General features: G+C 38.9%; 3 protein-coding genes and 1 long non-coding RNA gene across 14 annotated transcripts; 2 read left to right on the forward strand and 2 right to left on the reverse strand.

The window, feature by feature from the left end:
- Positions 1-286: 286 nt before the first annotated feature.
- On the forward strand, positions 287-42,175 carry tead1b (TEA domain family member 1b). 8 transcript variants are annotated; one of them, XM_079666117.1, is made up of 15 exons: positions 288-548; positions 1,006-1,127; positions 11,818-12,070; positions 28,484-28,548; positions 30,230-30,292; positions 30,383-30,445; positions 32,553-32,564; positions 33,462-33,593; positions 33,858-33,904; positions 34,016-34,074; positions 34,686-34,810; positions 35,973-36,146; positions 37,820-37,960; positions 38,067-38,219; positions 39,137-42,175. In XM_079666117.1, the coding sequence occupies exons 3-15, from the start codon at positions 11,914-11,916 to the stop codon at positions 39,248-39,250; spliced, it is 1,305 nt and encodes a 434-aa protein (XP_079522243.1). In that variant the 5' UTR covers positions 288-548; positions 1,006-1,127; positions 11,818-11,913; the 3' UTR covers positions 39,251-42,175. The 8 variants fall into 8 exon arrangements, with proteins under 8 accessions (XP_079522241.1, XP_079522243.1, XP_079522242.1 ...); XM_079666115.1 differs by having other exon boundaries at positions 287-548; positions 30,230-30,445; XM_079666118.1 differs by lacking the exon at positions 32,553-32,564 and having other exon boundaries at positions 289-548.
- LOC307029944 lies at positions 34,085-58,984 on the reverse strand. 2 transcript variants are annotated; one of them, XR_013805452.1, is made up of 4 exons: positions 58,704-58,984; positions 38,237-38,403; positions 34,870-34,996; positions 34,085-34,783 (listed from the first exon to the last, which is right to left on the reverse strand). It is a non-coding gene; the product is annotated as an uncharacterized lncRNA (long non-coding RNA). The 2 variants fall into 2 exon arrangements; XR_013805453.1 differs by having other exon boundaries at positions 38,228-38,403.
- Positions 45,015-51,586, forward strand: rassf10b (Ras association domain family member 10b; the record flags this gene model as incomplete). 3 transcript variants are annotated; one of them, XM_079666646.1, is made up of 4 exons in its annotated part: positions 45,015-46,068; positions 49,518-49,569; positions 50,837-50,949; positions 51,144-51,586. In XM_079666646.1, the coding sequence occupies exons 1-3, from the start codon at positions 45,112-45,114 to the stop codon at positions 50,914-50,916; spliced, it is 1,089 nt and encodes a 362-aa protein (XP_079522772.1). In that variant the 5' UTR covers positions 45,015-45,111. The 3 variants fall into 3 exon arrangements, with proteins under 3 accessions (XP_079522772.1, XP_079522771.1, XP_079522770.1); XM_079666645.1 differs by lacking the exon at positions 51,144-51,586 and having other exon boundaries at positions 49,518-50,890; XM_079666644.1 differs by lacking the exons at positions 49,518-49,569; positions 50,837-50,949; positions 51,144-51,586 and having other exon boundaries at positions 45,015-46,416.
- Positions 58,985-64,385: 5,401 nt separating the features above from the next.
- Positions 64,386-69,713, reverse strand: btbd10b (BTB (POZ) domain containing 10b; the record flags this gene model as incomplete). The annotated part of the gene is given in 10 exon segments (XM_079664632.1): positions 64,386-65,422; positions 65,627-65,737; positions 65,826-66,023; positions 66,280-66,400; positions 66,797-66,899; positions 67,021-67,333; positions 67,808-68,004; positions 69,617-69,637; positions 69,639-69,698; positions 69,700-69,713. Coding segments are annotated over 10 exon segments (1,467 nt in total). The 3' UTR covers positions 64,386-65,093.
- Positions 69,714-107,291: the final 37,578 nt, after the last annotated feature.

Raw genomic sequence — 107,291 nt, forward strand, 5'->3', positions numbered from 1 at the left:
CTTTTATCTTTGCTACTTAAGTATATTTTGATGATAATACTTTGTAACAGAATATTCCTACGCTCTGTTACTTTCACTTTTAGCTAAGTAAAACATATCCTTCTCCCACCACTGCCTGACAAGGACTTTGTTCTGTATCGATAACTTGTAGCAGGATCGATGTTGTAACAAGTGGGCTGTGAAGCTGTAAAATCTTAGCTTGGCGGTGCCCCTGAAGGCGTCATTCCCCGGGATGTTCAGTACCCTCCCTGTCCCTGTGCTGCTGCCCGCTGCCCGGGCTGCTGCTCGGCTGCTGGGCGCGGGATGACGCCACCTCTCGCTCCGCCACCTCTCGCTCCGCCCCGCCAGCGAGAACTCGCTCTTTGCGTTCATTTCATTCCTCTTCTCATTCCGAGCATTCTTCGCATCTCTGTCAGTGCGCGATTCACCTACACCTTCCTGGCTGGCCCAGAAACACTAGAATAACTTGACATAGTATTAAAAAAATACCCCGTAACATCCCATTTAATCAAAAAGAAGGGACAATTATATGAGATATCAATAACGAGGTAAGTTTCAATGGTAGTTGCAGGTATCCAAACTGGTTGTAGACTTCTGTGCGTGGGGTTTTTAGTTGACGTCTTTGTAAATATGGGACAATTTATTTAAAAATGTCGGCTTATTTAGGTGTTTACTATTTATCCCATGGCGTGGAGGCTGTCTTATTCCATCGCTGAGAAACATGGCCAATTCTGGTCGATGTTTGCAACAGGGTGCTGCTCACTTTGAACACTGTTGTAGCCCATGGCTTTGACATAGCAGCGAAAATCTTTGACATTTTTCACATTTTTGTAAAGAAGCCCGATCATACGCCCCTTCTAAAAGCCTCAGAGGCCGTTTTTCCTGTGTCAGATCCCCTGAAAGTCCCAGCGGGATTCGGGATGAACTAAAAAAACATACCGCACGAATAACGCTTTTTTTTTGACAAGATGACGGTTGAAAACGTTGCTGTTTTCCTCTCCGTAGTTACTTGGAGATTTCACCGGAGGATTTTCGGACCACCTCGAAGAGGAAAACCACGGCGGAGAGAGACTTGTTGCTTCAACACGTTTTGACGGTGGTTATTAAAACCGTCATCGAAGTTTTGTGTAAGTAACGTTGCATGTTTCAATGTTTGTTTGTTACTTCTTTTAGCAGTGTGTGTGCTCCATGTTGGAGCTGCAACCAAGTGAACCGGAGGGAAAGGGCAGCTTAAAGCCCTTTTTGTTGTTCGGTGGATTAAAGCTTCTTTCGGGTTATTCTTTGTATAATTTCTGTTCAAAAACTACCGTTTAGAAATGGTGGTTAGTTGCTTCTTTTGCGTTATTTTGGTGGTTTATATTATTTTAACTGGCCTGTTTTAAGGTATAATCTTTGGTTATAGTCCAGGAGGAACATTTGCATTCGTTTAAATTGAAGAATATATGGCCTTTCCTTCATTGTTTTCATTTTCCTTCCTCTACTTTGGGAAATGCCTGCTCAGCTAAAACCGATCTCCCCTCCAACTGTATGCCAGCTGTGTGTGTGTGTGTGTGTGTGTGTGTGTGTGTGTGTGTGTGTGTGTGTGTGTGTGTGTGTGTGTGTGTGTGTGTGTGTGTGTGTGTGTGTGTGTGTGTGTGTGTGTGTGTGAGAGAGACACACAAGTTGTACTCCTTACAATGATTTCATCCTTTTAACTTTTTTTGTGGACTGAGGAAATTACACAGGATATTATGTAAAGGAAGACATGAGAATAAGGCCTATTTGTTTCATTAGCAACAGCAAAGTTAGCTTTCAAATTGGGACTACACCCTGTTGCACTAAACACTGAAGGATCTCCTCTATGAGCCAACGGGCTAGACTCCTGACACTTTGCTTAATATTTGCTGCTGTAAATGGTCAGATTTGGTTTGCTTTAAACAAACAGCCACGTCTGGCCATCTAGCCACAGTTTCCACAGCTCAGATATGCTGCTGTGATTCAATCAGGGTGTCTTTGCACTGTATTAATTTAAATGAGAATTTTAAAATCTCCTAATTTATTCTCCTGTGAGCTCTCCAGTTGTGCTTTTTAACTATCCCAGTCAGCTATCTATTTAGTCAGACTGTGGAAGTAACTTCTTTTGTAATATCATTATTTTTGTCAGCAGAATTGACACAACTGAGTAATGGGGTTTTAAAATACCTTCACAAGCTTGAACATAAACCCCCACTACTACTACTAGTACTACTTCTACTACTACTGCTTCTACTACTACTACTACTACTTCTACTACTACTACTACTACAACAAACGTTTTTTGTCGAAGCACCTACAGCCTCCCACCCATTTTTGTTGTTGTTATGGCAAGTGTACAAGTTTCTCCCTTTAAAAAAAAGAACACATGCTTTTTACAGTAACCTACTGTTGAACATTTAAGGTAACGCATGAGACAAAAAGATATGTAGGAGACATTCTATTAAAATGTAGTTAACATGAAAGGGCCTTTGTGATTGCCAGAAAACAGCCTGAATGCAGTAAGACGTAAGCCCATACACATGTAGTACTGTAAGTGTAAATCTGCTTGCTTGAAGAAGAAAAAAAGAAGCTAGAAATAGATTCTTTGGTTTCTGCTTATGCAGTCATTGGACTTGTTGGAAGGAATCTGCAAAGCATTTACGCAAGAATAGGATATTGTCTTTGTTTCGACGGAATAAGTATTTTCCTTGAAATGAGTTTCTACAACCCCTGCTATATAGGAAACAAAGGCGATGTGTAACTTTAACACATTGCTTGTTCAGGTTTTCTGTCTTGTTTAGATCTAAGGACGGAGCTACGGAGTGTGTAGTCTATCTGTTGTGAAGTGTGCCGAATAATGTGCTTTTGTGAAACACAGAGTGGACTGAGTTTCCTCTTGGAGCAGAGTGAGACATTTCTTTTCTTCAGTTGTCCATAATGTTGAAGGTTGTCCTCTTTCAAAATAATACATTTTGCCAAACATTTGTCAAATGCCTACGCGCATATTTTAGCTTTTGATAGTCTTGTGAGCCTGGCATTAGCTGCTACATGCATTTGTCTCCTTACCAGAATTATTCAAAGCTCTTACCCTGTTTGTGCAATGATTTATCATGAAGTGCATTCTTAACATACATTATTGACAGAATATGCCAATTTCACTTTTGACAATTAGAGATATACTGAACTGACAATACAACATTGATACTCTCAGTGACGCTCAAATCACAAAATGACACCAAAGAAAGAATTCAAACTGTCTATTCAGCTCCTAAAATGATCGCCTTTATCTTACATTTTAGATTGACCACAAATTGTTCCTGACTGTTTTAATTATAGCACATTAGGAGATACAGTGTGTTTGTGTGTGAGAGAGATTTAGACCTGACTGCTGCAGAGAGGCACCTAGCCGTACTCTGTGCAACAGGTGCTTTAGAGCAGAGATGTATTAATAATCTCAGCATGGCATCTCATATAAAATGAGCATTTCAATTCAACAATTGATAGTTTAAGATGAATTATATTTGAGTCTTACCGCAGTTCTGATGCACTAAGGGTTACGGCTACATTTAAATATATATTTTATAATAAAGCCCTAAAATGTTGAGCAATTTTTTTTTAACTAGAAAGCAATTTCAACTTTCACCAGTTATTTTGGTTTGTTAGTGTTAGGATACACCTTTATTATTTTGTTGTGATTTTTGGTTTGTGAATTGAACCTGTCTGTAGTGGTTTTTAACATGATCTTTTCAAGTCTCAAATTATATTGTAAATGTCAACTGTTAGTTCTCAGGTTTCACAGTTTTTCAAAACTACTCCCTAAGTAGTGTATGAACAGGATATTGCTGTTATAAATCAAAGTTTCACCTCACAGAAAATGCAAATACACGTTACACGGCACATTTTCTATTTGGAGTGTAATTCCTCTTGGGAATGTGAACACATTATGAGTCCCACGCTTTAATTGAAATGATAATAATACACAATATATTTGATGTTATGAAAATTCTAGGCTACATAAAGGATGTGTGATCTGTAATTGAATCTGAACACAGTGTCATTTTTAATTGATTGTGCAATTAGACATGATGTGTGGCTGGAGTAGAATCAATCGCATCAAAACATCAGTGTTCTCCACGCTCAAAGCACGCTTTAAAGAAACTCTCCTGCAGGCTTCCAGACTGTGTGTGCCCTTAGGTAAACCCTGGTCTAGAAAGGGAATTTTAGAGTATGCACTGCTGCTCAGCAGTTTGAGCAGGACCCTCTGAGGCCAGCGGAGAGTGCCACCAAAAAGGAAAAGCTGGCTCAAAGCCACTGACGTCATCTAAGTAAATCTGCTCCAGTACTGTTGCCATAAAATGACTGCCAGCTACCGAATGCACTTTGGCCCTGTCAAACACCTTAGTGAGAGCAACATGGTTTTTTTTTTTCTCCTCATGCATACTTATAGAAGACTGGTTGTGTTTAAGTCTGCCTCTATTATGCTGAAGTTGTAGCAGACTTTACCTATTCATTCAAAAGGAACAACTCATGTTTCTAATTTGACATAAAGCACCAAATGATTGAACTGCCCCAACCTTTGAAGGCTTACCACTTTAATATTACAGCCTTATAATTTGTACCATATGGCAAAGCATACCGTCTCAACCACTCATAATTGATGTGTAGTTCCGTCCACTAAGAAGTTATTAAGTATCAGAGATATTTACTTTCCTACCCATTCTTATTTGGAACAAAAAGACAAATACATGAGCTGCTTCATGATCACACAAGGAGGAAAATCTATATGAACTCCATGAATCATTAGATGAGTCAGTTTCTGAAACCACTATAAACATTTTAAGTTCTTAACCACAATGAAAGCAGGAAATCTCGGCTTCAACAACTTCCTCTCCCAGTGCTTGCCATAGTAGCGGTAGTGGTGTTCAGCTCTCCGCAAGTAAAAGGAAACCCATGGAACAAAGGCACACAGTCACTTCATTTACTGAAAGTGTGTGTAATTTGTGGCTTGTATTCAAATGTGGGTTATTCAGTCTCTCTGGCACCGTATTCCCAGTCGTTGCTTGTACTAAATTTCCACAAGACATTTCATCAATGGTCGCTGTATTGTTATCATGGCTGACACAGATCAGGCAGGCTCTCTCTGCCCTGAAGGTGCCCTGGATTCAGTGGAGGCACAGATAGACTGAGGGGAAGCTCCTCATTAATATGCAGGCTGTGCCCAGTAAATTAGTTTGGAATCAGAGCCGGGACACAGCAATGGAGAGCTGTGTTGCCCAAACTTTTTTTTTCTCTGTTTCGCCTATTTAATAGAGGGTAAGGGGAATTTTTTTAACAGCTTATTTGCTCAAATGAACATCACTTTTTTTTTTTAACAAGCAAGTCGCCGATTTTCTATATCTATAAAGAGAAGTAAAAACAAAGGTGCGTCAGTCCGTCTCATAGTTCTTGTCTGTGTACATTTTTCTTACTAAAGGCTTAAAGCTTCAGCTCACAAATATACTGTAAATTGGATTTGTTCTACAGAATGTACTTTTTAAACACTGTTATTAGTATCTTCATGTTTTCTCAACTAGTCTTGGTATCTTCATATTTTTTCGACCAGTTTTGATTTTTGATAGATATTATTAAAGAAAACGTTAACCTGTTGTTCAGTATTGGCTGAACTGAAGACCACACGTAGTGTCTTAGAATAGCCCCTCACTTCATAACCACCTGCTTTGTGTATCAGCCTTGGACATTCATTTGTTTCAGTGCACGTCATGCCTTACTATGACTTATGCTTTTTTGGGATAATGTCAACAAATACCAAGTATTATAAAATGGTACATGGCTAAAAGGGTAAAAGGCAAACAGCCCATAATTACATTGAATTTTCACAACAACTTTGTGACTTTTAAGGTAAAGTATGTGTTTTGTCCAGTCCAGAACTATATTTAATTTGGTATAGCATTAATTATACCTCAAAATATTTGTGTGTGAATAAACCCTTGAACACTCACAGTCCTCCCCGAAATAGTCACATTATACATAGGCCTAATTGGTTGTTTGTAAATTGATGAATGAATGATACTGTCAATCTCAGCTGTCTGCGCAGCGCTTCTTAAGAGGCTGATGAGTCCAGAGTTGCCAATCGAAAAAACAAAGGATTGGAAAAGATTGACGCGGGAAACAGGAAAGAATGATATATATTAGAGGGTTAAATGATGGCCGGTGAAAAGTAAAGAAGAAAAGGGGAAAGAGATGAAAATCGGCATGAATTGGCAGAGCAAAAATGCAAATGGTGGCCTTCATGCTCATCACTGTGATTTGTTTTTTCATGCCCCTCCGCACGCGTCCTGAATGAGGCAGCGGCCAGCCCTCGGCCAGCTCTCGGCCTGCTCTGCTCTCATAACTGTCAGGAGATCCTTTATCTGACGGACCTTTATTTACAGCTTTAATTTCCTGAGCTTTATGTGTTCCGCTCGCACTCCACACAGCAGTGACACGGGCGTGTGCCGCCTGGAATGCACTGCACATTTTTGATTGGCAAATGTCTTCTGAGCTTTTATTACATTTCATGTTTGAATGGTGAATTGCATTTTGTTATATTTTGGTACGACTGGTAGGACAGCGTTGTATATTCAGAGGGTGTAATTGTTTGTATCTTAGATTTGTTTTCCTTGTGTTGTTCAGAGGACCTTTAGCCGACATATCTGATGGTGTCCCGGTCATGTTGTTGCTACCTGATTCTCAGTCTGAGGCAGGTAGAGAGGGCTGCTTTGACAGAACCTGTAAATCAATCCTATTCTCTGGCAAACAAAGATTGATCCCACAGTGGCCTGATGGTTGCCGGGCGGTGGGATCCGGGCCTCACATTTGAGTGGGATGATATGAGACAGATTCACGGCATCTCAGCCTGCAGGTTCAAAGAGGCATGAAATAAACACAATGCCATTGCCAATAACAGAGGCGGCATAAGTAAGCTTTCTAGCCCCTCCAGTGGACCTGCGGAAATTGATATTGAAAACCTTGTTTATTCATTCATCTGTGCTCCAAACCTGTAGATTTATTCATGAAAATAAAGAAAAATCCAATACATAATCAATAGTTTTGTCCAGACATTCATACGTAGTTTAGTGACCTTCTGTAGAATGTTACGATATGTTTTCACCAAGACTGCTGTTACTTAAAAATTGCCTGCCATTCATCCCATTTTATTTTCCTTAATTAATAAGCAGTAGGTTAAGTGTGTGCCCAAAAATTTTTTTCGGACTAATAACCAAGATTAATATTCACCTGTTTAGTTGATTTCGATTTATTTTAAGTAGAGGCTGCATGCCTGAACTTAGCCTGGTTTGGTAAGGTTTCAAAATAAATTGAATTCAAAAGGTATTTTCATTGACTTTTAAATACATTTATTTTGCCCTGTAACCGCATCTGTCAAGGTCCTCAAAGACCTGCTGTCAAAGACTTCATTCCAAAAACCGCAAGCCCTCCCCGAGGTAATTAAGTAGTTTTAATGAAGGAAACTAAATGGAATTTCAGTTATTGTAAATGTTCATAGTCGGTCACGTGTTGCTGAAAATTGAATATCTTCAACATTGTTGTTATAATTATGCAAAGGCCAGGATATGCTTAACAACAAGCTGAAAATGTTGAGTTTGGAAATCACATGGTAATTACTGTTTTACACACAGTGGGCTTAACTACTGTGGGCCATTATGGGGTGCACAAAAGTCATTCACAGAATCATTATTGCACCCTCTGAGATAACGGCACAAAAGAACTCCACATGGAAAATTACATTTGAGACCTCTCATCTGCTATTTCATTACCTTGCTCTGTCTGATGCTTGAAATGGGTTCTCTTAATTTAAGGAGCTGGATTCCAGCTTGGTGAGTGGTTTATGTAATCTCCCAGTAAGTGTAATTTCCCATAATGCCAGGTCACAGCTACTACTCTGCTTAGCTACCACATACACGTATTGCATCGCAGGCCATCTCCACCACATCTCACAAATAAGACCATTTCTATGGTGAACACCCTGCAAAGACAGAAGTATGCAATTATCTGTAAGCCACTAGTGTTTCTATGGGTGACATTCATACCTTCTTTTGATGGAAATAATTAGTCCGGGGATTTTCAGGCACTAAGAGACCGTCTTCATTGACGACACAGCCATGTTATCCACATGTTGCACTCAGCACAAGCATCCGATCCATGTCACACAGATCTATTGAGGATGGGGATAACCTTTGTCCCGTATTATTTCAGTGTAGGTATGATGAAAAGTTACTTGATTTGTAATTGGAAAATGTTATCATTGTTCATATCAATTATTTTAATTTGTACATTCTCCAAAAATCTGTTATTGCAGCTGCCATGCTAAACATGAATTCAGTTGTTTTCACAATTTTTTTTCTTTAAATACAAGCTTGCTGATGTATTTTTTCTCTATACATGTATACATTCCTTTAAATTAGTGTAGGAGGATAAGAGCATAGCCAGCCGAACAGTAGATTAAAGGCCGTGTGGGAAACACAACTGGCTGGTTTTTGGACCACATCTAATGTTTTGGAACCTCTTGTAGATAAAAATTGTGTTACCAATTTGTTTTATTGAAATTAACAATTTATTTTGAAGCTTAAATCCCCTGGGGTTTAAGGGATTGCAGTGATACCATATCAGGTGTACTTGAACAAAGGCATCCACCACACGAGAGATTAATAATATAAATTGGAAAATGACATGACAACGTTTCCTTGAATAGAGTAAATAGAGGGGAAAGTTGAATGTCAGTGTATCCAGTGTTTGTTGTCTTGTTGACTTGTTTCATTTGACCTCAATTAAAGGTGGGGTAGGTACGTTTGAGAAACCGGCTCGAGATACACTTTTTGTTATATTCCATGGAATGCTCTTAACATCCCGATAGCAATGAATATCTATTCAAAAAAATCCATTAAAAAATGTCATCTGTGGAAGCCGTGGTACTGTAAAAAGCACGACCAATCATTTTAGCCGGCCCGGCTAAAATAACTGGATGGCCTACCTGCCTGTCAGCCTTCCATCTGTGCACAAACTTATCTCGAGCCCTCATTGCACATGTGCGCGTGTGTTGGAGGAGGGGCTCTGTAAGGAAGTGGCAGATTATTATTATTATTATTGTTAATGTGTTGCAGAGTGATTTGAGACTTGCTGAGTGATACAGTGATTTAAAGATTTTGAACCTTTTCATCCCCTCTCAAGATGCTTGCTTAAACAGATTTTTTTGGTTCTGGCAAAATGATTATATTGAGGCATCGCATAGCTTTAATAGATATATTCTTTATTGACAGGAAAGTATATGGTCGATTTTAATTGTTTGTCAACATATAAAAGCAGCCTTACAACATTTGTTTGTTCTTGGGTTGTTTTGGTAATAGTGTCTGAACAAGTTTTGTGCCAAAGAATATTTAAGTAGACTAGACATTAAAAAAACTAATGGAAACATACTGGCAGAAACTCTTGGCATTTGAAAAAGTACTTTAGCTTGTACAAATACCAATGTGATTCAATGTTTGGTCTCAATGGGGAGAGACAAACAAAGAGAAACAAATATTTTTCTCAGAACCCCATCGTGCTGTGAATGTAGTCTGGAAGTGATTACGGTTACAGTTCATCATTTGATTGTGATGAGAGGAGCATATCCCAGCCTTTTAGTGGTTGAAATAGGAATTTTTTCCCCCTCCCTCATCAGTTTGTGAGTTGGTTCTGATGTGTCAGCAGTCGGCACACAAAAACAGAATTCAGTAAAAGCTCTCTCCGCTCTCTCTGAGTTTTTTTTCTTTTCCCCAACAGCTTGCTCCCATCCCCCTTACCCCCTCATGAACTGACATGCTGGAAGAAACATATGCTACTATTCCCACTTCCTGACAGCTTGTGCTGCTTGAATAGGATCTTTCTCAGGGAGGAAGCAGTTGTCTGGAAAGAGGGGAGCGATAAAGTGAAGAGAACACATCAGTGAGGTTTCAGTAAAGGAACTAAAACATAAAAGCACTTTAGGTCGTGAATTAAAGCAGTTGACACAAGATTGTAAGCACATTCTGTTTCTATGTTTGTCTTGAACTAGTTTGCAGTCGCCATGCTACTGAATATAAGACTGCCTTTTGATTAGCATGTAAGCTAAAATGAGAACGCAGCACGTCACACAGTGTCACTGGTTCTGTTCAGCCACTACTCTCATGCACTCAGAGATGTTTAAAAGTGTTCACATTCTAATATACAATCGCGTAGTCATTGTTTTTATTTGATAATTCAGGTGAAGCATGAAAAACTGCAGGACCAGTCACAGTATAGACAGCTGCATTGGACAATTACAAAAACACAGCTTGAATGAGTTTAGTATGTGCCTGTTTACTCATTGATGTCTTATCCACTTGTTGCGCCGCCTCCTACCTCTGGGATCTGGCCAGACATCTTGCCTCTTAGATGATGTGCCTTCATTGGTTTCTTTCATGTTTTTGTATTGAGTTGCTGTGTCTTGGATCAAACCTTTCAAACATGCAGTGATTGTGCATGATTTATTTACCCATATTTAAGACAATTCTCTCTTACATTCTCAGAGAAAACATTTAAAATGGTATAATTTTATAGTATGATCAAAGCACTTATTCCTTCATAACGTCACATTTATAGTTATGCATATGGCTACAAGACTATGTCATGAATATGTTGTTATTGTATAAACTCAACCTTTACACGATAAATGAGCTATGTTCTCACTCAACACGGAGCATTTGAATCCATTCTGATGTTTCTTTCTTATGTAATTGAACCGCAGCAATAAACTCAGTCCTGGGTCTGCTAAGGCCAACATGTGCAGAATGCTCTCCATTCATGAAGGCCACACAGTTGTACTGACCGCAACACTGCTGAATCTCATTTTACCACACACATGCCTCTCTAGTGCCCAGCATTCATGAATCTGTAGTGAGTAATTCCACATAAAATATGGGATAGTCTGCTGTTTTATGTTCCTGGACACTGGTTACTGTTACAGTACTGCAGATGCTGTCACTCAGGAGCATGCTGGTCTTGTCAGTAGCTGCTGGTGAGAGGAGACTCTCTCCAGCTGTCTGAGCAGCTTGGTAAGATGCACAATGGGGGGCGGGATCTTGGATTGATCCACAGTCTGAACTGCAGTTTTTTGTTTTTTTTGGGATGCCTGCAGCCCCCAGCCTTTAAAAAAAGATAAAGAATCCTATAGCCTCTGTGTGTCATGAGTCTCTGACTTCAATATGTCGTGTGGTATGACTGTAGCTGGATAGTGACGTTAGCCAAAATGCTGTTTTTCCTGGTTTTACTACTTTATTCTTGCTAAACATCATTTTCTAACAATCACAGACACAGTTGGGGGAATGTTGAACGCTGGCCTCTAATTTCCCCATCGAGATCCTATATAATTAATTAATTCTTATTTATAAGAATAGGGTAATAGTTTGGATGGGGCACTCCATTACTTTAGTGAGTTCTTCAGGCATGGGATGCACTTCTCATAGTCTGGTTTGTAAGATCTAAACAAGTTTTCAAATGTAACTATTTTACTGAGTGCTGTCATTCAAAAATAACCAAAGCCACCAGTCCATGAATGAAAAGGTTCAATGGTTCAAACCATAACATTCATTGTAAACAATGTCAACTACCTTCTTGGCAATGTTCAAGATTGTTTGGCTGCTTCTGCTCCACATTGTGCTCTCAACTAACAGTGTGTACTGCGTCACTCTTTTTCTCATTTGGAAGCAGATGTCAACTGTTGTGTTGTAGAGACTGACCACTTTGTTGTGTTTGTTTATTTCGGAATTTCAGGTCTCTCCCTAGTTTGCTCCAGGCTTTAGCTTGGAGAGCCCAACCGCCACCATTGATCCCAGCAGCTGGAGCGGCAGCGAGAGCCCTGCCGAGGACATGGAGAGGATGAGCGACTCTGCAGACAAGCCCATGGACAATGAGGCCGAGGGGGTGTGGAGCCCTGATATCGAACAGAGCTTCCATGAGGCCCTGGCTATCTATCCTCCTTGTGGACGAAGGAAGATCATCCTGTCTGATGAGGGAAAGATGTATGGTGAGTACAGAATCATTTCAGAGTGTTACTAGTATAGATGCATGTTTTTCAACTAGGTAAATACTGTTGGAGCTAATAGGAATAGTTTGACACTTTCGGGGATGAGTAAGATGAGAAGATCGATTTCACTCATGTCGTGACCAGCAGCTAATTATCTTAGCTAAGCATAAAGACTGGAAGCACGGGAAAACAACTAGAACTAGAGAATGCAATTCCTGAATAAATTGCTAATGGGAATGCTTTATGCTGAAAAGCTGACGCTGAACTGCTATGCTGAAATGTAATGTGTAAGAAGAAAGTGAAGAATTTAGATTGAAATGATACATGAACACTGGGGGCTTTAATGTCTGATAAGAGAAGAAAAGAAAGTAAAAAGGCTTGGAAAAGCAGCAGAATATTTGAACTGCAAATTTTTTAACTAACTTGATGGCGAATGATCTGTCTCCATGCCAACGGCATTTGATGACATCCCATAATACGCTTAGATGCGTTGATGGCTGCATCGTTACCAAACCTGTGAAGTTTTGGGCCGTTTGGAGCATTTTCACTGAAGTTATGAGAAAACTGTGTTTCATGGCGAGCATTGTGTTGCCATGGCAACAGCATTTGAAGAAATCTTTAAACCGTCCCGTAGATGTCTTAACGGCTGGACTGTTAGCACACATGTAAAGTTTGAGCACTTTTTGAACATTTTAATAGGAGTTATAGCGACAACCTTTTTTTATGGCGAGGGATGCCTTTCCATGGAAACGGCATATGATGAAACCCCATAATTGATGTACAGCTGTTGAGGGCTGGACCGTTAACCATTATCTGAAGTGTGGTGCTGTTTGACCCTTTTGATAGGCGTTACGACAACATCGTGTTTTATGGCGAGGGATGCGTTTCCATGGAAACGGCATATGGTGAGATGTCAGATTTGACGTAGAGCTGTTGAGGCCTGGAGAGGTGATATACAGGTGAGGATTGTGGGACGACCGGGCTGTGTCCATTGGAGCTACAGCGACATCGTGTTTTACGGCGAGGGATGCGTTTCCATGGCAATAGCCTATGGTGATATCTCAGATTTGGCGTAAAGCTGTTGAGGCATGGACCGGTGATATACAAGCGAAGTTTGGGGGACCATCCGACCGTGTCCATTGGAGTTACAGCGACATCGTGTTTTATGGCGAGGGATGCGTTTCCATGGAAACGGCATATGATGACACCCCATAATTGACGTAGAGCTGTTGATGGCAGGACCATTAACCATTATCTGAAATCTGCTGCTCTGAGCATGTCAGTTGGAGTTATGACATCATCGTGTTCCACGACACAGGTGTTTATATTTGAGCTAACGACGTGTCCAGAGATCAAAGGTTTCCATGGTGAAATGAGAGATAAACCTCTTACATGTGAACGTTTTGTTGAAGAACCGTAACAGATATCGGTGAAATTTCAAAGCGTGAAGCATGTCAAGGAACTTGAGCATCTGAAGTGTACTTTTTGTGTACTTTCGGGTTAATAATGTGGCCTTTTTGGCAGATTAACTAAAGGGGCTGCTGTGCTGGGGAAAGATGAAGCTGAATTTACAATGGGGTTTAATGGAGACATGTTAAACGTTTTTGTCACTTCATGCCCTCAAGAGGCATTTTTTAAGATTATTTTGCTTAATTCTTTTTTATTTTTCAAGCTACGAGATGTTTTTCTACGTTTTTCATGAACAATTATGTCTCAGGAATGTAGGGTTTGGGAATTATGGCAGGTTTAAAAGAAAATATGAAGGGAAAATGTAATCTGTCTTCCACTCTAGCTGTGACATCACACACTCTAAAATCTGAAGAAGGCCTCTTTACCAAGGTCTGAGCAATGTTTAATATCTCTAAAAGTAAGAATCAAATTTAAAAGTTGTGTTACAAGAATAATGTCAGAAAGATGTGTAACATTTTAAAGTTGGAATGAGGTTTCTGAGTGAAAGTATGAAGGAGCAGTTAGCAGTTGAAGAAGGAGCAGTTAGCAGTTGAAGTTGCATGAAGATTGTTGAAGTCTGAAGAGTTTCTCCATTATGTTAAAAATGTGATGAATTATGGGATGTGTATCTCTGGAATTATGAAAGTTATGAATGATAAAAATAATAGCCATCGATTCACGACCGAGCTGAACGTTTTTATGTTTGAACGGAGTTTCTGCGATGTTCAATGTGGGAGAAGAAGAGGCTCAAAATAACCCCTGCAGAATAATAAAGAATTTTGTGCGTAGCATAAATAAAAACGTGCGTAGCATAAATAAAAACGAGTTGTGGTTTTACAGGTGGTTCTGTCTGGCACCTTTTTTTGCTAGGCTTTCATGTCATACTGAATTGAACAAAAAGATACAAGTGGTATTGAATTCATCTTCTCAATGAAATTGCGCCAAAAGAAGCGAATAGACATATTTATTTATTATAGTCCTTTTAAAAGAACAATCAATATATGCCTGGGCCAAGTAATGTGATATCGTAAGACTGTCAAATGTATCTGTGATGTGCTCTGTGATGGTGACCATAGAGCCACGAGTCTGATTTAAAGGAGTGCAAGTTTATAAGTAAAGCAGCACAAACTATTAGTCAGTAGCAGATGGTACTGCGGCTGCCACCAGCTGTGCCCCCTCTCCTCCCTCCGCTTCCCCCATTCCTGGCTGGGTGATGTCATGGAAAGAGGGAATATTTTCTCTCTGCGGTGTTGGACTGTCTCACAGCCAGTCAGTCAGTGTCAAGTGAAAGAAGAAAGCCCCTCAGAGCATTTGCTTGCAGCTGTCATGTGACCCGCTCCGGCCAAACGAAATGTAAATCCTATGAGTTTCAGTGAAACCCCTCAGCTGCCACTACAAAGATGTGGGCTCAGACAACAGGACCCTCCCCACCGTCTCTTCCTCCAATTCCCTCGTCCCCACATAGCGAGCTGCCAGAGAAGCTGTCCCTCTGCTGTGGATTAAAGCATAACTGTTTTTCTTTTCAGTAGTTTTAAATGAGCAGTGCTAGATAAGGCCTAGATGCTACTCAGCCAATGTTGTCAATATAATGCATGTTACATCTCTTGGTAGACTATGACATTTAAACATAAAATTGTTTTCTAGATTTATATTATTTTTGAAAAGTTATAAAGCAAGGTGAAATAGGACTTGGCAAAAATATCAATATTATATCAATATTGTGATACAAAACTAGATATAAATATTGTCTTTTGATAGTTTTCTGTTTTTTTCCTTTACCCACTTAGTCATTATTATCTGAAATCTCCTGTTTGTAAAAGCACAAATAGTGCATACCATATCAACAATATCATACCATACAATAGGGCTGCACGATTTTGGGAAAAAATCAAATTGCGATTTTTCGGATAAATATTGCGATTCAATTTGCGATACTTGTTTTTAAGCGACCCACGGAAGTTTATTGTAAAATGCAGCCATATCTCCGGCTAGGAAGGTTGCATCAACATGCTCCCGTCTCTAGCACCCCCGCACCCCGAGCTACAGGTGAAATGACTAAACTTACATGAAACTTCCGTTGGGTTGCTTTAAAGTCAAGCTTCAGTTTAAGATTCACCCTGTAATAGATGTAAAACATGTGATGGAGCATTACTAACCTGACTCAGATGGTTTGTTTCACCAAGCAATCTAGGAAAGCTCCATTGGAAGCCATTTGGAAAAGGGCAGGCACTTTCAAAAATACTTGGCAGGTGATTGGATTCATCTGATCACCTTCTACTATGGGCCACTTCTGATGGCTGGTACATGTGGAGCACAGCATTTCTGATTGGTGTGGATGACAGACAAACAAGAAAAAAAATGTTAAAAAAAATCGCAGCTTTGCGATTTGATAATCGCAAAGCTTTTAAAATCGCGATTTCGATTTAAAATCGATTAATCGTTCAGCCCTTCCATACAATGTTGTAAGCAGTATCGAATTTGAGACATTTGGTCAAAAATGTCATGATATTTTATATTCTCTGTATAACCTAGAGTAGAAACTCAGTAAGACTCATACATGTTGATATACGTTTACTGCATCAAATACCAACAAAACCTTGAATGTTGGTTGCACAGTAAGTGCTTCTTTTTAAAATCATACAATAAAAACAGATAGATGACCAAATAAAATGTATAGTACATTTAATGGATTTAATGATGACTGAGGGAGAAGATAACCCACTGAAATATATCTCATGAAGATGGCATATAGACATTAAAGATATAGTAAAAAAACTGATCGTTCAGGTTTATTTTCCTCAGGACAAAGAGTGTTGCTTCGCTTTAAATTCAACCACCCCGTAACAAACCCAAATAATTGTCTTGTTTTTGTGTTGAATCTACCTTTAAAACCTGCAGAAGGGACGCCTGTAGTGATGGAAAGAGTTTGGTCCTTCCAGATGTTTCTCTGTATCTGGTTACATATCGTCTCAACAGTAGCAGAGTCATTGGGCTTTCTTTCCCCTGGGCGAACTCATTACTGAGTCACAACTGTTTGACACAAGACTTCCATGATTGTCTTACATCTTCAAGTGTGCAAACTGAATAAACACAGTCGGGGTTGATTACAATACTGCTGACTGCCGGGGTTCAGCTGCTGTCTGTTGTTAGACAGAAGGGAAATGTTTTCATGTTTTTGTTTTTATATTAAAAATGCAGAACTATGGTTGCAGTCCTCTTTCTTAACATGTCAGAGTTTGTTGTGACCTTGTTAAAGAAGACCGATCGACATCACTCTTATAAATGGGTGCTAGTTCTGGCAAAGGGTCACGTTGTTCAGCCCCGCAACTGTTGCTGCCTCCCAGTGCCAATCCCATAATGACATGAAGCGAGACAATCCCCCAGAGCTAGGAAGGCGTCTAAGGTGTCCTGGGTGTTTTTCTTCAAAAATAAAAAGGAGCCCATTATATTTTGAATAGACTTTTTTGTTAGATATACAATATAAAATTAGACCAGGAAAATACCAATGCATTTTAGATGGTTTTGTGGTTTTCCGGACATTATTTCTGATGCTTCATTCGCTCTAAAGTAAGCTATATCCCATCAATCATTGACAATAAGGCCTTAGCTGTGGGAGTGGCCAGCTGTATGGATTACCTTTGTGTTCAAATGAACTCACGGTGTTGTGAATCGTTAGAGGAATGCTTGGAATGTGACTTTTGTGATTACTCTTTCCCTCTTATTCCTAAGACACTGTTACAGATTTAGTAAGAAGAAAATCGTACATATCTACCGTTGTTGCCTAACATCTATTTCTTTTTTCTAGTCCTCTTTATGGCAAAAATAAACAAACAATCAAAATAGTTTCTTCAATCAAAATGATTTAGTTACTCTTATCAAAGCAGATTGACAATGCCCTCATTGTAGCATTTATTGATTAAATGCGTGAGAATACTGGAGCAGTAAAAATCAATATTCAGTATTTAATTGTATTTTTATTGTGTACGGTATTTGTGACATAGCAGAATAACGGTTAGCATTTCTGCTCAGTGTCATAGATTAAAGTATATTGATTCACCTGAGCCTCCATGTCTGAGAGGGGAGTCAATTCAAATCTTGCACCTGTCCTGTTCACTATGGGGTGCGGGAAGTATAAGATATATCGTTAGGAATAAAGTATGTAAGGCAACTGTTTGGAAAACTCAAAAATAATGAATACAAATCAAATGATGGCTGCATGCCCTGTATAAAAACAAAGATGCTTTGTTTGCTGAGTGAATGCGTGTTCTTTGTGGTAAACCTCCGATTTCTATTTGTGCAGTGCTCCTTGCACTTCTTTGGAACGCCATCATGGAAGATAAGTAACTCTTGGTGCTACAAGCTGCTACATGGGATTGATTTGTCTAAAACCAGCGATCTGTCTTTTAAGAGTGGAAGGGTTCAGCTAATCACGGTGAGGCTGATATGGGGTTGTAATCTAGGTCCATGGGGTTTAAAACAGCCACAGGCCGACACCACACGTAAACCTCTCATGGCATCTGAGATGAAAGTTGGCTACAAGGAGACCGGTATTTTGTCTTTGAGAGACCCTGGGGATGGCATAGTGTTCCATACACAGAGCTCATCACAAGAGAAGCTGCCCTGAGTGCCCTTAAGCCCTTTGTTATCCTGGGGTAGAGTGCAGTTAATTAGCAACAGTCTCTATAGCAACTGTGTTGTGGTACAAACAATTTCTAATTTCTGCTTCTTAGCTTATTGTGGTTCTTACCTGAAGTGTTTCGTATGTGCTGAGACCAGTGTTGGCTGTTGCTGTGCCCGTTCTCTGAGGCTAATTGTGGCTGCAATGGAAGACACCAAATCTGCATAGACTATATCAGTCGGCACTTGCCATGGCCCCAGAGTTTACAAAGGAGAATATTTTAAAAAGTAAAGGGAAATAGAGCACACTGGCCCCTAGCCAAAGGCCTACGATTCTCCACTTGCATAATTCACCTGCTGTGCTAGGCTGCATTCATTTATCCCAGAAATAGAGTTGATAAATGAAACAACACGCTTCACTCAAATTGTATGTTTATTCATTGAGTTATGTATTTGCACTTGCCCCGCAAGATAAATGACATTGGTGAATTTTTCTCAGTTACTGTTGAAAAAAAAGGTAAGAACTGATTTTTTTTTACGGACAAATAAATATGTAAATACATCCTCCACTTGTAGGTTATACCACACCCAATTGTTTTTCTGCTTTTTGCTGCTATGAGGCGAGTCCACCACATGTATATGCATGTGTTGTCCTTTCAAGTTTATGGTGAAAACATATTCAATTTTAATGGGAATTTTAAGGTGACTTGTAAGCTTGTCATTATAAATGGTCTATATTTGGTAATTATTAACAGAAATGGCAACTTTGCCATTAAATGCATATTTCTCTCGAATAAAAGGAATGCCTGCACCACGGAGAGATATCCTCACTGTTGTATTCATCTTGTAGATGGACCATTCAACACTGGTTCTGTCTACATGTGGGCTTTTGATGCAAAGATTTTCTTATTACTACTCTGTTGTTTGCTCTGCCATCTCGTCAGTGATCCAGCCCAGACCCCTCCTGTGGGAACTAAGTGGCACTTGGTTTGCAGAGATGCCAAGGATGAGTTAGATATAATGAGCAGACCTGGCTTGCCCCCGATGGCCCAGCACTGTGCTCCTGTGGGACTCGTCTCTCCGGGCCGAGCATGCTCTGAGACAGAGCGAGCAGACCCGATTCCTCCCTGCTGGGCGGATAATGAGGAATTCTGGGATCAGCTCAGGCTCTCCGAGTCACCTACATTCACGCAGAATGGAGTGTGAGGAACTTCATTGCAGGAGAGGCATCACACACCTCCAGAATAATCCCTCATTTGTTCCCCTGCCATTGTCTGTGTAAGACTACCGTGTTTTCACACACATGGTAGTGAAAAAAGTCCAATTATGCTATGTCTTCCTCAAAGGAGTAACTGTCACAAGAGTAAATAGTATTGATGCAGGTAGAATGAGGAAGGGTGTAAGTCATTTTGAATGAGTATTTTAGGGTTGCCTTGAGACAAAATGGTTATGTATTCATTGTGGGTTGCTATGGAGATGTTTTTTTTTTTAACCTGACACGGTGACATGGAATCGAACATGCGTCTCTGGTTGATGCGAATGGGTCAACAAGCACAGATCGACCTGGTTTTGTGAGTCTTCTCCCAAACATAGTGTCTGACACTCTCCTCTGTGTCTCTATTACAGAAAGTAATTTGGGTTGATGTGATTTATGTAAATAAGTTGTTAATGAGAAGAGACAGAGACAAAGAGAAAGAGGAATATGTGAGAGATAAACAGAACCTCAATTTAGTTTGAACTGATTTTATGTAATTCTGCAGCAACATGTAATCTACAGGCTCAAACTCCCAGAGAATAACCAGAGATATGGTCTCATATAAATAGTTAACATCATTTGAAAGCTTACATTAGAGAGCTTTGTACACGTTATATGAAAGGTGTATCAGTGTGTCTTCCTGTGTCTTTAGTGGTGTGAAGCACTCTTTAATTTGGACTGATGCATTATTTAGGGTTCTGAGGCGCATAAACTGCTGATCTGTGTGATTCAAATATGTAATATTTTTCTGTGATCTTTTCAGTTAAAAAGATATTTAGCTCACAGTCCTGCTGCACCTGTTGTTTTGCACTGCAGATGATTTCCACACATGGTTCCAAAATGCCCAGTGGACGCTAGTCAGAATGTTTGGTCAACAACAGACAAAAACATCAAGGCAATTAATCATTTCAGATCTAATTTATGTAATCTTCCGATTTTTGATTCCCTACTATCTTTAGCTTGCGACCCATGTGTGTTTCTGTAGCTCTGAAAACGTTCAATTAATGAGACTAAGCCCCCAAAATGGATCTGCATTTAGAAGCTCCCCTGTTGCTGAGCAGCAGAATTGATTTTGAAGTGCATATTATTTGATTTTGGTCTGTCCAGGAGAGCAGATTTCAGCTCTAACTCATGTCCATGTTTTGGTGACCAAGCATAACATGCTGTGGCTCGTGTGCTCACATCCTGCCCACAGACTCATGTTGTCGGGGTTCATGCCTCACAGAGCTGCTTACCATGAACAACAGTGGTGAGGGAGGGGCTCAATGTGTGAGCAGTGCTGCTGACACTGACGAGAATTATGACAGTTTTACTTGGAAAGGATTTAATGGTGCAAAAGGCATTAATTTCTCAGGCTAAAATTCGGTATTTAGCTTACACAATGGATACGCTATACATTGACTTATATGGAAAAATTGCCCTGAAACATTATTAAAATGGCAAGTGTTCAGGCTTAGAGTTCATAAAGCACCTCAGATCATCCTAAAAATTTCGCCCTAACTAACATTTTTTTATTATGGTTCAATATTGTCAAAATGTTTCTTTTATTGGATGTATGCATTTCCAAAGCGGCCTTGTTGGAAAAAAGCCAGACAAAATGTTCAGTGACTGTGTGTTGGTGAGTTTCTGACCGTCTCCAGAGGAGTTTATTCTGAATGGTTGGAGGCCATGGCTCTCTGCCTGCTCGCCTGATTCAGGAGCACAGGGGTGTGTCCCTGCTCTGAGGTCTGTGTGAGGCCCTCTGAGGCAGGCTTCTGGTTTCAGGTTGCACGTTCTCAATTGGCTGCTTTTGTTTGACTAAAACACAGTGAGACTCACTCCGGGCTTCTTAAAGATGCAGTGTCGCTTTCATACTCTCTTCAAGAAATCATCAGTTTGGTGCTGATTACATCATATTCCATTGATGAAACCATTTTATTCTGATGAGATCATCTCATACTGATGGGACTATTTTGTGTAATCAACATATGAATGGAATCTGAATGCCAGTGTGATTCTCATCCAGAGCACAGGGACTACACTCCACCGCTAACAGACATCTCTTTCTCTGTTGTTTGTAGAGTAGAGAAAGGTCTCTCAACACTGTACATCATCCCTGGAAACAAAGGAGGACTGTTACCATGGACATAAAATGATCATACTCAATGCTTTGCTATGGACTGACCCCAATATAATATATGAGCAATCATATTATTATCCTTGTAATGTAATATTAATTTCATGTTTATTTTGTCGTGACTATCAGGGGCCTTGCCTTTTCCCAACCTTGGTTTAAATCACACCTTTCAGTCTGTATACCTTTTTTTGGGCCCCGATTCACAAAAAAAAAAAAATACTGAACACCCCATCTTGACCACAGAGTTTTTATTTTCCCATGTTGGTCAAAGCCAAAATGTCCTCCGCTGTGCTCAGATGCTGAATTGATCCTGAGAGATTGAAAATATTGATTTGCCTCTGTGTCTTACGTTGTTGTGGAGAGGGGGGGCAGTGCACCTTCCTCACTGTTAGTGCCATGTTCACACATCGGGACTCGCCACACAGCCAGTTCCTCTGAGACTCATAATTACAGCCGTCCTTTCAGATTAGTCCAGCAGTCTGTCCAACTGTGGCTTCGCTCTCTGATCGTTTATTTCATCCCTTTCCCTCTCCTGAGAGGCGCACCTCAACACAATGGCCAGGCCAGCCTCTACAATAATGTATGTGATGATAAACACTGTGGCTCCTAATTGATAGAGTGATTCAGACAAGGGCTGCATGTGCAAATTGGTCCCCTGTGACTACCGTACAGAGTTGGGACTAGTGTTTCAGCTCTGGCCTCGTTTGAGAGGAGCTGGGAGAGAGGAAATAGAAAATGCTGGACCTGCTGAGTGATAAAGAGGCTCTCTTTGCCTCTTCAGCCCGTCTGAAAACAGGCACAGTTCAGCAGAGGTTGGCTGCTGTAATCCTCTCTGTGTCTCCAGGAAGGCTCAGGTCAGTGACCCGCTGCTTTGTGATGTCTTGTAAGATTTTGAGAGAACACCTCACCTTTGATCCCCCACTGTTCAACCAACACATTAGCTCAACTGCTCCTGACCCAGCCCCTGCAATAAAGCCTTTTATCCAGCTCAATAAGGTCATTTGAAGTTAAGTATTGATTTCCTTTGGTGTCCAGAGAAAAAATGGATTTTTAAAGAGCTGTTAATTACAGTTGCACACTGCATTATGTAGAGAACTTACATGTACTGTGGCTGTTTGTTCGAACCCAGAGTGATACTTATTAACTTTATGGCCAAGATAGTCAAATGTCTTTACAAAAAAAGCATGAAACAAATGTAAATATTTACATCATGGTTTTCATATTGTTTGTTTTACTGGCTTTTTAAATGACGTCATCTTGTTACGCCCTCTTCTTCTGTAGTGGTTTAATAGCCCCCAACTGGAGAAGGTGTGTCATCAACTGTTATTTCAATTTGCCGACTGGGACAAGTGAAGAACAACATTAACATTGAGCCCCTAACAGTGATGGATGGTCATTTGATGGGACGCATTAAGATGCTGTTTTCCGGAAAATCTTTTAAAAATGTTGTGACTAATTTTGGATTGACAAGTGAAAGAAAACTACTTGGTGAATATTGGCTTTGTAGTACCATTTTACATTTGAATACTGATACAAACTGATGCTGAAAACGCTCTCTTTACACAATTTCCTCCCGGGATGAACAATATTTTGATTCTGATTCTGATTGACTATCTCTCTTCACCAGAAAGACATTTTATTATACCAAAACACTTTGGCATTCTCTGCAAATAAAAACACATTTGACAACAAATAAAGACCATGGCAGTACAACTGTGGTCATAAGATATGTTTTAAAGTCACAGTGTATGGAACATGTATTTTCAAAGATACAAATACAAATAGATAAAGGCAAGACACTGAGTTGTGTTTTGTGTAAATATGTCTTCAGTTCAGAAATTCTCAGGCTTGAAATAAACGTTTTAATTGTAGACTTTCTTGTTTTTATGTCCCTTCAGTTATTGTCTAAATGAGGACTGAGTAGAGTTGTTTCCTGTGGGTTTGGGAAGGAACACCCATGTACATGTGAGGCCAGAGCCAACACAGCCTGTGAGAATTTTATGAGACATTATGCTATGTGTGAATTAGGGAATTTTAGAAAGATAATAATGACCATAACACTCAGCATAGCCTTTGGCCTCTAAGCCAGGGCTAACATAATGCTAAACTGATAGCATGGTGTTTTCCCTCCAATAAAGGGCACTGTCAATTTCCTGTCTTGCCACAAGTCACAGGTTCTCCTCCACTTGGCAAGGGGTGGCTTCCCATTGATGTTGTTGTAAAGAAAAGGCTTCCTGCCCCTGCCTGCTATTCCCAAAACCTGGGACGAATGCCTTCATATTGTTGGTTTAGTCTATTGTGATGCTAATGTCTGCCTGAGACCCTTGAGTCATCTATCACGGATGACAGGAAAGCTCGGGCCATTGTGTTGGTCCACCACACACACACACGCACGACGCGCGCGCAAATATATATATTTATATATAAACTTCCTGTTTGAGATCTGATTTGAATCTGCCCATATTTGGAATGATTTTCTTTCAATATATATTATCTGTTGTTTCTGCAGTATATTAAGTATAAGTAATAATAGGAATACTATCATATGATTATTTTCTTGAAAAAAGACCTAGACAATTTCATTTGTAAAACCCACGGTGACACCATCAACTGTATCGTAAATAATATTGATTAGAAAGTGAAGAAACTGCATGAAGGGTTAATGATAGATCTGTCGTTACAGTGCAGAGTCACATGGTGTCTCTCTGCTCTGTGAGGCACACACACACACACACACACACACACACACACACACACACACACACACACACACACACACACACACACACACACACACACACACACACACACACACACACACACACACACACACACACACACACACACACACACACACACACACACACACACACACACACACACACACACAGGCAGTCTGCCGGCTGATTCTCGGCCAGGCCCAGCGCCGTCTCATGGCAGAGTGCTGGGCCAGATGTGGCTGTGCCTGCATTAGAAAAGAGTGCAGTTACAGGAAATGGATGCTTTAAAAAGAGGAAAAGAAAAACCAAACTGGACCAGAGAGGTAAAGTATTGTTCTTGCCTCTCAAAGGACAAAACCAAGCCAGTTGAATTGTTTAATATGCCATTACTTAAATTAGCCTGAGTGTTTATGTTGGACAGGTGCATACAGGCTTAGCTAGTCAATTCAATGACAAGCCTTTGTGTTTCTTTCAGTGCTGCTTTACTTTTATCATGGAAATTTAGAAAGATGGTAAAACAAGCTGTGTAAAATGCATCTGTGGTATGTATTTTGCCTAGTAATTCTCTTTATTCTGTATTGATTTTACAAATAAATTGTAATGCATGGAGGAAATGGTTGGATATGTGCTTAAACACTCGTTGAAGAAATGTAAGGGTAAAATGCATTTTACAAATAACTACATCAAAAGAGATGTAGCTAACAATAACACCCTCATTTTGTTGTGTTTCAGAAGGCTTTTCTTATTGTAGACAAACTCAATTAATATCCAAATTGTGGTGTAATTACCTTGGTTCTGCCAGGTTATTATAGTGCCCCACAATTGTGAATAATAACTGACATTATTCTGAATGGGATTGCTGTGTATAAATTGAAGTCAATTACAAATGGTAAATATTGGTCGTATGTGGCAACCTGTTTATTGGCTTACACAGCAGCAGTCACTATAAGGAAGAGAGAAGTCAGCTGTTTTTTCCAGTGTGATTAACCTCTGAGACTACGGCAAACTAATGTTTAAACATATTGAAGGTAGAAGAGCATATTTAGGTTAATTCATTAAAAGTTCATTTAGAGGGACGGAGTAGGATGGTGCATCTCTGAGGTTGGTCTTCAATTGATGTCGACCAAACACTCCATTGTTATTCGCGACAGAGAGAGCCTGTCCAAGGTTCCTTGTAGGAAGGGTGCTGAGGGCCAAATTGGATTTCTGACTGAAAGGAATCCGCTACTTGGGGAAGGTCTGGAGGAAGTTGAACCAACACCTCTTTGTGGGGCTGCTGCTGGAGTGCATTCAACATGTCTCTGATCCTCCAGAGTCATTAAGATTCAGAAGGGAGTTCAGTCCGGCCAGGTGGAGGGCTGCTCCAGCTGCTGAACAGCACAAAACTGCTCCGGGGTCACTCCTTAAATATGTAATCCTTTCCCTGTTTTGAGTGACAGGAACACCCCATAAAGAGTTAACTTCCAAAGGCCTCTCCATGCCTTACTAAAACAGCAGGAGTCAATATAACATTGTGAAAAAGCTTACAGGGCCGACTGTAAGATAACTCTGGTTGGTCTTCCGCTCTTCTATATTGAACCTATTTAAATCATACTGATGACATAATGCATTTCAGCCGTATTAATGTTTCAATAGATTGGCAGAACATTTTAACTTTTTAATTATTTACAGCATGTAAAACATACAAATGTTGACACTCCCAAGTCGGTTTAGCAAATGTAATACAGTGCAATGGTGTTGCAAATATGAGACATGTTGTTGTTGAAATGGATCAAATATAAAGTGCATAAGTACTTTATCAGTTCATGTTTCCTTATCTGAAGGGGTTTGTTTGATTACTATTTACAAAAGCAGATTTAAATTTAAAGATATCATTGTAAATACAGACAAAAAACACTATCCTAACTTTGTGGAAGACATCATCTTTATACATGTATGGCAAGATTTTGCACTTTTATGAATTGCATGTGGAAAAAGAGATGTGTCTAAGGCATTTTTAGTCCTGAATGTGAACAGTCACATTTGTTCAGCAATTGTTGTTTTGCAGTGCAAGCACAGGCAAGAAAACAAGATATGCAGGCCAGCCAGGACCCACTGAGGTTTTTTCCTCCAGCCTGGTGAAAATAATGAATTATTCAACAGTAAGCAAGCTTTCAGCTGGCCATTTGTATGCTTTGATCTAGGAATCAGGAGTTTGCATGAATGCCTGTATTGTCATCTTATGTTTTCACAGTGTGTGTATGATTGAAAAATAGTGCTGACCCCGCTTCATCTAGTAAAGTTTACACCGCTGTGGACAGGCCGGCCATCTCCAGATGTTGTTTATTTGTCCTGTGAGGTCACGTGGCTGGGTTCACTCCGTCTGGCCTCACCTAAATGTTCAGTGTGAAAAGAGCTTTAGGGTCAACCTTTAACAAACTGCAGCTCCACGTCAAATCACACCCTCCCCTCGTGTAGCTGAGGGGACTTTTTTTTTTTTTTCAAGACAATTTTTATATTTTACTAAAGAGAAAATATGAAGCAGACTGTTGTGGCAATGCTAAAACAATAGATACATTGTTGGACAAAACAATAAACAACAGAAAATGCTAAAACCAAAAATGGGCTAAAATTCTAAGGTTAATTATTCCCAAATAAAACACATTTTCTGGTTTTCTTCTACATCAGACAAATGAATATGGGAGGGCTTGAAGTTGTGAACTCTCAGAAGTTGTGTATATATATATTTTCATTTTTGTATTATATATTTCTGTGATTTTATGAACCAAACAATGAATTTTTGGTTAAAGCTTTCCTATAATGGGTTTTGGAGCTTGTAATTCACACTTGTATACCTAGACAACCATATCTTTCATTTAGCTCACTTGAGCAGCGCACAAGAGCCCTGAACATCACAAGATGATGCTTCACGCTGCCTACGACGTGATTCCATTATACAAACAACAAGCAGATGGTTTATTTGTCTTGTCTAGATGCAACATGTCTCCAACATGTCTCCAACATGTCTCCAACATGTCTCCCATATCCTTTTGAGGTGATCTGTCACACTTTGTGATTCCCGATGTGCTGCCATTCATGGAAAATGCCTTTTCTCGTGATTACCCAAGATACGGCTCATTAGCACATGTGCGCTACGTTGTGGTCCCATTGTGTCATAACTAGAGTAAAGCCTTAATTGATAATGATGTGAATGTAGAAAAATGTGTCATTGTATTGAGGGTTCTCTGCATTTCATAGAGGACACATCCATGGCTTTGGTTGGCTACAGCTGGACACACAATTAGAGTGCCTCCTTACCTATAATTTGTGTAATAGTTTTGGTTGGCGGCATGTTATTACCATATGAAAGGGCTAAGCAGGGGTCATGTGCATTGCTACAACAATTAGAGCAGAGCTGAGGGCAGAAGAATGTTTGGAGCCGTTGTTAATTGGAAATTTCTACAAAGCTATGCTTTAATTATAATTTAGTCGGAGCTGCACTGTTTTAAACCCAATATATTCAGTTGCCATCATGTTCGGTAATAGTATGAACAGCTAGGTCTGTTTCCTTTCAAAGCGTAGTGCTTTGAAGAGAACGAGATTGAATTAGATTAATTTGAAAGGCTGGGCTGCTGCAAGGTTTTTTCATGCTAATGTCACATGGTGTTCTGACAGGATCTGGTGTGTTGAGGAGATGCACATACCTTCTGATTTGAATGCACTTTAAAATATGGTTCTAAACCTTATAATTGTCTCTGTCCATATTTGTATGATTCTATCGTTACTTCCTAAATCAATTATGAATGAACAAGTGATGGATTTTGTGACCTAAAGATATTTGAAATCCCAATTATGTTCAAAGGTTCTAAATTATGAATTGTCTTTTGAGTAAAATGACCTCATTATGTTTATTTAACTGCTGCTTATAATCACTTTTACTGGATCTTAAAATATTTTACAATTAGTTTGTCAAATTTCACAGTAAGGCCGGGAAAACTGTTGGAATTAGAAAACAAACCAAGAAAAAGCAGCAGCGGGGAAGAGGGTGTTTTTGACAGAAGCTCTCCTATCTTTTGTTTGTTGATGGCTTATGTTTTCCTTTATTTGAAACTCAAATGTGTATGAGCATTCTAAACATGTTCATGGCCGTGATGTTTTTCTTTTTTTAAATGTAAAAAAACATGTCCATTCCTCACTTGATATTTAATATTATGTTAGGCACTAAATGTGAAATATTTTTGCATTAATCCACATTTCTCATGTTTCGATTTACACAGGTCGAAATGAGCTGATAGCCAGATACATCAAGCTTCGAACCGGGAAGACGAGGACTCGGAAGCAGGTAAGACGAGGGGAGAGACGTCTCTGTTGCATGAGTGTCAGAGGGCTGTCAAATCTAAATGCACGCAGACTGCTGCCTTTGTTTCCAGACAGAGAATAACACAATGCTCAGCTGTCGAGAGGGCTTCTGAGGCTGACAAGTCCCCCGTCAATGCTCTGGTGCATGAACAGATGTCCCTGGGTTATGACATTCTCAAAACTGTCACTTACTGTAAAATTACTGCGGAAGTCATTTTAAAAGCTGCCTTTCATGTCCTATTCTGAAGCAGCTATGCACAATAAATACAAGGGCATTTAAAAATCTCAGTAGCTTAACAGTGCAAGTATTCCTCCTCATGACTAACCAAGGAGGTTGTGCACTTGGTCGGAGCAGAAGCCTGTATTAATAAGCTGGGAAATATGAACAGATCTCTGATCAGAGAGTATTCGCTGGGACACTGTGTTCGTACCGCAGACTAACAACTCTTACCACAGAGGTTAGTGCAGATTTCTGACTCAAGTTTTCATGTTTCTTTCAAGTCTCTTCTGTAAGAAATCAGGATAATGTATAATATAGAATGCAGGGCTATTTTTCTTTCTCTTATATCTCATAGGAAATATAATACTAAAATAAATCCAAGAACAGTTTATTCTTGTATTTACATCAGCTGATAATAAGCATCTCTGATATTTGTGTTCTTAATATAGTTCACTATCTGTGTACTTAAATGTTTTGCTTTATGTTATGTATGCACCATTACATCAAGTGGAATTCCTCGTACGTGTGAACCTACCTGGCAATAAACCCGTTTCTCATTCTGATTCGGGTGGTGTTTGAATAACAGTATGAATCACACTGACTGATCCGAACCTGTAAACAGGAACTCCTCCGTATGACCACTGACTTGAAAGACAATGAGAAACAAGCCAGTGTCTGCAGAGACATTCGATCACTGAGTGTGGATTAATCAGTCTAACACACAGTGTGGTTTGTCTCTCTGCGACTCTTCCCTCTACACACAAGTCACACAATATAGACAAGTATTACATTGGAGAAGTTATAGAACCAGAAACTGTCTGAATATCTTTGCTTGAAAAAAATATATATATATATTTGCTGCTAAATTCTCTTCCCTTACTAACTTGCTCAGCTCTAGCTGTCAACTGGAATATCCAGAAGTCATAGATAGTGAATAAATACTTACCTGAACAGAAAGCCATTGCTAAATCACTTCGCCTAAGCTAGAAATATAACCGTGGGTTGGATTTTCCTGAATAGTGTCAGAGGAGACGCCAATCAACAGACATGTCTTTTTTTTCTTACTGCTACTTGCACTGCTGAATGTTTGATGTGAGAATATTAAATCATTTTGCTCTGTGTGAACGTTGGAGGCTGAACTTGGCCGATGAAATGCCTCGTCCCGCTCCCGTAAGAATACTAGACCAGCCACTTCTCATTCAACACACAGCAGATCACATCTGGGTGCTCTTAATGTGTTCTAAAGGGGCCTGCATCCCCCTTAATCAGCTCACTTAAGTGACGACAACACACAGCATAACGCTCTATTGGCTGTTAGCTTGGTGTGTGTTTGGAGATGCTTCTGTTATTCACCTTTTTTCCCTCAAGTGCATTTTAAACAAAGAAATGTATAATCGACTTTTTTCTTGTTTTCTTTATTTGTTTTCTCTCTTTTTTTATGGAGGTGTCTAGTCACATACAGGTCTTAGCAAGAAAGAAAGTTCGAGAAATCCAAGCTGCCATTAAGGTACGTCTGGCTTTGCCCAGTTGCAGGGGGCTTTTCATTGCCATGGTTACAGGCTCTTCCTTTGTTTTCCTCCCCTCCCCTTCCCCGCAGGTGTCTAGTCACATTCAGGTTCTTGCCAGAAGGAAATCTCGTGAGTTTCATTCCAAGCTAAAGGTATGCGCTTTTCTGCTTATGGGCTTGTTGGTTGCTGTGCGACTAAACTTCCTGTTTCCCGTGGTGACAGAGTGAATGCCTGGTGCTCTGATTCCCACTAACCCAAATCTTCACATGCTCTAACCCCCCTCCACCACCTCTCTGACCTTCACTCAGACATGCTGTCACTTGCCTGTCTACTTGGTTTCACTTTCATTCATTTACTTCTCTGTGCAGGCCCTTTGCTCAATGTGTCCATGTAGTAGTGTACAACTAATGACACTTTTTAGATTTATCAACAACAAATTATTTGATGAAAAAAAAAAGAAGCAAATTGGCCAATAAGAGATTAGAAAACAAATGTCAAAATAGGATCATCACTTAAATGTGATAGAGTTGTGCCCAAGCTACAAGATGTACTGAAGGGGACATTTGACTGTTAAACAAAAATAAGCACTGCTAGCCCTTAGTGAGGATTCACTTAATTGTGTGGTTGGAAACTTTGATAAAACTATAGCTTTTTCATATTTGTTGAAACTGAAAAAAAGCATCTTCCTCTGCCTTCCCCCCAGTGGTCCCATTGGCATTTTCCAGATTCCCAATGCTATAAGAAAATGAGCAAAACTAAGCACCCACGGGTCAGAGCAAACTTTCGATCTGTAAAAAGACAGTTTGAGTCTTGTTAAATTCCCCGACTGAGCACAGCAGGGCTGTGAGCTAAATGCAAACACCAGCCAGCTAACATGCTAATATCAATAGCGTCAATAATGTTTACTATTTTGGATTCTCTTACTGTGTAGGCATGAATGTTTCTACCAAATGATGACATTCCATCCACTGTGGCACTAGAAGACAATTCTCCTTCTGAAGAGTCAACCAATAGTGACCATACATGTTTGTAGCTAATGAATACAAAAAAAAACTAAAATCGAGAAATATTTCACTCTACAATTCTTTTAAATCCCCAAAAATCTGTCAATACGCATGTGTAATGTTCACTGTTTCTTAATAATGTCAAAAATAATTTTTTGATTTATTTTCTAATTTTTACGCCAAGCATTATTCTAATAAACCCACAATCAAAGTGTCCAAATGTTAGGAAGCATGCTGGCAATGGCTGTGACTGAGTGGCTGAGAGCTGAAGGCCCGAGGATATCGGTCTGATGGCCGACTCTTTGTGAAGCGCTCTCTGCTTTCTTGTTTCTCCTTCAATCTGTTGATCACTCCAGACTGTCACAAAGCCATGGCTGTCAGCCGCTGTCCTTGCTACCAGTTCAGAAGTCTTCAATTCAGAGCATTCTTGTCACTTATTTCAGCAGTAGTGAATTGCTTTTCACAATGCCACATTAATTTGGAAGAAAAGCATTGTGAAATAAATCCTTTTGAATCATTTCAGATATTCTATGAAGTCATTCTGTATATCAAAGGCGCACTACCCCTGTGCCTTTACCTTTTGTTCCAGGGAGCAGACTATACATTTTGACTTCCACACTTTGCTCCACTCCTTGTATTCAACACAAATGAATGACCCCTCGTTCGTGTGTGTGTGTGTGTGTGTGTGTGTGTGTGTGTGTGTGTGTGTGTGTGTGTGTGTGTGTGTGTGTGTGTGTGTGTGTGTGTGTGTGTGTGTGTGTGTGTGTGTGTGTGTGTGTGTGTGTGTGTGTGTGTGTGTGTGTGGACTGAAAGAGTCAGAAATGAATGTCTGATCTTTCAAGGGCACATGCGGCTGTCTGAAGAAAAACAGACAGCTTTTGTATGAATCCCTGTGTTTTCTCATTTAAAGTAAATTAGAGTTCAGGGGCGAAGAGAAATAAGTGTGCCTTTTTTTTCTGGGGGCATCAATGAAGACCTGCTCTTCCTTGTCTTGTCTATTGCATTTAAGTGAAATTACCGTCATTACGTTACTGTTCTGTTGTTTTGTGTGATGACTACTGATCAGATTGTGAAAATGTCACCACAGAGACCTAAGGATATTTTGTTAATGAAACAAATCGTAATCCTTTGGTTTTAAGTGTTTGTTACAAATGTGTGTTTTACTATGTACTGTGTAATGCTAGACTTTTTTTTAATAGGGTTGAAAACTCATATTAAATGGATGTACATTAAAACCTTGTTTGTTTGCATTTAGGTTACAAACATGGTGAGTATTTATTTGTTGTTTGGGATGCTGTTTGGCATGCCTTGTCCTTTAGCTGCTAGTATTGCATGTGTGCTCCTGCCATAGTGACACGGTAGCTGCTGCTCAGTGTTTTCCCAGTTTAGTGTTGTCTCTTTCCCTTTGTGTCATCATACCGTCGTCATACTGTAGCTCGACTCTGCTCCACCATCATCTGTTGCCAGCATGCTTACCTTTAGCTTCGACCACCACTGAGTCTGCATGAGTTTGCTTGTGTTTAAGAGTTTATTCTGCAGATGCACTGAATTAAGCAGGTTTAGTAAGACTTTAAAGAGCTTGTGAAAGCACATTAACAAAAGACAACATCCAAAACAACAACAAATTCTGAAGGGTTTTGTGTCTGAGTTGCTATTCCATTAACTAAGCATGGCCATTTGAAATTAATGTAGTAAATATACCCTGATGATAATTAAAAACAGAATAAATGAAAAAAAGGAACTAGCTGAAGCTGTGAAATCCTCTGAACCAAGTAGCAGTGGCGTCCTTCAGTCTTACTTTGTAAATCTTTACAATGTTTAGATGACTTTTTTTGAAATGCAGACAAATGCAGCCTTGATACAGTAAGTGCTGCTGAATGAGTTTTCAAAATAATTGTATTTGTAGATAAGTCAACAAGTAAACTTTCATTGAAGTGCATACCACAGCTTTTGAATTGTATGGAATTCAATAGTCAGTGTTAGGCACATTCCTGCAAAAACACTTAAATAGTGATGCATCTTCTTTTAACCTGCTTGCAGTGGACTGTTGCGAGAGGCCGCTGGTGCTTTTAATGTGGTGTTTAATCTGTTTGTTGCTACCTCTGCAACATGCCCCCCTCCCCCTTCTGTGTGAGCGCTAAGCCTTTTGTGACTGCTATTAAAGGACCAAGCCGTGAAGGACAAAGCCCTCCAGAGCATGGCCTCCATGTCCTCGGCTCAGATCGTCTCTGCCACGGCTATTCACAACAAGCTGGGCCTGCCAGGCCTCCCGCGCCCAGCCTTCCCCGGAGCAGGGGTAAGAGCCTCGTACTCACCCTATTGATCCATCCTGTCCAGCCTCACCCGGGCCGCCGAGAGGCCAACCACACCGTCACCCACGCCAAATCTCATTACACACCACAGCTTTGCAACACTGACACTATCAGATAAGCACACGATCAAAAGGAGTGCAATTCAAGATAACTACATCCACTAAACACTGAGCTGAGATCCATTTGATCTGGTTGCTAACAGCTGCTGCTTTGTTCTTTGGTGTCTATTAATATATGTAACTTTCCAGTTATGGCAGGGTATGATATCAGCTGGTCAACCAGGATCCTCACAAGAGTAAGTATTGTTCTTAAACTTAAAATGTACACTAAAAACCATCAAATGCAATATAGTGTGTTTTAATAATGTTTATTTCTTTTACTAACGCTGGGTCTTTCTCTGTTCCAGTATAAAGCCTTTCACTCAGCAAGCCTATCCAATCCAGCCAGTCACAACAACCATTTCAAGTAAGCATTTACCTGATTAAAAAACTGACCCAAAATGTAAATCGAAAAATCCAAATTCTAATTCACAAAACATGCACAGACCACTCATTTATTCTTATTCATTTTTTGTGAATTAGGATTGATTGTAAGCGGACAATCCTGTCTAAAAGTAAACATAGATGCTTCCTCTTTAAAGTCGGAAAGCAAACCATCTGTCTCATTGAGACAATGGGAGTACAAATAAATATTGACGAAGCGTACATAAGTATGATTCATCAATATTTATTTGTATGCGACATGAAAAAACGATTTAATTCATATCGTTTCTAAAGTTTCTGAATTGCTTACTTGTTTTTGTTTGAAGTAAACGGGAATGTTGTCAGTAAAAAAACATGTATGTCCTTGAAACGTCTCAAACAAGATCTTTGATAAAGCAGGAGTTTATTTGTTTCCTCCTGCTTCTGCTGTAAAGCATCCCAACGACCGGAAACATCTTACATTTATGTTTAGTGTTAATTTTGGTTCCGTTATAACGCCTTGTCCGGAACGCTTTGGCAACACTATGTTTAAAATGTGGTCATCCCAATAAAGCCCTGTTGTATTGCATTATTATTATTCTGGTGTTTCTGCAGGTTACGAGCCCACATCAGCTCCAGCTCCCACAGCACCAGCATGGCAGGGGCGCTCCATCGGTACATCCAAACTCCATCTGGTGGAGTTCTCCGCTTTCCTAGAGCAACAGAGAGACCAAGACCCAGTGAGTGAAGCATTATCCCAGAGCATGAAATATCCCTATCTCATGGCGTTCATTCCTACCTCTTATCCTCCAGTCCTCCTCTATGAATACACTGGGACAGTTTCCCAGGCAGAGAGTCAGCTGCGAGGAGGCCAAAACAAGCCGAGAGGGGCGAAGCCTGGCCTGCAGGGACACACAGCTGAAAACCTGCAGAAATAATGAGGAAGTGTTTATTAATCAGTTCCTACAAGGCTTGCTACAAATGTATTAATGCCACAGACTCAGCAAGACGGTCCACACTCAAATCAGCTCCTTCACGTCTCACATTTCTTGGTTTCTTAAGCAATGTTTTTATATTTCTTTACCTTATGCTAAGCACTTTGTGGTTGTATCAATGCCACATGGCAACAGCCAGAAATCTTCCATTCAGCTTAATGCCTGAAATGTGTTGCCTTTGCCCTAAAGGCACATTGAAGAGGCTGCTCTCTGAGCTTTTAGACTGAAGCGCAGCGCCACATGACAACAAACCTGTGAACATGTTATCCTGTGATCCGCTTCTGGCTCATATCGTGGGTTGGAGGTCTAACAGACCTTCATTTGTATTCACTTTGTGAAAGGAAATCCAAATATTGTCTGTTGACTGAGTAGAACAAATTAATATCTTCTTTAGGTAAAGCACTTACCTTTCATTCCATATTGGCAATTCAGTTTGATTGTAGTTGCCTTTGATGCAGAAATATTGCTTTTTATGTGAGTGAAGGGTTAGATCTATCTTGGTCAGAAAGATGGAGATTTGTGTTTTATATGGCTTTCTTGTCTGTATAAAAAAAAAAATGTAATAAAGGTTTATAGAATTAGTGTGAAGCAGTCTGGCATTCCCAGCTGGGGTTTATACTAAAGAGCAGATTGGTTTGTTTGTGGCTTCACTGGTGCAGAATGCCCTTTCCTAATGTGTACACTCACCATACAACCTAAGAGCTAAATAAAAAGCCATGTTGCCTAGGGTTATCAACATGAGGGTTTATGTTACAATCCCATTTGAGTTCCCACTTGCCATAGGTGGATTGTGTCTCAGAACCTTTTGTGTTGATGATTCTCTGGATATTAATGAAATCATGTTCATTTTTAAATAACCCCATATTTTTAAAGTATGTTTTCTAATACAATGTATGTTTCTTTTCAGTACAACAAGCACCTATTTGTACATATCGGACAGACAAATCATTCCTACAGTGACGCCCTGCTGGAGTCGGTGGACATTCGTCAGATTTATGACAAATTCCCAGAAAAGAAAGGAGGACTGAAGGAGCTGTATGGAAAAGGTCCTCAGAATTCCTTCTTCCTAATAAAATTCTGGGTGAGTGTGAGGCAGTGTAACAGCTGAACTGAATTTAACACACATCAGTAATAATCTCATTGTGACATGTTAGATGGCAGAATCAGGTCTGTCTTCAGTGATTGGCTGTAATCAGTGTACACAGAGAAGATTGCTCTCTTAATGTTTGCAGAATGCACTTTGCTATATTTGGACTTGCATAGCAGGAGAGCGTTTGATCAAAGCTCTCGCTAATTCAATGTAATATCTCCAAACAATGGAGTGACCTGGTTGCACTCCTAATGGCTGTTTAAACATTGCATGTATTTCCTCCCTGATGCAAAATGCTAACTAGCGGCAGCCAACAAAGTAGGAGCGTATGCACTTGGACCAAGTCCCCTCAAATTCCTTTTGAAGTGACCGACCAATCTACATTTCAAATGAAAGACAGAATCTGCACAATAATGAATGTATAACTGCTCTGCTTAATGAAGGAGGAGAATGTTTTAGGAGGACGTCTCCTCTTTTTGTATCCCTAATGAACAGGATGTTCAGGGCAGAGAAAGGCTGCCCTCCGGGAGCAGGCCAGTTCAACCTTGTATATCAGTCTTCTAACGCAGCTTCATTTAATCCTCTTTAGAATCTCGCTTCCAAAAAGGGACACATTTACATGATGTACTTGAGATATTCTTATTTGATGTGCGATTTGCATGTTCATTTCAACAACTCTTGATTAAGAAGGGGACTAAAAACACACATTTTTGTACAGCAGTTAAACCACATTTTGACTTAGTCCAAAAAGGCCAAAAACAAATGTTCCATATTACACTACATACCTATTGTATACAGAACTAAAACACTAACCTTTATATGTTGTCTCTCTTGTAAGTATTCAAGAAATATGGAGCTGTTCAAGACCAAAATCACAACTAAAAGAGCTCATTCCAGCCAGTGATCAGAAACACAACTCTGTTATTGCTGCAGTTCTCAGATATTTCTTGGGTGTTCTTAGAACGGTGCTGTTTCAGCTTTCCTTTTTTTTATAGTTCCCCGCCAGACAACAACCATTGCATTATGGGGGAACACTTAAAATGATGTAGTCAAAAATCATCCGGCTAATATTTCAGTAAACTTTCTGTAAATGACTTAGTTTGTACACCAGAGAGCGCTGGCAAGTTTATTATTTTCATTTTCAAAAGTAAAACTAATATATTTTGGTCAAGGATCTCAAAAATTATTTTCGTTTATTTATTTTTAAATATTGATCAGGTTTTGTTCTGCATGGGGTTAATTGCTCACAGATGATTATTTTCACATTTCCATTGGCTGTGTTACAGGTAATTCACATTTATTTCTGAGACCTTTATGATAATCAATGGTTTTGATGGTTGTTCCCCAAATAATGTCCTTACACAAAGGTTTGTTGTGAAGTGCAGATATACGGTTGCATTGTGATGAAATAAGGATGTAGTTCATTCTGTACATATAATTCCTTAATAAGTTACATTTGAGTGCTGGCTCATCACTTATTCGTTTTTTACTTAACTTCTTAGCTTACTCTTTTTACATTTTGTATGAAATGGCAATAAAAGAATATTTGCCACTCCCTACAATTTTAATACATTGCATTTACCTCTTTTTACCATTTATGTGTGGTTTATTCATGTAAATTATAAATAATTCTTGCAACTAAATGTTTTTTCTCCGGCTCCCAGGCTGATCTGAACTGCAACATTCAGGATGAAACCGGATCTTTCTACGGAGTCTCGAGTCAGTACGAGAGCTCGGAGAACATGACCATAACGTGTTCAACAAAGGTCTGCTCTTTTGGAAAGCAGGTGGTTGAGAAAGTAGAGGTACGGAAACAAATCTGTTCATTCCTACTGAACAATGGCTGTGTGGAGTTTTTAGCTTTAAAAACATTCTGTATAATTAATCAATTGTTTTCCTCTTGTTCTTCAGACTGAATATGCGCGGTTTGAGAACGGACGTTTTGTGTACCGGATAAGCCGGTCTCCCATGTGTGAATACATGATCAACTTCATCCATAAACTGAAACATCTGCCAGAGAAATATATGATGAACAGCGTGCTGGAGAACTTCACTATCTTATTGGTAATCACCCCGCTGACCTCAGGGGGCGGGATCCCATTCTTCTCCTTCTCTTTGCTGTCAGGGTGTGTTGGTGGCTCCAGATGGGGGGTGGGGGTCCGCAGGGCCTTGGGAAGGCTTCCTCTCGCTGATCTTACATTGCTCTCATTCCTCAGGGGATGAAACACAGTGTGAAGAGGCTCATTATCTGCAGGGGGAAAGGGGGGATAAGAGGTGGCAGGAACCCCCGTTATTAGCCCTCACATGGGGTCTTTCAGCACTTCTAAGACAGCAACAACAAAAAAAGAGACAGTCAGAGATCTTTACACGTAAAATTGCAACCAAGGCTGAACATCCCTACCTTAAGAAGTGTTCCCCAAAAGCACCATGTTAGAGAGGATGGTCGTAGATTAATGAGAAAAGCATTTTAGAAAGTCTGCTGGAGGAACCACAAATGACACATTTCAGTCTGAAGATCTGCACTTATATTTCTTTACTTTGATTATGAATACTGATCTATTAAAAAATGGATAGGTAATCTTCAAAAGTAATGTCTTAAGAGCCACTAAATAAAATAGTTTACTTAATAAAAAAGGGACGTCCACCCAATAACTAACATTATGCTGCATATTCATCATGAATGATTATTAATACAACACATTTACATCCATTGCTTACCACACGTATTCCCGGTGATGCATGTATTTTAAAATATATAACATTAACAGACGGATGTCTAGTTACTTTAAAGTGTATTTAGTATTGTTTTAAGCACCATTCTTTCCTGAAAATGTATAAGGATTCAACTTTTTAAAAGAAAAACCCATAAAAATATACAAAAACATTGTAAACTTCCAAGATTGAAATCAGAAAACAGGACCCTGAGCTTTTGCTGACTTTTGAAATTGTATTAAGTCCTTAAATTGTGCGTTGTGTTGCAGGTGGTGACGAACAGGGACACCCAGGAGACGCTGCTCTGCATGGCGTGTGTGTTTGAAGTTTCAAACAGCGAGCACGGAGCCCAGCATCACATCTACAGACTGGTAAAGGATTGAGAGGCTCCGAGCCCCCCCCCTGCCCCCTCTTTTCATGGATTTACCAACGTCAATCAAGTGGCAGTGCCTCTACCTGAAAGTCACACCTACAATGCTTTTTGGTCATGGTATCGGGTGAAGTCAGTTGTTATGAATGTGTTTTAATTTAAAGTGTTTGTTATTTGACTGCAGCTGTGAATTGCGGTACAGTTGTTTTATGTTTAAATGCGGGAATTCTCTCTTAAAATGTTATCTTGGTCTCTGTTGGGTATAAATGTGGCCGTTTTTAAAGAATTTACTAGATTCATTTAGTAAATGGAAATGTGTTTGTCGTCTTGTTCTACTTTGTTGCGTAAACTAAGAAAAAAAAGGATGCTGGCCTTTTCTTTGAGTGGCCGGATGTGGTCTGTGTAATTTGTTTGAGTGTGTTTAGTGTGTCTGTAGTTCATCATTTGTGAGCGTACATACTGTAGATATACAGACATGCAGCCACAGCTAATAGATTTCCCAAAGAAACTATACTGACACAACATACATTAGCACATAGACAGTTGCAACAAGTAGTTACAAATATGACAGAATTACAGGTATTTCTTTAAAAAAAAAACTCTGCTTTCAGTAGTACATGTATCTCCATGAAGCACTCCAAGTCGTAGACACTAACAACAGAAAGAATGCACTGTGAACACACTACAAACATTAGCCTGCATCTGCATCATAGAAGTCTTAAACTGTCTCACAATGCTAAGCATCTCTGTGCTGCAAACATTTATTTTCTCTGAGACAACAAATAGGAGAGTTTTTAGGTTTTAGACAGGTGAAAGTACTCAAAAAGTATCAACTTGTCCAAAAGCACTTTGTACCCTTTCCTGGACTTGCTTTGGTGATATAAGGCAAGCTCCATATCGTTCAGTTCAAATATCGTTCCCCTCTGGGATCGCAGTGTAAAGACTCCCAGCCAGAGTGGTGCTGCCTTCAGGTTCACACTATGTTCCCATGTTTCTGTGGCCTACGCCGATCCCGAGCCTTAAACATGTTATAGCTGTGACAACTCCAAAAGATGCCACTTAAACTGTGATTAAAGAACTCTATATGTTTGCGTAAAAGAAATCCACAATACTATCTGCCAAAGTGTAGATGTACAGTGCCTTAGAATACCCTCTGACATTACCCTTTGCTTTTAAGTCTGAAATCAGTTTGTAGATTAAACAAAAATAACTCACCGCCATATATTCCTTGGTACATCTTCACATCCTGAGAAATTGTTTTCTTATAATTGGTACACTCCTAGAAATACAGTTGTGTTGATTTTAAAAGGCAGAACACTTATGTTGTATTAAGTTTGCAAATTTAAGCTCCAACTGTTTTCTCTAACGCTGTAACAGGTTTGATAGTTATCAGCCTTTTTTACAAGATCTATATAAAAACACAGACTGACTGCCTTTCCCGTCGTAGAAGACCAAAAATACCGAGATACAGTCGATCTTTTGTCCTGTGCTGCATGGTAGCAAGGAAGTGCCTTTGGTTTAAAATGTCCTACTTCAAAGAAATCTAAGAGAAATTACTAAATTAAATGTTGCTAGACCAAAAAATTAGACATAAGTGAAACCAATCACCGCTTTGCCTTTTCAAAGGACTGTGATGACAGCAGGAGGAGATCTGGGTAGTGGTAAAAAATAAAGGATATATTCATTTCTATCACACTAATTGATTTCACAACTGATGTATTTAAAGAAAACCTATTTCTTTGCTGATAACGTACAGCTGCTGACTGCATGCAGGATGTCGACACCACAGCTGTTTGCTTCGTGCACACTTGCAGGTTCAAGTGTTTTTAAAAAAAGGTTTTTGGAAGTATGTTTCTCCTGTGAAAAAACAGAAATATAATGTCCCCTTGCAGAAACAGCCGTGATGTCGACAAAGGTTAGACACAAGTTTTTATTTAACACTTATTCTACAGTACACGAATAATTTTATAAGAATGTTTTGGAAAGCTGTTTCAGAAACTAGTTTTTCAAAACTGCTGGTGTGGACGAGGCCGTCAAGGTTAATACTTTTCACTTTAAGGACCATAGCTACTCAAACATTAGCTGTTTTTTATTAAAATAAATATAATCATCTAAAGTATTTTAATGGAAGAAGCTCTAAATAATTGCTGACAATGTCTCTGGAGAATGCAGTTATAGTTAAATCATTCAGTGTTTTGCCACAGTCCTGTGGACACGGTGGACTTTCTTTTCTTATGTTTACCCAGTATCTGTTCACATTTATTGATTACTTATCGAGATGTTTTCCTATTGTACTTGTATACAGTTGTACTTGGTTTTGTGATGACATTGTCTGTATATTGCAAGCCTAATAACATGATTATGATGTTGCTGCTGTAGCCTACTGCTGGTACATTTTGACCTGTCGTTTCAGAACAGCAGGACTGATGCCTTCTGTGGCGCCCGGTGGACCATTTGGAGTAAAATGGGCACATTAAATAGCTGACTCGAGGAATCATGCTACAAACATATCAGCAGTTTAGCTCTTGTTATTTGTAATTCTGTCGAAAGAGTAGGTACTGGTACCTTTTTTTGTTTTATGACCATTTTCCGATGGTGGCTTTAACGTTATTTTTCACATAGCTCACGTATAGTTGTCATACACACGTTTGGGTTTTGTGTGCAAACTTGTTTTTTTGTAAAAAGGTGCTTTGTACAAAATGTTATATCTTAGCTTTTCTTGGTACAGATGTGTGATATCTTTTCGTATTCCAGGACAGTAAAGTGTTGGAGCGAAGGAGAGAAAGAAGCTCTGCTATGTTTCTGTGTTCTGCATATGGTCTTGTCTTTGCTCCGTAACATTATGATGCCTTCTTGACAATAGTAGATATTTTGTAGCTTTCTAGATACTTTGTATGTATGCAATATTGGAGTTAAATAAATCAAAAAATATATTGCCTTCTTTTGTTGTCACTAAGAAAGTAGTATAACATGACTGTGTGCATTGAGGCACCACTTAACTCTTAAACTGCAGGAACCTCCCACCAACAGCAGGTGGAGCCTGTTCCTGTATTTATGTGTTACCGTGGTCCTGGGTCACATGTAAAACAATATATATGTTAAGTACACTAATGTAGTTACAGGAAACATCACCAGAGGGAGACATTGTTTATTTTAAATTAACTGCATAATGATCTTCCTTCAACATTTAAAGAAAACCAATGAATACTAAACTATAACATATTGTACAGCAGCACTAAAATGTACAGTGTAATCAGAATCGATGAAAGCAGAAACAGTTTAGAGATTAAGTGATAATAATTATTCTGACCTGTTTATCTGGTATCGGAGAATATTGTGTTTGTCAACTAAACAAATATTAGCCCATCATTAAGCTGTCTATAAACTTTTATGAGAACAAACTGACAACATCAGTAACTAATATTTGGTTGTTGTCAATGTAAAGCTCGTATTTTAAAACTCCCCTTAAGGTAATATGGGAATTATACCAGGATGTTCCTGTGGTTTTGAAGTAAAAGCTCTAAAAAAAGGGTTCACATAGGCAACTTTTTACACTGAAAGCAGACTAAAAAAGTGAAAGAGCACAAAACCAAAATCGTCCCTGCTGGATGTTTGAAGAAATACTTGAGAGTTCAATAAAGCAACAGTGCCCATGGACCAAGAGAAGACTCGAGTGCACAGCTCCACCATGTGGTCATCTATTGAGTTCGAGTGATCACTCCATACTCCGAGTACAATGTCATTCTGAAATACATATCGTGGTGCTGCAGAGAAGTCTCGGCCTAAAAAAGGTATTCTAAAGACTTAATAAACAAATCCTTCTTTGAAACGGATCACCATGATCATTATAAAAGGTTTTTTTTAATGATAAAGTGATTGATGTTTCAATCATTCCCTATTACAAATCATATTGCTAAATCAGTCAAACAATCTCCTTTAGCACTCCTGAGTTATACAAAACTATTCTTTCTATAATCTTCATGTGACATTTATACAATCGAATATAAATCCACAGAAGCAAACTGACCCTGAATACTTATATCACTAAACAGTAAAGCGTAATCCAGCAGAAGGTCACCGCTGCTCCACTGTAGTTTATTTGTGTCTCTGCCACACAGCCTGGATCCCTGCAGGAAGTGGCAGCTCTGCAGTAAACAGTGTTTGGCCTTAGATGACAGTTTTTCAATATTTGACTTCTTTTTTTCTAGTTTGCAACGTAAAGAATCAGATCCTGTGTCTGGATCGGATGCATTCAAAAGATAAAGGTCGATGCAACATTTTTTATATCCTTTAAAAAAATATATGAAATCTGTTTTTAAATATTTCCTACTGCCTCTTGAGGCAGTAATACTCAGCTTCTCAGTCCTAGTTGTTCTATATTCTTGAAAACACACACTCTGCAGGTTAGGAATGCAACCAAGTGAATATTCGAATAATTCGCTCACCGCTCCGTTTACAAGTAACAGGCCTGCTAGTGGAAAACGGTACTGTGATATCTTTCAGGACCTTGACTCTCAGAGACCATCCTTATCAAACGGAACGTAGGCTACTTCAGATTACTTACAAACGGTGCAGCTGTGAAAGGGGCCCGCTCTGTATGTACTGTGGATATGGAGAGCTCATTCTAAGGTTACAACATGATTTGGGGTTTTAAGTGAGACACTCATTTAATGAAATATTCACAACAGCCAATTTCTGAATAATTAATATTATTGCATCAAAAAGGATTTATACGTGAATGTGTTCATCATTTAAAAGTGTCAGCTTTCTTTTACTGTATATATACTGCCCAGTATCTTGTGATTTTCATCCAAATATTAAACAGCTTATATTGACCCATAGTGATAACGCTCTTATACCCCAGAGATTCACTTAGGGACCATCAATTAAGTACACTTTGAATGACAAAAAAATGTGTTTTTAATACACTTGGTTGTGTTTATTTGCCTATATAAAAAGGTTGAATGATGCTAAATTAGTAATAAATAAATTGCAATAGCTTCCAAAATAGGTGTACTACTCGTCCAGTGTAATAATACAATGCTGCATTGATTTGGAGGTGTTGTGTCACGTGGTATGGAGCCTTTTTTTTTTTTACTTGGAATGAAAAAACCAAAATGTTCATAAAGAAATAGAAAAAGCACTTAAATCCAATAAGAAGCATCAAGTGTAGTAATAATAATATCCGCTTTGGATTCGTCACATGACATGGAAGCTATAAAAAATTGAAATGATCATCTAAAATAATCTTGTAAAATGTATTCATGACACATCAGCAAGCCATACATTGTGCCACACAAGACATTAATTAAAGGATATTTAGCAGAATGTTCTCCATTATGGGCAAGTTGGCACCGAGGTTTTGAAAATAACATTGATTTTGTCAATCAAACAGTAATTTAATGTTGGTCCCTACTAGTGAAACCCTGTAATGAACAGGTAAGGCTCGGCTGTGAGCTAACGATGCTCTGACTGCAGACTGTCTCTGAAAAGGCAGAAAAAGCTGCTGGACCCGGATTGGATGTCTGTCAAATATCCAAAACTTCAGCGCGCTAAACAAGCCAAAGAAAATAGCAACTGGTTTCTGAGACCTGGTCATGTGATCACAGCAGAGGCAGTCTCATGAGAGGGAACAGCATAAACACACCGAAATCGTGCCTTATGGCCTCTGAAGTACAGACGCCCACATGGTGCTCTCTAAACCCGCAGCTCCATCAGAAACTTCTCATGCGTCTGGGACGCAGCGCGCATGCACGCACAGGAGATGAGTATGGACACAGCTGCGCTTTTCTCCAGACATGCGGATTTAAATCTATTTTAAGAACTACTTAATTCTCATTTCTGTTGATAAGAAATAGGGTTTAGCAGACATTCATGATGGAGCCGGAGGAGAGTAAGATATCAGTGTGGGTCTGCCGAGAGGAGAAGCTCGTCTTCGGCTTGTCAAAGCGCACAACCTGCGCTGATGTTGTCAAAGTGCTTCTGGAGGACCAGAACTCTCAACACGGCCTCTCCACAGCTGCATGCCCGCAGTCTTACTGCATCGTGGAGAAATGGAGAGGTTTCGAGAGGATTTTACCGAACAAAACAAAGATTTTCCGGCTTTGGTTCGCGTGGGGAGAGGAGCAGGGGAATGTGAAGTTCGTGCTGGTGAAGAACGAGGCATCTTTGGCGAACCACGGAGCCCGGAGCGCAGAGGCGCGCGTGGTGCTCAGCAAACAGAGCCCCTGTGGCGCGAAGGGCAACTCGCGGTCTCCCATGGGTGGCATCCCGCCTGAGAAACAACGTCGGGTCGTCAGGAAAGCGTTCAGAAAGTTGGAGAAGATCAACAACAAGAGGGCGCAGAGAGACGCGTCATCTGCGGAAAAGATGGAAACTTTGGTCCATGTTGTGATTTCTCAGGATCATACGATCCGCCAGCAGGTCCAGAGGATCACTGAGCTGGACTCAGACATCGACAGGTGCGAGGCAACGGTGCATTTTGACAGAATTAAGAGACATGGAGTTAACTATGTGCAGGACACGTATTTAGTGGATGGTGCTGAGACAAAGGGAGACAGAGTGTGTTCAGCTGAGACTCTGGCCAAGTTTGAAGAGTATGTCCTGAATTGTGAGGAGGTGGTGAGACTACAAGAGGAGCTGTGGGAGCAGGAAGCCCTGATAGACATCTACACGGTGCAGATGCAGGAGGAGCTGAACCACAGCTGGATGCAGAGGAGGACGGAGGAGCTGCAGAGCAAAGACACACCGTCCGCCCCCAGCTCCGAGGCTTTCACAGCACCAGAGAACGAGCTGCTTTTGGAAGAGGAGAGGATCAGAACACAGCTAGATGTGAGTTCATACATTGGTATGCGCCTCAACACGGATTTAGAAGCTATTAGGAGCGATTTAGATTTGACCCAGGAGATTTGCGGGGCGAGGGAGAAGGAGATGAGGGATTTGCTGGAGAAAGTGAACACTTTGGGCATAGAGGCAGGGACGGGCAGTGAGGATGGGTGCAGCAGCCTTGGGACAGAAGATAAGATGGGGATGATGATGATGAGCAAAAACGAGTGGGTGGAGCAGGCCAGGGGTCTGTCCAAATCTCACAGTGGGAACGACGACGACTCGGACACTGGCTTAAGTTCCCTGCACAGTCAGGACTCAGACATCCACCCAGTGTGGGAGTCACTGGTTTAGGGTGTACCATGATGGACAGGCTGTTTTCAACTAGAATCAAAAAGGACTTTCTAGAGTCTCAGGGATCCTATTGACTTTTTTCTAAACATGGATGACAACTGAGATTTTCATATGGTGTTTTTAAAAGAAACTGTTCTTATGGCAACTCACATATCCCTATATTTTTTTAACATCTTGTGAAGAACTACAACCGTCTTTGTTTTTTTAAGAAATTTGTTTTCACATCAAAAATAAATGCTGTTTTTTAAGCTTAAGTTCACTTGTTTCTTTTTGCAATGACCCAAATCAGATTTGTGAAAATGTTCCAGTCAAAGGGGCAATGTTAAGAGATGACATGAGATGAAAAGCATAAATGTGCCACAAATACTTTGAGGCAGATGATTTCGAGAGCCTATGTCAATACACATAACACACACTCAAAGCTTTTTATTTGCAGATTGTGAGCTGCACTGTGACCCAGACACTGTGAGAGAGTAAAATGAATGAGTGAATCATGAAGTCATAATAACGTCTGACGGCAAATCAGGCACAGACAACACAGACGGTCTGATAGAGAGACGCACTGCAGCTTCATCCCCCATGATGTGTCCTAACTCAGAATAATTGCTTCTGAACTTTAAGAGAAAACATTTCACAGCCAAACCTCTTCAGTGTAGTTTTTAAGAGCCTTTCAGAGTTTTGGAACAGCAGCACTAAGTCTCCACATTTAATCTGCCAGCTGTTAAAAATGTTTGCCCCCTATGTTTCATAAATGTCCTGCAGTTTCCCTGCCTAATACACAGTCACTGTGGTCAAGAAAAAAAGTTCCTTCTCTTTTGTTTTTGATTGTCTTTCCTTCACTCCCTCTCACTCCTGACATCAAATTAGATATAATATGAGGTATATTTGGTAAGCAGTAAGCTGTTCTTCTTCACTGTTCGTATTAATAAACACTGCCACGTATTACTGAAAGTTAGTGCTTATTGAGGAAGTAATTACAAAAATAAACGTTTTTATTAATTAGTTCCACTTTCAGTCACATTCATTCAGTCACAGCAGGCCTCCAATTAAATGTCTACCTCCGCCTGCTTCATGTTACTATACATAAGAGTTTCATAAAGTGAACTGTGGGAAAGAGCGAGCATTGCTATGGGATCAGTACAGTGCAGGTGATAATGGTAAATGTTTGGCATCAAGTGAAAAAAGGATTGATCAATATACATCCATATTAATGATTGAGAGTCCTTCATGGCATTTTATTGTGTTCCCAAAATAGGCTTGTACATTTTCAGAAGCTAGTTAGTCCTTAATAAATATAAACAAGTTCAGAGACCTGTACATGTAGACAAACAAGTATATTGTGACTATAGCTGTGTACCATGACACCATATGACACAGTTCTGAGTTTGATACACCCTGAAACACTGTCCAAGGCCTTTTTAAATAAACAAAGATGCGGTGTTTATATTCAACACGGTACAGGACGTAACATCCCTGCTGCAGCAACTAAAAAGCTTTCCATTATAAACACATTGATACTACTGCTCCTTCCTGATTTCATGCCTTTCAGAAAAAGTTTCCACACTCAGCGGGAGAGAATAAAAAACGTTTGATAGCATTAGAAAGAGTTTTAAATTTCCACCCTCAATAAACCCTCTCCGAATACACAGTGATACACAAGACGAGACTAAAGTATACATTACTTCCTGTCTCCCAGGTGCCGTTTACCTACTTTTAAAGGTGTATTGAGTTATTCGAAACCACACGAAGGAGAATAGATGTTAAATGCTTTCTCAGCATATACAGTGACTGTGCAGAGAAACTGTTTCATAACGGTCACATGTGTGAATATTGGAGAACCACTTGGAGTAAAGTCTGGGTTCACATTGTACTCAGTGATGGGGGTTTGGTTTTGTTTAGTACTGCAATTATATTATTACTCTGGTACTCCTCAGACACTTTCTGTTTATTATCAAATTATTGACAGAAAACTTCTTATGTTCATTATGATGAGCAGTCATCTAGACATAGGTTAATATGTAAATGATCTGCCAAACAAACATCAGGTGGCGTCAAACAAAGTTTAAAAAGGGGAAAAAGATGCAAAGCTGAGAAAATAAATGAAGCAAAAAAGAGTAAGAAGGAAAACTTTGTTGTGATTTGTCAGTAACATTTGTATACTTTTTTTTCCGGGTAATTGCTTCCAGACACTTTACATTTAATGTTCACAGTACAGACACTAAGCACACCAGCTAAAAAAAAAGATTTAAATGCAAAATAATATTCATGGTAAATGTGAATTGTGCCTTTTTTAGTAACTTAAATGTTAGCCACTTCTAATAGCTTAAAAGGTAGGGTATAGAATGGGGAACCCAGCTCGAGTGCGCTAGAATTTGAAAGTATGCAGCCGAAAAAAATCTGCCCCTTCATTCAGACTTCCTTACAGAGCCCCTCCTCCAACACACACGAACGCGCACATGACAAATGAGGGCACGAGATAAGTTTGTGCACAGGTGGAAGGCTGACATGCAGGTAGGCCACCCAGTTATTTTAGCCGGGCCGGCTCAGATGATTGGTTGTGCTTTTTACAGCGCCACGGCTTCCATAGATGATATTTCTATAGATTTTTATGTATTTATTCTCAAAGCATGTAATGTATTCATTGCTACCGGGATGTTAAGAACATTCCATGGAATATAACAACATTTTTTATCTGAAATAGATGACATACCCCACCTTTAATATTATCAAATGAAGGTGTATTTACGAGTTAACCTACTGATGCCAAATATCTATGTTTCTCAACGTAATATATATTTAAAATGCGTCCAGACGGATAAACACTGGCGAAATCGGAGCCCTGTTGTTTTGTGATTAAAGTAAATTGAAACAACTATTTGAGCAGTAATTTCAGAATAGCTGCCATTAGAAGCATTTTACTACAGACTAACCTATAGCGCATCAGCCACTAAAAATGTAACAGCTCCAGTGTGCACTGAAGCAGATAACTGCTTTTGGAGAGGGCTGCAGGCGGCTCATGTTAACTAATGGGTCCACAGCTGCTCATTTTCAGAGCTCTGATGTTTCTATATGCAGTGACTCGTTTCTGTCTTGCTTTGCAGATGAGGTCGCCCAGAAAGCTTTCTTCAAAAGGACACAAAAGGAAAAGGATGAGTATGGACCTTGTGTTTTCCAGGGTAGAGATTGAGGGTGAGTTCTTGGACACATACTATACACATTCCTCTGTCATGACATAAGGCTGCATCACACGGATGTTTTTATTATGGCTTTATATTTACAAAATGTCAAAATTGTAAATGAAAAAAGATGATGCCTTAAAACTGCATCCAACCTGAAACCCAGAGATGATGAATTCACAATCATTCAAAAATGCCATTATTCTATCAAAGAAGATGCTGATCAATCTGCTGTCATTCAACTTTTGGATTAATGGAAGTTTTTTCTGAGGGCCATTATTTAAGTTTCAGTTATAGTCATTAAGATTGAGAAAAATCTGAGAATGATAATGAAAGAAAGTATCGATGCACTCTCAGTTTCCCTAGATCTGCCATAACATGTATTGGACTATCTACTCTGCTTTGCAGCAACCTTGTTTTTGTGTTTTTAAGAATGGACTCAGATACTGTCCATATCTCATAAACCAATCCACCTGCTGTGTTAATCCACTGCCATAGCAGCAGGTGTAACACAGTTCCTCACAGCAGGAATAACATTACCTCCAGGAGAGGCAGAAGCCCATCTCTCCATCCTGTCAGCAGCCTGAAACCACCTACTGTCAACGTGAAGTTCTTTAGCTTAGACAGATTCTAACAAGGCAAGTATTTGTCTTTAAATCACTCGTGACAAGCAATTACACAGATTTCAATTCAGTTCCTGTTTCACTGTCCACTGAGTGAGGATGTTAACATCCTTGGAAAGTTGGACAACAGAAACGTTAACATGACACATCATAACATGTTACCATTGAAACTGCATCCTATAACCTCATTCTGACATTTCATCTAAAACTATAAAACATTCTTAACCCTTCAACAGCTCTTTGTAGGAGTGTGGCCTTAATATTCCAAAAAGGTTGCAAAAGATGCCCTGTCACTCAAATTGGTCATCACAAAGACATAACACGTCTATCCACAAATCACACATACAAGCCATCTTAAGTGTCCTTGTCCTTTGAATTTAGGGCAGAATCATTTTCAAACAAGGGGAAGTACTGTGTTACACACCCTGTGAATGACATACAGCAGTACTCCGCTCTCTCACGTGTCTCTCTTTTCATTCAACACTTTGTTACACAGAAAGCCATAAATTAGCCTGACCTGATAGGAAAAAAGGCTTTTCTCTTACATGTGACAAGCACAAATGTAATGTGTACAGTTTTCTCAGAGAAAAACATGAGCACATTCCTTGTCTTTTGTTTCAGAGGTGGAGAGTCGCCCACTGGAGCCACTCGAGACTCAACTCAGGAATCTGAAGGGTCTTTCTCTGAAACTATTTTGCTGAGAAGACATAATTAAAGAGGAACATGTTTTTGAGGTCAGTCATAATTCCAGCAGCCTGCCTCTTTGCGTCTGTTATCGCATTAGTATATCGCAAAAATAAATGTCTTTCATTTCAACTTCCTGGCATGTCTTTAAACATGTACAACCCACATCCTTGTGCACACTAACAAAAACATGCCAAGCCCTCACAAAGAAAATGTCACAGTCTTTGTCCTGGGGTCATCACAGGGTTCACAGGTCACGTTATCAGAGGTTAAAGTTACTGAAGCATCGCTGCCATCTGACCCTTTCTGCCCTGGAGGTCATGAAGGTGACCGGTGGGGACGTAGGAGCCGGCGAAGGAAACACACTTTAAGCAGCAGGATGCCCAACACTGGATCTTCAAGGACAGAGCAGAGGGTCTCATGTGGGGGTCCGAGAGCAGCAGGAGCCCCTAGGTCTCTGCACGGCCTCTAAATCATTATGTCACCTGCAGTTAACTCCATAAAGATCTGTTGGACTCTTCCCATGGATCAACTCCACGTAAAATGAAGAAATGACACTCAAGATTATCCTCTTCAGTGATGACTTCAACATGTCAGCAGGTGTTGTGTTGATGATTCAATTATAACCTGATTAGGGCCATCTACCAGGGGGTCAAATTCAAAGGAAGCTTTGTAAGAGACTGTGTTACTGCCATGCACAAATTCATTTTAATATAAAGAATCTGAGTTTCTGAATAAATCACGATCAACCACAGAAGTTCTATTGGCTGGACAGTTTTTCTTTTTTGTATTTGCCGTTGAAGACCAAAAGATGGGTGACAAATGTTCTATGTTGTTTATTTATGGTCAACACTATTCATGTAAACCAAAAATACGACTATGCTGTTTCTAATTGATTGACAGATAATACCCTCAGACATCTGTGCGATGAATGGAAGATAGCTGTTAACAAAGCATATGAAGAAACTATAGTGCAGCAAAAGAATGTCCACAACAAGCAAAGCAAACACACACTTTGTTAGAATCATTTCAATCTTTGGTCTGTTGCTTTCAACTTTCAAGACTCAAGCCTTAAATGTGTTAGTCACAATAATGCCTCTGATATGTTGAAATATGTCAACCTACCTCAAACTTGTGTAATTAATTAAACTGAAATGTATTCGTTTTTTCTGTTGGCAAAGCAAATTTCTTTCAAGAAAAAAATGAACTTCCTCTAATGGCACAAGGAGCCGGAATGTTCTAATTCCCAGGAATGTGTCACTTTGTCTTCCTGTTGTTCCTTTGTCCGGCATCAGAGAGCTACCTGCCATGAAGTCACTAATGAAGGTATTGACTCGAGAGCCAGGACTTGAATGTGAGCGCGGAGGTGTGAGCCACTCAGAGCACTTGGCCTGCTGCTCGCAGACCGGGGCCTCCAGTGTGCGCTCATTAGACCTCTTTGTGCCGGTGGCAGGTGTGTTAATCCTGTAATGCCGGGTGCTGACCCCGGGACCTCGCCTGTGGGATACTGTACAACCTTTTTCCGAGACCCTCAAGGCCTGTCACCTCCTGTAGGAGCTGACACAGCCCAGATCTGTCAACAGCAGGCTCATTACCCTCCAGTAAGCTTCTTCAGAGGATCACCACTGAGTGTGCAGGGCTGCCTTTTATTTACCAAACATTAGAAAAGCACAATAAAATACTGGTGTCAAAAAGAAGATACTGTAACAGAAGGTCCTGAGGAAAAATAAAACAAAAGCAGACAGATCTAGTATCAGAGTGCGTTTAATACTTAATATCTTTGATGTCACTCTCCCTGCGCGACAAATTCCACCTCTGCATGGCTCTTCAGTGACGCTCATTACAGTGCATGACTTCAGTGAGTGTGTGATTGGCATGAGATTAGGGTTTGTTAACTTTCAAATTGGGGAAGATAAGCTTTAAATATGTTCGGATGGGATTAGGGGGATGTCTTTACAGGCAGGAAAAAAAAGGGTGTTCACTTGTCTAAGTTTGTGTTAAGAAGACTTCAAAACATGCTTTTCAGGAATCATTAACTGTTTATGGAAAACATTTGAAAGATAACAGCATCACTAGATGTGTGGTCTTAGACCACAGCGGTCTGCAATGGTGATGAGAGTGGCTCTGAGGATGTATTTGGGACAGGGGTGCTTTTAGCTAAAAGCTAACTTAAACAGTAACACGGTCAAAACCAGAATGCTAACATGCTTTGTAGCATACAATACTATACCATGTTCAATAATAACAATAGTAATAGAGTAAATGAGAACATGCTAACTTTTGCTAATTTGCACTAAATGCAGAGTATAAGAATGTAATGGATTGTATAACTAAAAAATTTGACCTTTGACCAAAGTCATCAAGATTATTTCTAAGGAAGATGTCTTTCTTGGAATTTCAATCCAACAGGCGAAATGTTTTAATCCGGACTAAAGTGGTGGACCAACTGTCCTCTCAAGAGCTTTGCAGCTAGCATATCTTTTACGAAAATATCCTAGAAAGCCAGGGAAATCTGTTCGGTTGGAATACAGTTTGATGTAGAAGCTCTTCTTTAACTCCCTCATAAGCAAGCTCTTCTAAGCAGACTCTCAATGACTCTTTGCATGGCTTCTCTTGGGGCCAATGTATTCAAATGTAATAAAATAGTGTATTAAGGTTTAGTCTATAACCACAATACACAAATTGCATTTCACAAGTGTTTAACAGCTTCTGGTTGTCAGGGCCAAAAGGTGCCACACCCTTAAATGATGAAAAGAGAGCAATAGGTAAATTATATTTATCTTCTGTGACAACACACAGACAATCTCTTATCGTATAACAGAGGGTGTGTTTGGTGTATCCGTTTCATCAAAACTCACGAAGATGTCTGGGTGTTTGTGAAATAAAATGAATTATCTTCCTCTCCATAAAAGTGAATAGACTCTGCTCTAGGCAACAACAAAAAAAAAAATCATAAGATCTTTACTCCAGAACAATTGCTGTAACCCCTTCCTTATCATCTAATGGGATCGTTTGGTTTCACATACAATGGGAATGGGTGTGTTGCAGCACTTTGTGGGTCATACCATTTCTCCTCTTGAAACAAAAACATTGTGTGCAGTGGAGACTGAAATAGGATCAAACAACAAGGATGTAGCAAGTTTCTGATTATGTTGCACCTTTACAATGCAAGGATAATAAAACATTTGGACAGGAGCATCTGTAACAACCTCTTACACAGCAGGCATGTTGATAATAGCAGGAAAAGCAAAGATGCTATTAATAACATCAGTTTCATTGCATTAACTTCTTCACATGCATTTTTAGAAGTCCCTGTAAGTTTCCTTATTATCATAAGGAAGTAGCCGAGAGAGGACCATGCCCCCATCGCCATCAACGCAACTACTGTGGAGAGAGTCTTCAGGTTCCTCTGTATCCACATCACTGAGGACCTGACATGGACTCATCACACAAACAGCTCGACAGCGGCTCTTCTTCCTCCGCAGGCTGAGGAGATTCAACATGGACTCCAGGACACTCTGCAACTTCTACAGGTGCACCATAGAGAGCACCCTGACCGGCTGCATCACGGCCTGGTACGGCAGCTGGACCGCCCTCAACCGTAAGACTCAGGAAGAAGATCCACAGGATCATCAAAGACCCCCACCACCCCAGGAACAAACTGTTCTGTCTGCTGCCGTCTGGCAGGCGGTACCGCAGCATCAGGACTAAAACCACCAGACTCAGGGACAGTTTCATACCACAGATCATAAGAATGCTATAGTCCTGAGTTTGCACTATTTGTATTGTTGTTTTTTTATTTTTGTATCTTATATATATTTACTTTGCATTGTTGATGAAACTGTGAGCCAAGTTTTCCATTAATTAAATCATTACATGTTACTTGTTAGACGCTTTTATCCAGAGCGACTTACATACTCAATACTGTGGGGAATCCCCACAGGAGCAATTTGGGGTGAAGTGTCTTGCCCAGGGACACAACGACATCATACCTTTTGAATATCATTGGTTTGGGATTTATGCAACACAAATGCCATACACTGGTACTGTCCCTGATGATACACTCCCTTAGTCACTGTAGATAACTAGTCTGGGAGAGTAAACGCTGATTATAATCAGGATAGGAAAGTTTACAGTTTGTCACCCAGTTCAGTCATAATCAACTCATCATGTCTGGCTCATCCTCGTCTTTGGCGGCGCTCTGGGCCGAGCGCAGGGTTCATCCAGAGACTAGATAATGAAAGTAAACTACATCTCCAGTGAAGATAATGCCATTAACTTTGTAGAGAGTATGGAAAACCAAATATCGTATATAAAGCCAATTGCTCTTTTTGCAGAACTGCATGTTCAGGTTTGGGATAAAAGTTAACATATCATCATAGTAAGGATGTATGCTGCCTGCCTCAGTTTAATAGTCTAGAGCAGGATTCAGATGGAGGAATTACAAATCTGCTTATTGTAAATCCATTTTCTACACAGCAATAACACAAACATAACGTGAAACATTGTGACTTGTTATTCTCATCTATAATTTAATAAGACTTGGAATATGCCAGCAGACTCTGCGTTGTGTGTGAAAGAGAAAAAGGGACTAGAGCAAAGTAATTTATTTGTTATGTTTACTTCTTAAGTTGCACAAATATACAGAGGCAACACCACTTATGTTTGTTTAACAGTAACATATCAAACAATTTATTTGTACATGAGACAACCAAGTTACAATAAACACGGTGAAATGTATGAACTGATTTTGTCTTTTTAACTGCAAAGAAGAAGGGGGAGAAGCTGCTGGTGCATATTTACATTTGACTTATCAGTATTTTAAAACAAACCTGACACAGGCACAGCTTGCCACTGGTGTGATATCTGACCTCGAAAAGTCCTTCTTACAACAACACAGTGCCTGCACAGCTCGTCTGAAGGCCAGAGTTTACCACATTCTTTGATACTGATTGTTTAACAAGTCTTCAAAACATGAACTATGTCTGCCTCCAGAACCAGACGTGTGACCATCAGAAAAACAAGTCAAGTTTGGGTTAGGAGTGTCTGATGTCAACAACAATTTACAGCCGAATATAAATCACATCAGGGCAGGCTTTGGAATCAACGGCCGATGGTAGTTATTTTTACTTTTGGCTAATTTTGATACAATTATAAACCTAAAAGATTGAGCCTGGGTGGTAGAGGGCGTACAGAGCATGTTGTGTGCTATAATATCTTTGTGAATTGGCACACCAACAGAAGCAATGAACATTACCTTCACCATAATACATGCTAAATGAAACAGCAAAAGCACTGCAAGTTTAAAACTTTATATTAGGGCCATTACGGTCAAGAAAAGTAAATGAAAAGATGGAAAAGACAGATGCAGCCTCATTGTTGATAAGATTTCAAAATGAAATGTCCTTTCAGGTTCTCTCCTATCTCCAACAAACCACAATCATTCCCCAGATGAGTTTTGTAATGCTGAACACTATTCCAAAAATAGAGCAACAAATCCGACCCACAGAAATCATTTTAGCCACACCAGCTACAGAACCATACCTATAAAGCAATTTGGTCCTTCCCCTTGTAGGCCACTCAGCAAATATCTCCAGAGATGCTGATCAAAGATCATATCGTCAGACTTTGAAGTGAGGTCTCTACTCACTCTCTTTGAAATTCTCACTCTATTAGTTGTACAGTTGTGAGAACAGAAAAGCAGCCAGTCTCTTAGTTTCCATCTTTTGCTGATGCCATTCCTTATTCTTTGTTTCTAAATCAAAAAAGATATCCATAGAAGCAAATATCCATTTCCTTATAGGATATCTTTTTAAAAACGTAAAAAAGCACAATACAAATGTAATTCCTTTAAGCTTCAAGGACAGACTGAAGAAATGCTAGTAAGCTGCTCCTCATTTAAATAAAACAATTACAGCTCCTCAGTGTGCACATAAAGAATAAGGAATGTCTGCCGGATCAATATGTGCAGGCAGGAGAGCACTCTTGACACTCAAGTGCAAACCTCCTCAAAAGGATAAAAGGTGGCGTCTGCGAAAAGTGTTGTCATGGAAACCAGCCATCTGGACATCTGTGTGAACCCAAACACAAACTGAACTACGAGTACAGTCTATGGTTAAAACATGCAGAAAGAAGACACCTAACAGGGATCAATATTAAATTAATATTTCAGTTTTGTGTTTCATTTGTTCTTGTGAGGGTTCTTCATTCTGTTTACTACATGGCATTTATGTGATCTAATATTAGTGTACTCAAATATGAAAATATATTTCTTAATGATAGATTGTAGGACTGCCTTTAAGATATGAATCAGTGGAATGCTCTTCCATATTTAACCCACAGAATGAATACACTTTAAAACCAAGCGCTCATTTTAGCAAGTAAAGAAGCCAGAGAGGTCTTTGAAACTAATAAGTCATTAAGTAAGACGATGTGTAATTTTAGCAAAAAAAGGCTATGGTGGTGTACATATAGCCAACTACAAAACATTCTTAAAGCAAACAAAAATGTCATTCATAAATAAATGGCATTTGTGTATTGTGTATATTCTTATGGCATACAAAAATAAGTGACTAATGTTTATTTTTAATCTGCATGTTCAAGTAATTGTTTAATTGATTTTCAAGAAATGGTTGAAAACCAGAAATCCCAAAATATAGTTAACTACTATTGCCCTTGATAAATTAAAGGTGGGGTAGGTCATTTTGGAGAAACCAGCTCGAGTGCGCTAGAATTTGCAACAAACTGAAAAAATCTGCCACTTCCTTACAGAGCCCCTCCTCCAACACACAAGAACGCACACATGACCAATGAGGGCACGAGATAAGTTTGTCCACAGATGGAAGGCTGACAGGCAGGTAGGCCCTCCAGTTATTTTACCCAGGCCGGCTAAAATGATTGGTCGTGCTTTTTACAGCGCTACTATGGCTTCCACAGAGGACTTTTTTTTTTGTATTTATTGTCAAAGCATTTAATATATTCATTGCTATCGGGATGTTAAGAGCATTCCATGGAATATAAGAAAAAGTGTTTCTGAAATAAATTACATACCCCACCTTTAAGCTTCACATAGCCTAGAGAAGGCCTACTATGGGTTTGCTATCCTTGCTCCAAAATGGTGGAATGAGCTCCCCATTGACATCAGGACAGCAGAAAGCTTACACATCTTCCGGCGCAGACTGAAAAATCATCTCTTTCCACTCCACTTCGAGCGATAGAATTACTAACAAAGCACTTATATACTAATAAAGGACCGGCTTATCTATAGCCAGTTGAGTAGCACTTGAAATGTTTTAGCTCTATGAAACCTGATGTACTTATATGATTCTGTTTTCTTCAAGTTTGTATTTTGTCGGTCGAACGCACTTATTGTAAGTCGCTTTGGATAAAAGCGTCAGCTAAATGCAATGTAATGTACTACCAAGTCTTTACTCAAATACCAGAACCGATTAGAAACCATCTACAGATATGAGTGTTGAAAAGTGACCAGTGCATATCAAATACATGACTTATAGCTACACCTTTAGTTATATGCATGAAATAGACTTCAAGTATACAAGGTAGAGTAAAGTACAGCATAGCTGGATCATACAAGCACAAACAATTAGCAGCCCTTATGCACACAGGCTCAGTCACAAATCACTGAATAACCAATGAATGCTATTTTGGTGCTTATTTCACTTTGGAAGTCAGCAGCAACAACTCACCAGCTACTGTGTCGAGACAAACAAGAATATAACATCCATAACATCACCAAGCACAAAGCAAGTTAAACGCAAAAAAAACAGCAGAGTCCACAACTTACCTTATTTGATTTCAAGGCCACTTTCCTGCTCTTCATGGAGGTAAATAAATCAAATTATCTGACATGTTAATCCCACTTCGCTTGTTGCTGTGATGGTAATTTTATGTTCACAAACAAACAAATCCATTTCTTCATATCCTCCCTCCATCTTTGCTAACATTTGCTAGGTGGTTGCCAACGTGAGAGTGACATTTCTGCTTGGCCAGTGCTACAGTTCCCTCATTATTTTGACATCTAGACTCTCCATACACATAACAGTGACCGTGACCACTTCCAAGGGTTTGATAATTAGTATTTAATCAGTTTCACCTGGGCTCACCTTAGTAGAAAATACCCTTTGTCACCACACATACTTGAATCTGAGGTTATATTTAAACTAAATGAAACTGGGAAGGGCATGGCAGTGAAAATAAAACGAAGTGTCTGTTGATTTGACAAAAATAAAATGACAGTTTGAATTCTTGATTTAATAAAACATATAGACTGGGATTTCCATTCCTGTCAGGTGGTCACCGGCTGCTGCTTCTCTGCTGGCTGTTTGAAACAAGGACAGGTCACTGAGTAGCCTACAGAAGAAATCATGCTTTGGTATGCAGTACATTTTCCACATGTATTCTTACACATTATTCATTTAAAATATCACATAATTTCTATTAGGCTACTTGGGTGTATTAACTAAATCTGTTAAGTCAGATGAGAAGAAATACAAAAGGGATGACCAGCATTTATATGTGGATAAAAAGCATCCACGATATTTCGTTTTGACTAGTGTTTGATCAGATAAAATGTGATTCAAAATCTTTCATTACAGTCACAGTGTCCACCAGTATTTGGACAATAACAAGAGTCATCTCGTGAAAGGGGCCAAAAAAAGTATTTGTTTATACAAAACTTTCCACAAAACCAAAATGTCGCGGCATGCCGATATGCCCCAAAATATTTTGTACCTTATGACTCACTCCTGAAAGACACAGTTGTTGCACGCGGGTTCCCAATAAGGTTTAACAGAGAGCTTGCTTTATATAACAAGATGTTCAAATGTACCTTGTGCAACAGTACAGCAATCTATAGAACAAATACAGCATGCTGTCTTTTTATTGTCTGTAGCTCAGCTTGTAATGACAGAATCATTTCCATCAAGAGTTCTTATTCATTTCCTGATAAGGCCTCCATGTGAGACGGAGGCAATGATTATCAGACAAGAGCACCCCAAGCTTAAACTGGCATTATTATATACATTCTACCCTTCAGTCTCAGATTACTTTTGTCTGATTTAGAAATTTGACCTTTTGTGATGTTGCCACGTCTCTGGTTTCACATGGTTTTATTTATCGTCTATAAAGATGCTCGGCTATCCAGGTAATATGATTTCTTTGGATTTCTAGGTACTATGTATCAGGTATCAGTATGGCAAGGGACAAAGCCTTTTTTATATTGCTCCAGTGGCAAAACTTAATACAATGGCAATTTTAGTTACCTTTGGCGTACAGTAACACTAGTATGTACTGATAATGTTAGATGTTTAGATTTTTTGTCAAATGAACAACGTATTTTTATATTGGCTTCAGACAGCTCAGCTACAGTTTTAACGTTTTAACTATTTCAACTTGAACATAAATTATCAAGCATGAAGTTGCTTGGCCTAATCTCATATTTCAAAACCCCAAATCTATATTTAATATATTTTAGTTCTCTTACCTGAGTCCAACAGCATTTTGTGTGCCTAGATCTGAAAAAGTATTCATTGTTATGTTCTTTTGTAAAGATGATGAACAGCTTGGTTGACTTTCTAGGCTATTTTTTCTTTTGTACCTAAATTCGCTCTGCTCTCACATTATTTTGACATAGGTTTGATCTGCCAAATACATCTAAATTGATCTAGGAGCCTTTTCGAGATAATCCTAAAATATTAACTGTAAAACTAAAACTATCAAAATTCAATATATGCATAAGTGTAAATAAAAATGTAAATGACAGAAAATGTTATACGACTCGTAAAATGCAGAATTAAAAAAGCGACACATTTCTCATTTGATTTTACACATGGCAGTATGAGGAACACTGGCTCTTTATCCCACAGGAGGAGCAGATGGTTGGATTGGGTTGGAGCTAAAATCAGGTATAATGTTTCATGTTCACACATCTCTGCCAGGAATATATTAAATTAGAAGATTTAACAGCCTGTCCTCACCCAGCTGTTACAAAAGGTGAATGCCACCAAAAAGCCAAACAATTAGTATAAGGTGTCTATGAATATCTGTCTTATTTTTAACAGCTCTATGTTTTTGCCACTTAGCTAAAAGTCTAGTCACCACACATTTTATAGCACTGTTATCATAATATTCACTTGACTCTTTACATGATGTGTGTGTTCTTCATGAAACCCTAAGGCTAAAATGTATGATTTATCATTTCATGGTCTGTTATGTGTTTGCATATTTTATAAAAAAATATATATTGTTCGTACAGGCCCCAACATTCATGCTTGTTGGGGCCCAATACACTAGTTGTTTTTATTTTAGCTGAAAATGGTGTCGACCCCACGTTCCAAAACAAAGTGACACCCATTGCTGACTGTTGCATGAGCATCTGTCAAAAAAAGTAATGTAATGAAGCGGAGGTTGTGCCGCCAGCCAGGATTTGCCACAGCCAAGGAGAAACCAGCAGTAAAACAGACTGGTGTGAACTCAATGACCTCAGTGTATAAACTGGATTGATCCTGGATTTACTGTAGTTACACTGAACATCAACATCTGCTGACAGAGACCCCTTGTGGGCTTACTGAAGTGAAAGCAATGAGCACAGGACTGAAGTTGAGCTACTCTTCTCGTGGCTGTCTTGAATGGGATTTATAAGAAATGTATGATCAATTAGGAAACTCTTACATCTCCAGTCAGAGGACACATTTGTATCCAGAAATAAACTTAAACATTTGATTACCAAGTAAATTGCATCTTAAAAAATGGCATCACATTTGAACATGTAACTGAATCCCTGTTTCATAGTGTGATTTGTTTTTATGTTTAAAGGTCCCTTTGCATGTCATGACAGATATGTTACGAAGCAAGGGTGGAATGGTTCTGGTTCAGATTTTTCTTTTGTAAATCACATTGTCTGCTTTGGAACCAGGCAGCAGCTCGCCAAATAACATATATGTGTTTGACCATCCATTTTTAATAGTGAAACAGCAACATTGATCATCTTAAACAACCAACCTCAAAAGGGAAACAGTTATTCATGGTATCATTAATGTTTCCAACGTTGATTCATGTTAGGCCTTTTGTTTTGGCTTAAATAAATTATTACTTTAATTCTTTAACATACCAACACGTATGATAATCTCTGGCAACATTATACAATGAAACACAATCAAAGGAGAATTAATAATGTTTAAAATAAATGTACAAATAATTGTGAGGTATTGCTTTTGGTGGATTATAATTTAATGTAACTTAATTAAATTTAAACCTGTTAGGAAGAGTTCATTTAGAGTTAGTAATTGTAAAGATGGTTCCTCTGTTTGTTGAACTCTACTGCCAGCATGTGGTGAAAGAGAGGAGAGCCCAAAAGTCTCTTCAGAAGAGACAACCTCTTTGCATGGGATTGTTTGACATAAAAAAACGCTTGAAGGACAACAATTAAAATGTCATGACCTATTCCTTTATTTTACTTTTAAGGATGCTGAATAACGTTGCTGTGTTAAAGGAACAACAGAAACATTAATAGGCATGCTCTTATGACTACTATATCTGCTGAACAACAACAATAACAAACACAGTCAGTCAGATTGTCATGTTATCAAAGATGAACAGCTTTCTCTTGAGATTGATTTTTCTAATTTCAAAAGCCATTTCCCAAAGTAAAATGAAAACTAGAGGAAGGTTGTTCATTCTTCTAGGAAATTTGTTTTTCATCAATCAATACCATTTTAATAAACCTCGCCTTGTGTCTCTTATCAGAAGGCGTGCATACAATATATCAAATCAACTGCAGAAACCACTTCAATTATATCCAGGATGGGGCTCTTACTGTTCGAGATTCACACATTTATGATATCCATGTCTCTATTTTGAATTGTAGTTGCCCATCTTTTAGAAAAATATAAAAATGTTTTCAACTGTGGTGACAATTAAAGAAAAGACAGAGAAGACCTGAGCCCCTCATGTGTTACAGCCAAGTCCTAATTATAATTATTATAGTTATTATTAGTATTATTATTGCTGAGAGATCCAGAACTTTAAAATAATTGTGATAAAATATGTATCTTTCCATTCTGACATTAAGTTTGATCTCACAAACCAGATTCGTAATGTTGTAATAGGAGAGAAAACCCAGGGATTATGATGTTTGGTAATAGGTGGACGCTGTGTTGGAAAGCAGAAAGACAAGATGGCGCTTTAATCCCCAGAGCCAACAAAACGCTCATATGACCGACTTGATAATGTGATTACTTCTGCCATCTGTTCACTCTTCACACTTTATTTTCAGGCTGACATTGATTATTTTATTATAAAATTGAACATTTATTTTTGATTGTATTTGATTGAGGGAAGAAAATAGTTAAGTATATAGCAATTAATAGCAGACTATGAGCTACACAAATGCAGCCTTTTACATGATCACCAGAAAAAGGATTCTTCACACATCCTGTTTAGTATCAAATGTCATGTCGTATGCAAGGATGATGTTATGCTTCAGGAGAAACCCTCTTTCATCCGGTTTCTGAAATGGTTATTTAATTCAAGTTAAATTGCTGATCTTAAAAGGGTTCTCTGAGTTATTGATTAAAGCTCTGTTTCCTCTCATGTATCTGATCCTGTCTTTTTTTAACTTTCGATTTATGAACTTATTTTGTCCACATGTACTTTCTTCACTCTGAACAACTGACAACAAATGTAAATGAAGTATTTCAACTACAATGAGAAGGCTCAGATCCTTACCATCAACCAAGTTTTGCTCTTCTGATTAAAAAATATGATGCTGGCCTACTTATGATTTTAGAACGAAACCTTTTTCTTTATCTGAACACACCTAAAAGCTTCTTCACCATTCACAGCAGCATGAATGATTTAGCAGAATGTCCCAAGCGAGATATGTATCTTACAGAACGGACAACACTTGATCAACCGTTAATGAGGCTCCCCAAAGCTCCTGCTGTCCACATGCAGACAACACACTGATAAATGTACGGCCGTCTGATCGGCTCTGCTGGAATTACATTGCTGTAGTCCATCTTATCTGTGGACAGCTCATCCATAACCTGTCCTAGTCCCACTCTGTTGCTGTCTGCTGTAAGTGCTGCAGGTGAGAGAGTGGATCAATACAATCTTCTACAAGTTACAAATAAAACAAGTCACATTTATCACATAAAGAAGCGGCTGGTTCATTTTTAAGATCCCAAACCAAAGGAGTCTAGTACATGGGGAGGAGGAGGCCTGCTATTCTGTAAAACAACCTGTTGGAGGGAAAGGGTGGTGAATATGGAAAAGGAGAGCAGGCCACCAAGCAATACACTGCTCAACAACCCAGGGTAGATTAATAAAACATTAAGTGGCAACATCAGGTCAGGATGAACAGGATGTTTTTCCATCATCAGGAAAGCAGCAACGAAGCTTGTGATCTTCACTGTGAAACATGTAGCTTGTGTCGAGTGAACATCACATACATCAAATATACACAAACTTCCTTTGATGTCTTTATTTGATAATTTTGCGTTTTCTTTTTAACAACAATTTCAAGCTTTGCACAAAAAGATACTGACCACAGCAGCCTGTGCTCTGCTTTATATCTGGGGCTGCGGGATGAGCATAACATCACAAATCAGATCCAGCCAATGACTACATACCTAATTACAAGATTCAAAGACATCTGAGAGGCGTCCAATTGGATATCATGACACTATGCGGTGATAACTGATTTTTCTCCATGACCAGAAAGTCATATTTCCACCAAAGCACATTTAGTAGTTAGGCCACCCGAGATAATTAAAATCAATATCATCAGTGAAATAAAACCCTGTGAGAAAACAGTGAGAGTGCTCAGTCAAACCCATCAAATGAAAGAACAATAACATTTTAAATAATAATGTTAATAATAAGTGTTTTACAATTTTTTTTTTCCAAACAGAAAAATAAATTCCTTTGGTCAAGTAAAAAAAAACTAAAACTAAAATAATAATAGTCAACTTCTTTTCACCAGTCTTATGTCCCTCGTGATTCTGTTTCTACCGCCAACCAGGTTCTTGAGGCTCTAAGGCTGCAAAGGAGGTGTCAAGGCAATATGGTTATGGTGCCCCTGGCGCTCCATGCTGCAGCATGCTGGGAGGAGGACTAGAGGAAGAGGAGGAGTGGTGGGGGGGGGCAGAGGCATTGGAAGAGGGCCAGTGAGTCCTCAGACAGCAGGTGACGGTGCATCGGGGTCGGGCTCGTTGCTGTAGTTGTTGCTGTAGTGATTGCCGCCAGGCAGCTGGTTAGACAGGTTGTCCAGTTCGTCCACCTGGGGGCCGGGGTGCATCACCAGCTGGTCCTGGGGGAAGTCTGCTGCCGCTGCCGCCAGGTTGGTGATGGACTTGGACTTCACACACTGGAAGTCCACGTGGCGGCTTTTACCCTCCTCTTTTTCCCAGGACATGCGGATGAAGGGCCTCTGGACGTAGTTGTAAATGACCTCTGGACGTCCACCTGGTCGCTTTTTGACCTTCTCTTTATATGTAGGGTAGCCTGTCAAAAGGGAAGTGTGGAAGTATCATTAGCTTTCTACTGTCATCCTGGAATACAAAAACACCAGAATGAGGACACAAAGGTTTATTAACCAGGAGGCGACGTGCTCAACACAATAAAAAAATGTCAAGGAAATAATTCTGGTGTTTATTTTATGACTTTGGTATTTCCATATGATTGAATGGAGAACATGGTCGAACTTACCTTCAATGCCCAGTCTTATTTTCTTCAATCCTCTGTCTTTTAAAACTGATTTGGCAACATCTCGGTTTTCAATATACTTGAAAAATCGGTACAGTTTTGTGCTGTAGATAACTGCAAAGAAAGGAAACAACAACATTTGAACACACGTCTTTCTTTTGTATACGTGCAGACCTGTGTGTCTGTAATTGTGTGTACTCACTCTGTGAATACTCTTCTCCCATTTGCGGTGGGTATTCTTCATCCCAGTCCACCACATCATCATCAGTAAGGACTACTATGTGACACTCCCTCTCTCCGCTCTGGGCACTGGCCACCATCAAAGGCAGAACCATTTCCTCCAGGTAAAACTCAAATTGCCGTCGAGCTCCATCATTGGACAGCTCATGCATCAGAGCACCTGATAACAACGGAGGGCGTTTGGGTTATACAATGTGAACCAAGTCATACTGGCTCTCAGTGCTCTACACCACGTAATATAAGAGTAATGAAAAATCTAGCTACAATAGATTAGATTTGTGATAATCCGCTTTATTTGTGTTGTGTAAGGCTTTAGTGCGAGGCAAGGCAGTGTTGCTGTGTCTCTTACTCTGACTCAAGCTGCTTCTGTTAATGGGTAACACTAACAGCCCTAGCCCCCCAGAGGAAATACTCACTAAGGTCTCTGCACTTGATAGTGCTGTAGTCGAAGGAGATGCATAGGTAGTCACACGCCTCACGCAACTCAGGGATAGAGATTCCATCAGGACAGCGGATTATCCCAGATTTATAGTAATCCTGTCAATTAGAGAGAAATCACAGAAGGCAGTCATTTCAAACACTTTATTAATACCGTAACACACATGAAATATCAATAAAATAATTAAGTAAGTATGAAGTATATTGAAGCGGATAAACTACGCCTGGCACCATCGATCAATGGGAAGCTAACATGCTACTTTAGCTAGCTTGCATGATTGTATTTGCCTGCCTATTAATCCCACCGTTCTCTAGTTAAAGTGTGTATAAGGATAATTTTTCTATGAGTCCCATTCCTATGAAGGTTACTATATTTTGCCTTTTGTTTTGTTTTGTTGGGTGATGTTTTGGACTATGGTCATTTTGTCTATGACTGTAGTCATATTTTAGTCCACCGTCATTTTTATAAGCAGAGCAAATGTAAGAGAGACTGACCAGAATTGCTCGGAAAACTGTTGAGCTAATGCCCTCAGCAACCTCGTACTCCCCCTTCTCGTTGGGCCTTGTGAAATTATGTTCTCTTCCAGATCCAAACATTCTGAAATAAAGAAACTTTAGTTTAGTCTCTGAATCACAAACAATGGAATTTTCCATAGCTATTTTAAACCCTTATTTAATATCCATATATATTTAATTGACTGGGTCAAAGTGAACTGTACCTGCCCAACATGGTATTTGGTTGTGCAATGAAGATAGCAGGATCTACTACAAAGCGTGTGTTGTCAACAATCAGAGTGACTCTTTCTGAGGACCTAATGTTTCGGTTTCCCACAGTGGCACCCGCGCCTCCTTCCTTGGGATTCTCGTAGACGAAAACCATTTCTCCAACTCCCATGCTCTTGAAGGTGCCTTCAGTGCTTGACAGGCTGCTAGTGCGACTGCTCACCACCCCGCTGCTGCTGGAGCCGCTGGGGGAGACCCTCTGGGGCCGCGGGCTGCCGGGCCTCGATGACGGACCATCCCGTTCACGGTCTGCACACAGACAGACAGAACAATGACTCACAGGACTAGTTCCCTTTGAACAGACGACAAACATCCTATCAGAAACATAGAGCAACTTCAAAATTAACGTACATTTTCTACTATTTTAAAGCTTGTTTTGGATCATTTGAGTTTTTATGAGAAACGTTTTTAAGCAACCAGCTTCTTTACCATCTTTGCGATACATTTCAGTAGGGGTCCACTGTTAGTACCATCTGATCCAAAACAACCAGACTGAACAGGACCCTACTCAAAACATGCGTGTTGTTTCCAAAAAACAAGCCATCTTGGTCTAAACATAAACAGGTGGATTACTGCTGACTGGATTTGTTTCACAGCCAACAAACCATGTCTGGTTTCAACTTGATAAATGTTGTCAGCTGGTAAGTAGCTGCCTAGAGCCGTGAATCTCTAACATGATATCCTTGTTGTTATAAGCCCTCTATTCTATGCATGCACACTCACCAGTGTTGTGTTGGCGGGTGGGTGAGGTTACGTTGCGAATGCAGGGGGTGAGCTGGCCTTCTCGCTCGTGTGAGGAGTCCCTGGAGCGATCGGTGGAGCGGCGGCGGTCGCGTGAACGGTCAGAGCCTCCACTGGCACCATGCATGCTCATATTCCTCTCTTCTGCCTCCACTCGAGACGCTTGGGCCGGACTGCTGCTTTACAAAACAAAAGCATAACAAACATTCCTCTCTCTTTCTCAAGCCCGGGTGAGCACTTTATTTAAACTCTAAAATATATAACACACAAGCATGTGTGTGTAAGTACAAATGAACTGTAAGTGGTGTAACACTCACACCACTTACAGTTAAACAGGATTTTCAATAGGGCTGGGAAGATTATTCCGATTCATAATGATACTTGATTTCCAAAACATAGTTACACAAATATTGGTGACGTTGTAAAATAAGATGACTTAATAGAAGTCTGTACATTATATTCATCATTCACAACAGTAAGGCCAATATTTTCTGGCCATACATAGTTTTGGACAGAAAATAAAAACGATAGGGTCATTCTTGCTTAAGTAAAAGAAGACAAAATTAATTTAAATAATTTTCCAGACCTTTTCAAGCTAACATAAGTGGCCTAAAAACAACAACCAGACCAACGACATTCGTAAGCTTGTAAAAGAGTATGACGCCAAGACCAAGAATGCAGCCAAGTTGGATGTGGAAGCAGCTCAACATCCTGTTTGATGTTTAATACAGAACACTTATCAGACATGTACAAGCTTAAGATCAGAGAAGAAGTGTGTAGGCTTATCAAACCTGAAGGTCAAATCAGACTACTGTCAGAAATAAAACATCAGTATACAGGGTATTGAACCCAATAAAAGGAAGAAAGGAGATGTGATAGGCACAGCTGCAGGGTAATTAGGTGCGGTCAGTACAAATCCACCCACTGACCACAGGCAAACCTCGGAGGTACACCCTTCTTGGCTGAAGACCAAAGGCATAAGTGTCAGCACTTCCTGCCTGTTCATATCCGCCTTTCTATTGTTCCTTCAGTATACAAAAAAATACAAAAGATACCCTACAGGAAAAGGACTTCACTGGGCAGGAAGGAGGAACCAATGCCAAGAATGTGAGTTTTCAAATAAGTCAACAAAGTGGAGAGAAATACTTTAAGCACCAAAACTAATGCTGTCGATTAGGAAAACCACACCACAGTGTGAGTGGGGGGCATTGCTGGTTTATGACTGACATACATGTGTTTCATAGAGGCTAAACGTGATGTATTTTGTGCACATCTGCTGCGAATAGGAGGTGTTTCGGGATTAAAGCATCTTGCTTTTTAGAGGGCCAAATGCTTAGAAAAATAACATTAATATCAAATGTTAGCCTTTAAAGGGTGTTAGTACATGTTTGAAATGTTGCCATGATAACAGACCTGCTAACAGATAAGTTGCCCATAATGCCATCACAAAACCAGTGAAATAAAGGCAAACTAATACTGTCATTGATTATATAAATTAGCTCTACTCTTTCAAATGAACTTCACACGGTTTACTTTGTACTAAGATTACAACCATCACTTATTACAGAACCAGATTCATGTACAGCATTAGGATACATAATCTGATACGTACACCAACTGTAGGTTTATCATCTCATATATTTAAAAAAGTTTTGAGTGATACCAAGGCTTTACTCTAATGCCACATAGTCATTTTACACTTCATGTGTGAGTAATGTATAGTGCAGACTCGTAGCAGTGAGTGACACTACACTGCTAGCATGAACAGGAGGGCTGATTCAGCTGGCTCACCTCGAATGGTTGCAGAGTTTGAGGTCGGCTTGTTGCGTTTCGAACCCAGTTTTCGGTGTCACTGGAGTTACTGTCATATGACTAGACGTGCTGCCATCACCCGTACAGGGGGGAGTCTGGTCTGGATCTTTCACCGTACATTATCTGGTTAATGGCGAAATCAACAAGTCAGTTCAATCCCAAGATCAACTGCTAGCAAACCACGGGCTAGCAGCTGTCAGCTAACGTAATAGTTTGACAGGGGGTTTACGTGTGCTGTTGACTTGAGTCTAAACCCACCTCGGTGATAGTGGTTTGTCCTTGACGTTTAATGGTTAGAGGAGTTGTACACATCTGATAACCAAATCAACGCTCCTGTCAGGCTGACGGTTAGCTTAGCTAAACTACTTTGCTGCGTGAGCATACCTAGCTAGCTAACATTAGCTTGTGTTGCTAGCGGTACAATACAACACTATTAGCATAGTATTCTAGGATAGCATTGCGGCTAGTGGTGTTGTACGAACTGTACCGACATAGGAGCTGTCATTTTCGAGACGGGTAGGGCAAAAATATATCAAGTATAGTTACCAGTTTGGCAACGTTTTCCGCTGTAGTTTAATCCCACCAGTTAACTAGCCATCTCCTTTTCAAAACACGAGTTGACGTCCGACGTGACGGCGGCTAGACGTGACGTACAAGACGCACACAAAGCTAGAAATGATGGCTGTTGCCAAACTTGCTAGTTATTCACATTTACTTTGTCTGAAACGTATGAAAAGAGATGTACAAAACGTAAATGTTTTCAAGGTTATCGATTTATTTTCGACATTTGGTAAAGGAGTTTTACTATTTCCCTAAAAGGAAATCGTGTGTTGAAGTCTCGCGAGACTTGCGGCATGCTTCTTTGTTCCTTTTTTTTTTTTCTCCGCTCACTTTATTTATCAATGTAAGCACACACGTATATAAAGGTGAAAACGTCAGGAAATAAACATACATTTGAAAAGATATAAACGCTAATGGCAAGGAAATGTTAATGAATATAGGAACATGATGAATCAAACAAATTCAATAATCACATTAATCTACTAGTACAGATACAGTTGGACGTCTAATTTTGCCCGAGGATTTGTAATGTTTCTAATCCTTGTGGAAAATGGAGGTTAATAAAGAGGTTTTTTGATAGATAAACAATATGCCTATAATTGTTTTTAGAATGAAAAATAGCTTAGTAACAGATATAATTACAACGGTTATGCATGAAATTATAATTATAAAAAGATTCATTTATTTTAAAAATGAATAGCCTACATAAATGAATAAATAAAACAAATAGAAAGATCAGAGAATTTAAATCAGCTATGCAACTTTGGAGTATGATTTATGTCTATAGGCATGGTAAAGTCTCATAAAAATGAATAAACCAGCCATACAATGGTTTGTTTTACTGTTGAATCTCAAGACCTTGACCTTCCCCCCAGACATGTTAAACACAATTTGCATCTCTGTTGAGTTGTTGTAGCTCATAAAAGGGACACATGGAAAGAATACTGAACAGCTTGGTGATATGATTTAAAAATGTTTAATCAGCACTGAACATGTTTCAATAGAAACCATTTAGTATAGAGGAAAATACAAGGCATAAAGGATTGTGCAAGTCAAGACTAGAATGCAAAAACATTAATGTATTCTCCTTAAATTAATTAAATGAGAGGATGCCTCTAATGTGCAAGTGAAACAATACATAGAGTACATATAAGACTAGCTGTTTACAGTAGTTGGTCCTTGTTTACACAGTAAAAAACATTAATTTAGTTAATTTAAAACATGTAGTCAGAACGGGAGTATGAGGTAATATTCACCTCTTTTAGAAACTTGTGTGTGAAAACATTTTCTTCCATATGATGGTCTGAGATATTTAATTTAACAGTCGCTAGACATTGTAAAATAATGTAAACAAATTAATTAATTTAATATAATTCAAATATTTAACATACGAGAGAGAAATAAATTAAAATAAAATAAGAAAACAAACAATAACAAATCTAATTAAACATTGACAAAATAATAAATTATCAATAGGACAGACATACAATATAATAACAGCTAGAAAAAATGTTTCACTGTCAGATCCTCAAATGTCGCATTCTGTTTGATACAATAAAATATTAAAAATAGGTTTAATTCAACTTTTCCGCTTTTTCAATCCAAGAACATCCTTTGGGCAAATATTGACAATATTTCCCGATTGTCCATATTGTGGTTTGGCACTAGCAACGGTGATGTCCTTTAACTTTTCCTGAAGCCAGTCCTGTCTGTCTCCCACTTGTTTGTGTTCCCGAACGTTGTGCATTAGCTGTACCTCACTGATGGTTCTCTTTCTGTAGAAATAAAAAATACCCAGAAATTAATTCATCATAAATTAATTATTTATTATAATGAATTATTTCTAATAATTAACTAATCATTCTTAGAATTCTCAATGAGAATAAAAATAAATTCACCTCAGTGGTCTTGCCTCTATGTGTAAACTGGCGAGGAAGAGTATCAGAGCCAATGCTTCAAAGTACCTCAATGAAAACATGTTGAGAAGCTGAAACAAATAAAGTGAAATAGTGATTAGAAAAAACAAATGTCATTGCCTCCTAATATATATCTTTACGATATCCAATTATCCAATTATATATTCAACAACGGATCCACTTTCATGTCATTCTTACCAGGTTTTCTGTCCTTATATCCAGGAAAAAAAGGGTTTGGCAAGATTTGTTCGGCAAACTTCTTGATCAGTCTTTCGTGCACGGACGGTTCTCTCCTTTATATACAGCGTAGCCCTCCCCTGGTCATCAATAAGCCATTTTCACTGTTGATGTTGATGTCACTTTTCAAATGCATCGATGGGGACAGGCATCTGCATGACACCACCTCTACCACCAGTCACTACTAACTCATCTTTCAACACCTCCACAAAGTGCCCCGTTCGTCACCCTGTTTTTGAATTTGTAACATTTTACTGGTCATGCTGAATATCAGGACTTTTGTGTCAGATGAAACACTTTTTATTTATGAAACTAATTTCGTTATTGATCCCTAATTAGAAATGTCTCATGCAGTGGGACTGCAGTGAAAACATATACTCTTTGAAATGGCAATGACTGTCAAGCTTAGTTTATTAGCAATGTAATTTATTTTATGGTTCACCTCATGCAAGCATCTAAAGGTCAGGAAGAGGTTAAACTGGGCCAACTTGAAGGGGATGAAGCAAAGGGACCAATCCAGTGCTGTCAGCCACACAGGAGATGGCCACGACTATTTAGTGCAGGATGTTCATCGAGTCAGACGACTGCACCTGCTCTTTGACTGAATCTCTGCAGAGTTCTCCTAAACATGCCAAATTGTCTGTCAATTACTTCACTGTAGAACCTGGAGAGTACTTACTGTACCTTGCATCAGCTGTGGAGGTGTCCACAGATATCTGGTCTATTTCAAATGTAAATGTTAACAGATTTTTCACATTAAGATTAAAACAACACATCATTGAAATACAGGTACCTTTTCTGCAGCCACACTAGTAAGAATGAGTCGACTACACATTTGAAAAAATACATGTGTTGAAAAACATAAAGTTAACTTTTAAATATGTAATGCAGCATTGCAGCTAAATGACATATGGGTTAGGGATAACCTTGTCACAGTGTCACAAGGTGCATTAGGTAACCATGAAAGACATTTTCTAAAAGGCGCAAAGGAATGGCTATGCCATGACTGGAGAAAAGAGTGCCACAGAAGGACCTTTATCTTTCTGTCATAATGCTGCACTGCACAATATGCCCAGTCTTTTCAGTGTCCTCAGGATATTAAGCATGTTTTCACATTATAATTTCTGTAGAGAGGCTTCATTTTTTGTTTTCATTTCAATTGATGATATAACCCCCAAAACTCAAAATGTTTCATTATGCAGCAGTTCAAGTGTTATTAATCATTTGGAGTACTGTGCATTACACTGCATGACGTGTATTATTCTCACCATGTAATTAGAATTATGCATTATTGCATTATTATGTATATTAACACAGTGTCAGGCTCACTATTTAAGTTAAGAATATGAAGATTTGTCCCATTTACCATCACCAATCTGCCACAGAAATCCATGTGAGGCGTTAGTTTATTACATCAGACCTGCTCATCTCACTCAAAAAGAAGGTTACATGTAGGGCCATATAGTTGATGCTGACCTGAGTTTCATCCACTCTCTCCATCATGCTCGTAAACAGCACTCAGCACCACCTGTGGTTTCAACTAGGCTAGATTTTTTGTACATGTGTAGTATACTCAAGTGAGTTGCTCTCATTACCTCATGCGGTCACAATGTGAACCATCTCAGCAATGGTATGCAGCTGGTGTGCTAGAGAACCTGACAGGGATTGATGGGGAGAATTGCACGCAAATCATTAACTTGGGTCACCCCCAAGTCACAAAGAAAGTAATTTACCTAAAATGGCTCATCTCTTTGATATATATATAAATGAGTTGGCTGTAAATAGGCTGCCTCTGTACATATTTGGGTTTTGATAGCTCTTTCATCGATTTTCAGATTCATATTTCCTGCTCATATAGTTGTATGGCTTTTGCATTGTACGTTTAAAGGCCTTATATTGAAGGACACCGCGATCACATAATGCTTTCCCAGAAAGCTATAAATGGAGTTACTTATTTCATGAAATGAGGTCACCTCACTGAAAGATATCATGTAACTTAACAGGATAAATTTAGATTGTTGACATCATCCCAACTTCACTGGTGAAACCAAACAAACACATTGTGAAGCCTAGAGGGGGGAGAATCCAGTGCAGCAATAAATCATTCAGATGTGTGGGCAACCAAATCATTGGAGCTATTCAACAGTTTCTTTGCCAAACCAAATGTTTGTATTCTTTCTTGAAACAGCTTTGCAGGGACATGCCAGTGGATACCCACACTCACATCAATCTATCACAAACTTTTGCAATGTCCATCTGACTACCCGGCACAGGTGGTGGTGGTGTCAAGTTGGTAGTCAGTGTCTCTTCACTGTTGTGCACATGGAGGCCATGCACTACAAAGAAAGAGCCCAACAGGACATGGCCTGCCACAAACCTTTACATCTCTTCGTTATCATCATTAATATTATTCTCATTGACATTACAAATTCTAACATATTATTCATCCCCCCAACCTTTTTTCCCCATTTCCCCGTTACACCTCAATCTGTAAAATCTATGAACACGTCTTGTGCATTGCTGCAGCGTATTTGCATAGATCTGTATTTCGCCCTTTGTGGCCCCAGAGGGAGCTGCGTTAAATCTTCACTTACAGTAAGTCTGCGTGATATAAAAAAGAAGATATCTCTCGTTCTGCTGCATTAATGGAGGAGTGCTACTTATGCCAAACCCATTAAATATTTCAATAAGTATATTTTAGAACAAAAGTAACTTATTTCAATGCGATTATCAAATTAGTTATGACATTTTGATAGGCTGCAACTCCTCAAAAGCTCTCAAAAATGCATCAAAAACGCTTTTATCTTTGAGCATTTTGGTATTTCTACAATCAGTTGTAATAAAGTCTTGCAGTTTTGGTTTTCATTGCTTGAGATGCGGTGAGATTACTCATTGTGGGTAAATGTTGACCTTGACTATACAGATACTATATCTTATACTATAAGATCTATTCATATTTGAGGAAAGAATCAAAACAATTACACCCATATAGAATATATATTTACATAAAGTGAAGTATGTTCAGGAGATTGGGTAAAGAGCAATCAGAGGGACTGTGTCTACTCTGTACTTGCATACTTGCACTCCAACAACCATAATTCAGAGGCCAATATTGTACTTTTTATTCGGACAGCATTACTTTCTTGGAGAATCAGATTTGGATTAAAAATATATATGATGAAAAATATTAATGAAATAACTTATCATGTTGTTATAAGTTAAGAAACAACTTGATAGATCCCATGGTAAAAGCTACTTTGCGGTCATTTTAACTTGACCTTCAACAGTATATAATTTGTCTTGGATCTTCTGTTATTATTATTATTAGTATATTAAATTGTCAAATGTTATCAAAACTGCACATCATATTTTAAGTTTCATCCACAAGAGGTTGCTGTTATCCAACAGTTCAGTTAAGAAGACCAAGATCCACTGAGATTCCTTTTTATTTTTTTACAATGCTTTCCTTTGATAGAAAAACTAATTAATGCGCCTAAAACAACACCGAGTTTACTCTGCACCTCTAAAGGTAATTAAAAAGTTATAGAGCAGAACAACTTGAAACACAGAAAGAGGTGATGAAATAATGAAACACCCTGACAGTAGGCATACAATAACACTACAATAAAGGGCAGAACACAGAATTAAAAAAACGAGTGACTGTATTTAATATTTGACCCACATTATCTGTGGAGACCTTTGAAATTCCCCTTAAAATCATTCCATCTATTGGAAGGTTTGGTAGGTTTGTTCTAAATACATACAATGAGAAAACTGTTTTTTGTGACAGCTGTTTCTGTTTAACTTTACCTTATTATGCCGCCTTTTGGACATCAGTCAGTATTCGTGCCATTTTCTTCAAATGTGCACAACACCTCTGACCAACAGCAGTTTTGCCTATTATGGCCATGCATTTATACATTAGTATTTTATACATTATGTATGTAATTGAAGTCTGGATCATTCTTAAATAAATAAAGTGAGTTGTTGTTTTTGTCTTCATTAAAGTGAACAGACAGTAAGTCAAGAGGGAAAAGCCTTGAAGAGTGACTCAGCCTTGTGACGCCTACTCTTCCTGGTGAGCTACCTCGATAGAGCAAGATCATTCTTTTCTAAGATTCACTTAATGACTGGAGTATTCAGGGCCTGTGGGAAATGTAACACACTTTCAAGTTGTTATAGCTAATAGGATTTGGTCCTACTAATGGAATTGGCAGTAAGTGGACGCAAGGACAATGCAGACTCTACCTGGTATGGGATAACTGACAGCTTGTCTAATTTTACGAATAATGTCGGTGAAGAATGAGGCAAATTCATTCAATTACTTAGTGGATAGGGGCGCTACTGACGCAGCAGGGATTGTCAGGCTGTCAAAAGCTTTAAGAAATGTATTATTATTGCGTTGGCAATGGTGTCTGAAAAGAGGGACAACCATTGGTTTCCCCTTTCACAATCAAAAATGCAATGCCTTTCTTTATAAATGTCATAGTGAACCATGGAGATTATGTTTTTAGCCACCTGCCCACAACCTTTCTGCAATCTCAGTTTTATTCATTTTTCCCAATATGGCATTACTTAATGATGTTTCATTCTTACCAAGGACAACCTTTACCTTTGTGTGGGGCAACTGGTATCAAAAACGTTTTCAAATTTGAGAGCTGAAGTGATCTACATGATAATGGGTTGAGACCAATAGGCAAAGAACAACTTGTTGAAAAGAAAGCCTAAATGAATAATTCACTGATAATTTTAGTGATGTACAGTTTTCGGATGAACTTGAATTCAACATTTGTGATTTCAAAGAAAACACAGCAAGAATGAGCGAGAGGGAAACATTGCACATATCAAATCAGAAAATGCTGCAAGGGATGTTTGCCAAATGTCAGCCATTGGTAACACATGCCTACAGTATATAGGCAGTAAACACCTTTTGACCAAACGGACTACAGTTCTCTTACATATATTTTGGAAAGCAAGTAGGACAGTGGGTGAGTCATATGTTTAACCGGTGTCTGCTCTGAGATTATATGAAAACTGAAAAGTATCACAGCAGTATTGTTTGGGGTAAAAACTGCAAAAATCAGATGTACAAATACGACAGTATACTGCGCAGGTAACCACTTTCAGATGAAGATAAAAACACCTCCTGCTGGGCTCCTCCGGAACTCCTGTGGTTTGATATGAATGAAATACAATGCCAGTAAGATGGTTTGAAAGCTAGTTGAATTTAAAATAGAATAAAGTGTATGTAGGTGTAGGGTTTTGTGAGCCACAGCGCATTTGAGCAACTGCCAAATCCTTTATTTTTATTATATATAATGTTTTCCTGTGAACATGGTTGTACTGCACCTTTCAATGCATGCTACAGAGCACATACCTTGAACCAGTCTCTACCTTTGCGGCTGCTTTGGATTTCCAAGTAACATACTGGGTCATGCTTTGTAATACTCTCGGACACAATAGCATGCATTTGTGAAAATAAGATGTGTCGAAGTTTATTTTTCTGCCTTAAGGACAAACATTTGTACGGAATAAATACAAACAAAAACAATTAAACTCAATAACAGCATAATGGAACAATGTTTGTACTGTCAAGGCCACGGAGATTGCTGGAGGAAAATTGCTGGGTACAAATGAGGAAATATAAAAAGCTGTTTTCATTGAGTTACATTATAGGTGGCAGTATTCTGTCAAACCATGCTCTATTTCCACATCCCACTTTTATTTCTTTTCTAAAACTTTTTTGAATCACTCAATCTAGCATCAAACTAAATGGTTTTAACAGAATAAATATTTAAATAAACTTTATTATTTATACTACACCCAAGTATTATAAAATGCCAGCCTTTAGTTTTTTTCCACAGGTGTTTTCTGTTAATTAAAAATATATACACAGATGTGATCTGACAGCTGCCACTTTTTCAGAAATGATTTTCATATTTCTGTTTGGATTGGTAAATGTTACTCTGATTATGGTAATGTTTACTGAATCAACTGAACAACTGCTGTGCAATGAATGTTAAGGGTGTAGAGTTTTCAGTTTTCCTGCAGTGTGATATGAAGAGACCTCACTGGTCTGCTGGAGAGAGAGAGTAACCCTGGAGACAGCAGCGAACTGTAGACTAGCTCAATAGTTTATATTTGGAATGGAACATTAATTAGTCAGGCAGTGCATGCACTTTTCCTAAATTTGCCCTAATAACCTGTAGGCTATTTCCACAAATACCCATTAGTTTTTACTTCAGAATGCTTCATTTGAACTTGCATTTTCTAAACATTTCGGCCATTGGGGTCAGCAGAAATGAGATATGAATACAACATTCACATATCATCACCTTTTAGTCAGGCAGTTAAAGAGCAACGTCTGGAGATGTTTTTCTGACCGACTGGCAACAATAGTTACGATATTAACTTTCTTAAACGCTCAGTTTTTTTGTTTAAACTAAGCTAAAGAAAAAACACTAGCTCTGCAGCTGCTAAATGTTTCCGATGCAGACGAGAGAGTTTCTAACAATGCAACATTAGAGAGGTAAAGATCTTCTATCTTAGCCAGAAGGTGAATAGAATAGAATTGGGAGGGATGAAACCCTCTTTAATGGTCACACATGCAGAGCACACACAGCACACACAGTGAAACGTGTTCTCTGCATTTAACCCATCCTAGTACCAGGAGTCTAGTACTAGGAGCAGTGGGCAGCTATTGTACAGCGCCCGGAGAGCAATGGTAGTGAGGGGGGAAGGGGGGTGTCCGGTGCCTTGCTCAAGTGGCAGGGCAGGAGGTGAACTGGGACCTCTCCAAGTAGCAGTCCACACTCCATATGTTAAGTCAGGTCGGGGACTTGAACCGGCGACCCTACAGCTCCCAGTCCAAGCCCCTACTGACTGAGCCACTGCTGGACAGCACTTATTCCAAAATGTTGAAGTACTCCTATAAGTATTGACTCAGTCTGTGTGTCCTCTCTTGTCTAACAGTGAATCACAGTTGGTGTGATAGATACCCGTCTAAGAATTTCCTTTTGACGCAATGTCATACCTCCAGTGTTTCTTGAAGTGCTGTTGTAAAGCCTGTCTAAACATCACAGAAGCACGGTCTATTTATGAAATACATAAAAACAACAACAGAAGCAGATTAAGGCGTTGTTTGAAACAGATTGTTGCCATTCTCGCCAGTGTGCATCACTGACTGATTTTCTCTCAAATGCATTTACAGAGATTGGTGCATTGCTCAGGGTTTGAATAGAATACTTTTTAAAAAACCTCTAGGTCCCAGGTTGTAATTAGTTGTGATCAGTGTGTTTAACGTTCAGAGTGAGATTGATTTTCTGTAACTGTCTCAGTATTTTTAATCAATTGCCATTTCAGCCTTAAAAGACACATATACTTTGTCTGACATACAGTATATTAAACAGCTGATTTATTGTTTTACACATGTTTAAAATCAGATAATTCAAATAAATGTCTGATATTTACGTTCCTGTGTAATACAGTTGTGTGGCCATGTTTGCTGGCACTCTCCTCTGTTTGCACTCCCACAGAGCTGATGCAGCTCCACTTGTGTGTGTGATTCATCATTTGAACATCATGAACTTTGAAGTGCACACATTGAAAAACTAAGTGTGTTTCCAGCTAAAAATAAATATAACTTCTTCACAAATGCCTCATGGAGTACACCTCACTTATAATTATTAGTATCAGTCCTTCATAAGCAAAATTCCTCAAAATGTCTCACATATGAAGTCTGGCAACTGACAATGCCAAATGAAAACAAGAGATACGTTTTTCAATGGGAATTGAAACTTCTCTCAAGTCAATGAATATATAATGCAAAAAGAGTTTTCTTTAATAAAATTGTGTGAGGCCAGTGAAAGACCTATTGGACCAAGGTGTCTTATGGGAGCAACTGTGAAAGACCACCTTTGAATACTTTAGGGCGCAATAACCAGGCAGAGAGTACGACAGGAAGAAGGAGAGATTCAACATGTTTATGCCAGAAGTCTGAAAAGAAATTGGTTGTAAAAGCCAGAAATGCTCGGAGTGAGTTGAACTACAACAAGCCCACAGTATTTTTAAAGATTCAGGTATGGCTCAAGTGGAATGAAAAAACACACACACACACACACACACACACACACACACACACACACACACACACACACACACACACACACACACACACACACACACACACACACACAGACAGACAGACAGACAGACAGACAGACAGACAGACAGACAGACAGACAGACAGACAGACGCGCACACACACACACGCACACACACACACACACACACACACACACCAGACACACGCGCGCACACATACACACACACACACACACACACACACACACACACACACACACACACACACACACACACACACACACCACTCAGACAAAAGGTCAAATGACTTAAAGACTTACTTTCAGTTTTGCAGGCAGCCAGAAACAGTCACTGGAGGTTCAACAAGATGCCACTGTGAGAAGGGACCTCAAAAAACAACGTGGCACCACATACTGCGACTCAAGACCCTGCGGAAACACGTGTGGATATTAGAATAGGTTAAGGTCCTCTCAGAGTAACAAGGCAGAGACAACCAATCAGATACGTCCTGAATCTCTAACCTGCGCTAATCCTCTGCTCTCCTGCATAACCCTGCACACAGCGAGGCTACGGCTAACTTTGGCTGAGCTGAAACAATGGTAAATAACAGCTGAGTTGTACCAACGGAATAAATAGCAAATGAATCTACGCTTAAAAAATAAATCGCCAATATTACTGATTTGCATAGAGTAATGAGTCCAACAAGGCTCTTATCCAAGACAAACGCAAATCCTCAAAAAGACTATCAGGAACAACTGTTTAATACACACATACAATTCAGCAATGCACCAACCACAACTAATTATTTTTGCGATTCTTGTCATGTTAATTTTGGTTGACTGTGAGAGAAATGTATTATATTGTTGTATAGAATGTAATTATGTTGTAAACTGTTTGTGTTATTTTTCCATTTTCTGTAAGTAGGGGAGTGGGTGGAGAGTTATCGCTTCTGTGTGCTCCCCCCAGCTGCCTGACGTATTGTGGAGTACTAGTATTTGGTTCCCACTAGTTCACTACTAAAAATGGAGGCAAACATGGTGTTAACATTAAGCCAAAACCAATTCTACTGTCAGAATCACACATTTAATCTGTGAACTATTTTAATTAACCTGTGTCCTGTTTATTTCTCCCCCTTATTTTAGTGTTCCCGGTTATACTTTATCGGTCTGCAACTGTTCTTACGTTAACAAATAAAACATTAAACATCACCACATTTTATTTAACACCCTTTTAAGCTGTAAACAGTGTCTGAGACTACTGGCTCACATGAAGAACAGCAGTGAACATACAAAGAGAAGACACTGAAAATGTATTCCAAAATGACATGCTGGTCTATTTTGGTGTGTCCTATCTGATGGATGAACATACTCTAGGTTTACTCATTCATTTCCTATGGTGTAGGTGTTACGAAGTTGACAAACCACTCAAAATTCAAATAAAGTGTTGATCAGCAATTGAATATGTTTAAATGCTTACGTGGAGGATATCATAAGGCCTTGAGGCAATCAAATCTAAAACAATATTTATGATTGAAAGTGGTAAAAGGGTCAGCTTTGACACGAACACGACAAGAAGGTTAAAGTCAGTGTAAATGCATCGGCTGACCCTTTTTCACATTTACAGATTGAGCGTCGTACTCACTTGAAGTGAACTTCCAGTGCTGTGTTTGAATAAACAAAATAATGATCCTCACTTTGTTTTAGTTATGTCAGTAATTCAAAATTACACCATCAGCCATTCTTCTGTTCTGAAAGATTTAGTGTTTCTGTCCTTTACTGATGTCTCACACAATCCTAATCAAAAATAACAACACTCTTCGACGAATGACTTAAGATACCTGAAATAAAACTCACGTTGTACTATGTCTAATTTAAATAACTCAATAATGAGAAAAGTGAAAAGTGACATCTTTATAATTTCTAGGCAGCAAATACTTGTTCAACTTAAATATCATATTGTTCTTTAAGGGATACGTCTAAATAGATTTCTTGGATGTTGGAGTTGGATTAGAATATTTCATAAACACTAATAATAATTTTTCAACCTAGACATGAGAATATGTAATTGTTTACTGAAATGTATCTGTGAAGATAACAGTTTTACTATAATTGTATTATCTGCCTCATTTAGTTATGGGGGCATACAGGAGGGGTGAGGCTGTTGAAAAACACATTAATAAAATATTATATCTGCCTAATTATATGCCTCATAAGTCTCTCCCATAACATAACTTTAAAACAACATGATGAAAAACTGCTTTCGGTTGCCATGGTTACCAAAAGAGCCTTGTTCTTGGCGTGTAATTATCCTAATTAAAGACTGAAATACACTTTTTCACAGTAATATTATAAACCCACATTATTATTTTAGATAATTAAGTGCCTCTTAAAGAGCATTTTTTCTGTATTGGAGGGAAATTGGACAGCTTATCCAGCGCTCATTGGCTCTAACTGTGCAGGTCAGTCCAGCTCCAGGGGTTTTTGGGTTGTTTTTTTTTATAAACGAAGATGAAATCAAGAGAGATAAGAGGTTATTTGCAGGTTATGTTAGAGAGCCTAGAAGGAAAGAAAAGCTGGCAGTGCTGGTACGCTTTAACAGAAGTGATTCCCGACCTGCAGACTGTAGAAGGGGACAGAGATGAGTGCTGAGGCTGAAATACATTGCAGAGCTGTCAACTAAATAAACCACAGAGCTTACTGGGAAACGGTGTTGAGTACAGAAGCTGCTCAATGCATAAGACTTGCATCCCCATGGATGACAATATAAAAATGCCTTTCCTAGAAAACTCTGAAGATATTGCTAAAGCAGAGTTAATACATTTCAGTCTCTGTTTGTCCCATAAGCCAAGATGGAGTGTTTCACGATATCCAAGGATTTCAAGAAGTCCAATACACAAACGTTTCAGGTATTAAAAAATATATCCCCTTTTTGCAAGACAGGGAAATACGCAGAAAGTGTGGCAACATCCATTAAGGGAAGTAAATGACAGCCATTCAAATTCAGTGCAATTCGCCTATAAATTACAGCTAAATGTCAGTGTGTAGTGAAGTCTGAAAGAGTTTTATTTTGTCGACTATATAAATACAAGATTGTATCAAATTGTTTTGATAGATTGAAGTCAGAACAATGTGTAAGAGGGGTAAACATCGGCCGTAGGACATACACAGACAACAAGTAGAGTAGAGCTTTACCTTAGAGGGTCACAGTTTTTGGCAGACGTAACTATCTCTTTATATCGATCAGAATACTTTACAGCTTGGAGGGACACAGCAAGACTGTTTATTAGATTTTTTCCGTTGGTGTGCGACTGCAATATTACCCAGAAGACTGTAGTGCACCTTATGAATTGAAGATTCAAAGCATGTACTGTATTGTCACAAGCTCATACACATACATAAGATTGCAGTGAAATACAGGGTGGCTCACACTTGAGTCTGCATAATCTAGAAAGGCAAATATGCAATAAAGAATGATAATAAGAATCAGGATAAACATACAAAATAATTATTAAAGTATACTTTACACGAGGGAAGTCCCCACTCCTTGTCAGGACTGTACGGTAGTTGTACTTTTCTTTTAATTTCACTTTACACCACATTTCAGAGGAAAACATTGTACTTTGTACTTCACTACATGTTTTAGACGTCTTTTAGCACTATGAATATGTAGGTGCTCAGCAAAAGTATGAAAACATGGACAAATAAACTTCTTTCTACCTAGACAGCACTTTGCATACATTAGTGAACAAATATAAATATAAATATAGCTAATATATATAAATATATATATAGCCATATGCATGGATAGTTACGTTATTCATTCATGGCTTAAACCACACTACCTGCTGAGATCCACCAATTTGTTATAGTTCATGGTTTGGAAAGTACACGTTTAGACTATAAAACTGAATTGGTTATGCATGGAATTACCGTTTTTAATTTTTAAAGGGTGTAAGTGAATAATTTTCTGTAGAGGGAACCCTGGCTTTTGAGATTAGGCTGCCCACAGCTCCAAAATAATTTTAAATGTGAGAAATGTGCACCAAGTGACGGCAGCCTCCCATGCACACTGCTATTAGTGAATCTCTTTGTTCTCACAGGTATCTGTGTTTAGGACACAGCTTTCCTCCAGGCGAGGAATAACAAAGACAGGACTAAAGAATTGGTCGAAGGTGATGGTTTAGGAGAAAATGGAAAATATGAACTGTTCAGAATACCTCCACTTTTCCAATATGTGCAGTGCCTTCATATTATGATGACATGATCAAATTAAATACAAACTATTCATTAAATACCTGAGAATATTCAACTTTGCATTTTATGTATGGACTGGATGGTCTCTACACAATAAAATAATAACTACTTGAATAATGCACATTAGATATTGATGTGAGGGAATTAAATGTTATTATAATGCCAAACACTAAGAACGTATCTAAGCATAACAATGAATTGAAATGAGGTGTCAATCACAGTTGAAATGTAACTGTTTGCATCTAAATAATGTTACAAAACTACACACAAACACCAACAATTGACAAGATGAATTGTGGCTCTGGATTATTAAACCTATGGAGACAATATTGAAATAATAAAAATACATTGTAAAGTAACTAATCATTTAAATACACTTTATAATATATATACATAAACCAATAAAAAAGAGAGACATATCATAATAGCTCCCTTTTAAAGTTGTTGTGCTCATGTATTTGGGTATATGGAGTACCTACCAACCCACAAACAGAATACATAAGACAACCCAGTCAGTTTTCTGTGGGTTGCCTGGGTCAGAAAACATTGCATTAAACATGCCATTCAGATTTAGCTCTGCTTCCTACGTCACATGCAGGCTCAAAAGAATATACTGCCCCTCAATCAACAGCAATTGTCTCACAAGACAGGCAAACATTACATTTTCACTGCTGCCGTTTTGTAGTCACTTTTATAAAACAATGGGTAAACTGGGACCAATTTGGCAAAATAAACCTGTTGTTTCTGCTAACATTGATTAAGTATGGTTTGAAGGATGATGTTGATGCTGCTATTTAATGTGGACTTAAATTGAGAATAGGATATGAACAATACAAGTTGTATTCTTGATGGAAAATAAAGGCATGAATCATAATCTCATATTTTAAGAAAAAGATACTGCAACTTCATCATCATCAAGTGGACAATCTCACATGACACATTGTGTGACACAGTTGCAGCTCAGAGAAGCATTGTTTTATGGAAGTTTTTCACCATTGTTCAAAGAAAAACGATTAGACTCCACTGTTTATTCTGTTCATTGATTTTCTTTAATTCAGTCACACTGAGTTATCGACCCATTAAAAACAATTCTGCCGAATGCGCCCTGTTTTTTTTCTGGGAATCCTTCAGGTTATCAAGTCTTTTCTAAGTCAAATCTCACAGCAGACAAATCACAACTCCTGTTTTCATGGCATTATGTTAGTCTCACTCAAGATCAAGTAAATGTCCCTAAATAAGTCCAATCATTCTTAACTACAATTCAGTTACATAGCAATGAAAACATTTTTATTTTACAAAATAAAAATATTACTTTACTGTCAACAAATATTCTGCTCGGGTAATACAAAGGAAAGGTTCACCTCGCAGACGGTGCTTGAAAGCTCTTTAACACCTCCTGAACATTTGAGTATAGTAATTTAGTATTCACAGTTCCTATGAATTGTCTGTGCCATTTTGTCCCAGATAAAATGTCCAAAGAAAAGGACGGCACTTCCAAGAGCTCCTTTCACCGCCTCACTCTTTGTGGAAAAAATGAAATAGAATTATTATAAAAACGGTCTTCATCCAGTCCAATTTCATAAATGCTGAGCTACTTATGTGGCCTATTTCTATGAAAACCAGGCTGTACATAAAGCCACAGGCTGTAAAGAGTCACCCGTGGGTGTGCAGCGAACAGGATGTTCCTGTCCTCAGCTGATATTTTCCTAAATTAACCTGTAATTCCACATTATATATTTAGCAAATGACATGACCCTGCCTTTTCCAATTACAATACAGGCTAGCACTATAGGTATAAGCTGGACAGGCTCACAATTGGAGCAGTAAAGCACACCGTTTGATTCATTTCCTATACTATAAAACACACACTGCCCTCCACACTGTTGAGAAACAAAGCATTGCTCTAATGAGAGTCCGGTGCACACATTTTCGGTCAATTGGAAGAAGAAGTACAGAGAGGTACTGCTTTAGAACAAGGCAAGAAAATACAAGAAGAAATACAAATGAGACCTTTTTAATTGCTGTCAGCTAAAGAGACGACACCATATAATGTGAGCTAAAGAGTCACACACAAGCTGAAATCACTGCGGACAAAGGGAGCGACTGGGCTTTTAGGAGGATTTTTTTCATAATTGTTCCGTGTATTGTGTAGCTGACGGACACATAATGGGGGTGGATGTAGCAGCAGTACAATAGCTTTGGATTCAGGATCTGATAACTTTGTGAAACCTTTTTCCTTAGGCTACGCTCGGGCTGTCGATTACTGTAAAGTCCAACTCATATTAAATTGTATTTTTTGCTACAGCATACACATCTGCTCTGTAGATCACTTGTCCTGTATTCTCAGCAAGGACACAAAATGAAAAGAAAACTATTTTTGCGAAACTTGTATTTCCTAATATTTTGGTTTCATAGCTTCAACAGCCAGCTAAGATAAAAAAAAAAAAAAGCTATCGGAAAACCTTTATTTTTATTTATTTGACTACAAAAAAGGATGTTTTAAATTTCAGCTGGACTTAAATGTTAGAGGTTGTAGCTTTAAGGTGGCATTTTGGATAGCATCATATGTTCATGTTACTCTGTCCCATGATGTATCAGAGTGGATAAAGCCACTGCTTATTGAACTGTTTTTCAACAAATCTCAACTTCGGACCTCGAGCTGCTCCACGGGAAACACAGAGCCGCAGGCACAAACACAATCATAAACACACTGAAGAGGAACCTCATCAACTTTCATCTCTTCATGCACCTTGCAGACACAACAGCTGTGGTCAAAACATGGAGGGGTTACCGGTTTTCATCTGTCCCCAGGCCTTCTGCTCCAGATCAAAACAAATTGATGGGTGTTTGAATCAAACAATCTCTGTTGGAGTCCAGGTCAGGCTGCAAAGCCACAAGACTCCTCTTGGAAACTAAAAACTAAAAACAGAAATATACCAGATACTACTGGGCTTGTTTATCTGTTGTTCATTCTACATGTTCACTCCATCTGGAAAACAGAAGTAATAGGTTTGAATTTAGTTTTTAGTTTTCGGTAGGCTTTAACATTTAAAATCATAAAATATGTTCCTTTCTTAAAAAGAGAAGGGTGTTTCATCTGTCATGGAAAATTACATCATTAAAAATGTCATTATCAAATATAAATGTGCATGAAAAGTGTTATTGGAGAAAAGAAGCCATCTTGAATTCAAAGCAGACTTTTGAAAACCGACTTTTTGAAGTGAAAGGATCTGTGTGTATGAAATAATGAGATGAGCTATACAGTATGTTATCTTTTATTAGCCTCCAGCATTTATGATGTCTGAATTTAAAGCGACATAATTACATGTGTATTTACTAATTTGCGACATTTGCTTATTCCCAGAGGATTCTTTTCCCTCCAAGACACACATACTTTGCATAATTAATGTAATCCCCCCTTGTGTGGATCTTTAGACATGTGAACATGATGAGATTGTGTTTGATGATTTCATAATCAAGTTTTTTAACACTCTCTTTGTTCACAGGACCATCTTTTAGGACCACACCATTTGCCTATAAAAACTGTGAGATGTGGATGAAAGCTTTTAGTAAACCTAGTTAGTGTATTTTGAGTGGAGGTCACTTTGTCCCAAGGTCAGAACTGAACTTTAATGCACAACTGTAACAGAAGAGAAACCAGTTGTGTTTAAGGAATCACCGAGGAGATCGGGCACTGGTTAACATTCAAAGGGTTCTCTGAGAGTTATTACCTTGCTCCTACTGTATTCACTATATAGCAGGATCAAGCTTGACCAGCATTTTAATGGAAACCCAGGAGGGAGCTGATGGTGAATCTTAATCACAAGAAGTCTTGCAGCATCTGTGCTGGATCCAGAATTGGAACTGTGACAAACTGCAAGGCGCACACTGCACTATGTCTTATTTTTATGTTGAGAAAAATAGTTTGAGACATAAACAATTTGTTTAGGTTTTAGTATTTCTCCGCATTTTGGATACTGGATTGAAGAGATGGGACAGGAAATTAAGGGAGAGAAAGAAAAGATGATATACAACACAAGTCTCAAACGATTTATTGAAACAACTATATATTTTTTCACTTTAACAAATGAATCAATGAATGAATAAAAAAAGAGTTCAGAGGGAGAGTACGATACTTTGTAATTAATATAATTCATTCAACCCATTTACCACACATTTCCATCAATAATCTTCAGTGATATTTGTTGCCTTTTCTAATACATTCATACTCTACTACAGTTTAATTGATTGTATTGCTATCTACTACGGTTTCATTTGTGACGCTTCCTCTTGAAAGGGGCCAAAAGCCGAAAATTCTCCTGGCAGATGCTCACCATAAACCAAATTGCTTTGCTTGGTGCAGATTCAGCAGTGTGATTCAAACAGCGTGCTTGAGGAGGTGGAAATTAACAATAAGGATGCAGGAGAGAACCTCAGAACACTGGGGTGAATAAAGAAAAGAGATAATAAGCATAACCCCAGATGAGCAGTGTTATTGTGCTGTGCACGAGATGCCACATAAGGGCTACAGATTAGTGAAGCCTCAGGGTGGAGCTGCTGCCTGCAAACAAGAGCTACTCACTGGGGAGGCGAACTCTACAGAACATGTTGGGGCCAGGCTATCTAGATGACTGAAAGAGACAGTTAAGACAATGGTTGATGTTCCTATTTACTGTAAGTACAGCCCAGGGGAACACAGAAGCCCCATCACCAGGGCAGTGGCAGAAGAAAAGTAATTACACTGTCTCCTGAGAGCATTCCCATTAATTGGAATTATTCAAGGATGTCGTTGTAGTCAGAGGTCAGAGGGAGGGTGAAGGAGAGCCAGGCACAAGAAGTAAAATAAATATTATTAAAAAGTATTTTTGGTAAACAACCCAGTTAAAACCCTCATTAATTAGCATGGCATTGAATGAACTTTGTATGCATTGACACTTAAGCTGAACTTGTTTTCAAATGTATCAGTAATTAGGCTGAAAATGTATGCACGCCTGCAAGTAGACAAGAGGGAAATCTTGACATGAAAATATGAAAGAAGCCTGTTAGTTGTAAAGGGTAACAGAACAAGTCCTAAGAAGCAATATGCACCCATTTCATTTGCCAATATTTTCAAAGGCTGTTGTGAAAAATATGTGTAAATTGCTGGTTTCTATTTGTAAAAAAGATAGTAGTAGTAAGATTTATTTTTGAACAAAATAAGGTAAAACCAAGGACTAAAGCACCAAAAAAGAATGTGTCAAACTTTCTTACAACCAAAGTCTGACACGTTTTATGCTCAGCCGTCTTTATCGACATTTTAAATGAAGGCAATGAACAGAATGTGCTGAGCCACGACCAGGCTTCTGTGTAACCAGTGAATCATGCTAATAATTTCTAATAACTTATGTGTTCCCTCAGCAGGTTGCAATGGCTTCATCACTCATGCTCTGTCCCAGGCCAGTCCATCCTCTCCCAATTCACTTCCACAGAATAAAACTTAATCAGAGACAGTCATTCATCCTGCTGAAGGAATATGACTGCCATGACTGAAAGTGCTGTGTGTGCAGGTACACCATACACTCATATAATGCCTATCAAACTGCTCATTAATATTATGAAGCTATTTCCAGGTTCCCTCATAAGGTGCTAACCTAACCTGCACAGTGGAGCATCACACGCTTTGTTTGGCAGATAGGGTTTGAGATGGTGACCCAATGCTGTAAATACTACCTATTAAGGGGGACCAATCTGGATAAATAAAAGTTTGAAATTAAATTAAATTAAATTAATCAAACATTGAATCATGAAAGCCATGAAAAACGTCAAGGTAACTATTCCTACATTGTAGCCATTATTACGGCATTTTTTCACATGGCTTGTGGATGATGTCACTTGCACAAACTTGCTGTCAAGACAAATATATCAGAACTAATACAGATAATGGCGATCCTGAGTAATGAAATCATTCCCGTTTACAGTACACTGATCCGTCACATGTAACTTTCCGTTGCAGCTGCAGATTAAATGGAGGGCAGACAATTGCACTGGAAAAAGATATAGTTTGACATTTTGCATTAGTTGGCTCAGTGCCCTCCACCCTGACTGCAGGGTCTCGGTTGACATCTTATTTGAATACCAGCAGAGGGGAATGGGAGACTGCAGATAGAATAAGTGGAGTAGCTGTGTTATGAAATGTTTAATGTGGTGATTAATGTTGGGATTACCTCTGCACCATTACTGGGTTAGTGTTTTGTTTGCTTGTGTTTTCTTTACATTTCACCCAGTAGTTTTCCACTCTTGTGAGTTTAAAACGTACAACCATTTCCATGTCCAACAAATTTGGCTTGTATGTCAGTGGATTTATATACATGTTAAAGCTCACCTATTATGCTATATTTTAACAATAAATTATAGGGACATATCTATACAAAACATGTCTCTGAAGTGTTTTGCTCAAAGTAACAAACAGATCACCCATTGCCATGCCTCATACCCCTCTATTTGAGCCTTGTTGAAGCTATTTAAATGTAACCGATGTGTCTACTAATGACCATGTACCCTTGTGAGCTGTGAACCCTAATTTAATTTGATCGCATGTTGTTGATGATATTGGTGATGTTGCTAATGTTGTTAATGATGTCAGGACTTATGTCCTACAATGTTGCTGTATTATTGTTGTATTATTGTTGTATTGTTTTAAGTGTCGGACCCCAGGAAGAGTAGCTTTTGTCAAGAGCAAAAGCTAATGGGGATCCTTAATAAACCTGAGCATAAACCGAGCTGCTGCTGGCCACGCCCCTTTGTAGCGGTGAGCTCTGTGAAGAGAAGGGTGTCTCCTGTCTACCGGCAGAAACTGTGATTAAATGCCATATTATTTTCCAAAACACATCAAGCATTATTTCTGAAACGGTATGGAGCTTAAACGCTTCTCTCTTGCGGGTTCTCTTTGGTCTCGTCCGGTAATACCTTGTAAAATACAGTATATTTAGACATTTCAATGGGATCTGGTTAAATAAAGGTTTTTAAAAATAAAATAAAAAAAAAAACCCCACATGCATTGTAAAAAGCTTTTCCTTATCCATAACGTATTTACGTATTTCAATGGCAAGTGCACATGTGTCATTTAATTCAACATTTATTTTGTAGCCCTTGCTTGGGAGATATATAGGTAGCCATAAGATCTGGTAAATGTGTTGTCACATTTTCTGATATACAATAAGCACCAATTCAAAAATATTAACTAAATATAAATAACCAATGATGACGGTAAGGTGTGGCCTCGAGGTCTGTCTAATTCCCCTTTTCCACTTAGAAAATCAACTCTAACCTCAGATTCAACTTGGGAAAAATCTAACATTCTCAGTCTAATTGCCCCGTTAGAGAATTGGCTCAAGACAGGTTCACCAGCCTATGACTTATTTGTCATCCTTGAAGCTTTTACTCTCCAAATATATTCAGTTAAAATACTTTCAGTCATAAACCATTTTATGTTATGCAAGTCCAGCTTGGCAGCAGGTTAAGCAAGGTAGCCCGGCCACCTGCTCCGGCATTTTTTGAGGGCATCCTGAGGCATTCCCTGGCAGATATCCCTGCAGTGAGTTCTGGATCTGTCCCATGGTCTTCTCCCAGTTTTCTTACACAGAATACATCCAAGACTTTTCGCCGACCATTAACAAGTGGTCTATATGCAGATCTTAAAAAACTTGACCAAGCTAAGCATGCAACAGCTACTACGGTAAATTAATAAAGAAGATGCTGATAATTATACAATAACATTTATGAGAAATATGATGAGTTAGAAGAAGACAGGTTGCCACTGCCAAGTGAAATCACTAAAATGCAGCAAGTGTCTCAAGGAGAGGAAAGACAAACAGACAGCTGAGCACACACTGCCAAACTAAGCAGGATCGTCTATGTGCAGCACCGTCATACTCAGAGGAGCCTTATGTAAGCAACACACACTCAGCAGACAGGCACTGACTGTAATGATGCAGCCACAGTCGGTGGCTGTACTAATGTCATGAGAGGAAGAAGGAAAAGAAAAAGACTGTCAGGCCCACTAGACAGGGATAGGGTTGGTGAAATGACAGTAAAAAATTAGATTGCTTTTGAGTTTGGGGTTTGAAGTTTTCCTTTTTTAAAGAATTAGCTGGAGGAAGTTGGCTTCAAAGTTATGAGGCTTGCAAGGAAAATGCTCTGCCGCCTCATGCCTAATTTCTCTTCTTTTATTCTTGAGATGGGAAGAAAAATGAGATCCTCTCAGACCATGAGGGCAAATAAAGGTCAGATAAATAGGAATGGAGGACTTTGCAATGATTTACACACTACTGACACCGTTTAAATTGAAATCTAGCTTGAGTTCTATAACACAGACACATCCTCAAACAGTACTGACTCTTTATTTTCTAGATTGCTGATCTGAAGCTTTTCTCAAAGGTGACTAGAACTGACAAACTCAGCAGTTATTTACGTCATGGAAAAAACTATAATTACCTAAGACATGCTGTGCAAATAAAAGTAAAATGACCTTTTTTTATATTTATATGGACTAGAAACGTTTTCCAAGTAGGTCGGTTCAAACATATTTGAACCACAGAATCCAAACCAACATGAAGTTCTGTTTCTATGGACAGACGTTTGCAGCCTGTGCATACAACTGAGTTTTATTTGAAAACATACAGCCATGTTCCTCAGTGTAGCCTTATTAGGCACAACTCAAGCAACAAAATAAAAATAACTGACAATAAGAAAATAAGCAACGGCAATGGACACTGCAACGGATGCAACAATTGTTATGAGGCTCCAGAAATAAATAACCTGCCACTTACACAGCAGAACAACGTAATACCAAGGCAGCCAACATTTATAAACAATATACATTTGACAGCTGCGGCATTTCTACAAACACAGTTAGGTCAAACGAGCTCTGCATAGCCGTTGCCACTGCTAATTAATGTTTTATATGTGCATCGCAGAGTCCTTCTCCTCTTCTCTAAACTAGGAAAATATAAGTGAATGTAGAAATAACCTTTTTTTCTTTTTACGACATGTTTTGTAACAGTTGCAGTGCACTGTTTTGCCTCCATGTGCTATATCTTTCTTAATCTTTTCATACAGTTTAAGAGATCTTTCTTACTCTATACAACACAGCAGCATAAGGTTTTAGAGGAACTTTTAATATTTTAAATGTTAGAAAATAGTTTGGTGGGCAACTTCCCTGGTAATTACAACAAACAGGATTGAGTTAATGAGAGGTGAGAGTTAAGTAATTGGCTACATGGACTAAATACATGTATCTTGTCATGTCCAACAAGAGCTTGGACAAAAAGTGGAATATCTAAAAGATGACCGTTACAATGCAGGCTGAGAGATCCCATCACATGTCGAAGATGGATACAAAATTACAAATGTTGATCTGAAGAGCTATACAATTGGAATATAGCTTTGTGGTTTGATTAGAATAATGGATGGGCTTTACTGTACGCAGCGAGTGGATCAAGTCAGCAAATGATAGATGGATACCAAAAATGACAGGAACTATACTCACTCTTTGACAGCAGAAAACACTGCAACGCTAAAATATACATTTGTTGAAATGATAAACAGATGCCCTGAAGATGACAGGCCTACATACAAGATCATTCATGGAGGTGGTGTTAGGTATTTCTGAGATAGTAAGATACATTAAAGTGTTAAACCGGCAGTAAAAGTGGGACATGTGGGAAAGAGGGGCAGAAGTAACAATATGGTCTATAAAGAACATGTAATCATCATTAGAAATAAAAATGAGCAACGCTAAATAGAAATAATCGGTTGCTGTAAAGCTCCCAACAAGAAAGCTGGAGTAAATGTGCACTGAATGTGTACAGTAAGTAAATAGGCTTATCACTGCCGGGTCATTAAAGCACCGTGGGGATTTTTTTCATTAAAACAGTATGATGTCTTCACACTGAGGGGGTGGAAGAATTTTAAAGTCACACAGCTTTGCTTTGCTGTGTGCCCAAAGGCTGCTCTGATGTGAATATCAGTGCAATCCATAATATACCCTTGAGACTCCAATGAAGGAATTTCAGCACACTTAATATTCAACAGTACATTTACTTCAGTAAATAAACTAGTATAACTATTTTGTAGTCAGACAAAACATTTATACGCGTGATAATAAATCAGCATGTTCCCTCTTTCATGAACAGGACTCTGGTGAAATGGATGCCACGTTTTCCCTCAGAGTTCACATTAGTTTATATATTTTGATCCCCACAGTCTGAGTAGGTTAGCTTAACTTCTCACTGAGTCATTGTCGTGAGACAGAAAAGCCAGGGATAAACCCAACTTTAGCTTGGTAACCCACTAATCCAGCTTCGTGAGAAAGGCCCTTGAAAACAAAATCTTGATGTCACATCTAATCCCAGAAGCCTCCATGCCCAAAAGTTATTTTCAACTAAGCCTTTCATGTAGCCACTTGCAGTGCAAAGTCCGACTCATGAGTGGGAAATAGGCAGTTTTCATTTTTCATAGCCCTCACTTTCACTCAGGTTTTCTTGCAATGAAAATGTTCACGCTGTGGTTGCAAGTTAAAATTCAACAGCTTGTATAATTCATATATCTAAATAACTCTCACAACACAAAAGTGATTGCTAAAGGACTTGAATGAATGGAATAATAAAAAGCATTGGAACAGGATAAATGCAAGAATATTTTAAAATAAGAAGAATGAATAGAACAATTGTTGTGAAACAACATCCCGCAGTTGCATTTGAATAAAAAAAACGGGGGAATGTCAAACAGATTTTAGTTTGCTTTTCTCCGCAATGTTTAGAGTCAAAATAAGATGACACATTTGCACCACAGAAATTAAACTGATGTCACTAGATTATTTCCTTTCTACATTTAATAACCCTTGAAATATTCTCACGATACGTTTTTTATGTTAGGCTTTTGTACGTCAGACTGAAAATTATTTTCCTCCAGTGATGGGGAAACCACCTCACTCGCTGTCACAATAAACAATTGCCCCCATTACACCAAACCGCTGACCTGTAACCTCACTTTTTCTGCACACAAAGTCTCTCTGTTGGTGACACAGTGCACACAGATTCATGCCCTCATTACCATACCAAAGTGCCCTGTACACGTGAGACAACTGCTCTCCTCTAATCTCAATGAGTGCAGGTGTAGTAACATGAAGCACATCAGATAAATCTTGTGTCTGTATCAGATGTTTTGTCATCTCACACAGGTGTGCCATTCATAGTGATTATGTATCCACAGAAGTGAAACATATATGGACACACCAGGGGAAAGGTGATTGACTCTTGTTGTTGGTCCCACGGTTGTTGGTCCGCCAGGTTAAAGTGGCCTGACAATTTTGTCCGGTCTAAAACATATGAACAACTCTTGGATGCAACACCATGACATTTATTTGTTATGGTCCTATGGATGAAGGGTAGGAGTTGTTGCCTTCACTTGACATTTTAAACAGATTGCCATGGTGAAATTATTCAAGATCCCCAACATATGAATGATTTTGGAGATTTTCATTCTTTCTTTCCTGCTACCGGCACTTAACATTTCAATATGTGTGTTAAGCTCTGGTACAAAACACAAAATTCTAACATTTATTTAAAAAAAATTGTAAATGTTCCCTTAAAAATGTATTTGATGTTTTGCTAATAAGATAAGGTTAGCTACACGATGACTTTAAGCATTGTCTTGTTACTGTGGGTATATTAGCATGCTTATGTTAGCATTTAGCTCAAAGCACCAATGTCCAGTAGAGCGTCTAGACCAGTTTCTAATTTACTTCATGATGTTGTTATTGGCCAGACAGAGACATATATAGTGATCAACATTTTAAAACACTTCCTGCACATTGTGATCTTCAGTGATCACTGTAACCAAACAATAAATGGAGAGCTTAAAGAGGGACATTTACACAGTAAAGACCAGCATGCATATGGTTTTTAGATTTCACCAAGACACAGACAAAGAGTTAATATCATTTAAAAAAAATCTAAACTTCAAAGCAAAAGTTTCCGTCCATGTCTTACTGGTGGGATTTGCTGTTTGTATTTCTATTCTATTGCATCTGTGAGGGCTTGTGCTCAAAGCCCTTCTGCTCTTATCTCCTCCCTGAGCCTAGGATAAAACAGGACAGGACTTGCTGTCTTAAGTTGGCCCTCTTTAGGCATTTTGGCTCCTTGCCTATTTATCCTTCTGACCTGGATATGAAAAGCCTGGAGTGAGGGCTCTGGAGAGATGACAGAGCAGTTTCCCCGTCTTTCTGACAGAACTGATCTTTAATACAGCTTTGCTTTTCCTTAGCTGTCAATCTGCTGTCTCTCTCCAACCGATGACTGGCTGTTCTCGTCGTCTCCTAATTGTGTCTCTCAAGCTTAGGTTTTTCTTAACATATTGGTGCACAGCATCGCTGAGGTTATGAGCATGGACAGCCTCGACTGCTCTGACAGCTCGGCTCTTTCCAAGCCTCAAATGCCCTGTAGTGAAATTGAAGAAACTTCTTTTTTGATCGTTATCCATATTTCAGAAACACGTTTTGCCATTGCAGAGGGCAGAGGAGTAGGACTGCATCCCGCATGATGCAAGTGTTTGCACTGCGAAGCTGCACTTCTCTGAGGTAATTGGCTCTTAGGAATCAGTTTTCCCTTTGACATGTTCATTCCAGGGGTTTACTGTAATAACACATTATGCTCTGAAGGAAATGGGTGTCCTTAGTGTGCAAAGGATGAAGCTGCAATATACTGCTTATTACACTGAACAAAAATATAAACGCAACACTTTTGTTTTTCGAGTGGCCTGTGTTCATCGTCCATAACATACGCCTGCCCATACCATAACCCCACCACCACCATGGGCCACTTGATTCACAACATTACCCTAACTCTAACCCTAACCCTAATCCTAACCCTCACACCAGATACTGACTGGTTTTCGGACCCCCCCGGACCCCCCCAATAAAGGAAAAATGCACGTTTCAGAGTGGCCTTTTATTGTGGCCAGCCTAAGACACACCTGTGCAATAATCATGCTGTCTAATCAGCATCTTGATATGCCACACCTGTGAGGTGGGATGGATTATCTCGGCAAAGGAGAAGTGCTCACTATCACAGATCTTTTTCAGATTTGTGAACAATATTTGAGAGAAATTGTTATTTTGTGTATATAGAAAATGTTTTAGATCTTTGAGTTCATCTCATGAAAAATGGGAGCAAAAACAAAAGTGTTGCGTTTATATTTTTGTTCAGTGTAGATAGCTAGGAACGTAAATATATATTTAAATGGATCATTTGAGAGTAATGTGTTCCATATGGAAACTTAAACAGCATCTCTGGCTAATTTCTGAAGCTCATAAGCTGTAAAATTACCCTAGAGATAATGTTTCCATGGAAACGTGTTTCCACATGCCAGAAATTAAAATCTTAGTGTAAAATAATTAAGTAGAAGAGACAGAATCTGTCCTGCTGAATTGACATTCTGTCTAACAGATTGCATGCAGATTACATTGTATCTACCAGATAATGAATTGATGAGAAATCAGAGAGATGAGCATTCTGAAAATAGACAGAATTGCCAGATTTTCAAGTCTGGAGAAACATAATGATTGGCAACAACAAGTTAATCTTAACCGTGGGAATGAATCGTTCCCTCATATTTCTTAGGCCACACATATGCATACACTATCCCTGTGCATTCACCTAGACAAGAGCCACTATATAACTTACATGTACAGTATGTCTCCAACCCAGAGTTTGAGCGTGTTTTTGTGCTGGAAGTAACTGCTTTAAGAGATAGAACAAGATAAGTGTGAGCATCAGCAGCTGCACTTGCTGTTTTTACAGAGCAGAGCAAGAACTAGATGGCTGATGTGACTTGATTTCCGACCTGTGACTCATGCAGTCTCTCAGGATTCAGCCTCCGACAGAACATCTGATAAAACTGTTGGTTTCTGATTGCCTGTTTCTTTGTCCTGATTATTACTCTCTCCTGTGTGTAGCTGTCTTGAAATGAAGAGGGAGTTTCAGTATCCTTTTCTAGTCTCCTTCTGATTGGAGGTTGCCCTTAATCATTAAAGTCCAAAAAACCACAGAGACGTGTTTAATCACTCATAAAACACATTTATTGAAGGTGTTACCCAGCTTTTCTGCCAAGTTTGTACCACAGGTACTGACACAAATGATCATAAAAAGGAACATATCAATACAGAATAATGTCTAAAGCAGCTCAGTCATATGTGGTTCTCTTGCAGGACGATTCAGTGTGCTCTGTAAAGCATGCATGTTGTGTGATGAACATCAAGGATCCATTCTTCAATTAATATTGTTCTCTATATGTGCACTGCCCTTAAGGCAGATCATACAGAAATAACCTTTGTTTTTACAATCAACCATTGATAAGGACACTTGCAAATGGCAATGTTACAGTAGTAGCACACATCAATAAGACGCTTACACAGCTTTTTAAAAGTCTCAGCCACTGACACATTCAAAGATTCAGCTACATTTTTCAACTAAGGGACAACAAAAACGTACTGTTAATAGTTTGGACATTAACAATTTAATTCGTAGACGTAGATTTGAACTTAACCTATATTGGCCTATTGAATCCCAACTATTACACCACAGTTCATTTTATCATAATATTTATAACAACACAATTTAGTACATTCATGCACCCAAAATAACATTTGTAAGTTTGCCTAGCCCTTGACACATTAGCCCTTTCTGAAGCAGGTAGTGACATTTGTTGTAGATATTCATGGTTTAGACTAAAGTATCCTAACAAAAATAAAATCCTAGAGCACAGTTTTTGCCAATTTGGAGTCTACGTGAGCTTTCCTCTGGCATCATCCTCAGGTCTATGAAACAAACCTGGTTGAGCACATTTATGCTGCCTGCGGATATAAACCAATTACTTTTTTATATTGCTAAAGTCTTTCCTCTAGCACTACCCTCAGAGCAAAATTTACATTTTAAGCTTTGTGTCAACAATGAAAAATAATGGCAGCAACCTTGCAGAACTTTAGACTTTGTGCCCTTTTATATTTTATTGAAGTATTTTAACCACAGTGCTGTTTTATCTGAAAAAAATGGATTATCCGCTGTGGAGTGTGGTTAAGTTTATTAAAACCAAATTTGAAGAAAATATGTGCTGCTGTGTCATTGTTGTGTCTTTTTATTATTCTCAACAGTACCGGTAGCCAGAAAATAGTGTTAAGAATTCAGGCAATCAATCAAATAAAAAATAAATCACACACAAAAAAGTGCTTTATCCAGTATATCCAAGGTAAATTGTTACTTCCTACCTTCCTACCTACCCATCCAACCCTCCACCTGTCTTTTCTATATTTGTATTCAATCTGTGTTTATTTATTGGCTCAATGTAATATTGCAGTCTGTTTCTTAACCCCCATTTCCTGAGCCAAACCTTAATTCAAAAAGACTCAAGTGTGACCCATAATGCTTCTTTAGAAGTCCCAACACAGAGAAAGATTGAGAAGCATTACGCAGGGGTCCATGGAGTCTGTTCAAGTGAGATTGAACTTGATGATCCACTCACAGATTTTTGAGAAAAACCACTCACAAAACAAAGTCAAGGTTAGTGACTTTACTCTACTGGACATTCTCTCAGGATATCGTCCTCCACTGCGGGCTGGCCAGCTCAGAGAAGTAAACACAACACCTGGATGATAAATTCAACAAGTCACAGAAAATCAAACAACTTCTACGCTAAGGTATGAGCCAGGCAAGCGGCTTTGGGTTTTCCTGGCCGAAGCAGGTGGTGCATTTATTATTTATGTTTAAACCGCATCCACCACTGTTCTTCCAGGTCTTTGCAAACTCTCTATCTGGGCTATACATATTCTCTATTCATATTAACAAAAGATAAACAGTTTTCTTTTTGACAGATGACAGAGAGGTGTGATGTTACAAGATTGAAATGATATGTTGAGGTTATATTTCGACCACTTGGCTGCTAAGGCACTTCTAGAGTCATCTCACTGAGAAAGAATAGTGTTTTCAGCTTCACCCAAAGGGAAGATTATGGGAGAGGTGAGAGTGGACCAAAAAGTGGATGGCTGTAAAATCAAAACAATGAAAGTTGGAGGCGGCTGTTTTTATAGAGAAATACTGTGTGAGCCAGCTACATTTTAAAGACTCAACATTAGCTTAATTAACTCCAAACTAGCAACCTAGGTTGTTTAACCACATGTATTTGGTATGGTATTTTATAACCAAAAGGATGTAATGAAGCTCAGCGCAAGTTCAGGCAGGAAGACCTATCACTTCGTATTGCACGTCATGGGAATACTCGCTCCCTTCACTAATTGATAGGGAGCGCCACTCCTCAAGCTAACCTATCACTTCCCTCCATCCACAAGCCTAATTATCGCACCTGTTAATCCTTCTATATATGCTCTCCCCTTTTCCATTAGCTGTCTTCCAGGTGTCAACGCGCAACCCTCCTCCACCCCTTCGCCTCCTGCTTCCAACTCAGGGCCAAGCTTAACCTTCTCCCTTCCAACCGGACCTTACCACTTATCACCACCACCAGTGTCTAGACCCAGGGGGGTTCATCGGAAACGGTTCTTTCCCTTCCCGAATGATATCCTACAAAACCTGGGCCTAATCGCCAAACACCATTTTATTCACTGTTATAATCTGTCATCATTATGTTTCATTTATATAATGTGACCCGATAATAAACATGTATTCCATACATCACGTCTCTCCTGATTGAACTGACAATACATAGATTCAAAATAATCTAAGATACAAGTTTAGCGTTAACATTCATTATAATGCATGCTAATTAGTTTCAGTTGTATCTTATTGTGAAAACATCACTCAAACTTTAGTCTCATGTTAATAAAATAGGTTTATTCTTGCAACTACTGCCACTTTCTACACAGCCATTTGTTTCCTCAAATTAATTAGCTTTATTGAGGTAAATTGCTCAGCCTTAGAAACTGTGTGGTGTCTGTTAGGAAGTCATTGGTGAATGGAAGAAAAAAAGCTGGCAGATAAAAAGGAACAAAAGAATCCCTCAATGCAATTAAGCAAAAGAATTAGAGGTCTCTTCAGAGAAGAATAACTGTCCTGCTTCAGTAGATGTTCTCGTTCATGCAAGGAAACATACTGATAAATTAAAGCCTTTCATTCCTCTGTGCCGGGTGCTCCTAGTGTCCAAACATTGAGGAGAATTTCAAACTTTATTTTCAGGGTGCTGCTGTGGACTCAGTGTGCATGTTATTAAGAACAAATTTTTCACTCCTTGGTGCTTTATTTTCCTTTCAAATTGAAAGAAAAAGGATTTTGCAAGATTTTCCACATGAATGCCGACAAGTACTGACCCTTGTGCCTTTCATGGTTCTGTTAAATTGGGTCATGGTGGGTGTTCACCGCCATCTGCATATACTCAATTTGGTTACAAGCAAAGCCGCTGATGTAAGTTTAATCACTTTCAAGTTTTTTATTAACCTTTCCTGGAAGTTGTAATCCTTGAGGAATGAGGAATTATCAGATTTATGCATGAAACAGCTGTAATACTGAAATTTAGCTGGAAGTTGTGTTGATGTTAAAATGTGAAGTTCTTTGTTAAAATCAGGCCAAGTCCAATGAAAACACATTATTTCAACAAGTCTGCAATGATACTGTAAGTTTACTTCCGCACTAATGCGCAGAGATAACACATAGACAAAAGAGAAAGAAATGATCCCAGTATGTTTGTTTTTTTAACAGAAATGATACAAAATCTGCCAATTTAAGGGGATATAATATGTGTCAGTGCTCTTATGAAAAGTAAAGCAAACATCTCTATATCATCTCTCATATTTTTGCTAATTGAAGACTAAACATTCCTTGTTCTAAGCAAGGGCAAAAGTATGGAATAGTAGGAAAAAACAAACCGTTTCTTTTCATACATCACATTTTACTTTAGTACACTCCATTAAACTGCATTGCACTGCTCTGCCACATGCTCAACATTCACATCAAGGACTGCAAAATATCCATGATAAACTGGACAAACAGGAAACAAGAAAAACATCTTGTGATTTAAGAGAAAAACAGGATAGTAAATAGAAACAGTTTGCAGCATTGTTGAAACCACACTGTGTTTGTGCAGTTATAAATAGCATGCATTGTATAGCGAGTGCGCCTTTTTAAGTGACTATGGATGTTCCAGAGAACCATTTTCTGAGATTAAATATACTGTGGGAATATCTGTCTTTTTCATATGGTTGTTTGTGTTGCTGATGTTAACAAGAACACATCAAAACAACACTACCTGAACTGTGGCAAAATGACTAAATGATGTTTTGTGGGCTGCAGAGTACACACGAGGTGTTTAGGGGGGAAATAGCTTGAGATTATTTGCTTTCCAAATATAGAGGAAGCAAAAAAAGATGGCCTGAGGGAAAACATTTCTGTATATAAGAAGAGGACTTGCACAGCAATCATATTCTGCTGCTGAACGTACAACTTGCTGACAATGCTGAGTGATTAGTAGCACAAATATTCGATTAATGAAGAGTCAGTGCTAAGCCCTTTAAGAGACATTTCCTGTGTCGACTAATAACATGATGACCAGAGAAAATGTGTTGTCCATCTGTATTAACTGAAAACAAACTGCGTTTTCTTTAGCGAAAGTAGAGGCACAACTTTGAAAGCTAAAGTTAGAAAATCACAATTATTCGGTTGTCACTATTGCACATCATCATTAATTCATGCTTTCTTTCTCACTTAGCAGATGACACATTTCAAGCAGAGAAGCAGATGTACAAGCTGATTGATGTTATTTGTATAACAGAAGCATGTCATGCGAGGAACATTTTATCGTGCAGTTTTGCATAGTTACACAGTTGGTGTAAGACAGATGTTGTCAGGAAACAGAGAATGACATGACTTCCAAATGATCTCCTTCCTCTTTGTAATTTAGAAACAATTGGCATAATTTGCAAATTTTGATCCCTCTTAGCATGAAAACACCTTTAAATGAATCGTGGTGCAGTTCTATAAAAAAACAATGCACAACCTAATTTTTATTTCATACCCTTTCTAAACACATTACATGGCAGTTTGTTTGGCGTGCTTCGGCTAAAATAAGATGCATCTGTGTATCATGTGACCACAACTCTGCATTGAAGCAAAATCAGGGAAGAATACTGAGTACACGGTGTCATTCACTGCTAACTTTTTTGCTTTAGTCTTTTGCTTTAGTCTTTACATGTGCTTTTGCAGCAACAGCAGGATGCAGTGCAGCGTAGTCTTGACAGCGGTCAGTCTGTCACTTTGTATTGAACTGCTGTGTTGAGGGAATGATCAAAGTCTGCTGAACAATCTTGAAGTACACATAGAGATCTGTTTCTTAATTCTGCAGCGACCTATAATATCCAGGGACACTTCATGAGCAAGGAGCAAACCATCAACTGAGGTGAATATATATATGAAAAATAAATTGATTTAACATGAAAGATATGAGTTGTCAATTATGGATGAATGTTGGTCAAGTTACGGGCAGATCAGGCTCAGCTTTTGAGACCTGCAGACCTCCAGGAGACCCTATGAGAGTTGAATGGGAGGAAAGAGAGAGGGATTGTGGGCCATACAGGCATGCAGGTCAGCAAGGTCTTCATTTAGTGGACACTTGATACCAAGAGGAGTGTTTGATACATTAAGCTCAAGCTAAATTATGTATAATGATAGTGAGGACATGTCTGCTCTAATCACTTGACACTGGCTTCAGTAATGTGATAGTACCTGAACCATGTAATAAATCCCAGATGAAGGTCACATTTATGAATTATTTGTTACATTGACTGGACAACAAGGTCACTGAACACATTTCAAGCTACTGTTCTTCTCCAGTGAAGTATTACAAATCGTTCTCTCTCTGTCGCTCTTGTGTTGTGACAAGGAAAGGAGGAAACTTTCAGAATTTGTGATTCTTGCATCAATGGTTGCATAAGCCCATGGAGGGTAGCCAGCCGGTACTGGACTCATTACCAGTGCAGGCAGACCACATGTGCTCGCTCTACCATCAGATCCACTCCGCCCCTCTGTAAACAAGTGTAGTTTCTTCATGAAAAATAATTTTAAATTTGTAGTAGGCCTACCACTGCCAGATTGGTTTTTGCTAACAAATAAAGATAGGAGAGGACATCCAGTATTTAAAAATTGTATTATGAAGGTGACCAGTGTGTGTGAAATTACACATGTTAATGTTTGAAAATGGCTCAAAAAGTTACCCTCCAATGCAATTAGCTTTTCTATGTAGCCAGAAGCAACGATTTAGAATGCATCCCTCAAGTTTGTACTCCTCTCAATTGTGCATACAAGTGTGACTAATACGTTTTTTTCAGATTTTTTTAGTTGTTCTCTTTTTCCAATGACTTTTACATTTTGGAAACCACATCCTGAACTCTGTCATTCAGCACAAAGCTTGAAGGACATCCTTTGTGAAGGTGCCAAGCTTTAATACCCGACAGTTAGAGGATTAAAGGGTGCGTGGGTGGGGGCTGCAGTCAGGTAAGGGAGACTGCTGAGTTCAGAGAGGTGCACGGCCGAACAAAACACCGGTCGGTCAGACACAGGGTAGTGGGCGGCGACATACTGCATGACCAGCCCCGGAGGAGTATCAGAGCTCACAGGAACACTGGAAACATTAGATCCAGAGAGATGCTGTTTGATAGTCAGAGAAAGATCCAACAAACATTTTATTGTGGTATTATGTCAACATGATATGAAGGCCATGTAACAGTATATGGGCTCGTCACTGTGAGAAACAAATGTGTTGCCTTCACAGAACACTGTTGTTTTCTAAAGGTTATAAGCATATTGTGGTTTTATAAATGTCAAAAACGTAGGCCTTTAATAAACCCAAAATGTGGGCTTGGAATTTTTATTATTTAATATAGAGAATAGATTGAGTTTATTTTTCTTGAAAAGATTGAAAACTTGAATCTTTAAAACTTTAACATGATTAATAGTGGGAACTGTATTGCTGCTATTTCTTTTTTTCTTACCTAGGTGGGAGAAGTATTGATCTTTTTTTTAATACGATAAAAAAGTTGGAGCAAATCACTTCAGTTTTAGTTTTCAACATTTGATCTATTTAATATGAAGATTATAGTCGACAGTGTAAATCAATGTCAGCAAATGATGTTGCTGAAAGTAGCTGAAAAGCCTTCTGCTCAGCTCCCGTGTCCTCTCATCCATAGCAAAATGGTGTTTTGTATCAGCACTTATAAATGATATAATAGATCGGCTACTGTCCTCTACATCTGTTACCAGTTGGAGAGTGACAAGTTGATTTATGGACTTGGAGAAAACGTTATGAATTAATTAGATGGATAAGATGCACTTCTCAAGGTCATTGTCCAGAGACTCCTGCTCACTGACTGTAAATCTGATGAACATGCACAGGATATGAATCAACAAACAACAAATTACCATCCAATGAACAATGTTATAATGTCATGTATGCTTTATATTTATTGATGGTCTTTAAAATTAGCTGTCAGTTTACCAGGGGCTTTAAAAGACGGGAGTTTCCAAATTATGATTAGAAACATAATTAAACATACAGTAATGAGGCAAAACCAGAGAGGAAGACTGTCAATATAAAGGCCTTAACTGAAAGATGATCATGTCAGATTAAATTAGAGTTTTATAATTATTATTACCCAGTTTTAATTACATCTGGTACACAGACTGTTTGCATCTCATCCTGTTTTCTATTTGGTCAACAATTCGGAATGTTTGGGGCCTTGAATTAGCTTCATGGCAGATTACACACACAAGTCTTTCTATATTTGGTTTTATAAAAAGCAAATAACCATATTTTCTAGTTTGTCATACTGTGGTAGTCGTGCTTGGTAATCTTAGAGTTGTTTAGTGCATGCCTGAAATGTAAATATCATACCAGCTTTCTTTAAATCTCCTGACAGTCAGTGAATTAACAGTGTACAAAAAAGTGTTTTTAATTGAATAACATTAAGAATCTGATTACCCTGGGCTCATGTGACTCAAATGAATCAACATTCAGGATGCACAAAGACGTCTTCTCAGTGCTGTATTTGTTCGACCCATCCATCCAGACAGCCCTCTTCCCTGCACTGATTTGCAATATCATTGACAATGCAATTATGTTGTATGGGAAGACAATTTTGTTCTCCACCAAATCCCAAGAAAATGTATCTGGTTCTTTTGCCGCTGAATGTTTTATCATAAGTCAACTGTGTCTGTCTGCTGTTTAAAGCTGAGCGAGTAGTGTACAGGGTTTTTAGAGCTGGAACCAGCGACCTTCTGCAGCTGAAAACTGCACCATGAAGAGATGACACTGAACCATAACAGTGACGTTGTTGGCTGGAAAACCACAACAGTTGGCAAAAAGATGCAATAAAGCGCTTTCGAGCTGAGGAGAGCTGCACATAATCAGTAAAAAATCTCTGTAGCTTCAGAGGATCCAGAAGTGTGCTTCAATTGATAAATCCCATTAGTAGATGCTTCTCCTATTTTGTGAACCAGAAGGCCAGATTTAATTTAGTTCCAAAATGATTCTGTCACCTATACTCACCACCAATTT

The sequence above is a fragment of the Notothenia rossii genome, assembly GCF_949606895.1.
Source record: "Notothenia rossii genome assembly, chromosome: 2".
Classification (NCBI taxonomy): Eukaryota; Metazoa; Chordata; class Actinopteri; order Perciformes; family Nototheniidae; genus Notothenia; species Notothenia rossii.

What these genes read in the sequence shown, in the direction of transcription:
- tead1b (XM_079666115.1), top strand. Translation starts at nt 11,914, where the DNA reads ATGGAGAGGATGAGCGACTCTGCAGACAAGCCCATGGACAATGAGGCC. An exon ending in AGACGAGGACTCGGAAGCAG is followed by an intron (nt 28,549 to 30,229) that starts GTAAGACGAGGG and finishes TTTTTTATGGAG; the next exon opens with GTGTCTAGTCACATACAGGT. An exon ending in TCTTCCTAATAAAATTCTGG is followed by an intron (nt 36,147 to 37,819) that starts GTGAGTGTGAGG and finishes TCCGGCTCCCAG; the next exon opens with GCTGATCTGAACTGCAACAT.